The sequence below is a fragment of the Macaca nemestrina genome, chromosome 1, assembly GCF_043159975.1.
Source record: "Macaca nemestrina isolate mMacNem1 chromosome 1, mMacNem.hap1, whole genome shotgun sequence".
In the NCBI taxonomy this organism is placed as follows: Eukaryota; Metazoa; Chordata; class Mammalia; order Primates; family Cercopithecidae; genus Macaca; species Macaca nemestrina.
In genome coordinates this window covers 169,336,263-169,463,804 of record NC_092125.1, presented here as the reverse complement: position 1 = coordinate 169,463,804, position 127,542 = coordinate 169,336,263, and the positions used below count along the sequence as shown (strand labels likewise).

Below are 127,542 nucleotides of genomic sequence, written 5' to 3'. Positions count from 1 at the left end.
GATCCGGTTTTATCCAGTTTGATCCGGTTTCATCTGGTTTTATCCGGTTTTATCCGGTCTGATCCGTTTTTATCCGGTCTGATCCGGTTTCATCCGGTCTGATCCGGATTGATCCGGTTTTATCCGGTTTGGTCCGGTCTGATCCGGTCTCATCCGGTTTCATCCGGTTTCATCCGGTTTTATCCAGATTGGTCCGGTTTCATCCAGTCTGATCCGGTTTTATCCAGTTTCATCCGGTTTCATCCAGTCTGATCCGGTTTTATCCAGTTTGATCCGGTTTCATCCAGTCTGATCCGGTTTCATCCGGTTTCATCCGGTTTTATCCGGTTTGATCCGGTTTCATCCGGTCTGATCCGGTTTCATCCAATCTGATCCGGTTTTATCAGGTTTGGTCCAGTCCGATCCGGTTTCATCCGGTTTCATTTGGTTTCATCCGGTTTGATCCGGTTTCATCCGGTTTTATCTGGTTTTATCCGGTTTGATCCGGTCTGATCCGGTTTTACCCGGTTTGATCCGGTCTGATCCGGTTTCATCCAGTCTGATCCGGTTTTATCAGCTTTGGTCAAGTCCGATCCGGTTTCATCCGGTTTCATCTGGTTTCATCCGGTTTTATGCGGTTTGATCCGGATTGATCCGGTTTTATCCGGTTTGGTGCGGTGTGATCTGGTTTCATCCAGTTTCATCCAGTCTGATCTGGTTTCAACCAGTCTGATCCGGTTTTATCCGGTTTGATCTGGTCTCATCCGGTTTCATCCGGTTTCAACCGGTTTCATCCAGTCTGATCCGGTCATATCTGGTTTTATCCGGTTTGATCCGGCCTCATCCGGTTTCATCCGGTTTCATCCGGTTTTGTCCAGTTTGATCCGGTTTCATCCAGTCTGATCCGGTTTTATCCAGTTTGATCCGGTTTCATCCAGTCTGATCCGGTTTTATCAGGTTTGGTCCAGTCCGATCCGGTTTCATCCAGTTTCATCTGGTTTCATCCGGTTTCATCAGGTTTTATCTCGTTTTATCCGGTTTGATCCGGTTTTATCCGGTCTGATCCGGTTTCATCCAGTCTGATCCGGTTTCATCCAATCTGATCCGGTTTTATCAGGTTTGGTCCAGTCCGATCCGGTTTCATCCGGGTTCATTTGGTTTCATCCGGTTTGATCCGGTTTCATCCAGTTTTATCTGGTTTTATCCGGTTTGATCTGGTCTGATCCGGTTTTACCCGGTTTGATCCGGTCTGATCCGGTTTCATCCAGTCTGATCCGGTTTTATCAGCTTTGGTCCAGTCCGATCCGGTTTCATCCGGTTTCATCTGGTTTCATCCGGTTTTATGCGGTTTGATCCGGATTGATCCGGTTTTATCCGGTTTGGTGCGGTGTGATCTGGTTTCATCCAGTTTCATCCAGTCTGATCTGGTTTCAACCAGTCTGATCCGGTTTTATCCGGTTTGATCTGGTCTCATCCGGTTTCATCCGGTTTCAACCGGTTTCATCCAGTCTGATCCGGTCATATCTGGTTTTATCCGGTTTGATCCGGCCTCATCCGGTTTCATCCGGTTTCATCCGGTTTTATCCAGTTTGATCCGGTTTCATCCAGTCTGATCCGGTTTTATCCAGTTTGATCCGGTTTCATCCAGTCTGATCCGGTTTTATCAGGTTTGGTCCAGTCCGATCCGGTTTCATCCAGTTTCATCTGGTTTCATCCGGTTTCATCAGGTTTTATCTCGTTTTATCCGGTTTGATCCGGTTTTATCCGGTCTGATCCGGTTTCATCCAGTCTGATCCGGTTTCATCCAATCTGATCCGGTTTTATCAGGTTTGGTCCAGTCCGATCCGGTTTCATCCGGGTTCATTTGGTTTCATCCGGTTTGATCCGGTTTCATCCAGTTTTATCTGGTTTTATCCGGTTTGATCTGGTCTGATCCGGTTTTACCCGGTTTCATCCGGTCTGATCCGGTTTCATCCAGTCTGATCCGGTTTTATCAGCTTTGGTCCAGTCCGATCCGGTTTCATCCGGTTTCATCTGGTTTCATCCGGTTTTATGCGGTTTGATCCGGATTGATCCGGTTTTATCCGGTTTGGTGCGGTGTGATCCGGTTTCATCCAGTTTCATCCAGTCTGATCTGGTTTCAACCAGTCTGATCCGGTTTTATCAGGTCTGATCCAGTTTTATCCGGTTTGATCTGGTCTCATCCGGTTTCATCCGGTTTCAACCGGTTTCATCCAGTCTGATCCGGTCATATCTGGTTTTATCCGGTTTGATCCGTTCTCATCCGGTTTCATCCGGTTTTATCCAGTTTGATCCGGTTTCATCCAGTCTGATCCAGTTTTATCCAGTTTGATCCGGTTTCATCCAGTCTGATCCGGTTTTATCAGGTTTGGTCCAGTCCGATCCGGTTTCATCCAGTTTCATCTGGTTTCATCCGGTTTCATCAGGTTTTATCTCGTTTTATCCGGTTTGATCCGGTTTTATCCGGTCTGATCCGGTTTCATCCAGTCTGATCCGGTTTCATCCAATCTGATCCGGTTTTATCAGGTTTGGTCCAGTCCGATCCGGTTTCATCCGGGTTCATTTGGTTTCATCCGGTTTGATCCGGTTTCATCCAGTTTTATCTGGTTTTATCCGGTTTGATCTGGTCTGATCCGGTTTTACCCGGTTTGATCCGGTCTGATCCGGTTTCATCCAGTCTGATCCGGTTTTATCAGCTTTGGTCCAGTCCGATCCGGTTTCATCCGGTTTCATCTGGTTTCATCCGGTTTTATGCGGTTTGATCCGGATTGATCCGGTTTTATCCGGTTTGGTGCGGTGTGATCCGGTTTCATCCAGTTTCATCCAGTCTGATCTGGTTTCAACCAGTCTGATCCGGTTTTATCAGGTCTGATCCAGTTTTATCCGGTTTGATCTGGTCTCATCCGGTTTCATCCGGTTTCAACCGGTTTCATCCAGTCTGATCCGGTCATATCTGGTTTTATCCGGTTTGATCCGTTCTCATCCGGTTTCATCCGGTTTCATCCGGTTTTATCCAGTTTGATCCGGTTTCATCCAGTCTGATCCAGTTTTATCCAGTTTGATCCGGTTTCATCCAGTCTGATCCGGTTTTATCAGGTTTGGTCCAGTCCGATCCGGTTTCATCCAGTTTCATCTGGTTTCATCCGGTTTCATCAGGTTTTATCTCGTTTTATCCGGTTTGATCCGGTCCGATCCGGTTTTACCCGGTTTGATGCGGTCTGATCCGGTTTCATCCAGTCTGATCCGGTTTTATCAGCTTTGGTCCAGTCCGATCCGGTTTCATCCGGTTTCATCTGGTTTCATCCGGTTTTATGCGGTTTGATCCGGATTGATCCTGTTTTATCCGGTTTGGTGCGGTGTGATCCGGTTTCATCCAGTTTCATCCAGTCTGATCTGGTTTCAACCAGTCTGATCCGGTTTTATCAGGTCTGATCCGGTTTTATCCGGTTTGATCTGGTCTCATCTGGTTTCATCCGGTTTCAACCGGTTTCATCCAGTCTGATCCGGTCATATCTGGTTTTATCCGGTTTGATCCGGTCTCATCCGGTTTCATCCGGTTTCATCCGGTTTTATCCGGTTTGATCCGGTTTCATCCAGTCTGATCCGGTTTTATCCTGTTTGATCCGGTTTTATCCAGTCTGATCTGGTTTCATCCGGTTTCATCCGGTTTTATCCGGTCTGATTCGGTTTCATCTAGTCTGATCAGGTTTCATCCAGTCTGCTCCGGTTTTATCTGGTTTGGTCCAGTCCGATCTGGTTTCATCCGGTTTCATCTGGTTTCATCCGGTTTTATCCGGTTTCATCCGGATTGATCCGGTTTTATCCGGTGTAATCCGGTTTCATCCGGTTTCATCCGGTTTTGTCCGGTTTTATCTGGTTTTATCCGGTTTGATCCGGTCTGATTCGGTTTTACCTGGTTTGATCCGGTCTGATCCGGTTTCATCCAGTCTGATCTGGTTTTATCAGGTTTGGTCCAGTCTGATCCGGTTTCATCCGGTTTCATCTGGTTTCATCCGGTTTCATCCAGTCTGATCCGGTTTTATCTGGTTTTATCCCGTCCGATCCGGTTTTATCCGGTTTGATCCGGTCTGATCCGGTTTCATCCAGTCTGATCCAGTTTTATCAGGTTTGGTCCAGTCTGATCCGATTTCATCCGGTTTCATCTGGTTTCATCCGGTTTTATCTGGTTTGATCCGGATTGATCCGGTTTTATCCGGTTTGGTGCGGTGTGATCCGGTTTCATCCAGTTTCATCCGGTCTGATCTGGTTTTATCCGGTCTGATCCGGCTTCATCCGGTTTTATCTGGTTTTATCCAGTTTGATCCGCTCTCATCCGGTTTCATCCAGTTTCAACTGGTCTGATCTGGTTTTATCCGGTCTGATGCGGTTTCATGCAGTTTCATCCGGTCTGATCCGGTCTGATCCGGTTTAATCCGATTTTATCTTGTTTTATCCGGTTTGATCCGGTCTGATGCGGTTTCATCCGGTTTCATCCGGTCTGATCTGGTTTCATCCGGTTTTATCTGGTTTTATCCGGTTTGATCCGGTTTCATCCGTTTTTATCTGGTTCTATCCGGTTTGATCCGGTCTGATCCGGTTTTATCCGGTTTGATCCGGTCTGATCCGGTTTTATTCGGTCTGATGCGGTTTGATCCGGTTTGATCCGCTCCGATCTGGTCTGGTCCGGTTTGGTCTACTGTCATCTGGTCTCTTCTGTTCTGGTTCGGTTCGGTCTGGTCCGGTTTGATCCGGTCGGATCTGGTTTGATCTGGTTTGATCCAGTTTTATCCGTTCTGATCCGGTCTCATCCAGTCTGATCCGGTTTTATCCGGGTTGGTCCAGTCTGATCCGGTTTCATCCGGTTTCATCCGGTTTCATCCAGTTTATCCGGTTTGATCCCGTTTGATCCGGTCTGATCTGGTTTCATCCGGTCTGATCCAGTTTCATCCAGTCTGATCCGGTTTTATCAGGTTTGGTCCAGTCTGATCCGGTTTCATCTGGTTTCATCCGGTTTTATCTGGTTTAATCCGGATTGATCCGGTTTTATCCGGTTTGGTCCGGTCTGATCCGGTTTCATCCAGTTTCAACCGATCTGATCTGGTTTTATCCGGTTTGATCCGGTTTATCTGGTCTGATGCGGTTTCGTCCGGTTTCATCTGGTCTGTTCCGGTCTGATCCGGGTTTGGTCTTATCTGGTCCGGTTTAGTCTAGTCTGATCCGGTTTGATCCGGTTTGATCCACTCTGATCAGGTCTGATCCGGGTTTGGTCTAATCTGGTCTGGTTCCGTCTAGTCTGGTCTGGTCTCGTCTGATCTGGTCCGGTTTGGTGTAGTCTGGTCTGGTCCGGTTTGGTCTAGTCTGATCTGGTCTCGTCTGATATGGTCCGGTTTGGTCTAGACCGGTTTGACCTGGTCGGATCTGGTGTGTTCCGTTTTGATCCGGTTTTATCCGGTCCTATCTGGTTTTATCCGGTCCGATTCGGTTTTATCCGGTTTGATCCGGTTTGATCCGGTCTGATCAGGTTTTATCCGGTCTGATCCGGTTGCATCCGGTTTGACCTGGTTTGAACCGGTCTGGTCCGATTTGATCCGGTCTGCTCTGGTCTGCTCCTGTCTGGTCCGATCCGGTCTGTTCCAGTTTTATCCGGTTTGATCCGGTCCCATCCGGTCTGATCTGGTTTTATCCGGTTGGGTCCAGTCTGATCCGGTTTCATCCGGTTCTATCCGGTTTGATCCAGTTTCATCCGGTCCGATCCGGTCTCATCCGGTCTGATCCAGTTTTATCAGGTTTGGTCCAGTCTGATCCGGTTTCATCTGGTTTCATCCGGTCTGATCTGGTTTCATCCAGTTTTTTCCGGTTTAATCCGGTCTGATCCGGTTTCATCCGGTTTCATCCAGTCTGATCCGGTTTGATTCGGTCTGATCCAGTTTCATCCGGTTTTATCCGGTCTCGTTTGATCCGGTTTCATCCAGTCTGATCCGGTTTCATCCGGTTTCATCCGGTCTGATCTGGTCTCATCCAGTTTGATTCATTCAGGTCCGGTTTTATCCGGTTTGATCCGGTCTGATCCGGTCTGATCCGTTCTGATCCGGGTTTGGTCTTATCTGGTCCGGTTTATTCTAGTCTGATATGGTCTAGTCTGATCTGGTCCGGTTTGGTCTAGTCTGATCCGGTTTGATCCGGTGTGATCCGCTCTGATCCAGTCTGATCCGGGTGTGGTCTGATCTGGTCCGGTTTGGTCTAGTCTGTTCTGGTCTCATCTGATCTGGTCTGGTTTGGTCTAGTCTGATCTGGTCTTGTCTGCTCTGGTCCGGTTTTATCCGGTTTGATCTGGTCTGATCCGGTTTGGATCCAGTCTGATCTGGTTTTATCCGGTTTGATCCAGTCTGATCTTGTTTTACCCGGTTTGATCCGGTCTGATCCGGTTTCTTCCTGTTTGATCCCGTCTGATCCGGTCTGGTCTGGTTTTATCTGGTCTGGTCCGGTCTGGTCCGGTTTGGTCTAGTCTGATCTGGTCTCTTCTGGTCTGATCCGGTCTCGTCTGATATGGTGTAGTCTAGTCTGGTCCGGTTTGGTCTGGTCAGGTCTGGTCGGGTTTGGTCTGGTCTGATCTGGTCTGGTTTGGTCTGATCTGGTCTCGTCTGGTCCGGTCCGATTTGATCCGGTCTGATCCGGTTTTATCTGGTCTGGTCCGGTTTGGTCCGGTTTGGTCTGGTCTGGTCTGGTTTGGTCTAGTCTGATCTGGTCTCATCTGGTCTGGTCCGGTCTCGTCTGATATGGTGTAGTCTAGTCTGATCTGGTTTGGTCTGGTCTGGTCCAGTTTGGTCTTGTCTGGTCTGGTCTGGTTTAGTCTGGTCTGGGTCTAGTCTGGTCTGGTCCGGTTTGGTCTGGTCTGGTCTGGTCCAGTTTAGTCTGGTCTGGGTCTAGTCTGGTCTGGTCCGGTTTGGTCTAGTCTGGTCTGGTCCGGTTTGCTCTAGTCTGGTCTGGTCCGGTTTAGTCTGGTCTGGTCTGGTCCGGTTTAGTCTGGTCTGGTCTGGTCCGATTTGGTCTGATCTGGTCTCGCCTGGTCTGGTCCGGTTTGGTCTAGTCTGGTCTGGTCCGGTTTAGTCTGGTCTGGGTCTGGTCTGGTCTGGTGCGGTTTAGTCTCGTCTGGTCTGGTCCGGTTTGGTCTGATCTGGTCTCGTCTGGTCTGGTCCGGTTTAGTCTGGTCTGGGTCTCGTCTGGTCTGGTGCGGTTTAGTCTGGTCTGGTCTGGTCCGGTTTGGTCTGATCTGGTCTCGTCTGGTCTGGTCCGGTTTGGTCTAGTCTGGTCTGGTCCGGTTTAGTCTGGTCTGGGTCTGGTCTGGTCTGGTCCGGTTTGGTCTGATCTGGTCTCGTCTGGTCTGGTCCGGTTTGGTCCGGTCCGGTTTGATCCGGTCTGATCCGGTTTGATCCGGTCTGATCCGGTTTCATCCGGTTTGATCTGGTCTGGTCCAGTTTGCTCCAGTCTGGTCTGGTCTGGTCCGGTCTGTTCTGATCCGGTCTGGTACGGTTTCATCCAGTTTCATCCGGTTTCATCCAGTTTTATCCGGTTTGATCCGGTTTGATCCGGTCTGATCCGGTTTCATCCGGTCTGATCCGGTTTCATGCGGTTTTACCGGTTTTATCCAGTGTGATCCTGTCTGATCCGGTCTGATCCAGTTTGATTCGGTCTGATCCGGTTTGATCCGCTCTGATCCGCTCTGATCCGGTCTGGTCCGGTTTGGTCTAGTGTGATCTGGTCTCGTCTGGTCTGGTCCGGTTTGATCTGGTCCGGTTTGGTTTGGTCTAGTCTGGTCTGGTCCGATTTGGTCTAGTCTGGTCTGGTCCAGTTTGATCCGGTCCGGTTTGATCCGGTCTGGTCCGGTTTTATCCGGTCTGATCCGGTCTGATCCGGTTTTATCCGGTTTGATCCGCTCTGATCCGGTTTTATCTGGTTTGATCCGGTCTGATCCGGTTTTATCCGGTTTAGTCCGGTCCGGTTTGATCCGGTCTGATCCGGTTTGGTCCGGTCTGGTACGGTTGTATCCGGTTTGATCCGGTCTGATCCGGTTTTATCCAGTTTGATCCGGTCCGGTCCAGTCTCGTCCGGTTTGATCCAGTCTGGTCCGATCCGGTCTGGTACGGTTTTATCCAGTTTGATCTGGTCTGGTCCGGTCTGGTCCGGTCTGGTCCAGTTTGATCCGGTTTGATCCGGTCTGGTCTGGTCTGGTCCAGTTTTGTCTGGTCTGGTCCGGTTTGGTCTAGTCTGATCTGGTCTCATCTGGTCTGGTCCGGTCTTGTCTGATCTGATTTGGTCTGGTCTGGTCCGGTTTGGTCTGGTCTGGTCTGGTTTGGTCTGGTCTTGTCTGGTCCGGTTTAGTCTGGTCTGGTCTGGTCCAGTTTGGTCTGATCTGGTCTCGTCTGGTCTGGTCCGGTTTGGTCTGATCCGGTTTGATCCGGTCTGATCCGGTTTGATCCGGTCTGTTCCGGTTTGGTCCGGTCCGGTCCGGTTTGATATGGTCTGGTATGGTTTTATCCAGTTTGATCCAGTCTGTTCCGGTCTGATCCGGTCTGTTCTGATCCGGTCTGGTTCGGTTTGATCCGGTTTGATCCGGTCTGGTCCGGTCTGGTCCGGTTTCGTCTGGTCTGGTCCAGTTTGGTCTAGTCTGATCTGGTCTCGTCTGGTCTGGTCCGGTCTAGTCTGATATGGTCTAGTTTAGTCTGATCTGGCTTGGTCCGGTCTTGTCCGGTTTCGTCTGGTCTGGTCCGGTTTGGTCTAGTCTGATCTGGTCTCCTCTGGTCTGGTCCGGTCTAGTCTGATATGGTCTAGTCTAGTCTGATCTGGTTTGGTCTGGTCTGGTCCGGTTTGGTCTGTTCTGGTCTGGTCCGGTTTGGTCTGGTCTGGTCCGGTTTGGTCTAGTCTGATCTAGTCTGATCTGGTCTCATCTGGTCTGGTCCGGTCTAGTCTGATATGGTCTAGTCTAGTCTGATATGGTCTAGTCTCATCCGGTTTGGTCCGGTCTGGTCTGGTCTGGTCCAGTTTGGTGTGGTCTTATCTGGTCTCGTCTGGTCTGGTCCAGTTTGGTCCGGTCCAGTTTGATCCAGTTTGATCTGCTCTGATCCGGTTTGATCCGGTTTGATCCGGTCTTGGTCCGGTCCGGTTTGATCCGGTTTGATCCTGTTTTATCCGGTCTGATCCGGTTTGATCTGGTTTGATCCGGTTTGATCCGGTTTGATCCAATGGTAGCTTGTTGTTTTAATTTGCATGTACATGAATACTAATGAGGCTGAACATTTTTTTCAAATGCCTTTTGGTATTTGTATTTCTTCTATTGATAATTCTTCATAGTCTTTTCTCGTTTTTCAATTTGTATGTTAACATTTCCTTGGTTATTTATATGTCAAGGATATTAACCCTTTACCTGGGTACATAGATTGCAATTATTTTTCCAAATTCATTATCTGTTTTTCACTTTGTTTTTATTTTTCATTTCATTTATTCCATCTGTTTAAACCAGTAGAAATTTAAGATGTTTATGTAGTCAAATTTGTTATTCCTTGGTGGTTTTTTCTTTTTTCTCTTGGAAGGCATTCCCCACATCAAGATTTATGTATACTCATTTATAAGTGAGGGAGGGAGGTGGTGCAGCCACTCCAGATAAGGGTGCCCAGAGCAGGGCAGGGCAGGCTTATTTTTAAGTTGATTTTTCTTTTTTCTGTTCATTTTGATTCAGTGGCATTGGAACAAAACCATCTTTACTTGCCACGCGGATCAGTGCCCTGGTCACCAAGGAGTGTTGCGTGCAGGCCTGGCTCCACGTTCCCTGGGTGTTCTGGTTTGGCGCCACCAGAACTCTTTCATATATGATAGCTTCCTAACATGTTTTCATATCTGCTGGGGCAAACATCTCCTCAGTTGACTTCTTTTCACTATTTCCCTATCCATTCATGAATGAAGTCTTCCTGGTAAATTTTGTGATTTTTTTTCGAAGTTGAAAAGATAAAATGCTCATTTGTATTTGGAATTAAATTGTATTGTCTTGAGAGGTCAGTTTGGGCTGAATTTATATAAGTACTATATTGAGATTAAATCTTGTTACACAAGGATAAGACACAGGTTTCTATTCATCTAAGTCTTCTTTGTACCTTTCTGAAAGATCTATATTGGAAACCTTTATAGTTAAAAACAAAAGTGTTCCCTGCTCATTTTTAGTTGAATTGCACTGGGATCAAAGAATGCGGTCATCATAGTTCTCTCTGCCTTTGGTTTTTGTTGGTAGATTTTATGTAGATATTTTGATGGTTGATTATTTGACCAGTGTATTTCAGGCATGTTGCAAAGGAAGGCATGTTTTTGTTCATACAGTTCAAGGTTTTATTGCATGTATTCATACTTGCCCTTCTCACTTCTCTCTCTCTCCATACATACATACACACTCAAACACAATGTTATTAACAACATATTTAGAATAGTTATTGCCTGCTTTTTTGCCTATTTGGTCTATCAAGATTGTGAGAAATAAATTATAGTCCTCAATTAGAAGAGTATGTTCACAAAACTCACTCATAGTTCTGAAGGTTTTTACTTTCTATATTTAAATGCTATGTAACTTGGTACATAAAATGTCATGACAGTTTGGTTCTCCTTATCCCATGCCATGCTTTTTGTCTTATATGCTACTGAATCTGAAATTAATATTTGGCCCATGCTCTCCTTCTGATTTTATGTTCTGGTATGCTTTTTTTTTTTTTTTTTTTTTTGAGATGGAGTCTTGCTCTGTCACCCAGGCTGGAGTGCAGTGGTGTGATCCCGGTTCACTGCAACCTCTGCCTCCCCAGTTTAAGGGATTCTCCTTCTGCCTCAGCCTCCTGAGTAGCTGGGAAAACAGGTGCCCACTATCCTGTCTGGCTAATTTTTGTATTTTTAGTAGAGGCAGGGTTTCACCATGTTGGCCAGGCTGGTCTCGAACTCTTGACCTCAAGTGATCCACCCGTCTTGGCCTCCCAAAGTGCTAGGATTACAGGCGTGAGCCATTGCACCCAGCCATTTTCTGGTATACTTTGATTTTTTAGAACTTTGCTTCAGAACATCTCTTACGAATAGTATTCGGCTTGATTTTGTTTTACTCAATATGAAAAGATGGACTTTAATAGGGCTTGCTTTAGACTTACTGTTAAACAAAAAGTTAAAAAACTATTGTAGTTAATAATTTCAAGCTTCCTTCTCTCATCTTTTCTGATTTTCTGCTTTTTGCCCCCTTCAGATTCTGTTGCCATTTCACCAGATTTTTATGTACTTCAAGGTTTTAGAAAGGTCGTGTATTCTATTCTTAGCTTTAACTAATTTCAGTTTTTTGGACACATTCTAACCCTTATGTTTCTGGCTGCCAGATTCAAGAGTAAAACATGGCATATATTGAAGTCCTCCTGTTTAAGACTACTATTAGGATATTTTGGTTGCAAGAGACAGAAGTTCCCGATGAAATGGCCTTAATTCCAAGTGGAGTGCATCAGCTCCCTTAAGTGCCGAACCCAGGAGTATGTCAGCTTCTGAGAAGGCCACTCTGGGGCTCACCTTTAGTGACGTGCATTTGTGATCATATAATTATCTGCTTGGCTGTCTGTCCCCCACCGGTGGTGGGCTTGCTTGGTGAGCCTGTCAGGAATGCTTCCGGCTGACCAGCAGTGCACTCAGGTGTAGGCATATTTGATGGTCGTATAATAGCTGTAAATCAGGAGCCAGGCAGTTGTGTGGGCCTGAGTGAAGGAACTGTTTACAGAGGCCTGGACAAGATGCCAAGGACTCACCAGGGACAAGGAGGCACCCAGAAGTTAGCAATGCTGCGAGCTGTTGCCACTCCAGGCCTGAAGGTCTAGGAAGGAAACAGTGTTGCCAGAGCTCAGGGGAGGGGCCTCAGACAGAAGGTGCCGCTAGGAGGGAGGGGTGCAGCCTCTCCAGATAAGGGTGCCCAGAGCAGGGAGGGATGCGAGCCAACACCCAAGCCTCTTTTACTTCCCTCCAATCTCTCTCCAGCACCCGCACTGGCCAGTGTCGCTGCGAGGCAGCCAAACTGGTTGGAGTCTGCAGGGGTCGGCCTTCTAAGCCCTGGGTGTCTGGATGGGTTATGGAGAGTAACCAGCCGGGGTGGCTTCAGAGAGCTGACAATACCAGAGTGCATGTGCCGGGTATGGTGGCTCATGCCAGCACTATGGGAGGCTGAGGTGGCCAGATCACTTGCGGCCAGGAGTTCAAGACCAGCCTGGCCAACATGGGGAGACCCCATCGCTACTAAAAATACAAAAATTAGCCAGGTACGATGGCACATGATTGTAATCCCATCTACTTGGGAGGCTGAAGTGGGAGGATCCCTTGAACCCAGGGGGCAGAGGTTGCATTGAGCCAAGATTGTGTTATTGCACTCCAGCTTGGGTGACAGAGCGAGACTCTATCCCTCCAGCACCCCTCTAAAAAAACCAGGGTCCATGTGAGTGTCTCTGCCTTCTCCTGCCTTCTCTCCATTGTGGGGGGAATGCCTGTCGCAGCTCCAAGCCTCCCACACTCCTGTGACACACTCGCACCCAGGGAGACGTAGGGTGGGCACGAAGTCCTGCCTGTGTTATTGTGTGTTGCACTAGGGGAGAAGCTTTCCCTGAGACCCCCAGCCAACTTCTCCAGGTAGCGTTGGCCACAGCTGGGTCACAAGCCCGCCACACTTTCCCAACTACAGGTCAATATGATGGAGTGCCCTGATCACCTTAGACCATGGTGATCCACACCAGGGCTCTTAAGCCACCCTCTCTGGCCCAGGCCCACCGAAGGGTGCTGCAGGGTTAGCAATTCTCAGGCCCCATCCCTTACTTGCCTGCAGAAGTTGACGTGATCACTCTTGTCTGTTGTTTTTCTTAAATTGGTTTTATTGAGGTATAATTTACATACAGTAAAATGCTCTCATTGGAAATGTGCAATTTAATGAGTTTTTACAAAAGCACTCATACTTGTAACGACCACCATGGAGCCACAGAACACTCGCATCAGCCCAAAAAGTCCCCTAGAGCCCACCTGCAGTCAGTTCCCACCCCAAAACCACAGCCCTGGGGAACCAAAGATCTGCTTTCTGTCACTAGGATTATTTTGCATTTTCCAGAATTGCATATAAATGGAATCCTACGGTCTGTATTCTTTTGTGTAGAGCTTCTTTTGTCAGCACGATGGTGTGAGAGTCACTGGTGTTGTGGCTCGTATCAGCAGCTAATCCCTTCTTACTGCAGAGTGGCTTTCCGCTGCACGAACCTGTCACTGTTGTTTATCCACTTCTTCCATTTTGATGCAGTTTCTTGGCTTCTAGAGAAACCCTCCTTTTCTCGTTTATCTCCTCTCCCTTACCTCTTAACTTGGGGGCTCCCAGGGTTCAGGCAGGTCCTTTTCTTGTACTCACCCAGTTTCAGGGCTTCACATGCCTCCTAGAGGCAGACCGCCAAATCTCAGCCTGCCACCGGTCCTCATAACTTGTGCACACAGATATCTTCTAACAGCTCCCACTGCACACGCCTGCATGAGTTTCTTCTCCCTGCTGTGACAAACGACCACAAATTTCACTGCTGAAGCAAAACAAATGTGTCCTTTCATAGTTCTGGAGGCCAGAAGTAGTGGCGTCAGGGTGTTGGCAGCTGGTTATTCTGGAGGGAGGACGAGCTTCTAGAGGCCTCCTCCATCCTTGGCTTGTGGCCCCTGCCTCTTTCTTCAAAGCCAGCAGTGTAGGTCCCTTTCTGACTCTGACCCTCTGGCCTCCCTCTTATAAGGACCCACTTTGTAATCACATTGGGCCACCTGGATAATCTAGTTTAATTTCCCAATCTCAAGATCCATAACTTAAAAAACCTGCAAAATCCCATCCCATTTGCCACAGAGGTGATATATTCTGGGGACTGGGATAGGGGTATCACTGGGACTTATGATTCCACCTGCAACCAGATAAAACCCTAGAAATCTGACCTTCCCTCCACCGTTTCTTCCCATCTAAGATATTGCCCCGGGCTGGCCTGACCTCCCCTCACCCTCACCAGCCCATCAGTGACATCTATTGGTCCTCTCTCTGAAATATACCCAGGACCCAGACACTCACTCCTCTCACTGGCGCTGGCCCAGGCCTGCACAACTTTCTCCTGGGCTAACACGCTAGCCTTCGTTGGCCTCCCTGCATTCCACCTCCTGTCTCACTCAGGGTCAATGCCAGGGCCTCAGAGTGGCCTGTCCAGCCTCACAGGGGTGGCCTTTGCGCCTTTGGGGCCTTCTTTTCAGCTCCCTCCCGTCCCCCACTGAACGGGGCAGGTGGCCCCTTGCTCCTGTCACATGGTGCTCCTTCTGCCTGGAGCCCCTCACCTCCTCTCAAAGGGGCCTTCCTACTCCACCCCCACCCCTGCCTGCTGGCGCTGGTCCCTCCCCTGCTCTGGACTGCTTTCCCCAGCACCAAGCTTCTCATGCACATGTCCTCTGCTCACTGCCCATCTTTCCCATTAGAAGGAAAGTCTCATGAAGGTGGGCTCTCCACCCGTGTTGTTCACCCATGTATCCTGAGTGGCCTGCAGCTCTACAACATGACAGGGGCTCAGCACACGTTCACTGAACCAGTGAACCAGGGGAGCCAGATCTCAGGGGAAGGCGGGCGGCACAGGCTTGCCTTCCTGGTAGATGGGGTGAGGACAGGGCTTCCTGTGGGGAGGAGCTCAGTGAGTGGGACGGTGGTCCTCAGAGCTGGGCTTCTGCTGGGGTGGGGTCTGGATGGGAATGAGGTGAGACTGGAAGCAGGAGCTGGGAGAGGGAGGCTGCCCTAGGCAGCTGAGGAGGAGGGAGAACATGCTACAGGGCTGGGATATTGGGGGCTGGGGAGGGATCTCTTCACGACAGCTGTGCTGCCCACGGTGTGTGTGTGAATGGGTGCCTGTGGGTGCCTGTGTGGACATGCCTGTGGCGGGGGAGCGTCTGCTCACGGTGCCCTGAGGTGTGCTTCTGGCAGTGTGTGTCTGGAGGTATGATTTGTGTGCATGTGTGTGTCCTTGTATATTTATGAGTATCTGTGTGTGTGAATGTGTGTCTATGTCCATGTTCATACGTGCATTCATACATGAATGTGTCTGAGTGTGCCTTTGGGTCTGGGAGTGAGTGCGTCACCATGCATCTTTCCATCTGGATATCTGTGCACATGTATAAATGTGTGTGTGTCTGCAAGTGAGCGTGTGAGCGGGTATGGCTCTGATTATCAGGTCTGCATGTCCTGCTGTGTCCCCGGGCTGGGCATCTGTATATGATGTGGTGGCTAGCCGTGCATGGTCATGTCTGGCCCCACGCGTGGCCCCGGAGGGTGCACACTTGTATCCATGCACGCGGTGCCTCTGCAGCCAGGCCCTGCCAGCCTGCTCCCCTCCCCTGTCGGGCTGACGGCTGCCTGGGGCGGGTCTGAGGAGCCAGAGAGCTCTTCGCCCTGTTAGTGTTAGGGAAATCTGCGTCATCAGGCGCAGGATTGGAAAACAGCCAGCGCAGGGGGGCCCTTGAGCCCGAGCCCTCCCCTCCCGCGCTGTCACCAGGGCCACTGGGCTCGGGTTAACTGATCGCAGGGAAAAACCCATTAAGCGCCTGCCTCTCCCAGTCATCCGTTATCGCGCGGACGGTCGCCGTCCCGGCTGGCACGCGCTCGCTCCCATTACCCGCTGTCTCTGCGAGGCGGCTCTCCCGCCCCCGCACCCTCCCCGCGGCCCCTTTGCCGTCACGCGGGTTCTTTTCCTCCTCCTTAAGAGGCCGACCTAATTTCCACTCTTTGTCATTTTCTCCCGACCAAACTCGGAGTCGGCTTTCTCCAGGAGCTGCTGGGAGCCTGGGCTCCCACCGAGCAATCCGGAGCAGGATCAGTTCCTCCGAGGTGCATACAAGATGAGAAACAGAGCGCCGGGTGCAGCGCCAGCCACCGAGCTGGGCTCCTCAAAGGCAGGCTCCAGTCCCTCTTCCCTGCTTCTTTCCGTGGGAAGGCAGAGGTGACTGTGGTTTCCAGAGGGGCAGCAGCAAAAACGAAAACCTACTGTCCTCCTCCAGCGGCTGGGTCCTACCTGGGGAGGGCCTGTGCTCTTCATCAGCTCGGCCCCCAACCCCAGAGGGGAGCCCGGCTGGAGGTTTTCTCTTGCTGCCTGGGTGCCTGAAGTTGGCAGATTGGCCTCCCAGGTACCTTGCTGCACCCTCACCCTGCCTTGAGTCAGCCTCTGCACCTCTTAGCGTCCCTGAGAGGATCCCCCTTCCTGACACCCATCGTGCACACCACAAACTGGACAATGTCCCAGCCACCCTCAGCTCTGCTCCCTGTGAAAGGCACGGAGCAGGCGCGGTCCTGACTGGGGCTGGGTTCCCTGGGGTATGCGAGTGCCCGTGGGGCCTGTGGGAGGGGGTGTCTCACCCAGTGCTTCAGGCCCAGAAGCCAGAGTAGAGCCTCAGTGGACACAGCCTCATGGCAGAGGAGCTGCAGGAATGCCCTTGGACCTTTCTGCTTCCCGAGGCAGGCAGACTTAAGGGGAACTGAGCTGGAGAAGGCCTCCATAGCTCAGTTCACCCCCTGATGCCAGCCTTCCAGGAGGCCCTGGTGGGTGAGACCCGAGAGTGCAGGTTGCCAGCAATTTGGGAGCTTTCTTGGGATTTCATTCCGCTTCCCCCTGACCTCCTAACCTTCTGATTCCCTGACCCTCTGACCCCTACCTCCTGGACCTTGGGTAACCATTGCCACAATCCCTGCCCTGCAGACCTCCACACCAGCCTCTTTCCACCCCTGTGCCCCGCTTCCCTGCACTGCCAGAATGATGCTCCTCGCCCTGGGCCAGGAGATGGCTTTGGCCATGTCCGCTTGTGACTGGACTTGCTAGTGCCCCTGGATTCTGTCCCTCTGGGGAGGGTTAGTCACGGTTCCTCTGTCCCCCAGCTCATCCTCACCTGGTGCCACCTCATGCCCATTGGCACCCACAGTTTCATTCCTAAACTTGGAGCAGGAGGGCAAGCTGCCCCCTGTGGGTCCCAGCCTATTTGCAGATCACTTATTCTCTTTGGAGAATTGGTTTCAGCTTTGCTTTTTGACGTTTCTAAGTTCCATGTACTAAGCCTGCAATTTTTCATGCACATATCCACATGAGTGACATCATCCAGGCCCAGAGAGAGAACACTGTCTGCACCTGGGAGGTCACTTGTGGCACCACTAGGGAAATATCTGCCCCTACAGGCCAACCACTATTCTGATTGGAGATTAGTGCTGCCTACCCTTGACTTTCATAGATGCGGAAGCAGCCAATAGAAGCTCATTTGTATCTGGCCCCTCTCACCACACCTCTTGCCTGTGAGCATCCCTTCTGGGTCGGTGCGTCAGCCATTGTGTGCTATGGTATTGTTATACAATATTGCAAGGTAAGCATACGCTCTGTAGCATTGTGGAAAATTTTAATTAGTTGACAACGCTTAAAATTCAAGAGATTTTACACAAAAATACAGATATCTGACTTCTATGGAAATATTAAGAGCTCTGGCATCAGGGTCTGCATTTCTGTGCTACGGCAGATGGTGGTGCTCAGTAGGGCGGCCTCCCAGGTGAGCCACAGTCCCCACCTTGCCCTATGGTGGGCCACAGCTGGGAAGGCTCACCCACATGCATTGCCAGTCCAGGCTCTAGTAAGCATCAAACAGGAAGCTGCTGCAAGGGCTCCCTTCCCTCCCTTGCACTTCCTGTGATGCCCTGACCCAGCTGGCTGGATGCAGACACCTGTGGCTTGTTCTGCTGTTTTCCTTGGCCAGCTGCAATCCATTATCAGTCCCTGGCTGGCCATGAGTGCTCCTCTGCTCAGACTTTGCTCTCCTCTGCCTTTAAAGGGCTGAAAGCTCTGAGGAAGGACAGAAAGAGGGATCCAAGTGAGGTTCTGGGGTGCAGTTCATACTCTTCTTAATTTATACGCATTTTTTTCAGCCAATAGCTCTAATGCTAAAGAGGAAATGCCAGATTAGAGGAGAAGGAACAAGGGAGCACACACAAGAAAGGGTTTTTGCAGCCAAAATATGACTGCACTGAAGTTTGTTACCATAAATGCCAATGGAATTAGGACACTGTTAGCTCAAGAAAAGGAGAGTCTTACAAACCATCAAATCATCAAGGTCAATGTAATCCTCTGGGAAATTAGGCTGGGAAGGCTTAAAAATATAGACATATAGAGGGAGAAGGTCTGCTGACATATTTATGACTAGTTGAATCTTAAGCACATATGAATTGCTTACTCACAAATGAGTACCATAACATTTGCTGACCAGGATTGGCAAGATACCTTACCAAATGACTATGTTAGTAAATACAGTCATACATTACTTAACGAAGGGGATACATTCTGAGAAATGTCCTTAGGTGATTTTGTCACTGTACAAACATTATGGTGTACAATTACACACACTTAAATAGTACAGCCTACTACAAACCTAGGCTATATAGAGTATGGCCTACTGCTCCCAAGCTACAAACCTGTACAGCATGTTATAGTACTGAATACTGTAGGCAATTGTAATGCAATGGCAAGTATTTGTGAATCTAAGCACTTATCATGAATGGAGCTTGTAAAACTGGAAGTTGCTCTGGGTGAGTCAGTGAGTCAGTGGTGGGTGAAGTGATGGGTATTGTACGCTATAGTAGACTTTATAAACACTGTACACTTAAACTACACTAAATTTATTTTAAAATCTTCATAAATTAACCTTTCGATTTATGAACTTTTTAACGTTTTGACTCTTGTAATAACACTTAGCTTCAAACACGCACAGCTGCACAAAAATATTTTTTTTATATCTTTATAAGCTTTTTTCTATTTTTGATTTTTGTAATTTACTTTTTAAACTTTTTTGTTAAAAACTGAGATACAAACAGACACTAGCCTAGGCCTACACAGGATTACGATCATCAGTATTGCTGTCTTCCACCCCTACATCTTGTCCCACTGGAAGGTCTTCAAGGACAATAGCACACATGGAGCTGTCATCTCCTACAACAGTGCCTTCTTCTGGAATGCCTCCTGAGGGATCTGCGTGAGGCTGTTTACAGTTAACTTTTTTTTTAATAAGTAGAAGAAGTACAATCTAAAATGACAAAAGGATAGTACAGCAAGTACATAGTTGTTTATTATTATCAAGTATTATGTACTGTACATAATTGTATGTGCTATACTTTTATGCGACTGGCAGCACAGTACATTTGTTTACACCAGCATCACCACAAACGTGAGTAATGCGTTGCACTCACAATGTTATGATGGCTATGACATTACTAGGTGATAGGAATTCTTCAGCTCCATTAATATCTTTTGGGACCACTGTTTTAATTGTGGCCTGTTGTTGACTGGAATGTCATTATGCTGTGTGTTACTGAACTGAATTCTTACCTAACAATGCTTAAGAAAAAGGCCTCTCTTTAAAATTAGATGGGATGTTACTTACACTTTGAAAAAGGACACTATCTTGACATCCTGAAATAAAGATAATGCAGAGAATATTCAATTTGAAGGAAAGCAGTTTTAAATGTTTCATGGACTTGTGCTCCCAATCGTAAATCCAAACACACACAAAACAACAGAACTACCTACACAAAGCCATAGATTAATGCTTACGTTCTGCCCAACCTTATAGGCATAAGGACCTTGCATCAGAAATAGGTCCAGGACAGACCCCATCCTATGGCAGGTGCTCCTTACCTACTGCAATCCTTGGGTATTAGAAAAAAAATCAGTCCGGTTACCATTTGGGCCCATTTTAACACAATTCCCTGAAGGGCTTCTTTTGGGTCTACATGCATTAAAATCACTTAAAAGGGACTGGAACTCCCTAATGGCATAACCTAGGTAGTTTACCAACAGTCAGTCTAATAAGACTAAAACTAATATTCAGACAAAATGACAGTTTAGGACTTATTTTTTCTTTCCAGAGTTCACTGGAATTGATTTTAACTGATCGATTTCAGACAGATCAATTCCAAATTGGCCAACATTGATTGTATTGGTCAGCTTGGCTGCAGTAATAAACAACTCCAAAATCACAGTGGCTTGCCTTTCAAGAGCAAATGTTTCTTTCTCACTCACGTCTATCAGCAGAGGTAGGTCTGCTGCAGTGGCCCTGTCTCCAGGTGTCTGAAGGACAAAGTGTTCTCATGACAGAGGGACACAGCAAGAGGCAGAACTGAAACACAATCATTCAAAAACTTCTGTGCATACAAGTCAGCTGTCACATCCTTTCAGTCAACACAAATTCTGAGGCCAAACCTGACTGCAGGACATGGACATATCTCCACCTGCGGAGAGGTGCAGCAAGTTGCATAGTCATAAGCAGGAATATAGAATCTTCTTGCAGGGAAGGAAGTGAATAGTTGGGAACAAGAATAAGATCCCCCAGGCAGCTGAATCCCTAAGTGAATAGAGGCTGTGTAGCAAACCCAGATGGAAGGGAAATGGCTGTGCTTTGGTCAGGAGTAGGCTAAGGCGGCCATCTGGTGCAGCGTGAATCAGCAGGTTTGGAGCCCAGGTGCACAATCCCGCATGTCATGTAACCATGCCATGTGAGGCACATAAGATGATCACCCATGTGAGCTCGCACTTGGCTCAGAGCTGCTATTGTCTGTAAAACGTATAATTACCCTGCTAACGCTGTACATACAGCTCACTCGTGCCCAGAGAGAGAGTAAAGTCATGTCGAAACTGTCTAAAATTCCTCGAGTGTTTTTCCAGCTACCTGCCACTCACCCACCAACTCCCCTCGGACTTCAGTTAGAATGTGACAATTGGCATCACAAACAGGATCCTGAGGTGAGTGAGCCTTTGGTCCCCTCTGATTCTGGGTTGGCCATGTGGCCGCAACATGGGTTGTGGTAGCCGGTGGCAGCTGTGCTGCTCAGACAGGTTCCAGTGGAAACCTGGGAGGCAGTAGATGGGTCTGCCATGAGCATGGAAAAGGCACTGAAGCAGTGAAAGAGCAGAGCACCAAGAGGGAGCAAGCTTTTGCCTGCAGAGTTGGATGGGCATTTTTGACTGTGCTACGAGAAGTACACACCCAGTCCTTGAGGGATACAGCACTGGTAAGGGCCCTCCAGGCACAGGCAGGGCACCTAACACCTGGCTACACAGCTCAGAAAAAGAGTTAGAAGCTGCCATGAATAGGGACTTCCAGGTGCAGATGGAGCACTTGGAGGCCGGCTACAGAGCTTGGAAAAGTAATTAGAGGCTGCTGTGAATCCCCGCCTGGGTCTGTTGTCTTGGCTGAAGACCCCCCACTGAGTCTGATACTGAGGAGGAAGAATCCCCGTTGTGGGCTTGCCCAGTGGTTCATTAGAAGGTAGATCATGAAGAGCCGTTGCGGCCCCAAGGGCAGGCTCAGGGACCCCCCGCCATAACACAACATACTTCATATGCTGCCTGTACCCCAACTGAGTTGCAGGAATTAGGCAAGCAGTGTCACAGCATCCAGGGGAAACTGCCCACATGGATGCTTTGTTTGTGGAATGAGGGAGCAGATAGTATCTCCTATTCCACGTCTGAGATGGAAAAGCTGGTCTTTATCATTATTCACTCCTCTCTTTGTCAGCAGCTGCAAGCAAATAGGTGGTTGGCACAAGGGCAAGGTGGCCGCACCCTGACTGAGCGGCTAAGGGCAGCCATATGGACTGTGTGGAATGATGCCCGTGAAATACCCCAAACCAGGAGTAAATGGCAGTTGTATACCGATTTGGTGCAAGTCAACTGGGAGATGGGTGTGCGGCAGGCTGTGTTTGGCCTGAATGCTCAGGGGCCAGATGATGAATGTTTCACCTCCCACATGAGGGATCTCATATTGGGTTCTGCCCCCCTGAGTGCCTTTGGCTTCCTAGCTGCTGTCCTCACCCGGTACATAGGGCACAGCATACATGAAGTGACCACTGCTATGGCAGCTCTCAGGGAAGCTGAAGGCCATCCACAGGACTAAGGGGTCTGTGCCATAAAGAAGGGGAAGATGCTCCACCTGAAAGGCACCCCCCATAGGAGAAAAGGGGACCCCAATGAGCAACACACTCAGGGATGTGGATAGATTTGATTTTGGCCAGGGTTGACTGAGGGAAAATCCATAAGCAGCCCAATGAAGGACTCTTAACTTTGTGGAGACAGTTGTCTCCAGAGCAGCAATTCCAGAAAATGTCCAAGGGAGAGAAGGACATTGCTGTGTGACCCAGTCCCACCAGGTGCTTCAGCTTAAAGACTACTTGCTGCAGCCAGGCAGACATGTAGAGCCTTTTCTCTTCGACTAGGGAACCGGCCAAGGTGCCCAGCCTGGGGGGACACCAAACAACCGGAGGCCACATGTGGAATTAGTGATCCAATGTACAGCGGGTGCCAGCACTGGTGGATACTGGCGCAGATGGCAGCCTTGTTTATGGGAACCCGAATAAGTCTCTGGGCAAACCTGCTTACATTGATGGTTATGGAGGCTGGTCAGTGGAAGTGAAACCTGTATCTCTGTACCTTGGTGTTGGCCGTTTGGCTTTCCGTTTACATACTGTGTATGTCTCTCCCATACTTGAATACATTGTGGGGGTGGACATTTTACATGGCCTGGTGTTACAAAGTATGGCCGTGGAATTCAGACTCCGAGTGCATGTGGTGAAGCCAGTGCTGCATGGACATACGCATCACCAGCCTCAGGTCCTGCCACAACCCTGATGGGTTACTTCCACCTGTCAATACCATTTGCTGTGTGGGCATACAGAGATAACTGAGACAATTAAAATGCTGGAGGAGGTGCAGATAGTGCGTGGCACCCACAGCCCCTAGAATTGTCCAGTGTGGCCAGTTAGAAAGCCTGATGGAACTTGGCAGATGGCGGTGGACTATCAGGAACTGAATAAATTAACACCCCCTTTGCATGCAGCTGTACCATCAATCATGGATTTGATGGACCATTTGACAATGGAACTGGGACAGTACCACTAAGTAGTGGACTTGGCCAATGCATTTTTCTCCATAGAAATCTCTCCAGAGAACCAGGAACAGTTTGCCTTCACGTGGGAAGGGCAACAGTGGACTTTTACAGTGTTGCCACAGGGCCATGTGCACAGCCCCACCATATGTCACGGTCTAATTGCCACGGATTTAGCCACCTGACAATGTCCAGAGGAGGTCTGCCTATTACTGATATTAGGTTAACCTCTGATTCTCTTGCAGATTTACAAGTGGTGACGCCCCTCTTGCGGCAACATTTGGCAGCGTGCGGTTGGGCTGTCAATGAATCCAATGTCCAAGGGCCTGGATTATCTGCCAGATTCTTGGGAGTTATCTGGTTGGGTAAGACAAAGGCCATCCCAGAGGCTACTAGTGATAAGATTCAGGCATATCCCCGGCCCACCACGGTGAAGCAGCTGTAAACTTTTGTGGGTCTCCTAGGATATTGTTGGACATCTGTGCCCCATTCAGCTCAAATGACAAAACTGTTGCATGGTTAAAAAAAAAGAAACCTACTTGGGATTGGGATGATGCAGCTGAGACAGCCTTCCTGGCAGCCAAATGGGCTATTCAGCAGGCACAAGCCCTATGGGTAGTTGACCAGGGGTGCCTGTTTGAGCTGGATGTGCATGTGACCACAGATGGCTTCGACTGGGGCCTCTGGCAGCGCACGGAGTGCTTCAGAATGCCAGCAGGCTTTTAGTCCCAACTATGGAAGGGAGTTAAGCTCTGGTATTCCTTGATAAAGAAACAGCTAGCAGCTGTGCATGCCGTCCTTCAGGTTTGTGAGAATATGACAGGGCAGACTGCAGTCATCATGCAGATGACTTACCCAATAGCAGAATGGGTACGTTCATGGGTAATGACCTCCTGGACTGGGATGGCACAGATATCCACTTTGCCAAAGTGGGGTGCATACTTAGAGCAGTGGAGTACATTGAGTACAAGTCCCTTAGTAGCAGAGTTGCAAGAGGTCTTGGAAACTGTAGTCCTAATGTAAGATAAGGCCATGGGCCCTAAGGCGCCCCTAGACCCTGAGCCTTCACTATTTAGGGAAGGGTGTCCCCCTATTCCCAATGGGGCATGGTACACAGGTGGGCCTAGTCGAGGTGCTACTGCTGCTTGGACTGCTGTTGCAATTCAACCTAGTACTGACACCATATGGTTTGAAACCAGGTATGGACAAAGTAACCAATGGGCTGAACTTAGAGTAGTATGGATGGTGATCACCAGGGAGGTCACACCTGTAGTAATCTGTGTCAGTAGCTGGGCAGTCTATCAAGGCTTAACCTTATGGTTAACTACCTGGAAAATACAGAAAGGGTTAGTCAGCCACTGGCCCATTTGGGGCCAAGTCATGTGGCAAGACCTTTGGGAAATGGGTCATCAGAAAGAGGTAACTATTGATCATACATCAGGCCATACGCCTTTGGCTACCCCTGGCAATGATGAGGCAGATGCCTTGGTTAACGTCCGATGGTTAGTTGGCACCTACATGAGATGTAGCCTTGTGGCTACACTGGAAACTAGGACATGCGGGAGGTAAACTGATGCAATGGGTCAATAAGCATTGGGGTCTATTCCTGCCCAAGCAAGACATTTGGGAGGTTTGTCAGAAATGCCCAGCATGTGCTCATAATACCCTAAATGGAGGTAGCTACCCAATGTTACACAACAAGCGACGATAGGGTGACTGCCCACAAGTAGATTACATTAGGTGGCTGCTGAAGTTGCAAGGGTATACACATGTGTTAACAGCTGTGGACACAGTCATGAGCCTGTTGTTCACCTACCCTTGCAAGTGGCCAACCAACAGAACACCATCCATGCCCTGCAACACTTATGGGCCCTGTATGGTCACCCTCTGGCTGCTGAGAGTGATAAGGGAACACGTTTCACTGGACAACAGGCACAGAAATGGGCATAACAAATGGACATAAAGTGGGGATTCCATGTACTATACAACCCGCAAGCTGCACATATAATTGAGTGGTATAAGAGGCTCTTAAAGAATGGGTTACGCTTGCATGTCACACCCCCGTCTTTGTGGGGCTGGAGTTCCAGGCTGGACCTGGTACTTCAAATCTTGAATGAACAGTCACAGAAAGTTGACCCGGCCCTAGTGGAGGCTTTGTTACACTGGGCCGCCATCCCCATCCAGTTGCAGGTACATACCAAGGATGACCTCCTCCAACCAGGTATGGGGATGAACGGTAAACTGTTGTTACCAGCCCCAACGCCCTTGAAGGCAAGGGAACAGAAAACCTGGCTGTGGCCATGGACCCTCCAAGCCCCCTACTGCCAGTGGTTGGCCAGCGTGACTCCCTGGGGGTAGGGCATACACCATGACTTGCATGTCACTCCTTGGGTATTCAATACATGGCCCCCACGGTTGACTGTTTTGTAGGGGAATGGCCAGGGAAGGAACCCTCCTCCAGGGAATATATGTATTGCTTGTGTGACCTATTATGAGTTCCCCCATGACTTTGGCACAGATACAGGACTCAAAAGAACCATGGGGAGCTGAGAAGATGTGGTATTATTGCCCAGGGCAAAATCCCTTGATGGTTGCATTGTTATCCAGGGATGAAAAGTTAGCCTGTATTTTGCTTGAGAGATGTGATTTACCTCTGTTAGTACCTGTGCGTGCTCTGTCATTTCAACCATAGGTTAACATGCTCCAACTGCATCGTGAACTGGGCCCACACCTATGCTGTGGTGACCAATATTTCCAACTGTTGGATCTGCACCACCCTTCCAGCAGCAGTTGCAGACAACTTGCTTGGCACATGCATTCAGCATCTGCAGAGAACTGTACATGGCTGGAGACTTGGGGTCCCATGGATGACACCTGGAACGCCGTGTGGCAAGCTTCAGACAAAAGACACTACAAGACCCACGGCGCACCTACCTCTGGCTGGCCCATAGCATTTACGATGAGTGGGGCTAGCTAGTCGGGGAACATGTAGTACCCCTAGCCCAGGCGCCACGGTGCATCGAGCAACATTGGGATAACACCACTGTGGGATGGGTACCTGTCATGGCCTGTGTAAACATAACACATGTCACCCCACTGAAGTTATGGTGGGCATTCCTGGGCTCTGGCCTATGCTGGGCCCTAACAGTCATAAGTAGCATAACTGGGATTCTAGTAGTGAGCTGTTGCTCTCTGTATTGTTGCTGTGGGCTATGGATTCAGGGCTCTGCCCTATGGGCATGTGTCCCTTCCCAGAGGATGCCCTCAGCCTAGGGGGTGGAGTGTAAGGGAAATGGCTGCGCTTTACTCAGAAGTAGGCCGGGGTGGCCTTCCAGTGCCGCATGACTCATGGGTTTGGAGCACAGGCGTACAACCCTGCACATTATGTAATCACACCACATGAGGCATATTAGGTGATCACCCATGTGAGCTTGTGCTTGGCTTGGAGTGACTATTGTCTGTAAAACATATAATTACCCTGTTAATGCTGTATATATGGCTCGCTTCTGCCTAGAGAGAGAGTAAAGCCATATCAAAACTGTCTAAAATTCCTCAAGTGTTTTTCCAACTACCCACCACTCACCCACTGACTGCCCTTGGACCTCAGTTAGAACCTGACACCAGGGCACCCATGTCCTTCTCTTTCCTCAAATTCATGTCAGACATCACTAATTGGTACTCTTCCAAGCTGAACTCAGATTTAGCCTTAAAATTTTCAACATATTTGCCTATATAACCTACCACTCAGAAATGGCACTAGAAATAAAACTTGTTAGCCATCCCTGGGCTGGAGCAATAGTTGTCAAACCAGGTTATTATCACAATTGTCTGGGGGAGAACCTAAAAATCATAACTTCTCAGGACCATTCCAGAAAGTACCAGAAAACCTTAAAAATCTCCTATAAATCCCTGACAGATAGCATGTAGCACTGTAAAATCTAGTTCTTCCTGGAACTTGGACAAAGAGAATGTGCGCGTACAGCATGTGTTTTTCAACTGCACTGGCAGACAAACTAGCTGACCTTGAGCAAGTAAGGCAATCTCTATTATCTTATGCATCAAATGGGGTAAATATAGCATTTACACTATTCTGAACACCAAGGGTTCTGACGTCAGCCTGGCTTAAATCTCCCCTTCACCCTTTGGTAAACATGTGAACTCAGACAAGTTACTGAACTACTGTTTCTTCACCTGAAGTATCTATTTTACAGAGTTGTTATGAGATTTAAACAAGATAATTCATGTAATCTGAATAGAAGAGCACCTGACATAAAGTCCTCAAAAAACACAGTCTATCTAATTTTATCATTTTTTCTATAATACTTATCTCTCAGAATTGGTATGAGCATTTAATGAGAATATATGTGAGTATATGAGAGGTATCTGGGCACATAGTAGATGCTCAAAGAGTGGTAAGATTGTTATTATTCAATGTGTTTTAAACAACTTTTACCAAGGGATATATTATTTTCTAGTATGGTAAACAGAGCACAAAATATTCCATTTAATTATTCATGTATATGGCATCACATAGAACACCCAGAGGACTGGTGCTAAGGAGGTGCAGGGTGGGCTTAGCGAGCTCCTCATTCAGCTCTATTATCTCCCTTCAAACCACCCCTAATAAACATACGCTAACTAAAAACAGCTTCCAGACACATCCCTAAGACATCCCTAAACCATATGTCATCCCTTAACCCCCTCTTCCAAGCTGATTGCCACCTCAAAGTCTCTCCATCGTCCAATTCCATAATTACCCTTGGGGGCAACTGAGAGCACTATAAAAAGTATATTAAATTGATATATATGAAAAGAGCCTAGAATAATTACATCTTTTAAACACCTGTATACACACACTGAATAGTCACAATTAGATGTTATTGAATGCAGTATCCCTCAACCATTGAAATTCTCATGTGGGGAAATGAATGGAGAACTGATTTTTCTAAAACACTTCAGTGCATGTAAAGTACGCAAGCTGGTACTGCTTTCCTTCATCACAGACACCTTGAAAGGTGAATCATCTCGTAACACAATTCTGAGCAAGACTTTTTATAACTTTGATCACGGGCTTTGGGCACCAGCCTGCCATGGAAACCAAACTGGGTGCCTTTAAACACCAAGAACCCAAAACAAGTAAACAGCTCTTGCCAAGTTGTTTACACAATTCCCACCCTAGAAAGGTCCTTGATGCCCAAGTTAGTCCCAGCCAGTTTGCCAGGGACTGTCCCAGTTTCAGCACTGAAAAGTTCTTTGTCTCAGGCAAACCAAGACTGTTGGTCCCCCTAGCTAAAGCAGAGACAGCAAAGTAAAAGCCAGTAAGTATGATTCTGAATTCCTCCCCGTAAACACAAACACAGACACAAATAATGATTAAGTGGCCTCTGCATGTCAGGTGCCTTACAGAGAAAGGCCTAATTATTTTGTAATTAACACACTTCCAAAATGTGGGGGAGTGTACAACTCCAACTTTAAAAAGAGGAACCAAGTATTTCTTGAGCCAAGGCTTTTATAAGCTAAAATAAAATTTTTAAATGAGAAATTTCAGGAATTCAAGTTACTGAACTATGCTGCCCACCTCTTTCTTCCTGTTTGATCTTTGAAGATTAGCGTTCAGTATTTTTCATGACATTTATATTGAGGAAGGAATATAAGATTATTAAAAGCAGAGAAACTCAATATTGGGAACTCACATCAAAAGGTCTTCAAGACAAAGAAGAGATCATAGGATTTGAAACCAGAGTTACTAGAAGCATGTGTGCTGCACTTCATTTTCTAGTTAACAACATAACCTACGTCAAAATATGATTTAAAACACTTCTCACAGCTGAGTTGACATTTGGCAATCCCCAGCCTTCTTTTGCTCTCGAGGATGGGGGTTCAAATCCACACGACGTTAGCACTTTGTACTGCTACATATTCCTGGTGAAGGAGGAAAACAGTCTTTTAGTTTAAGTAAAATGAAAACATCTGTTTGAGTCCTGAGGGAAAGAATTATTTTTACATAGTGGAGAGAGGATGCCTGGTTGTTAAAGCTGGAGTCAGCCTCAGTAACATTACAAAAGGGAAATAGTTACACTGTTAGTTGCCTTCCCTTGCTCACTTGCCTTGCTCACTCTGTCCGTCTGAACCGGGCATGGCTTGACTAGATTCTCTGTACAGGGTCTTACAAGGTATTGGCTGGGTTCTGCTGTGATCTGGAATTCAGGTACCTTTTCCCGCTCATGTTGTTGTGGCAAAATTCAGTTCCTTGGAATTCTAGGACTAAGGCCCCAATTCTCTTGCTGGCTGTCAGCCAGTGGTCACTCTCAGCGCTTGGAGGCTACCGACATTCCTTGCCATGTGGCCCCTTCCATTTCCAAAGGTAGCAACAGAGAGTCTCCCTTACATAGAATCCCTCTCATGCTTTGAGTCACTGATTTCAGGAAGGGTGTAGTCCCATTTAAGGGCTCACCCGATTAGGTCAGACTTGCCCAGAATAACCTCCCTTTCTTCAAGTCGAATGTGCTACATATAACTTAACCACAGCAGTAAAATCCATCATCTTCACAGTCCTAAGGATTGTACAGGCAGTAGGGATCCTGGAGGTCATCTTAGAATCCTGCCTACCATAAAAATACAATGCAAGATTTTTCTTTTCAAACTTGTAGTTCTATTTTTAGGGGGAAGAACTGGGAGAGAAAGTCCAAGAAAGCATATAGTAAGACTTAATTAAATCTACTTTCCCTTAAGGGTACAAATTTACTAAAAGTTAACATTTTAAAATTATTTTTATAAATAATAATAGTGGTATTTTCTGAGCTACATAGAGAGTACTATAAGTGTATTCATAAGTTGCAGAGGTCAAACTCAGTTCTCAAGATATTTACAATCTAAAAGAGAAGATAGGATACACATTTAGTTAACAGATATGTATTTGGGCACTGTTTTTATTTTTTAAGTTTTCAGACTTTATTTCACAGGGTTCAACACAGAAATGTACTGGAGTTAGTAATGCGGTGCCCAGCCTTCCCGCCGCCTGCTTTATCTGATCCTGCTCCTAAGGTGACTGGGCTGGGCCTGGAGATGGGATGGGGCTTTGCAGTTTAAGGCATTTCTGGCTTAGGAGCCATCCCTGTCACCCCTGCACCTGCCCCTTGACCTTGGTCAGACACGGGCTGGCCCTTGGTTATTCTGAGACAAGGACGACCATCACTGACACTGGAGGAGGGTTTGCAGTGAGGCAGCTCTCTGCCGCTCTTGGCCAAGACGGGAGAGATGAGACCCACCACTCCAGGGGTCAAATAAAATCAACACATGAAGAACACGGCTAGTGGCCAGGCCCAGATACCCAGGCAGGCAGCAGAGGTTAACGCCATGGTATAGTGGGCTCTTCTTGGGGACTCCTCACAGGGCCTGGGGTGTGACAGAGGGACAGAGCCATGTCCAGGGTGGCTGGGTGGTTGGGCAGGGCCAGCTGAGGGTCAGGGTACCCAGACTGGCCCTGATGTGGCCTCTGTTCCCCAGCAGCCTGGGGCTGGCGCAGGCAGCACGGGGAGGAACATAGAGCTGCCCAGCAGTAACATTGTTTCTAAGTCACAGTATTGGCATAGGAGGCTCAGCCAGGCCCCAGGGTCCAGCCAGCCTAGGAGAAGGCCGGCCAAGGATGGGCGCTATTTTATACAGCAGTGGTCTGGCTTTCTTGGGTTTACATTTTAACGGCAGGTAGAAATGCAGTCACAATAGTCAACAAAAACAAAAATAACAGCTGGACAAAAATATTCTCACAACTATTGAGAGCAGCAATAATTTACTGAAGAAGACCAGAGAGCTCACTTAGTAGAACATGAGTTCTACTCGTGAGGCAGGGTAGCTTAGTGGCTAAAAGTATGGACTCAGGTTTGCATCCTGGCTCTGTTGCATTCCAGCTGTGTAACCTTGGGCAAATCATCTAGTGTCTCTGTGCCTTGGTTTTCCTCATCTGTAAATTAGAATCCCAAGAGTGCCTACTGTACAGAGCTATTAGTGAGGATGAAATTAATTCCCATACAGCACTTAGAACAGCATGCTCAGCACGTGGAAAGTGCAGGTGTTGGCTATTACTTACTCTATGCCAGGTGTGACTGAGTCATTGGCAGGGATTATATCTTTTAATCCTCATATGATCCTGCAAAGTAAGTATTACTATTGGCTCCAAATTACAGATGAGAACATTTGTAGGTACAGGGAAGCTAAGTAACTTCTTCAAGATTATCTTTATAGGTTAATAAGACACAGAACAGAACTCAGGTCTGCCTGCAAGGCACATTCTATTTATCAACAGACTTACTAATAAATTAAAGCAGTAGAAGGACTGAAGATGGGAATTTATTTTCCCATTTGAGTTGGTTTGTCTAACCTACAACCAAACACAACAAAGCTGATGAACAAGGCAGAGAAAGACAGGGCTCAGGAGTGAGAAGTGACAAGAAGATCATGACAGCAATGATATCATGTATGTGAAAAGTTTACTAAAACTAACATTTGTTGTAATAAATGGAAGGTGATACCATGCAGAGAAAATATTTTCAGATGGGCCTCTCCTTATAAATTTCCAATTTTGAGTGACTCAGATGGCTGAACAGCTGATGCTATTAGTCTTCAGCTCCTGCTGCTATAATATTAATTGTAGGAGGCAAAGCTGGCTGGTTGCTACACAGATGCTAGGCACACACACACATGCACACATAGGATAAGATATGCTATGATTGCGCCAAGGCACTCCAGCCTGAGCAACAGAGGAAAACTTTCTAAAAAACAAAAAGAGAGAGAGAGAGAAATACAAGATGCTGGCCAGCCAGTGAGTACATCTGTGATCTTGTTTAGTTAGCATCTCCAAACACAACAGTGCCAAACCCCCACATTGGCAGGAAGCTATTTATTTCTCAAAAAATCCATTCCCAAAATATTTCTGGAAACCTTAACCTGTTTGTCCCCTCAGCCCCTCCGGGTGCGGGACCTTTGTAAGTGTCTTTCCCTTCCTTTTTGGCGACCTGGGGATTTTGCTTATAATCTGTGTCCTGGCTGCAGCTCTGCAGCCCCTTCTGCTCTGGTGGCTCTTGCTCTCAAGGGTGCTTCTGCTTCACTGTCTACTCTGTCACTGTCCTCCAGATTTTAGCCTCCTATGTGTCATGGAGCTGGCTGAGCTTCTCTATATCACCCAGCTCTTCACATCTCTGCAACCCTCTTTCTTGGCTTATGCCTAGTTCTTTCATGGAAGGTCACTCTCCTGGCCTCAAAACTTTCTATTCTGCTAAGTTCAGTTCAATCAGAATATACTGCTACCGCCTCTGAGCCAGGTGCTTGGTGCTGGGAATGCAGCGATGAATAAACAGGTCTCCATGGCCTTAAGAAATGATATTCTAGTGAGGGAGAAAATCCCATAAACAAATAGTTTCAAAATAATGTGGTGATAATATACAAAGATGAACCCAGGTCAAATGAGAACACAACCCATTCTGGCAGTTCAGGATGGCTCCAAGGAGGCATTTATGTCTTTCAGGATGTGTTAACAGTTTTTAATTAGATTTAAGAAGAAAGGTCAGGGAGAAAAGATGATGAGCCTAGGCAAGATGGGTACATACAGGAAAAAAGATACACAGTTTAACGGAGTGAGTACCTCAAGTATGAAGCAGAATGAGTGTCAATAAAAGTAGGGATAAATAGGAAAATATTATGGAATGCTCTGCTTTGCCATGTTAAGAAACTTATATTTAATTCTGTAGTGTGTGGTTTATCAAGCAAAAAAAAAAAAAAAAGTCCATTTGCATACACATACAAATGTACAGACAGACACATATAAAGTTGCCCGTGATTTCAGCCATCCCACCTACACCCCTGGAAGTAAATCCACATGTTGAAGATGGGATAAGCTGGGATGAAGGGAATCCCTTGAAGTATTTTAAGTAGAGAATTTCATGATCACATGTTAGTTTAAATACATTACCATCAAGTTTCATGACAGGCAAGTCTGGAGTCAGGGAGTACAATACAAAGATGTTCTGTATCTAGGCAAGAGATGACAAGGTTATGAAATTGTGCATTAGTGGTAAGGCTTGAGAAGAAGCTATGACAACAGCATGTCTTGTGAGTCATGGGGAAGAGGAGGAGTCAGAGATGACTTCAAATTTCCAACTGGGACAGAAGCTTGGTTGGGAGAAACAGTAATTAGTTGATTTCAAACGTTTGAGTTTGAAATGTCTTTGGGACAAGACAGCTGGGTGATAACCAGGCAATTGGATATAAATTAGGAGGCATACTAGTCAGAAGTCCCAAGAAGAGGTCAAAGCTATTAATATAGGTTTGTTGTGGGGAGAGACATATGAATATCTTCCAACTTGATTTTCATTGTGCTAAAGTATCATATAAATGCCATCTTCTAAAAATTCACAACAAAGAATGTTTTTCTTTACCTTAATTTTCTTTTCCTTTACTTACTTTTATCTTTCTCTTACTTTAACATAATTTTCCCTAGAATGAAATTTTAAACAAAAATGGAGGATTCTTATTGTATGACATGATGGCTACAGTTAATAAAAATGTGTTGTATCCTTGAAAATAGATGAAAATAGATTTTAGGTTTCCTCAGCATATGAGGTAATGCTTATGTTAGTTAGCTCAATTTAGCCATTCCATAATGTGTACATATTTCAAAATATCATATTTTCCATGATAAATATATATATATATATTTTTTTTAAAAATACAAAAGATTCTGAATTCATTATCACAATAATCCATTAGGGTGGAAGAAAGGACTGTGGGACCACAGTGATATGGACAAACCTAGTTAGGATCTCCAAACTGGGTCTATTCCCTTCTCACTGAAGATCTATTCCCTTTACTCACGTTCACCTGACATTTCCAGTCCTACACAAGACCATGTTAAAATCTGATGGGATGGAAAGAAGAGCCAAAAAATTCAATCCCAGATACTAGTTGATGTTTTCACAGGAAAAAATCCTTTACATTTAGTTATATGAAACATAGAATAATAGCATTTTATTGTGCCAACATTTTAGTACAGTTAACATGTTTTTGGTGATTTCTAAGCTACCATACCTGGAGATGAAATTTACTGTGGGATCCTTCCAGGTGGTCTCCCCAAAATTCATTCTTCGTAGAGCAGCCAGAGTAATCATGTAAATATAAATCAGAGCATGACACTCTCCTGTTTAAACCCATCCAATGGAATCCCATAGCTATTCAAATAAAGCCCAAACTTCCCACTGTGTAGTCCCCCAACTTTATCACACCCCTCCCAGGCTCCTCCACAACCTCCCCGACCTTCCTTTGTTCCCTTTTCAAGACAAGATCTTTCCTGACTCAAAAATATCCTGTTTTCCTCTTCCTAGAGCTCTCTGCCCTCAATATTTCATGTAACAGGCTCCTTCTCATCTTTCATGTATGAGTTCAAAACTCCATTCCTTACAGAGGCCTTCCCTGACCACCATTTCTAACCCTTAATGACCTACCCCACTCTCTATCATGTTACTGTTTTATTATTGTCCACATAACGTTTATCACGATCTGAAATCATGACTTTTGTTTTGTATACTTGTTTATTGTATATCGGAGCCATAAAGACAGTTACTTCATTTGAATCTTTCACGTAAAAGAAAGTATTTAATAAATATTTGTAAAATGAATGGACTAAAGGAACATCCGGATTCCATAAAATTAGTAAGTAAATAGTAAGTAAAAAAAGAAAGCACTCTGAACCAAGATGCCAGGCTCTATAGTTGGCGCTGGCAATGGAACCGTGTCTTACAGTAGTTCTCACTTTGGTGAAAACAATAGACAATTGTGATGCCGTATGACAAATGCTAACTAGGAGGCAAATAGAAGGTCCTGTGGGATCACAAAAGAAAGGATCCCTTAAAGAGTCGTTAAAATCTGAAAGATGAGTGAGTGAAGGGGAAATGAGTGCTGAAGGAGTAGAAGGAATGTGGTAAAGGCCTAGGTAGCAGGAACAGCAAGTGCGAAACTCTGTGGGAAGAGATGGGAATCTGAGAAATTTTAAGGAGTTCCCTGTTTCTGGAGCACTTTCCTAGGATGATCGTAAGATTTGATGACATAATAGCATGCACCACTACTGTGGATGGTAACTCGCCATGTAAGTTAAGATATTGTTATGAATAAGGGCAGACCTGTACCTGCCAGACTGAATTCTGTAGACCTTCAATTTCAACTTCCCATTTCTTTTGATATTCAAAGAAAAAGGAAGGATAATTTCGAAGGGGGACATTGTGTGATAGCTTCTGTGACTTACACGCTGGGTCCTGGGAACTCAGCCCATCCTCTACATTAGTTGTGTAGAGTGCATGTTGGTGGGCTGAGAAGGCGTGGTGTCGCCTTGACCACGAATCTCATTGGCCTTTCAAAGGGGAAACTGTTGTAGGATTGGCTGTGGAGAAATCAAGAGGCCTGCCCCCTGCCGCTGATTGGGTGACAGCGGCCAACCCCCTGCCTCTGTCTCGCGGCTGCCCCACGGGGGCTCGTTGCTTGGCAACCGATTTGCTTCCTCCTGTGAGTGGCTGCGGGATTGCACCTGTGAAGCGGAGACAACCTGCTAGGATCTTGGTAGGCGTACACCGCTCACTCCCACTCAGGCGCCGACGACTCGGGCTTGTCTCCGTTGCTCATCCAAGTTTGTCTTGAGACTGGGCTTTGAGCTGGCACTGCAGTGAAACGCCGCAGATGAGGAAGTGCCCAAGTTTTCCTTCGGGAACTGCTCGTTTAGAGGAGTCAGGAGTAGAAGTCATCGTTATATCCGAAATTTAGAAGCCACTTATCTTGGGAGCGTTCCGAGTCTAAAAAGCAAGTAACTTATGTCAATTTACTAAGTGTGGGAAAGTGACCCATAACTTCAAATATCCGCCTCAGAGTAAACCTGAGGCATTTGGGGACAAGTGCCAGACACTCCGCTGCCTGTCATGCACGGCAGAGCTTACCTCTTGCTGCAAAGAGACTTCTATGATCTCAAGGAGAACAATTATAAGGTAAGTACTGGGCACGTAGAGGAATGTGTTTCATTGTGCAACAATTTTTAAGAGGCAGTTTAACCAATGTTTATTCTATAAGTGATAATTTAGTTAAACCTGATTTGCAACTACAGTATTGTTATTTAATGAATCCATTTCACTAAAGTAATGTATTTCATATTAATAACAATTATTATTACTTCAAAATAATAATGCTTAACTTTATTGAACATATTTTGCGGAGTAATTTAGGTGGATCTAGGCACTGAATATCAGGGTCTGTCATGTAGCTAGTGACTAGTAGGTGCAGGCTTATGCTCATTGATTCTAATACTATACAATAAGTAGTATTTCATTTTACCTACCAAAAACCTAAGCCTCAGAAACATTCTGTAAAGATTTGACCCCATGATTCCATTATAGGGTTTTCGGACTTCAAAGCCCTAGTTCTTAATTCTTGTGTTCCACTACTTACTGTCTAGTGCACTTTTACCAGCATGACACATAAATGCCTTCCCTTTATAGATTTAACACAAAAGAAGCAATGTCCTTGGCCTTAATGCCACCAATGAGGTTATCAATGTCCATGGGTGCCACAGGCTGATTTACGGAAAATGAAAAATGGAAGAGGGGGCGAAGAGGGAGTGCTTAAGGGAAATAATAGAAAGAAAGCTGTCCATGGAAGGTATAGAGTGCTTCCCACAGTTGCTTCAGATGTAGTTCAGTGGCATTGTTCAGTTTTTACCTGTGCTATAAAAGTACTGCCTTCACTGGAGATGTTAGGAACAATTATGGAGTCCAACAGCAAACATTCCAGGGGCATGGACCTAACATTTGATATTGTTTCTGCTCATCCTGAGCTTTGTAGTTCTTTGTTGAAAGAGAATCCAATGAAGGAATATGTAAATGTAGATAATAGAGAGACAGTGCTCACCCAGACAAGCACTAACATACTTAATAACTATGTGGGTGCTCAGAAGTGTTTTTGTGTGTATGTAAATGTGTTACTTAACATAGTTCATAAGGTTTTCTATGAAATACATTCTTGTCCCTCCATTGGAACAATTCCTCAAGTATAGTAAAACTTTGCTTTTATATACAAGTGTAATTTTGGATTTTTTCTTAATGAAAATGTTCCCACTTCATGCCTTTCATATAGCATTCATATAGCTATAAAATGTTTTGAAGAAACATGCACTTTCCAACTATTTCTTTCTTTTAAAATTTGAATCTTAAGTTGGTTATTGATTTATACAAACAGTATATAAGCCACACATCCTAATCTTGACTTTCTAGTCCCACTTGTGATTTCCACACTTATGATTTATTTTTATTTACTATTGTATATGTTTTCTTGGATCTATATTAACTTCTGTGTAATAAGACATATAACACTTCCCCAGAGCAGCAAATAAATAAAGTTATCAAGAAAATTAGAGTTTTTAGAATTCATTGTGACCTGGTATATGATTTTCAAAACTTCAATAAATACTTAATAAGTTTTACCTGATTTAATTTTGTTTTTAACTTCAAGGGCATCACTGCTAGGCCTGTAAGTGAAGACATGATGGAATGGGAAGTCGAAATTGAAGGTCTACAGAATTCAGTCTGGCAGGGTTTGTATTTTCAAAACCAATCTATTTTTTTAAAAGTCTTTATACCATTATTAGCCCATCCTCTTTTTATGTAGGATAAGATTGCATTATATAAATTTCCTGAAATTCTTCTTTGTATGCATAATAAGTTTGTATTATACCAGTTATCTAAAATTCTAAAAATATTCCCATTATTTTTTCATTATGTGACTTTTTTTTGTCATGTGTCAACATAGATGGAAATTTGGGGTATTTTTCTTTATGCCAAATCTTAATTTTATTACATTTTTAAGAAGCAGACACAATAAAACATATCAATTGAGAATATCTTCTGTCTTCCATTAGCTCAGGTACTAACTATCAAAATTCCTATTGGCTTCGAAACCCCGCAGTTACTTCTCATTTTTTCCTTTATGACTTTCCCCCAAATTTTCATAAATCAAAAAATCTCAAGAACACTAAGCCACTATAAACTTTAATGATCATGTTTTCTTTCAATCATGGATTAATAAGATAGATTCCTTGAGTGAGGTAGGGGAGAGAAACACATCAGCTGATAATTACAATAAAATATACATTTTATGGATTTTGAACAGAATGCCAAAGAGGAAGAGGATTAGTTAATTATGCCTGAGGGAGTCAGGAATGTCTTCCCAAGGAGATCACATTTGAGTTGAGTCCTGAAGAATGTGTAAGAGTCTGCCAGGTTCAGAAGAAGGAAAAGGAAATTCGGGCAGAGTAAACAGCACAGCAAAGACTTGTAGACAAGAAAGGGTGTAGCAGATTCTGGGAATGTGAGTTCAGTCAATACGAGATACAATAGAAGGGGTGGATGTTAGAGGGACAAAGGTAGTAAATGGAAAGGACTAGTGGGAAAGAGACTGAAAACATATGATTATAATAGATTGTGAATTGTCTGTTATACTATCCAGAGGAGTCTGTGCACTCTATGAATCAATTTACTTAAAAATAAAACTGTGCAAAGACTAAACCATATGGAGAAACTCCAGTGTTAATCAGGTTACAGTTAATCAGTACAACATGACACTTTATTAAAAATGTTTATTTCTATATTATAGGTTTAGTCTTCCAACTGACAATACATTTTACATCGGAGTACAACTATGCTCCTCCAGTTGTGAAATTTTTAACAATTCCTTTTCACCCAAATGGTAAGAACTAAATGACATTTTTATCATTAGAGGCTTTGTCCCTATTATCCTTGTTTCTTATAATAATCATGTTTCTTTTTAAGAACTTTATTATGATTCTTAAAGTAACAACTCTCTTTGGGGAAAATATGAAAAGGCTGGAAAAAATTAACAATCACCTTAAATCCTAATGCAAAGAGAAAATACTGTCAACATTCTGCCAAATTTATTTTCTTTTTTTCTATGTATGAGTTTTTTCTATACAGTTGAGGTATTACACATGAATTTTTGCCTCTAGGTTTTTAATTTTATTTATTTTATGATTTTTTTTGAGACAGAGACTTGCTCTGTCGCCCAGGCTGGAATGCAGTAGTGTGATCTTGGCTCACTGCAACCTCCACCTTCCAGGTTCAATTGATTCTCCTGCCTCAGCCTCCCCAGTAGCTGGGACTACAGGCATGCACCACCACACCCGGATAGTTTTTGTATTTTTAGTAGAGACAGGGTTTCACCATGTTGGCCAAGCTGGTCTTGAACTCCTGACCATCCTCCCGCTTTGGCCTCCTAAAGTGCTGGGATTACAGCCATGAGCCACTTCACCTGGCCTAGGTTTTTAATTTTAAAACTACATGTCTTTTTGCTGCACTATTAAACATTCTTCAAAAGATCATCTTAAATGGTTCAACAATACACTTCACCATTCCTGTACTGTTCAATATTTTAGCTGGATCTAGTTTTTCATCATTATAAAAAAATGATGCACTGGACAGATTAACTTTTTTTTTTTTTTTTTTAAAAAGGTAAGTTAGATTGCTACTTAAAGTTATACACAAAATGAATTCCTGAAGGATCAAAAATCTAAAAATTTTAAATGCTGGAAAAGAAGGAAATCTAATAGAATTTTTATGGGCTTGGTGAGGAAGACCTTTCTCTGCATGATAAAACCCAGTAACTGTTTGGAAAATATGACACATTAAACTGCAAAACCTGTTAAAACTTCTCTACAGCCCAGGACATTATACTCAGAGGTCAAAGACACTGACTTTTGCAAACTGAGGGAAAATATTTGCAATGCATATAACAGAATATGTATATCATATGAAGAACACTTGTCAATCAATAAAAAACATAAAGCAATAAAAAAATGGATAAAGGCTATAAACAAACACTGGATAGAATAAACAACAAAAATAAACATTAAAAGATTATCAGTCTCACTAGTAAGAAAATAAAAGCAAATTAAAACTAAAAATATTGTTATTTACCACATATTCCTAAAATGTCAAAAGATAACATACATATTTAGTAGGCATGGGTAGACATTGTTCCTCTGATATAATCATGACCTTTTGAGGAAGTAGTGTGACAGTTTCGAATCAGATACAAAATGCATATATCCCTAAATTCCCATAATACCATGTTTATAAACTGTTCTGTAGAAATATTGGCACAAGTGTGCAAGAGTATGTTATATTTAAAGATGTTTATTCCCACCAGGCTCAGTGGCTTATGCCTGTTATCCCAGCACTTTGGGTGGCCGGTGGGGAGTATTGCTTGGTGCCAGGAGTTTGACACCAGCCTGGGCAACATAGTGAGACCTGTCTCTGCAGAACATAAAAAAGTTAGCTTGGCATGGTAGCATGTGCCTGTAGTCCCAGCTACCTGGGGGGCTAAGGTAGGAGAATTGCTTGAGCCCACGTGGTCAAGGCTGCAGTGAACCATGATTGTCCCATTGCACTCCAGCCTGGGCAAGAGAGCAAGACCCTGTCTCAAAAAAAAAAAATTTTGATTCTCAATAGCAATATGAGAAAAATGGAAATAACTTCAATCTCCATTAACATAGGAATTTTAAGTGAAATATCCTACAGTTACATGTATTGCTTCTAAACAGAATGAGGAAGGTCTACGAACCTTTTAGGTCTAGGTCATTGCTATATCTTTAGAATCTTCACTGCCTGGCATATAGTAGGTATTCAGATATTTTTTGAATAAATATTTATGTCCAGAAATATGTTGAAAATACATTGTTAAGTGAAGAAAGACTTTGAACAATAAAATTTAAAATATGCTTCCATTTAATAAACACACACATATGGTTGTGTATACATATATATGTTTGTGTGTATATTTGTATAGACCAACTGGTAATATTGGTCTTAAATAGTAGAATTAGTAGGCAGGGGAACATTCACATTTTACATTAGATTTTTTTATGTTATTTTTTCCCAAGTACATTATTTTATTGTAATTAAAACCTATTTTTGGCATCTACAACACAAAATTAATTACATACATGTGCTTTTATTTGTTTAAAATAGTTAGAATTATTGGATTAAATTTAATGCGGGGGATATTCTTATCTCCTAGTCCTCATCCCTCCCACTTCCATAAAGTAGAGGGAACTTTAGTCTCTAGGAGGGAAGGTATAGGAAACTTGTGACTGCTCTTTTTTTCCTCCATCACTCCTCCCAGAAGTCACTTATCTGATTAGGGAGATGAAGGAAAGAATTGAGCATGCGCGGCCCAGAATTTTCTCAACACTCTCTCTTTCTAACCATCCTGGGTACGGTCTCTTTTTCTCCAGGCAGGAAACTTAGGCAGGCCTTCGGTTTGGGAGTTAGGTTCAAATCAGGGAGACTTTTGTGGCACCTGATTAAAGCCATTCATCAAGTGCATTCTCCATTTCAGTCTTATGTACGATGTAGCTGATGTTTTTACTTCCACCTTTCAATACTTTGATCTATTTTATAATTACATATGAACTTGTGGGGAGAGAGGGGTTAGTTACTAGCTTTCAAACACCCCCACCACCCCGCAAAAAAAGATGGCTATGTACAGTTTTAAGTCTTTATATAAAAAGCTAAATTGCCTTCCAGTGGTATTTATACTCCCACCAAAAACTATATTAAAGTTCTCATTTTAGCACCTTCCAATTCTGGCCATTGAAACTCTGAAGAACATTTGTTTGCCAATTTGATAAGAGTCTTGCTATTATTTTAATAAGCACTTCTTTGAATACTTGAGATGTAAACATTCCCCACATTTGTTGATTCTTATTTGGTGACTTATATGATACAATTGACAATGTTATCACATTGTCCTAGATGTTGCAAATTTTCCTGTAATTTGTCATTAGAGATTTCCTCAAAATTGTCATTAATTTTCAATTTTGTTCATGCTGTTTTTTCACATCTGGGATTTAGAGACTTTTGTGATTTAAAATAAATTTATATTTAAGATATATTAGTCTTGTCCTTTGAGGTTTTTGCAATTGTCTTTCATCTTAGATGATCCTTTCCCAAAAGAAAATAAAAGTCATTTTAAGTTTCTTCATTCTAGAGTTTTTATTTTTCTTATTTAACTCTATTCTTTTATTTTTTCAAACACTAAATTGATTAACTGTGTTAGGGCATAAGTCAAGCTGCTGTATATCTTTCCAACTTAATATAACAGGCCAAGGCTGGAGGGAAGTTGTGCCCATCCTCAACGTGAGGATTTCATTTCTGGGACTAAGGCATTTACTGTTTGTCACCATTTTCAGTCAGGGGGAAGGGGGGAAAAAAGAAGGAAAACCAGCTTTCTTTAAAAAATGACTCAGAAATTGCACACTTATCCTTATATCCCACAACAAAAACTTAGTGCCACAAGGCCACATCTTGCTAGAGCAGAGGATAGGAAAAACAGTAGGGGCACATATGTATTCAGCTAAAACAACATGGTAATGGGTGGGAACCAAGGATGGGTATAGTGCTTCTCATTACAGAGAGAAGAACTAGGAAAAAGGAAGAGTAAATGCAGATAAATTTTCTGGCTTATCATTTTGATGTTTGTAAAGTTTAAATAATAATTTATTTTATATGCCAATATTAATGTATTATTTTAATACAGTAGACCCACATACTGGTCAGCCCTGTATAGACTTTTTGGACAACCCTAAGAAGTGGAATACAAACTATACATTGAGCAGCATCTTACTTGCCCTACAGGTAAGGATGGATTTCATATAATCCTCGCTTTAATACTTTTAATTACCCTAATTATTCAAACTATAAGGATTAAAATATACAATGAATATTTAAGTATTTAAAGAATTTGAGACGCTTATTTAAATCCATACTTCTATATGAAGGCTACAAAGTGGAACTTACTTAAATTATAAAGACTATTATTTTAAAATGAAATAGATAATTAAGGTCCCTCAAGACCAAAGAATACATATCTTATAAAAGAAGAAAATAATTATTTAGATGGTTTCAATTCTGAAAAATATAACCTTAGGTTTTCTTTTGGCTCCTAACTTCACTTACTGGTGTTGAACAAGCCTCTTAGATTGTTCTTCATTTACAGGCCTTGCCTTCCTGAGAGAGGTGGATCCAGTGACTACAACTTAAAACGTTCACTTTTGTTTTTAGTTTCTGACAGCGCTAGTTAGCTACTTTCTGTCTCATTAGTGCTCATATCAAACCCAGTGAACAATTATACTAAGGATTTTCTCCTCTTCTCAGATGCCTGTTTCTCAAATGCCACATTTACCCACTGGACCCATGGTCCTTAAAAGCATACCTCAGTGTTGTACTATTTCTTTTCTTTTTCTTTCTTTTCTTTCTTTCTTTTTTTTTTTTTTTTGAGACAGGATCTTGCTCTGTCACCCAGGCTAGAGTACAGTGGCACAATCATGGCTCACTGCAGCCTCAACCTCCTGGGCTCAAGCGATTCTCCCACCTCAGCCTCTCAAGTAGCTGGGACCACAGGCATGTCCTACCATGGATGGCTAATTTTTTAAATTTTCTCTAGAGACAGGATCTCACTATGTTGCTCAGGCTGGCCCTGAACTCCTGGGCTCAAGTGATCTTCCCACCTCAGCCTCCCACAATGCTGGAATTACAGGCAGGAGCTACCACATCCACCCAGTGTTGTGTTGTTTCTGATCCTTAAAAAACTCTTCTTTCTCATCTGATGCTAAAATGAATTATTTCAGTGACACTTGCTTTGACCACTTAGATCTAGTGTAGCAATAATCTATCCATAGAACTACTTATCACTAATAGTATCTGGAGATAGATAATTGCATTTTGATTATCTAGAATACTTGGAATATAAAATATTCTGGCATCATTGAAATTTTTAATATGGAATTATAATATAAATTGCATTTCTTCTATTTCTTATATTTGAAAATAAATAAAATAAAACTTTTCTGGCTAGTCATCTTAGCATACTAAGTAAAATATAATCTTTAGGAAAGATTCAATGTTCAGTTCATTCATTCATTCTACAAATATGTATTGAGGATCTACTTGTGTGAGGCTGTGTTCTAGGAAAGAGACATTTGAGCAAAAGCTTTAAGGGAGTGAGTGAGTGTGATATGCAGAAATCTGGGGTTAATCCTTTGAATGCCTTTAAACTGAGACATACTCTGATTTCATCCACCTAAACTAGAGTCTGCCCTAAGAATAGCAAAATGATCCCAAAATGTAATGAGTAAGGGCAAACTAGAATGAGCTGGTGAAAATTTTGAATTGAAGAATATTTGATAAAAAGAAAGTGTGGGGCTCTGAGTTAAGATTGCCTGGCTTCACATCCTGGTTCTGTCACTTGATACCTTTGTACCATTGGACAAATTTTCCCACTTCTCAATGCCTCAATTTATTCATCAGTAAAACGGGGCTGTTGTTACCTCATGTAACCTGTGATGAGGAAATCAATTAATGCATGTAAAGAATTCGGAACTGTGACTGGTCCAAGAAAATAACTCAATACAGGTTGAGTATTTCTTATCTGAAATGCTTAGGAATTGGGAATTTTTCCAATTTTTGAATATTTGCATTATATATACTTACCATTTGAGCATCCCAAATTTGAAATTTTGACATCTGAAATGCTGCAGTGAGCATTTCCTTTGCACATCATGTCAGTGCTCAAAAAGTTTTGAATTTGGGAGTATTTAGGATTTCAGATTTTCAGATTTAGGATGCTGAACCTCTAGTTAGTTAATATTATGATTGTTCTTACTATTAAACAGTAATGCAAAGTGACACCAAAGGGTTACCAAATATATCATGGAAAGCCAGTAGATAATACAGTTTTGTCTTTTTATTTTTCAGAAACATTAATAAAACAAATATGCCCACATTACAAAAGATTTTTAAGATAATGGGAAGGAAAGGAAAATCACTGATAATTATAAAGAAAACCCTTAACTCTACTGTTACTAGGAAAGAGCTTTCTGCTCTTTTCTCCTGTGTTTCTGTCTGAAATCTTTTGGTGGATCCCACCTTCTCCACAGGTGTAAGCTCTAGTTCTGTTGCACATCTAATCCTCACACCTAGACTCTCTCTAACACACCAGGCAATCCTGCTCATACTTATATCTTCATGCATTTCTGCACTCACATTGCTTGGTTCAATTCAGATCAAAAAACATCCATAGAATTCTAAAGTTACCTTAGAAATGGCCAGTCTCCAGCTCCTCTCTGCCTGGCAACTCATTTTCTCCTCCCCTCTTCCTCAGTCTGTCCAGCAAGCAGCTGTTCATGTTGTTGTGAGAGTTAGATCAAATGAGTCTTCCTCTAGGATACCTTTTCTGATTTATTTTCCTAGGCAGAATTAATAGCTTTGGTTTTGAGGGAGCTTCCTTTGCCACACACCCAACAGTACCCTAAGCAGATTTCTGTTAGAATGCTAATACTATAATGCACACACTGCTTACATATATGTCTTCCCCATTGGACTACAAGCTTCCCCAAATCAGGAAACAGGTCTAATTCATCCTTGATTTCCCAGAGCGTACCAAGGACAATGCTGACATTTGGTAGATATTAAATAAAATGAATGAATGAATGAATGAATGAATGAATGGATGAACCTGAATTTTTACATCGTTGTGATTATGGTGTGGATATTGCCACATACTTAACAATAAGAATACATTCTGAGAAATGAGTTGTTAAACATTTAATCATTGTTTGAAAATCATGGAGTGTACTTACACGAACCAAGATGGTATCCCCTGATACATACCTAGGTTATATTATAGCCTGTTGCTCCTAGGCTACAAACCTATACAACATGTTACTGTACTAAACACTATAGGCCATGGTAACACAATGGTAAATATTTGCGTATCTAAATGTAGAAAAGGTACAGTAAAAATTTGGTATTATTATCTTACAGGACCACCATGATATATGCCGTCTGTTGTTGAGTGAAACATTATTATGTGGCACATGGCTATATAAACCATTTTTTTCACTTAACATTGTCTCTCAAGTAACTTCCATATGGTTATAATCAATACTTTAATATTGACCTTCAATATTCCTTTGAAGGTCATTGCTGCACAGTAGAACTTTCTGCATTGATGGAAATGTCCAATATATCTGCACTGTTCAATACAGTAGCCACTAGTCATATGTGGCTACTGAGCACTTGAAATATTGCTACAATGACTAAGGAACTGAATTTTTAATTTTATTTAATTTTAATTATTCTAAATTTAAATAGCCACCTGTGACTGTACCTACGGTGATGGGCAATACAAGTTGAGACCATAATTACTAACTACTTCTTTCTCAATAACAAATGACATACATTTTCAATTATCACAGTTATTCAAGGGGAATGTACTTGAAATGTTGTTTAAAATATTTTGAAGTTTAAGTACACTAACCACCATCAACTAAAATTTTTATAATCTTAATTTAAATTCAATTTAAATGTATATGATAGGAAGGAATAAGTTACAGAAAGGAGCTTGTAACTTTTTTTTGATCTATCATAGTTTTATACAGTACATTCATGAGCCTAATGTTAGGTTTCTTGAGAGTACAGACTATGTCTCATGTTATTTTTTAATCTATCTCCAGATCCATACTAGTAAGCATTTAATAAATGCTTATTGAAAGTTGTATATATTGGTTTGTCTTTTTGCTCTAAAAAAGTTTACTTTTGAAATTATATGTTGTCTGTGTTTTCCTATAGGTTATGCTTTCCAATCCGGTGCTAGAGAATCCAGTGAATTTGGAAGCAGCCAGAATACTGACTAAAGATGAATCTCTGTACAGAACAATTCTAAAACTTTTCAACCGGCCATTACAAAGTAAGAAGTACCTACTTTGTCAGGTGCAGTGGCTCACGCCTGTAATCCCAACACTTTGGGAGGTCGAGGTGGGTGGATCACCTGAGGTCAGGAGTTTGAGACCAGCCTGACCAACATGGAGAAACCCTGTCTCTACTAAAATACAGAATTAGCCGGGCGTAGTGGTGCATGCCAGTAATCCCAGCTACTCAGGAGGCTGAGGCAGGAGAATCGCTTCAACCTGGGAGGCAGAGGTTGCAGTGAGCCCAGATCATGCCATTGCACTCCAGCCTGGGCAACAAGAGTGAAACTCCATCTCAAAAAAAAAAAAAAAAAGTAACTAGTTTTTGTTATTTGGCAATTATCAATTATACATCAAACATTTATAGCATAGTGATCTAGGAAATAGTTGTTATATAAGGGAATATTTGAAATATTTTCTGTATCCATTTTCAGTAATGAAATGGTATTAAGATCTCTCGTACTGTAACTCTTTGTCAAACCAACCAATGCGATCCTTTTTTAAAGATCATCAAAGATCTTAAGCTGAGTGTCTTTGACTGCTATGGTCATATGTATGGATGGTGCCAAATGAAACTAGTCTACCCATCATAAAGATATGACATCTAATTTTAACTCTTCAATCTGTAATGAGCCTTTCCCAGACTTCACCTACAGTACTCCAGATCCTACTGATTTGCACCACTTTTCTTCTTGGTTAGCAAGATGTCAACTTTTTTTCTCCAGAGAGTTCCCTCCCCAGGAATTCCTTCTAAGAGTCCACGTGGAAATAGAGCCTGAAGCTCTTCAGTCTTTCCGCTCTACTGGGCAGTGTTTTCCTGCTACCCTTGGTGTCCTGCCAGCAGCTTCGCTGTGACTCTTAACTCCATTGCCTCCATGGCCCCTGTGCTCTCTCTGTCTCTTTCTCCAGGTAGTAGAGCACTGCTTCTGGCTTCTTGTGCACAGAAGGGTTTCCCACAAATGAGAGCTGGGGCCCTACTGACATAGTTATTTCCTCTATATCCTGCCCCATCTTCTTCTGGTAGCATACAGCAACCTTGCAGAGTAGCTGGTATCATTACCTTCCCAATCAACAGGCCTTGATTTCTTACAGTACTTTTTCTCTCAGATTTCCATTGTTTCTTTCTCTATTTCCCTTTCAGGACTCCCAATCCATTAGCTAGGTCTGTATAATTGTGACTGAGCTCAATTGCTCCTCCTCCTCAAGGTTTTTGGGTCTGATACAAATCAAATGGTGTTGACCAAGTTCTAAAGTACCATAGAACTTTATTCTATGACAAAGTTCTTGAGGGAGCTATTTGATCACAAGCTTAATGCAAAGCAGTAATAGAAAATTCCTTTCTTCTAAGTATGTGTTATATAATAATTTAACCCTTCTCTGACTTGGTAGGCTTTCATCTGGAATACAGTAGGCTCCACTTGGAGCCTCGCATTTCTAAAGGCTGAAGAAACTGTATATGTTTAGCCAATGGAAGAAAAGATAAAGGGCAGTTGTAAAAGCTGGTTTCAAATATTTGAAGGGATTTCCTATGGAAAAAGGAGACTTCTTTTGGGTTGCTTGAGAAAACTAACACAGGACAAACACTAGAGCTACAAGTCAGTCATACTTTCCCAGGCCTGCTGGGATGTAGCAGAACTGAAGTTCAGAATACGCAGGCTTGGCCCTGCCTTGTGTCAGAACATACCTTAAATATATCAGGGACTTTACTACATAATCAGTTGTCTGGAATTAATTTTATTGTCCTATGTCTAAGCCTGGTATGTGATATGCAGACATGTAAATGTCGCTCATTACCCAAACTTTTCCCCAACATTTGTTATGTTTGCCTACCCTGAACAGCTAGGTCTTTGCCTCGGTGTGTTGGCAAGAAGACCAAGTTCTAAGCTCAAACCCAGTGTGGAGGTCCAATGACCTTCCCGTTTCCTGACAGCCTCCTTTCCTTGTGGCCTGGCCCCTTTTCCTTTCTTAGTGTGCTCACATACCCCAGACTGCCTGAGAACAGTCCTGGTATAATTATTTCCAGTACCTCCTTTCACTTACAATGTACCAGTTTGAACAAACAATTATATAGCCAGTTGGGTGCCCAGCTGATCTTTCCTAAAGGCAAATGACTCTATAGTTGTGCCATTCTCAATGGTAAAGTCCATCCAGGTCCCCAGTTGGCCAAATATGAGGAAGAATTGTTTTAAACAATTTAAGTTGCTTAAAAGAATGGACAAGGCCAGACTGGCAGTTAGTAAACTCTCTATTACTAAAGGTGTTCTTTTGTAACTAGTGTTTATTTGATAGAGCTAAATGACCATTTTTCAGAGATGTTATCAAAGGGCTTCTTTGATAAAGCTCTGGTGCCAAGAATTGGATAAGGGGACCTTTTAAATACCTTCCAAAGTATTGTTCAACTAGTTTATGAAAACTCAGAGGAAGAAGGTCTGGAGACAATGTATAACAACTGTTTGCCTCATAGATTCTGAGTATTGCTACTTACTTTCTAATTTGTTATGAGCTTTCATATGAGGTTTCATGTGAGCAATTATCTGCCCCTTTTTTCAGTTCATCCTTGTGAATTTTGATTTCTGTATAGTTGTATTATCAAGTAATATTTACCTTCTGTTTGTCATAGTTGTTTCCATAGTTTAAAACAGAAGTTTCATATAATTTTTAAAACCTTTGGTTGAAGAAAAATACAATAGTATAAAAAGAGTAAAGCTGAGTGATGGTAGCTAAGCCTGAGGTAATTTTTTCCTAGGCAAGTATATTCCTATAGTTTTTCATAAAAAGGAGGATCATCTAATACATTTCAGATGCTTATCTAAATAAACTATAATTGACATGAGTCATAATACTACAATAAAGGAGAATATAGAAATATTAGGGAGATTATAATACTAATTTGTGTGATATACTTTTTAAAAACCTGATAATTCTACAAATACATCACCTTCTGCTTGTGATTAGGAGAATGTTATGACAGACATTTGATTCTTCTCCAATTCAAGCTCCCAATTCCTTCACTGGGTTTTAAAAAATCCTTTTAATAATAGAGCAATTTTAAAGCAAATTGTCTCTACAATTGAAGCAGGTGGTGTCTCATAGGATTCCAGGCTGCCATTTCTTTTTAAAGTGAGTATATTTCTTTGGTTAGGTGTAGGAATACCCTTCCCCCGAGAAATACACTTTCTGGGTGTCAGGGGAAGACAAAATTTAGTCTAGTAGCATTGCTCACTTGTTACAGAACATGAGCTTTAGCACCACCATTCAGAACCAGTTTTGTTGTTGATGATTACAGTTTTGTTACAGATACTCTGTTACTTACAAATGTCATAAGATATTGAAAAACTGAGTTTAACAGCGTGGCAGAGTGTGGATCTATTTGCTTGGGTTACATACCTCTTTTTTCCTGTTGCATTTCGCTATACCAGATAGTCCAGTCACTTTTCAGCAACGTTTCTAAGTTGCTAGTTTTAACGAGAAATGTTAAGTATTTATTTTCTATCAAAAAAATATGTTTATAGTTTTAGAGGACACATAATAGGAATCGGTTTTTAATGAAATATGTCCTCTATCCCTGACTGTTGCCTGCCAGAGGCAACAATAGCTTTCAACACATTTAGCTGTTTGGTCTGGCATTTACCACCACATTTCTAAGTTGATTCTATACTAATATTTGTAGGCTTTTCGGTTTTAGATATTATTTATAGACTTCATCTTATAAAATACAAAGATTTTGCTTTTATACTACCATTCCTACGCACATTTCCTCTACCCCATTCTCCTAATATGAGTTGGCTACATTAATATGACTTTATAAATACTTGTCACAGATGAACCATAAATGGTTATCTTTCTTTTCTTGTACAAAAGGTCTGATTTTACATTCCTTTGTTTTTTTTGTGTATACACTATCTTTTCTTCTTCTAAACTTCCTGAGAAAGCTGGAACACAGCTCCTAGGCATTCAATCAGCATCGAGTCTGTTCTGTTTTTGGAGCCCTCTTTCCTGTGGCACTCCATCCTTCCTCTTCTTTTCTGAATTGGCAGTTCTCTTGCAGGTGTGCTGGGATGGCCTTTTTGGTGCCTGCTGGGTAGGAGCTCCTGCTGGCTGCTCAATCCCCCATTTTCCTTGTGGTTGGTTTTGCTCCTTCGTTTTGTTGGAGCACATCTTCTAGGAGCTTCCTAGTACGTGGAAGCTTAACCTTTTATAACTTCAGATGCCTAAAAATGTAATTACGTTACTCTCATATACTCATAGTTTGGTTAAATTTTAGTTTGGAAATAGTTTTCTTTCCAAATTGTAAATACTTTACTACATTTTAGTTTCTAGTGTTGCTCTTGAGAAGTCTAATTTCATTCCAATGTCCAATTTTTCACCTGTGATTTATTCTTTTTTTCTGGAAGCTTTTTAAGCCTTCTTTTTATTCCCAGTGATTTGAAATTTTGGATAATATTTCTTTTTGTATTCTCCCCTTCCCTGCCTCCACATTACATAGGGCATTTGATAAACTATTGAAATCTCAATCTCTAATCGTTCAGTTCTGGAAAACTTTCTTATGTGATTTCTTTTATAATTTCTTCTCTCTTCATTTTCCCTATTGTCTCTTCTAGATCTGCTCTGATTTGAATGTTGGGTCTATTGATCTGATCCTCAAATTTTTTGAAACCAAATTTCTCCTATTATCCATCTCTTTGTTCATTGTATATTCTGGAAGATTTTAAGAAAAATGTTTCTGTTTCCTATTTTTCTCTTTTTTGTGGTTAGGATTGTTCCCTTTTATGGTATTGACCTTGCTCAAAATATCTAGTGATCTTTAACTATTCATTCTTATGATGGGCATGTGATGAATGGACTATTAAAAAGACTGAAAGTTCTGAATACAGGCTGGGCTTGTTGACAGTTTTATTTCATTGTAGAATTATTCAGTGAGAACCTGGCCATTTCATTAGACTTAACTATTTCTCCTGAGAGGAATCTGTCAGTCCTGTGGGGGGAGGGGGGGGGGAGAGAGAGAGAGAGAGAGAGAGAGAGAGAGAGCACAAGTACAAGCGAGAGAGAGAGAGAGAGAGAGAGAGAGAGAGCACTGCTAATACACTGACAGCTGGACGAGGGGAGAGAATTAGAAGTCTTGTCTGTTCAATATGATTTATTCCATTTTCGGTTTCTTCTCATACTCCTGTCCTGTTTTGGTGCTACTGTCCTCCAGTCCTGAGTCTCTCTGGCCCAGTTTTTCCAGAGGTTAAATATCTTCCTTCCTGCCTGAGCAGTGGTCATCATCTGGTCGCACAGGATGAGGGTATAAGTCTTTGGTGTCTGTGCTCTGCCTCTCCTCACCCCTCCTTCCAGAGGTGTCTGGCACCTTCAATTCGTGTACTGTTTCTCAGGTTCTGAAGTGTGAATCCATTTACTTTTTATTGGTCTCTTCTCATCATGCAGTTTTTTGTTTTCAAATTTCTATGGCCTGCTAAGACAGTTACCACTTGACATCTGCTTTCTATCTTGAAAAATTTTCTTGTCATCTTTCTTTTGCTCTCCTTGAGATTTTATACCTTATTTTTATTCCTTTATTACCATTTTACTGAGGCTTTGGAAATAGTGCACATAAAGCCATATATTCCATCTCCAAGTAAACCAGAATCTTTTCATATTTTTTCTTTATAGTGAAAGATGACAGCCAGGAGTTACCTAAAGACCCACATAAATGTATCGGGTAAGTTTTTCTTTATACAATTTTATGTTGATTTATTTACCAAAAGGACTATTTAAACTATGTTTTTCATCATAATTAAATCTTTGTTTTTAACTTAGAAATATCTTACAATATCTTTTTAAAATATTGTTTTCAGAAAGAATGTGGAAAATTTTGAATTCTTTCTAGTTGAATTAAAATTAAATGTAACTATATGATATATGATCTCACCTTTTTTTTTTGAGATGGAGTTTTGCTCTTGTCGCCCAGGCTGGAGTGCAATGGCTCAATCTCAGCTCACTGCAACCTCGGCCTCCAGGGTTCAAGTGATTCTCCTGCCTCAGCCTTCCAAGTGGCTGGGATTATAGGCACACACCACCATACCTGGCTAAGTTTTTGTATTTTTAGTAGAGACGGGGTTTCACCACGTTGATCAGGCTAGTCTTGAACTCCTGACCTCAGGTGAACCACCCGCCTCAGCCTCCCAAAGTGCTAGGATTATAGACATGAGCCACCATGTATGGTCAATCTTGCCTTTTTTTTATTTTTGAAAAGAGAAGAATGTATTGTTAACAAAATCAGCACAGATCATTATAGATCACAAAAATTCAAGCAGTTTAGGGGAAGATAAGGTCTAGATAAAAATGGTAAGAGTTAGGGCTGGAGCCATTGTATCTTTTGGGAGACAGCCTATAAATATGGCATCGGTTCACCTTGAACACCTGAACAAGGTATAGGCCTAGAAACACACATATGGTTCTGCGGCATTTAATTTCTTGAGCATTTCCATCAGCTTTATCTTGATAGTTAATCAGATTTAGACAACAGCCAATTAACTAGTGTTGTAACAGTGTTTACTTTAGCTCCTATTTCCTTGACTAGCTCTGTATAAAATTGAGTAAAATTAGATAACATGGCCGGGAGTGGTTGCTCACGCCTGTAATCCCAGCACTTTGGGAAGCCAAGGTGGGTGGATCACGAGGTGAGGAGATCAAGACCATCCTGGCTAACACGGTGAAACCCTGTCTCCACTAAAAATACAAAAAATTAGCCGGGCATGGTGGCAGGCACCTGTAGTCCCAGCTACTTGGGAGGTTGAGACAGGAGACTGGCATGAACCCGGGAGGCAGAGCTTACAGTGAGCTGAGATCACGCCACTGCACTCCAGCTTGGGTCACAGAGCGAGACTCCCTCTCAAACAAACAAACAAACAAACAAACAAAAACTTAAGTGGCTTATCTTCATGAAAATATGTTGAAAAATTGCAGAAAGGTAAGCATAATCTAGTTACTGGTACACTAAGTTGGTATTCAATAGAGGGCATTGCTGCCCCTTAAATGCTTCAATGTGTTTGACCATCCTGGCACAAAATAGGCCTATGATAAATAGTCATTCAGTGCATAAAGGTGGGTTTATCACCTAAAACATGAATGTCCCTAGATATCAAAAGTTATTACTCTTTATGGTATAGTTATTTGCAGTTCATAAAGATACAGTGCCTGTGTTTACTAATAAGGCAGCAAGAACACAGCAGAAGACCTTCTGTGGTCTCAGCTTCAGCAGGTCCTCTGAGCCAAACCAAGGATAAATGGTGCTAGAGTCAGGTCTGATTTGTGGTATTCACCTTGCGCCAGCCTGAACTTCCTAGAGAAGACTTACTAGTAGTACTTACTTGAGGCAATGCAGCCTAGATTTCAATGATACTCTAGACTCATGCTGTGTATCAGGCTGCACTTTATTGTGTGTCTGTGAATTCTAATGTTTACCCCTGGTACATTTGCTCTGAAATACAGCTCAGCTATGTCTAGTTCTCAGTTTTTAAATAATGCATTCACAATGAGGTCTTGCAGAAATTATTCAAAGAAAGATGCTGCTGTTAATATTGTGTATCTAGTGCCATATGCTTAGAACTTTGCGTTACTTCATTGGCTGGAAGAACTGGCATGGCTGTAGAAATATATTCCAAAGATATATCCAGGCAGTTGGACGCCCTGTTTCTAAAAGACATAGTAAAACTCAGGCAAGGTCTATTCAACTGGGTGCAATATAGTTGGGGGAATCTAGTTGATGTTCAGGAATTCAGGGTGACTTGAATTTGTGCTAGTCATCTGGGATATTTGCAGGGTCTATAGGATACCACTTATAAGCAGGTTTTCAGTCCTTGGGAGAACAGCTACTTATCCATGTACTTAGAATGAATTCACTGAGCCGATGCTGTATGCCAGGGACTGTGCCCCAGTGTGAGGATACACACCTGATTAATATGTTATCCCTAACCTCACAAGATTTATATTCTAGCATTGGAAGGCCTCTTCTTTTTTCCCCATTCCATAAATGCAAATTATTTGTTTTATTTTTTATTAATTGTTGTATGGTATAAGAAGATGTTCCTCTTCTGAAAGGGAGTCAGTGCAAGAAGTAGGCCTGTCGATCCATTAGGTCAATGTAGACAGTATTTGCCACCAGAGAATGTAGTTGGAAGACCACAGGGAAGGTATCAAGATCGTGGCTAAGGGAAGAATGCTGAGGGCAGATTGAATCATATCTAAAATGAGTCATATTTAGCAGAAACCTTTTCCCATGTGGCTTTTATTTTTTCTAGGCTTCCTTCAGAGGCCTTCAGTTTTTCACTAAATCATCCATCTCTGGAACCACCTCTAATAAATAACAGCCTCTTTTCAATGCAATCAACATTTTATTGGGTCATGACTGTTTATTGTTGTGGTACATAAATATAATATAGTAAGTGCTGTGATAGAGGTAAGATCAAGATGCTGGGGGAGCACAGAGGAAGAAACATCTTACTCAGGCTTCCCAGGGATTGGGAGAGGAATACATAAAGACAAGCTTTCAGAGGAGGTCATGCCAAAGTGACTTCCAAAGGCAGAATAGGGATTCACCTATGCACTGTGAGGCCAGGGGATCCTAGACGGAGGGAACAGTACATTCAACAGGAATGGAACTACAACAGGACACCTTCCCAACAGCCTGACCCAGGGGAATGCACTTTGACAACTTCAATAAAAAGTTAAAATGAATCATGAATGCCAGGGGCAACCAAAATAAGATTATCAGGACCTGAGATAAAAACTAGAAGAGGAGAGGGAGGGGAGGATTGGTTGCTCGATAATGAAGAGAGGAGACGAAAATGAAACATAGCTGGTGAACATGCTAAATATACAGCTGTGTGAGAGTGGCGAAATCATTTAAAGGGGCAGGCACAAGACAAAACTTGAGGGACACAGACAGAAGAGTGTAACATTTGCATTTCCTATTAAAAATCCTAAGACAAATGTGTGCCTTCAACACAGCATTTCCACTTCTAGAAACTTTTCTTTAAAGATATATTTAAACAAATATAGAGATTCCAAAAATGTTCATCATACAATTACACATCATGAGAAATTGAAAACGAAATGTCCAACAAAACTGACTGATTAAATAAATATTGGTTTAGGCAATAATGTCCAAAAAGCAGCCTTTGGATATGATTCTGGAGACATATTTGCTAACATTAAAAGTAAGCGGGCCGGGTGCAGTGGCTCATGCCTATAATCCCAGCACTTTGGGAGGCCAAGGCAGGCGGATCACCTGAGGTCAGCAGTTTAAAACCAGCATGGCCAACGTGATGAAACCCTGTCTCTACTAAAAATACAAAAATTATCTGGGCATGGTGGCGCATGCCAGTAATTCCAGCTATTAGGGAGGCTGAGTCAGGAGAATCGCTTGAACCCAGGAGACAGAGGTTGCAGTGAGATTTCGCCACTGCACTCCAGCCTGGGCAACAGAGCGAGACTCTGTCTCAAAAAAAAAAAAAAAAAAAAAAAGTAAGTGAAAAGTTGGACACAGAAATTCAGTGTTGCAAGATGAAAAAGTTCTAGAGATCTCTTGCACAATAACGTAACTACACTTAACACTACTATACACTTAGAAATGGTTAAGAGGATAAAGTTATGTGTTTTGCCACAATAAAAAAGTAAATGAAAAGAGTGCATTATAAAATACCGTATATGATATTATCTCTCTCTCTCTCTCTCACACACACACACACACACAACTGAAAGGCATTTCTAGAATAACAAGCAAGAGAATCCCAATTCTTCCATTCACTATGTAACTAAGAAAAGTTAATTTCTCTGTGTCTCAGTTTCTTTATATATTAAATGCTGGTAATAATAGTAGTGATTTCATAGAATTGCTATGAAGATTAAATTAGTTAAGTACATAGAAAGTAATTATAATAACTTCAGTCAAAGATAAGTCAAGAACCATTATGAAGTAAACTTGTAAATGGTATTATCTTGAAAAATCAAGTTTTGTGAAATTGAAAGGAAAAAGGAGTAAAAAATTGGGAGAGTAATGTGAAGACCCTAACTTGAGTATTTGCATGGTGTGGTAGAGAATCAGTAAGAAGGCTGCTGTTGCTAGAACACAGCAAGGGGGAAAAGAGAAGAGAGGTAGATGGAGGTAAGAGAAGTAGGCTGGGCCAAATCACTTAGGATTTTATAAACTGTGTAAGGAATTTAGATTAATTTTATTATACCAGGTAAGGAAATTGGGACACTCTTGAACAACTTTTAGGAAAGGGAGAGACAGAATCAAATTTAACTTTTAAAGGGAGTACTTTTAACTGCTATGAGAGCAATGGTTTGTGAAGGATCTAAGGTGGAAGCAAAGAGAAGAGTTATTAGGTTATTTTGGTTGATCAGGGGCAAGACAGTGGTGGTTTGGTCAAGAGTTTGGGCGTAGGTATGGAGGAGAAGAAATGAGTGGATTCAAGGCTTGCGCTGAAGGAGAATTACTGATTCAATGTGGGGTGTGAGAAAAAGTGGGACCAAGGATAATTACTAGATTTGGGGTTGAACTGGGTGGATTCTGCTGTTATTTACTGAGATGGAGAAGATTGAAAGAAGACACCATTGACTCAAATTAAGATGAATAATTCCATTTGTTGGTAAAGATATGGAGTCATTGGAGCTTTCATACATTGTTGCATATCTTGTTTTATCTCTTTACATGCCCACAACCAGTTTGAAACACAGTTTAAGTTTCTTATAATGTCAAACATTACCTTTCCTATAATCCAGTAATTCTACTCCTATTTACCTAAAAGAAATGAAAAATATATGTTCATAAGAAGACTTGAACACAAATGTTCATAGCAGCTTTATTTATAATATCTCAAACTAGAAACAACCAAAATGTCCATCAACAGTAGAATGCATAAATAAATTGTGCTGTATTAATATATAGAATACTATCAACAAATAAAAATGAATTAATTATTGATGCATGCAACAATCGGGAATAAGTATGCAGGCATTAAGCTGAGTGGAAAAAAAACCCACAGTAACAAAAGAGTATATACTGTATGATTCAATTTATATGAAGTTCTAGGACAGGAAAAACTAATCTGTCAGACTAATCAGATCAGTGATTGCCCAGAATGTCAAGGGAGATTGACTGGGAAGGGGCAGTAGGAAACTTTCTGGAATAATGAAAATATTCTACATCTTATATGAGGTAATGGTTATGCAGATGTACACTTTCATATCAAAACTCATCAATCTGTACACTTAAAACATGTGTATTTTATTGAGTGTAAATTATGCTGCAATAACATTTATTTTAAAAAGCTATTCAAGCCAGGTGAGATGGCTTGGGCCTGTAATCCCAGCTATTTGGCCAAGGTAGAAGGATTGCTTGAGCCCAGGATTTCAAGACCAGCCTGGGCAATGTGGTGAAACCCATCTCTTAGAAAAAGAAGAAGATATTCAATTATCTTTAAAACTGTCTTATATTTCTAAATTTGTTTCAAAATAAAACTTTTTTTTTTTAAAAAGGTATTCAAACCTTTTCAGTGAGTAGAGAAAATGACTATATTTCCAAACCTCCAAACTCAGATTCTAAAATCTGAGATTACTACAAGAAAGGAAATTATAGGTCAATACCTTTTATTAGCATAGGTGCATAAATTCTAATCAAAATATTAGTGAATTGAATTCACTGATAAAATGGGATAACAATGACCAAATGGGTCTGATTATAAGAAAGCAAGGTTGGTTTAATATTCAAAAATCAATTTGTGTAACACATTTACTAGCCAAATAAAGGGAAAAGCCATAAAATTATTTCAGTGAATCCGGTAAAAGTATTTGTTAAAATTTAACACCCATTCATGATAAAAATTCTTAGCAAACTGAAATAGAAATTCCCTTATTGCAGTAATAGGAATCTACAAAAGTCCAACAGCCAACCCCCTAAAATGTGAAATGTTGAATGCTTTTCTCCTCAGTTTAGGAATAAGGTAAGTATGTCTACTACCACCACTTCTATTCAACATTGTACTGGAGGTCCTAGCCAGTGCAATGAGGCAAGGAAAAGAAATAAAAATTTTAAAGTTTGAAAAGGATGAAGCAAATTATCTTTATTCATAGATAACATGCTTATGTGCATAGTGAAATCCAAATGAATATTTAAAAACTTGAAAATTCATTAGTGAATTTAGCAAAGACTCATGGTATAAGATTAAAGTTAAGATTAAAAATTAACTATGTTTCTATATACTCATAATCAATAGATAGAAACTGAAATTTTAAAAATACCACTTACAGCCGGGCGCCGTGGCTCATACCTGTAATCCCACCACTTTGGGAGGCCAAGGTGGGCAGATCTTCTGAGGTCGGGAGTTCGAGACCAGCCTGACCAACATGGAGAAACCCTGTCTCTACTAAAAATATAAAATTAGCCAGGCATGGGTGGTGCATGCCTGTGGTCCCAGCTACTCAGGAGACTGAGGCAGGAGAATCGCTTGAACCTGGGAGGCAGAGGTTGCTGCAGTGAGCCGAGATCGTGCCATTGCACTCTAGCCTGGGCAACAAGGGCGAAACTTCATCTCAAAAAAAAAAAAAAAAAAACAAAAAAAAAACCATTTACAACAGCATCAAAATGTAACGAAACATGTACAAGACATCTATACTGAAAACCACAAATATTTCTGAGAGAAAATTTAAAAGACCTAAAGAAGTAGAAATATCCAATGTTTGTGGCTTGGGAAAAACTCAATATTATTATATTGTCAGTTCTTCCCAAATTAAACTGTAGATTAAATTCAATCTCAATCAAAATCTCAGCAGTTTTTTTTTTCCTGGAAATTTGTAAGCGGGCTCTAAATATATATCTAAAAGTGCAAAGGACATAGAAAAAGAAGGCAATTTTGAAGAACAAAGTTAGGGCATTGATGCCCCTAGATATTAAGATGTACTAGAAAACGACTATAGCTTTGCTCTAATTGGATCTTTTTAGGCCAAGTTCCTGTTCCTGAATTAGGCACCATGGTCAGACAGCCCTGAACCCATCAGGCTCTAATTTGGAGCCAGAGGTGGGGTCAGTCCCATCAGAGTGTATGGTATCTACATAATGGGGGAAGAATGCAAGAGCTGTTGAGGAGGCAACCACAGTGTCCACTATGACAACCTTCAGATGCAAAATATTTTTACTGGACCCAAACTTTGATGAATAAGAGTTTGACAGGCGCAGAGGAGACGAGTCTCTAGAACAGCTTTCACGGAAAGAGGAGTGTAATACCATGGTATGCTTGGATTAGTAGGAAATTCTGTGTGATGGAGCCTCTGGATGTGGGGATGGATAACAGAAGAAAAGGATGGAAATGGCCAGATGGTGAAGAGCCTCAAGTTCTAGTTGAAAGTATTTAGATGTTTTCATATAGAATTACATAACCAAATATGGTTTTCTTTTTCTCTCTCTCTTTTTTTAAGACAGAGTCTTGCTCTGTCGCCCAGGCTGGAGTGCAATGGCATAATCTCAGCTCACGGCAACCTCCACCTCCTAGGTTCAAGCAATTCTCCTGCCTCAGCCTCCTGAGTAGCTGGGATTACAGGCATGTGCCACCATGCCCAGTTATTCTCTCTCTCTCTCTCTCTCTCTCTCTCTCTTTCTCTCTCTCTCTCTATCTCTCTTTCTGTTTGAGTCGGAATATCACTCTATCTCCAGGCTGGATTGCAGTGGCGCCATCTCGGCTCACTCCAAACTCTGACTCCCTGGTTCAAGCAATTCTCCTTCCTCAGCCTCCCAAGTACCTGGGATTACAGGCACATGCCACCATGCTCAGCTTATTTTTGTATTTTTAGAAGAGATGGGGTTTCCCCATGTTGGCCAGGATGGTCGCGATCTCCTGACCTCGTGATCCGCCCACCTCAGCTTCCCAAAGTGCTCAGACTACAGGCGTGAGCCACCACACCCAGCCTAATTTTTGTGTTTTTAATAGAGACGGGATTTCACCATGTTGGCCAGGCTGGTCTCGAACTCCTGACCTCAGGTAATCCTCTCACCTCAGTACCAAATGTGGTTTTCAAGCAGAGGTATGATAACCTAGAATAGGGAGAGTCAGGGGTAGAAAAACTACAAGAAAGCCGTTTAGAGTTAACAGAGAAATGATGAGGTACTTATCAAGGCAATGGAGACCAGCTGACACTTAAGTGCTGAAGAGGCGCTAAACTTGGCTCTTTTCATGCATGATTTCATCGAATGCTCACAACAAGCACTTGAGAATGTTTTATCTCCTGATTTTATAGATGGGGAAACAGACCTTGAGAGTTTAGGTAACTTGCTCCAGAGCCACACACCTAACAAGTCGAAGCGCCAGAGGGTTTTAACCCAGGCCAGCTGATTCCAGACCCTGCACTCTTATCCATGATACTAAACAACTAGGTCATGATAGACAGGAAGGTTCCAACCACAGATATTTAGGCGTTTAATTGTTAGGCTTTGGTTGTGGCTGGGATGTTGCTTCCATGAAATAGTACTGCCATGATTTTCTTCTTCCCCTAATGAACCTTTCTCTTTCCTTCACTGGCTCCTCTTAATTATAAGTTGGTTTCTGCTCTTTCTTTTCAAAATACTCACTAACTTTTTTGCAGGTGGATTTCTCTAGTAGCTTCCTCTATCAGTGATTTTGTTGATTTGACCCAAATCTCTTATTTCTAATCTCAGGTTCTTAATCACACTCCTGAAGATCATTTTGACTTGTCTGTACTATCATCACCTGAAATCTAGAGCTAAAATTAAACTCATCTTTTACTTCAGTTTCTCTTGATGCTTTCTATTAACAGCAAAACTAATCAGACTTCTGGGCTTTAGAAGAATATTTGACTGTAATATTCCTTCACTTTTTACACACTGTCAGGCAACCAACCAGTCCAGTCAATTTTTTAGCATTGCCTTCAACTCATCTCCTCCCTTTCATAACCTTTGCTGCCACTCTGCTATTAGCTCTCAGTAGCTCATCCCTGAATTACTGCGTTTGCTTCCTATCTGGTCCCCTGGCATTTAATCTTCCTTCTATACTCCACCCTGCGTATTACTTTCAAGGAAAAGTCTTGCTCCAACATAGATTTCATAATTTACTTGCCTTATTTGAGAATTACTGATGGCTGTCTATTACCCAACAAATCAAGATCAAGATTACTAAATCAACTCTAACCCGTTCTCTGCCTAAATTTGTGGACCCTGCACTGCTCAGTTTCACTTATTTTATCAATTCCAACTCCTGTGAATTTGAAGTCTCCATTCTAGTCAATTGTCCTTTTACTATAATTTCTTCCCCCAACATCCTCTGTATGTACATACGCACACGCCATGCTCTCTCCCATCTGAACAATTACTAATACTCTTCCCATGGCCTACAGTGCCCCCTTATTTTTTTTTTCCAGACCTGTATCCCAAATGACTGTTTCCCTGACGACTTAAAAAAAATTACATCTCCCTCCTCTGACTTCTTTGCTTATTACCACTGCCAGAGGAGAGAAGTATCTGTTCTTGTATTCTCCAAATGTCTCCATTAAACCATATGACACTTTATCGTGTTAATAAAGTTGTTTAATTCACTAGTCCAGGTATATATCTTATTTTTTCCAACAAGATAACAAATTCTAATGTTCATTTTAAACTTATGTCTTCTACCTTTTTGTATTCATAATGTCAATGATAATACTCAGTAAATTCCCATCACTGGTTGAAACTATAAACACATGTATTTTTATGCTGCATGTATCCCTGTAAGCTTACTTTATCTGAATAATAGTAAAATGTAGTTACTGTTCTCTTTTTTTAAGGGGCTGTTTCCTTTATAGAATTGAAAATTCAAATACTCCCAAATGTGTAAGACATTTTGCTTTGTATATTCAAACCGCACTAAAGTTATACCTTTTAGGGTAATATTTTTAATTATTATGGAGGAAAAAACAGAAAGCCCCTGAAGGCTAACAGTTTGAAATTGAACAGGACACCCTGGGAAGGGAAAAGGTCATGGGCCGTGGTCAAACAGACAAAAAACAATGGAGATGATTGTGCCTGAAGATGGTGTATTTTTTTTCACAAGACAGTGTGTTGACAGTTTCCTTCCTCTTGAGTCATTGTTGTCTGCTAAATGATCTGTGACAGCAAATTGATCACAAGCTTTTTCATGCAGGAGATATAATGCAGCCTTTCATTTTGTTACCTCTGTTGCCAAATGCTGAGACATTTCATTGGCAAATTCATGTTAGTTTAGTATATCATTTACTCGTCTACAGCACAGCATGCAGCTCCGGAAACAATAATAGTAATGATTAATTTATCTTCCTCAAGTTTCAAATTTCTACTTAAGTGTGATTGTAAAAGTAATAATACATTCGAAAAATGTTAGTCTTAAAATTAGGTGTGCATAATTGTTATTTAAATAAATTAGTGAATTAACACATTTAGATAATGCCTCATTAATTTAAAAGTTGAGTCAAATAGTTAATTTAAGGTACCTATGATTTACCTATAAAAACTAATGCTAATATACTTGTTCTGACTGAAAACTTGCTCCTTCTTCCAAAGAGCTAAGAACTTAAATTGGAAAACAGGCATAAGGCATATTGCACTGGATGTTTAAGCATCTGTTACAGCCAGTTAATTAGTGATTTCACATGTCTGAAAAAATACGCTAAGTAATGTTTTGTTTATAGAGTGTTGAGAATCTCTGCATTTTAAAAGTTTGTGGGAAAAATGCTTGGAAATGCAGTTATTTAAGGGACTGCTTTATAGTTTTCATTTAACACCTTGTAACAACCTTTGCTCTCCATTAGGACATAGTAATATTAGCACAGGGAGGGGAAAGTAGCAGCCAGGAGTATTAGAAAAGAGCTGTTTTTCTCCTCTTTGAAAAGAGCCAGATTCTCTGTAAAAACTAAACTAATCTCAATTCTAATACTTGTATTCTGTCCTCATTATAAGAAATAAGGGTTTTTTTTACTAGAATTTGGCATTGAATTTCAAGAAAAATGTTTATTGTTTCTTATAGAATGAGAAATTGAAAGGTATAATGCTTTGCTTAAAGTTCTTTTTTAATGTTAGTCATGAAAGGCAGATGTCTTAAACCCATATTTTTCTTTTTATAATATGCACATGGGTCCATATTTACATTTATTATTGAAAAGTGGTTGGGACATTTTCTTTTTCGTTATTTGTATTCATTATTGGTGGAATTAATATACTGGATACAATTGTTAAAAATACATGTTACGATTTGCAAGTCAGTTTAATATCTTGTGACAAGATGTTATGTGAACAGTCGGTATAGCAATACAATAATTTTAAAATTTACAAACTGCCCATTGTCTGATTTTTATTTGTATTTTCAGACCAACTAAAACAACCTCATTTAGTGATTACTACCAGGCGTGGTCCAGAATAGCTACATCAAAAGCCACAGAATACTACAGAACTGCATGTAAGGTGAACTATCCTTATCCTATGTCCCTTTGGTATATGTTAATCTGTTAACATTTATCTTGCTTTCAAAGACTAATTGACACACATCTGCTATGTAAGAGTGATAAATTTCTCTGTAGGCTCTATATACTATTCATTCAACAACTATTACTTTAGTTCTTTTTTAAAAAATAATTTAATTTTAATTTTTTGTCTTAGAGACAGGGTCTAACTCCATCATCTGGGCTGGAGTGCAGTGGCACGATAATAGCTAACTACAGCCTCAAACTCCTGAACTCAAGTGATCTTCCTGCTTCAACCTCCTAAGTAGCTAGGATTATAGGCAAAAGCCACCATGCATGGCTAATTTTTTAATTTTTACTTTTTAGAGATAGTGGTCTCACTATGTTGTCCAGGCTGGTTTGGAACTCTTGGCCTCAAGCAATCCTCCCGCCTCAGCCTCTCAAAGAAGAATACAAAGTTCTTTTGTATAGAGCCCTGGACTGAAGTCTGATTAAAAGCCAGAAAGAAAGATATTCAATTGGAAGAATAACAGAAAAGTTCTCAATCTTATGAGGTTCACTTTACTTCCTTTACCCTACAGAAAAGCTTTCACACCAGAAAGAACCTTTTTATTTCTCCTCTAAGCCACAGGAAATATTAGGTAGAAATTCAGCAAGAAAACCTAAGAACATAGGGCTGTTCAATTATATCCATTGAAAAGGAAAAATCATCTGTTACCATCATACATCAGGAACTAGAAAGACAGAATGAGAGAGCTGGACAACTTTCTGGCTCCATTTAATTGGATCTTTAGAGTACTATTTCATTATCTGGATGAAAGTAGGTTGTCCAGTCTGCATACACTTACTGAAATATGACTTTGCTTCAGCCATCCTTCTAAAATGGTGCATCCTGTAGTAGCAGAGACTTCTGAATTCCCAGATGCAGTGATTACGTTTTAGTCCTCTTCTTACTTGCACTCTCATTAGCTGTGCTCTCCTTGATTTACATGATACCATACATCCATGGCTTTTCATTTCTCTTCCTAAGCACTCTGCTGCCTCTTCCCTTGGCAATATCTTCTTCCTTCAGTCCTCTCTACCTACTCTCTCTGAAAGACCTCTTCCACTACCATGGTTTTCATTTGCCTACAGGCCAGTGATTCCTAAAGCTGCATCTCTAGCCAGACCCCTCTTTTGAATTTTACATGCATATTTATAACTGTGCAGGGGACATCTCACCTATTTGTATTATAGGCTTCTCGTATTCAAGATGTCTCAAAGTGAATTCATCATCTTGCCCCCGAATCTATCCTTCTTCTTTTATTCCCTCTCTTGGTTAGTGGTAGATCACCATTTTTACATTTTCTTACTGAAACCAGAATCTTAGATGTTTCCTACATCTCTTTATCTCTCTCATTAAACTTTATTGATTTTATCTCCTGCAACATTATGAATGCTTCCACTCTACTACACCCCCATGACCACTGCCTTAATTTGAGGTCTCATTATATTTCATCTCATCATTATGATAGTTTCCTATCATGAAAAATAGTGTCAACTTTTAAGGTACAAATGAGGGCAAAAAATAGTACTAAGCTTAATAAATATCCTTAAAAGGTAAATTCAATCAATAACTTTTAAGAAATCACATGTTCTTTCAGGAGGTTGGCTATTAATTATTTTGTGATTATATATTACCATCCTAACTCACAGGTCAAAACAATTTAAGGTACATCGAGATCTACAATCTTTAGCAGCTCTCTCAGTATAAAATATTAATTATTTTTGATACCAGAGTATTTGAATGGTTAATTCAGATCAAAGATTTGTTGTTGAATGCTGCCTAGTCAATTCAGCAAACACATCTGCTATGTGTACCTACTATGTATGAGGCACCGAGCAGCTCATACAGGCTGCAGGGGCAATAACCCTTAATTACACAAACACTGTGTTGAGAGACATTAATTGGCACACTCTAGGGAACCACTCAGAATCAAACTCCTTCCACCAAAAAACAGATTGTTACAGGATGGTGCTTTCTAGAATAACATGTAAATATATAGGGCCACTTGGAAACTCCAAACTGCTAGAAGAAAAAAAAAACAGAAGCATGTGCCAAAACTTAGAGAGATTTGGAAATAACTGTCTTGCAATAAAGAATAATTTTAAAATGGAAGGAAATAATAAGGCACCACTGACCACAGTTTCTTCCTCAAAAAGAGTTTGGCCCCCAAATGTTTAATTTTGTTGTTTCTACATCTTTCACTAACCTCGTATGTAATTCATCCCTGTTTGTAAAGGCAATAACTAGTCATCGTTATCTCTAGCCCAAATGAGTTTCTGAGACTTTGAATCTAGCACTTGGTGAATGATTTCACAATTACCCCGCCTCTTCTTCCCCTAGGCAATTGTTATAAGAATGTTTCCAGAGCTTTCCTTGAATAATAACCAGCACTTAATTTTAAAAAATTAAATGTAAACTTTACATGTGCTGCTGGCCATTTTATCTTTTGATAGTTCAGCTGGATGAGATCCAACACTATCTTTTTTAATGGCCTAATTTCCTGGCAATAATAAAGATGAAGCTTTTAGATTATAGAATGCTTCTTCAACAACTCAGAAATAAAAGAGAAACTTCTAATAACTTCATTTTCTACAGTTACATTCTTAGCATTGGAAAGATTATTAAACTCTTGTACATATTTTTAAGAGCTTTATCTTTTATGAGTAGTGGTAAGTAGTTAAATTTTGATTTGGGGCATTAACTCTTTTCCCTATCTTGTGCCACAAATCTATACATAGTCATTGGCATCATCATAATAGTAAGTTTATTCTTGTATAATGCAGTTTATGAAGTATGCTCATATATACTTTTAGGCATTCCAATCTATCATTGTTTTATTCATTTATTCAACCAATATTATTAAACACCTAATATATGTTGTGCACGGTGGTATGTCAACCCTACGTGCCAGGCACTATTGTTATTATCACTTTGTTTTAAGATGAGAAAACTAAGACCAAAAAAGCTAAGTAATTTGCCTAAGGTTACACATGTGAGGGGAATATCATATGTTGGTAAAGAATATACATCCTGGAGTCAGATTGACCAGAGTTTCATCCTGGCTCTGCCATTTACTAGCTGTGTGACTTTGGTTAAGTTTCTTAACCTCTCTGTGTCCCAGTTTTCTCATCCATAAAATGAGAATAATCATAGCACATGCTTTATAGGGTTGAAGCACTGTAGTGAGTTCTCAATAAGTGAACAATAAGTTCTCAATAAGTGTGTTATCAATTAATTCGGTAGGCTGTGGTCCAGAGACTTGAATCACATCCTCTCACTGCACGTTTGTTGCTCTTTCGCTGATACTCTACTGCCTCCATAATATGACATCAAATTGTTATCTCCGTATGTATGGGATTTAAATTCAAACTTGGAAGTACAGGCAGCATATTTGTAAATAATTATAATTTTTAGTTCATAAGCATAGGCAATCGTATGGAAAATGTACCAAGAATCCACTGTTCTCTCTCCATTGCTATAGAATGGCAAGTAAAATGTTTGGCAGAGAACAAGCCAATACATATGGTTGTGGGCAACAGAGCCTTAATGACAGAATATGATCCCCATAAGGAAATGTTTATGTTAGAGGAAAAGAATTCCTCCAGACCAGTGTACTTTGTAATACTGAGCCTAGGCTTCCTGATGTTTGTTTGCTGTCATCAAGACAGACCAAACAGCCTGCAGCATGATGGGGATGTTTTCTTCACCCTAGGAGACTTTTATTCTTTGAGTCTTTAAGCCAGCAGTAAAGGCAAGTGTCTCCAAAACACATTTAGATGCAAGAAGCAGTATCATCTGACTCTACTGCAGTGGTTCTCAGTCTTGACTGCTCATTAGAACCACCTGAGGAGCCTGTAAAAATTTCAATATAGAGGGCTGACCCAAGACCAATTACATCAGGATCTCTGGGAGTAGGACCAGGCAGTAGTAGTTTTTAAAGCTCCCCAGGTGACTACAATGTGCAACCAAGGCTGGGAAGGTCCTAGTGGGAAGAGCATGATGTCAGAAGTTAGAAACTCCTTAGCCCTGTATCAGTTTTGCCACATGAAGATAAGTGAATTTAAGGTAGTCACCTAACCCTTTGTACTTTGGTTTTCATTTCTATTGATTGACAAAAATATTCCATCCTACTGTACGTTGCTCTGTGGTTAGCATGAGATAGCATGTGTGAAAATAGAACATGCTGAGGCAAGTTGGTGCTATTAATTTTTTTGGATGTGACCATCCTAGCAGTGGAAAAAAAAAAATTCAGCGCAACCTCTACAGATGTTGGATGAGAGGTGTATCACAGGAAAAAAGAAGCAGAGTAGAAGCAATGCCCTGGAATCTGCAGAAGGCACAACAGAAAAGGAAGAACTATATTGTGGATGCAATAGAGGATGCTTTCCTACCACAGATTACAAAACTGCCACGAATGCAAGATATCATCGTGATGAAGGAATTTCAGCATGCAAAACTTCTCCTAAAATTACATGATTCCTTTCTTCTCTCTGTCTCTCTCATGTCCTCATTCTTTCATTGTTTCTCTCCAATCAGTGTCATTCGTTGAGCACCTTCTATATCTAGAGAATTGGCTGTGTGTGGGAGACAAGAAGACACATTGTGGTAAGCTCTTCAAGGAGTTTACGGACAAGTGATAAGAGAAGATGAGTGAAAAAAAATCATAGGGATAAAATATGAGAAGTGTTAAAGGTTTGTACAAAGTACTGTGGCATTTTCATCTCTCGGATGATGGAGAAAGCAATGAAGAAAATGAGTCCATGATATAAAACTAATGGGACTATTCAGGAAAGATGACCGTGTCATTGGGGGTTTCATAATGTATAAGGAAGAGACAGCCATACATATTCAAATGTAAAATGAGGAAAGGCAATCTCAAAAAGTTTAAGAAAAGATGTGAATTATCCTTAAATAGAAACCTCAAAAGGAAATAGCATTCGTGAGAGATTAAATTTTAAATTTTGGCTAAGAGTAATGAAGAGTCCCAATGAGAAGACATTACTCAACCTCTCTATGTCTGCTTGACCATCTGTACAGTGGGTATTCTAACAGTAACCATATCTATTTTACGTGTGCCCAGCATATAAAAAAAATTCTGGCTGGACACAGCAGGCTCATGCCTGTAATCCCAGCACTTTGGGAGGCCAAGGCAGGTGGATCAATTGAGGCCAGGAGTTCGAGACCAGCCTGGCCCACATGGCAAAACCCCATCTCTACTGAAAATACAAAAATTAGCCTGGCATGATGGCGCATGCCTGTAATTCCAGCTACTCACTGGTTGAGGCATGAGAATCACTTGAACCTGGAAGGTGGAGGTTGCAGTGAGCCAAGATTGCACCACTGCACTCCAGCCTGGGTGACAGAGTGAGACTATCTAAAAAAAAAAAAAAAAAAAAAAAAGAAAGAAAAGAAAAATCTGCTAATGTTAATTATTATAATAATCTAAAGGGCATAATAAGGCCTCACAAGAACTCTGGGGAGCTAAGATTTACTTTTTTAGTGGAAGGGAGGAGCATATATCCAAATACCAATAAAAAGTATTAATAAAGTCTATAAGAATATGTATGTATATATATGTGCTTACATGTGTTTGAAGCAAGAAAATTAAGGAACAGACAAAAACATTGCTGGTGAAAATCATGTAAAAAAGGAAACTATTCAGTTAAAAAAATTTTTTTCTATCAATGGCAAATGTCATCAAGCTAAAAGGGGTAAATTCATCATTATTAAGAAGAAACCCCAGGCCGGGCACAGTGGTTCACGTCTGTAATCCCAACACTCTGGGAGGCCAAAGCAGGAGGATTTCTTGAGCCCAGGAGTTTGAGACCAGCCTGGGCAAAATGGCGAGACCCTATCTCTACAAAAAAATTTAAAATTAGCCAGGCATGGTGTTGTTTGCCCATAGTCCCAGCTACTTGGGAGGCTTGAGTGGGAAGATCCCTTGAACTCAGGAACTGGAGGTGGCAGTGAGCTATGATCATGCCACTGCACTCCAGCCTAGGTGACAAAGTGAGACCCCCATCTCAAAAAAAAAAAAAAAAAAAGAAGAAGAAGAAGAAGAAGAAAAAGAAGAAAGCCCCAGACAAGGGCAAGACTGGTGGACAGCATCTAGCTGGTTAAATAGTTCAAGACTATAAGCTAAGCCCAGAACAATAATAAGAAATAGGAAAATAGATAAAGTATGTATGGGCATATGATCTGGCTTAATAATATTTCATGTAAAAATTACCAGTGCCTTAAACATAGTAGGTTTTTATAAATTATTATACTTTAAGTTCTAGGGTACATGTGCACAACGTGCAGGTTAGTTACATATGTATACATGTGCCATGTTGGTGTGCTACACCTATTAACTCGTCATTTACATTAGGTATATCTCCTAATGCTATCCCTCCCCCCTCCCCCCTCCCCCCACCCCTCGACAGGCCCCCATGTGTGATGTTCCCCACCCTGTGTCCAAGTGTTCTCATTGTTCAATTCCCACCTATGAGTGAGAACATGCGGTGTTTGGTTTTCTGTCCTTGCGATAGTTTGCTCAGAATGATTGTTTCCAGCTTCATCCATGTCCCTACAAAGGACATGAACTCATCCTTTTTTATGGCTGCATAGTATTCCATGTTGTATATGTGCCACATTTTCTTAATCCAATCTATCATTGATGGACATTTGGGTTGGTTCCAAGTCTTTGCTATTGTGAATAGTGCCGCAATAAACACATGTGTGCATGTGTCTTTGTAGCAGCAGGATTTATAATCCTTTGGGTGTATACCCAGCAATGGGATGGCTGGGTCAAATGGTATTTCTAGTTCTGGATCCTTGAGGAATCGCCACACTGTTTTCCACAGTGGTTGAACTAGTTTACAGTCCCACCAACAGTGTAAAAGTGTTCCTATTTCTCCACATCCTCTCCAGCACCTGTTGTTAAACATAGTAGATTTTTAATAAATCTTACGTGAATTTGATTGAAGGTGTAGGCTTGTAATTAACCACAAAGTTAAGAGCCAGTGGTGATGTAATGTGAGTTCCAGAAAATACTAATGCAGGTCTGAGCTGAATTGATAGTGCACAGAGCAAGGGAGGTAGTAAGCCCATTTGCATCTTTGCTTCAAACCAATTCAAGGTCCTGATGCAGTTCTGGACACAAACTTTTATAGGAACATCAAAACAGTTTATCACCAGGACATTAAGGATGGTTAAGTATCTAGAAAATCATATCCTAAGAAAAAGTTGAAAGAACTGAGGCTTCCCCATGAGCTGTTAGAGGGCTCTCTCTCATGGGAAAGGGATGAACTTAATATTGCTCCAAAGGTTAGAACTAAGGCCAGTGGAAACTCACAGCAATCAGATTAAGGAAGGACAATGTAACCCTTATCTGCCAATGGAATGGGCAGTCTCCCAACTACAAAGTGGTGCATTTTCTGTAGTTGGCAAGTAATTGGATGATCATCTATTGGAGATTCTTGCTTTGTGGAGGATCAAGCAAGGTCTTTAATGTCATTTCCAACTTCAAAATTTCAATTTTCTACTTGAAAAGTGCTGAATTAGAATTTTGTTAAACTATGATGTCTGGGTTTTATATGAGTTATTTCAATACTTTCTTCATTATTGTTGCTAAAAACAAAATTTCTCTTTTTAAATTTTTATTTATTTATTTTTGAGACAGGGTCTTACTCTGTCACCCAGGCTGGAGTGCAGTGGCGCAATCTCAGCTCACTGCAACCTCTGACTCCTGGGTTCAGATAACCCTTGTGCCTCAGCCACCTGAGTAGCTGGGATTACAGGCATGTGCCACCATGCCTAGCTAATTTTTGTAATTTTAGTGGAGATGGCGTTTCACCATGTTGACCAGGCTATGTTTCAACAAATTTAAAGATCTAATTGGCTTGCATTAGTGACTCATGAATCAGGCAGCATGTCATCTTAAAAATAGATAAGTGGTCTACTGAGCATGGCAGAACAGTTAGTTTTTATAAGGTAGCTAGAGCAGGAATAAGAAAACAGAATAATACAAAAAATGGATTGGTTAACATAAGGTACTTCAGTTACTTTCCTTGTAAGGGTTAAAGCACAGGGGACTTCCTTATCATGCCACTTCAGGTTGACTGGGCCCCTTCTGACTAGTGGCTGTGAATCTCTTCTTTTGAAAAAACTGATCTGTTTAAGATTGTCCTGCTTCCTTAAAGTTTCAATTTTATTGCATGCCACTTAGCATGACTGACTCCATTTTGGTTTGGTCTGTTAATGCCTAGGGTAGGCGCTCAGTCCAAAACAATGGTCTCCTATAAATTTTATTTAACATGATAAAGGATATATAATGTTTTTCATTATAATGAAAATAACTTCCAAGTCACAATCTACTGTTTCAAACAATATCTAATATTATGATGTTCCAATAAAAGCAAGTAATTTGGAAAGTTTCTAAGCATTGTAATAGGACTTGAATTATATAGTGTATGTTATTGCCACATATCAACTTAGTGAGAAGTGAATGATTTTTAACTTTTAACTATTATTAAAGAATGTATGCATAGCTTCTTTTTTAATATTCTAATTTCAGTGCTCAAAGATCCAAATTTCATTGGACAGTATTACAAATGGAAGAAAATGGATCTACAGCATCATAAAGAATGGAATTTAAAGTAAGAAACATTAAGTGCCTTGAATGTGTACATTAACTTGAATTGTCTATTATTGCACTTTCTACTATCCAACTTGGAAATAACAGAAGAAACCCTTGGAAATAACAACTTACACCCTTTTATCAGTATAAGAACAAGAACAAAAGAAACGATCATTCCTTGCTTTCACATGAACCCAGGTAGGCAATATCTCTGCTACATATTTGCTGCCAAAGATGGAGATAGAACATGATCCACAGTGGAGAAATCTCATAATGTCCTCCCCATTATTTCTCTTACTCTCATTTCCATCATCCTTATCAACATGTGACTTAGAAATGGCTTTCTTTAAAAAAGAAAAAAAGCAGTAAACTATATATCATCAATTAGCTTTTCATCCTTTTTTTTTCATCCTTTTTGTAGCTCCAAACATTGCTTCTTCTCCCACAGATTTCTCATTCAAGAACCAAATATATTAAATGTAATGAGGAAGGATATAGTAAAATACAAACAAAAATTAGTATATCTTTAGAAGTCATTGACTCTTAGACTACATTAAGGAAGGAACCTTAATCTCATCTTTGGTCTCTTGACCCCTGAAGGCAGTTTTTCTGCTTCATCATGTTAGAGCAAAGATGCCATTTCAGTTCTGTGGTATTGGCTGTGTTGTGCTAGTCATTTGTTCTGGTGTGCTTATTCCAAGGTACTCAATGAGTGTGCTACCATAAAGATAGGGGAATTAAAGATCCTATTCTTTGCATTTGTCTCATTTATCTCAATTTTTAACTCTTCAATTTACTGTTAACCATGTGCCCTCTTTTCTAGATGGAAATACATGATGAATAAAGATAATGTGCTGTATTTTGAATTTGTGAAGCAATTGAGGAATTGATATATTACTTTCACTGAGTATATTAAAATATACTTCCCTATCCTTTAACATCATATAGTTCAGGCTGAGTTTTTCAGTTGTATTTTCTTTCTTCTGTTGATTCTGTAACAACTTTCAAGCTAAAGTAGAGAAGAGCTTTTGCATTGGATATACTTTTCTGCTTTCAGGGTAAATTACAGGGAGTAGGAAGTTTTTATCAAGCAAAATTTGAAGGAGTATAAGCATGTTTTTTTTTTCTTGAAGGCATGTTTTAAGTTTCTTTTAGAGTTGAAGAAACCTACTTAGAATATAAGGTTAATTTTGCTTTGACGTGACTTTCTTTTTTATTTCCTTTAACAGAACTGTTTTATTTGTTTGATCATCGATTCATTATGTAATGCCAACATCCCGCAAAATTTAGAAAAAGTAGAATCATGTCATTTTCAATTTATCCATCCACTTCTACATATGGCTAAAATAATTGTGAGCTGTTTGAGTGCTGGAACATTTTTCCAAATACATTATTTCAAAGTTACAGGTCAAATTATCATGTGCATAGTGACCCTGTCAAAATAAAACCCTCACACCTTATGCCATCTGGTGGTTGATGAGAATATATTTAGATCAAATGGTATTTGCTGCTTCAAAACGCTGGTGTTGATTAGTCAAAAACCCCACTATTTAAATAGTTTTAAATTTATATTACATGTATCTGCATTTTATTGTGGCACAAATATTGACTATGCAAATGTTAGAGGTATAGTAAAATCTAAAAAAATCTAAAGAATGGCAAAATTAAACTTCTTTTCAAATTATCAAAAGTCGTGTTTGTCAAAATACATGGGATATGATAAAGAGGACAATTCATAGAGAATCAAGTAGAAAATGTCTAGGGATCTATGCACATGAGTAATATTCTGCATGCCATATTATGCATCTCTCAGTTTTTAATCTTTGAAAATGCTTTTCTGACGCTGCAATTTCCTATTTCACAAAAACAGGAAATGTAAATTGAGAACCCTTTCTTTGCATAGCATTGAAGAAAAAGAGAAACCTGTCTCTCCTGCTACTTCCTTCCCTACCCTCATCAATCAATACCCTATTCTTGAGCCGCACTGAATTCTCTTTTCTCACAACTACTTGGGGACCTAACACGTCTTTACCACTTTGTACCTTCTGCCTCGGATCAGCGAGGTCTTTGCTGCTGGTCTAGAGCTAGGATTTGGTTAGTTAAAAGGTGGAATGTGGAGCTCTTAAGCGCAGGGGCACTGGAGCCAGACTGTCTGGATTTGAATTTTGGCTCTGCCAATTACCAGCTCTGTGACCTTGAGCAAGGTCACTGATTTTTTTGTGCCCCAGATTTATCTGTTAAGTGGCAGTAATAAGTGTACCTACCTCCCAGGGAAGGTGTGAGGATTAAATAAATTAATATATGTAAAATGCATCAAACAGTATCTGGTGCACGGTAAGCACTCATAAAGTTCGTTATTATTCATGCTTTTAAAACTTTACTGTGGCCCTCATTCAATTTTCAGATGAAAAATCTTTCTTTGGAAGCAGGATAGGGGAAGAGCATGAGCTTCAGAGTCAGACAGATCTTGGAGAAATTCTTTCCCAATCTGTTTTCTTATCTGTTAAATGGAGATAACCTTACCTACCTTGCAAAGTTGTTTTGCATTTGACACTTATTATTTTATATATAGATTTCATTCAAGACATATAAATATGTGATTTCATTCAAGAGATATAAATAAAAAAATATATATAAATATATATAATATATAAGTTATATATATAAAATAAAAATTAATATAGCATCACACATAGGCATTCGATACATTTTAGTTCCTAGGAAGAGGAGATGAAAGTTCATGCCACCCAACTTTTCAGAGAATAAAAACAATCTGTTGGAAACATGTAAAATTTGTCTTTTGTCAGGTTAGAAAACGACACCTATCATAACCACGTTTATTGTAGTTCCTATGTGCCTCTGGTTCTTTTTCCTTCTCTACTCCACCTCCATCATTTCTTCTGCCTGGTGAAATACTTCACAAAGGTGGTGTGAAGAGCTGAACCAAATGTCTTTCTGTGGAGACAGTCACTGACAAGCTCAGGCATTCACAGTTACCCCATCCTCTCTCTCCATATTCTCTGTTCCCACGTCTTTCAGCATGTGTGATGTGGAAATTCATCTGTTCATGAAGAGGGACCAGGGCAAGGATGTTAGTGTCCCTTTGCATTCTCTGTACCTAGCATGGTGCCTGGCAAATAGTAGGCACTCAATTAATGTTAGTCGAAAGATGCGTCCTCACCCTGTTTTTTCAATTAGTATTAGGATTAAATGTGAAGGCAGTTAATTTTAGAAAAACAAAATTTAGTTGCAGACTTTTAAGGTTTATCATAATGTAAAGATTTAGGGTTCTATTTTGGGAGTTCTAAGGTGTAATTGGAAACAGCGATTGAAAACTGCAAATGTAAATGGCTGTCATGAATGTTTTATGCAAAATCTCTAATTTGGCAAGTCTTTGTTACTATTAATAGAAACATTGTCATTATAAGCAGCTCATAAATATTCATTAATCAATTATTTGGTTTGGTGTTCCTTTCTAAGGCCTTTTTTCTTTCCTATTGCCTTGAGGGTCTTTTGTATTTATGAAAATGCTTTATTTCCGCTAAAGGATATGAATCTGTAATCTAATCAGTAGTTTGTATTTAAGTTCTCCAGAGAAATAGTAAAAGATATAAAATCAGAAAGCAATGAAGCTGTTCTTTTGAGTGTTCTTGGTTATGCACATATAAAACTATGTTTGTGCCATACTCTAGCTAATGATTGCTTCTGTGACAACAGAAAAATCTTTATCAGTATTCTAAGCTTTGGCAGCTAGCAAGTTGTTTAAATAAAACTTATCAGTTCTGGTGGTGGTTTACATTCGGTGTCGCTTTAGAAAAGAATATTGATTCTTGTTTATACCGAGGAGGTATGGAAGGAACCGGAACTAACATGGCTGAGCACTTCCTGTTTGCCAGGTATTCTCCCTTCATTTCGTAATTCATGCTGGCCATCCTGTGGAGTTGACAGTCACGTGTGTAAGTGTAACCCACAATAATACCCATCAGCCTCCTTCAAAGCCACAACAAATCAACCTGTACTCCAAGTCAGACCACTTTGCTTGCCTTGCTGACAGCCCAAGACCTGATTCCTAACCTCCTTTTCAATGGATGACCGCCCCTAAGACCATCCCCCAACCCCTGATGCCCCAGACATTCTGTAAAGGTAGAGACAGATATTATCCCCTGTTTACCAGGAGAGAAATGGAGGCACAGAGATTAGCGAGTTTTCCTCAGGTTATTGATAAACATAAATTTTATTGGCAAATTTAAACTGTTTCTTACTTGCCTCCTAATATATACTTATTAAAAGTTTAAATTGTTCAGGTAAGTGTAAAAATATTGTGTACCCAATTGCAAGTACAATCAAGTCTACCTTTTGTGAAAAAGTCGTGTTTTTTCTCAATATTAAATTCTATTATGAAATAATGTTAGTTCTTTTTTTCTTATATGTAAAAAAAGAACATCTGTGCAATATCAAATACCAATAAAAAACTTTCTTATATTTGTAAATAATACTCTGGACTTAGTTGTCCTGTCTTTTAAATTAAGGGGCTAGTCCATATTTTTTCTACATTTCTTTGGTGTCTGATTTTGTGAGCATGTTTTAATTCACAAAAGATAAGTAATCTTTCTTTTGGCATACCTATGTTTGATCCCCTTTATATGGAAAACATTCATGCTGAGTAGATTCTTTTAATATATGCTTGTGCTGTCCTTTCTGGGTTATTGAATTTAAACATGGTTTTTGTAAGTTTACATAATTATATATTTAATGCATTTTTAAGTAGTGCTCCTTGTTTTATTCCCCAAAATTAAACCTTGACTGCCATCTTGTGGTTAACAAGTGAATTAGCATTAGAATGGACATTGCCTGTATTTTTAAATACAGACGTGGGAAAAATTATAAACAAAGCGGGGAAAATCCTTTAGGAAAAAATGACTTTTGCCAAGCAACTATTTAGTCTCTGCTTGGATGTTTTTAAAGATAGGAAGCTTGGTAATTCAAGAAGCATTAAATAGCTCTAATCCTCTTCAGTTCTAGCTTCTATCTAACACCTTTTGATAGTCAACCATTCCAGAAATGAGAAATTATCTCCATTTCATAAAGAAGGTGTGCAGAAAAGGTTAAAGAAAATTCCCTAAGGTTATATATTTAGTAACAAAGCTGAAATTCAAAGGCAGGCCTGCCAGATACCACAAGCCACGCTTTTTTCCTTAAATCAAGCTGGCATTAGTATACCAGTCACCATATCAGACACTGAGGACCTGGAGATGGCTTTGGGGATTGGTGGAAGGCAGGATTCAAAGGAGGCTATTAAGGCAGAAAAGAAAATATTGCCACTTTTCCTTGGAAACAACACAAATAAGGCCATTTCTGCTTTGTGAAATTGCCCTGGAAGCCTCAGAAGATAGTTATCGTGTCTTTCTCCTACCTCCTCTTCCATCTCTTTTTTAGAATAAACACACTCCGTTCTTTCAGCTGATTTTTATGAATTCAATATTCTTTATTGGTTCCCTCTTATGGATATAATTCATTCCATCAATTTCTCTCTCCAGTGTAGCCTCAAAATGTTACCACCGATTTCTGGTTGTAGCACAAAATCCAGTGGAACCACCCCTACTATAAACACCGTGGCTTAGGTCTTCTCCCTTCCTCGCTCCTTAAAAAGAGGAATTTTAGTATGAGTCACAAACATATATGGTGCTAGTTTAGATGTTCCCCAAATCTCATGTTGATATTTGATCACCAGTGTTGGAAAATAGGAGGTGTTTGGGTCACGGGGGCAGATCCCTTATGAAGAGACTAATGCCTTCCCTTGGGCAGGGAAGGAGGGCGGAGGAGCAAGTTCTCCGTTAGTTCCCGGGAGTACCAGTTGTTCAAAAGAGCTTGGCAGCTGGGAATGGAGGCTCAAGCCTGTAATTCCAGCACTTTGGGAGGCCAAGGCAGGAACAATGCTTGAAGCCAGTATTTGAGACCGGCCTGAGCAATATAGTGAGACCCCTATCTCTTCAAAAAATAAAAAAATTAGCCAAGCATAGTGGCACATGCCTGTGGTCCTAGCTAAGTGGGAGGCTGAGGTGAGAGGAACATTTGAGCCCAGTAGGTCCAGGCTGCAGTGAGCCATGGTTGTGTCACTGCACTCCAGCCTGGGTGCAGAGCAAGACCTGTCTCACAAAAAAAAAAAAAAAAAAAAAAAAAAAAAACAACTTGGCATTTCCCCTCCCTCTCTTGCCTCCTCTCTCGCCATGTGACCTCTGCACACACGGGCTCCCCTTCATCTCTGCCTTGAGTGGAAACAGCTTTTACCAGATGCCTAGTCTTCCAGTCAGCAGAATTGTGAGCTAAATAAACCTGTTTTCCTTGTAAATTACCCACTCTCAGGTATTTGTAGTAACACTAAATGAACTAAGACAGTTTTAATATGAGTCACAAATACATATGATTTTTTCTTAAGAGAACTCTTTCTTTGGTGTTGTGCTCCCACATTTTAAGGGGTTCTTTCTCCCTCTATGGCCTTCGTCCCTCTCCTGTCCCTCTTTCTCTCCCCTCAGTCCCCCTCCCTGTGACCAGAGAAATCTGATACATGGGTTGGCTTAGGTCCTGCTCAGGTTCTCTGTCTGAGCAGGGTTGAGGCGGGAAGGGCTATATTCCCCAGAGTCATAAGAGATTGCATTTTATCAGAAAAAGGCAGGAATGAGAAGGAAGCAAAAAAGTTCCCTTATAAAATGTTGCCAAAAGTCAAATTACTAATGGAAGGATACAGTTAAGTTTCATTCTTCTTCTTATACATGTAAAGCTCCTTTTCAAGAATATGTTGCAATTTATGGTGCACCAATCCATGTGACAAATTTAAAAATGAACAAGCATTAGGGTTTTTCATTTTACTTTTCTTTTTTACTTAATATTATGACATTTTACTTCACAGTCATTTGATTTGCATGTTTTAGTAATATTAAAAATTTTTGTTTTTATAGTTTGTGGTTTTAATTATATAAAGGCAAATGGTTGAATAAAGAAGGAAATACTGTTTATATATTTTTTGAAGACAAAGATTTGTCAATAGGGAAGAAAAGGTATAAATCAAGTTCTGTTGTTTTCTAAAGTCACATTTGCCCTGAGGAAAATAAAATCCTAACGGTTTTTTTAAACTTGCACAAGCCTCACAAAGAGCTGGAAATCCTGCCAGCTAGAGTGGAGAGACATTATAATTTAACAGACATTGACTAGAATTTAGAAGAGCTATGCTTTATAGTAGGGCCATATTAAGCGTCAAACTGATTTTCACAGAAAAACTGAACTGTGTGCTAGAATGAAGAACAATCAGATTTAAAGAAACATAACAAAATTTAGCACCTAACAACCTAAAATTTACAATGTCAGCATCCCATTAAAAAATCACCAGTCGGTGGGTGCAGTGGCTCACGCCTATAATCCTAGCACTTTGGGAGGCCGAGGCAGGCGGATGGTCATGAGTTCAAGACCAGCTTGGCCAACATGGTGAAACCCCATCTCTACTAAAAATACAAAAAATTAGCCAGGCAAGGTGGTGGGCACCTGTAATCCCAGTTACTCGGGAGGCTGAGGCCGGAGAATCGCTTGAACCCGGGAGGCAGAGGTTTCAGTGAGCCAAGATCATGCCACTGCACTCCAGCCTAGGTGACAGAGTGAGACTCTGTCTCAAAAACAAACAAACAAAATCACCAGTCATACAAATAAACAGAAAAATATGACCCATAACCAAAAGAAATTAAATCAATACAAATGGATCCATAAGTGATAAAGAGGATAGAATTAACAGATATAGACTTTAAAGCAGCTACTATACATCTTATAAAATATACTCAAGTATCTAAAGACAAACATGTATATGATGAAAGAAATGGAAGATATACAAAAGACCAGTGGAATATCTAGAGATAAAAATAAATCAAATATTTAAAAATATATATACTTAAGGGGAAGAACAGCAAGTTAGACACTGCAGAAGAAATGACCCATGAACTTGAACGAGTAGCAATATAATCTCTTTTTAAAAGGATAGAAAAAAAGACTGAAAAGAAACAAAAGAGCCTCAGTGAGCTGTTGGACAATATCAAGTGGTATAAGATACATATAAATGGGGTTCCAGAGGAGGGGAGAGATATTTGAAGATAATTATTTGAAGAAAAAATTATAACTGAAAATTTTCCAAATATGATGAAGCCTGCAAATTTACAGACCAAGAAGTTCAATGAATCCCAAGAAACAGAAATATAAAGAAGCCATACCAAAGGACATCATAATCGAATTGTTGAAACTGAGAAATGAAGAGAAAAATCTTAAAAGTAGCAAAGGATAAAAAGAAACCCCACATGTTACACATAAAGGAGCAAAGATAAGAATAAGCAAAAACTTCATGTCAGAAGCCTTGCAAGTCAAAATATAATAAATGACAACTTCAAAGTGCTTGAAAGAAATTATTAAACATAGAATTTTATAACCAGTGAAAAGATCTCTCTAAAATGAAGGTAAAATAAAAACTTTTTTTGACTAATAAATCCAACCACATAGTTGAAATGAACACATTTCTTGAAAGGTAACAGCTACCAAGGCTCACTTAAAAAGAACCTGAGTAATCCTATATCTAATAAAGGAATTTATCGTTAAAAGCCTTCACACAAAGACAATTTTAAACCCAGATGGCTTCACTGGAGAATTTTCCCAGACATTTAAGGAAAACATTAATATACGCAAACTCAGAAAATAGAAGGAAACACTTCCCAGCACATGTTACAGAGTCAGCATTACCTCAATAACAAAACCAAAGACATTACATGAAAACTACAGATCAATACGCCTCACAGACATATATGCAAAAATTTTAGTATATTTAATCTAAATATATATGTAACATATATAATATTGTCTTAAAATTTGTTAGTTTTTTGAATGTTAAATCAAGATTACATTCCTGATATAAACTATACTTGATCATGATTAATTATGATAAATAATTATGAATAACTATGCTAATTCATCATGACTATATGGAGTTTATACTAGAAATGTAACCTTGGTTTAACACTTGAAAAATGCAAACAATGTAAATTAGTATAAGAAAGAAGAACCATATGATCCTCTCAATAGATGAAAAGAAATTCAGTATCCATTCCCAATCTAAAAAAGAAAAAAACTCAGAGCAGGGAGTGAATTTGGTACCTTCAAGTGAAGTATCGAGGTTCTCACATTGGGATTGACTAGGCAATCAGTGCAACCTATGGAGAGCAAAGAAAAGCACGGTGAGGCAAGAGCCCACCCGGGAGCAGCGTGAAGCCAACAAAATCCCCACCCCAAGACAAGGCAGGCAGTGAGTGAATGTGTGACCCCACCCAGAAAACCATGCTTCTCCCATGGATCTTTGCAACTCGCAGATCAGGAGATCCCCTCCTGAGCTCCTGCTACCAGGGCCTGGGGTCCAATATACAGAGCTGTATGTAATCTCAGCAGAACAGCCGTGCACACACACACAGAGACCCAGGTGTTTTACATAATCTGGTCCTAGAATCCCCCAGTGAGGCACCAGATCCATCCATACATTCCCCTAGGAAGGGGGTTGAATCCAGGGAGCCAAGCAGCACTGTCCTGGGGGTCCCACTTTCACAGCACCTCGCAAGTTGGGACCCACTAGCTTGGAGCTCCAGCCAACCAGCAGCAATAGGCTGAGTCTGCTTAAGACAGGAGGGAGTTCCTGGGGAAAATACAGTCACTATTTCTGCAGTTCTGTTGACTCAGCGTTCCAGTCTGCCAGCTCTGGAGAGTCCAGGCATTCCAGACGAGAAGGGGTCTCCCCACCAACACAACACACCTGCTTTGCCAGACTGTGTCCAGACCTCTTCTTTAAGCAGGATTCCAGTCCATTCCTTTCCACTACCTCCTGTAGGGGACTTTCAGTCACTCTAGCCAGGCTTATATGGACAGAACTCTAATCTCACCCTGGGATGGAGCTCCTGGGGGGAGGAGTGGCCACCATCTCTGTGGCTCAGTTGACTCAGCTGTTCCAGCCTGCTGGCTCTGGAGAGGCCAGGTGGTCTGGATGAGGAAGGGCCCCCCCAGCACAGCACACCTTCTCTACCAAAAAGCAACCAGATGGCTTCTATAAGTGGGTCCCTGATCCTGTTCCTCCTGACTGGGTAAGACCTTCCAACAGGGGTCTCCAGACACCTCCTACAGGAGTGCTTGGGCCTGCAATTGGTCAGTACCCCTCCAGGATGGAGCTTCTGGAGAAAGGAGCAGGCTGCCATTTTTGCTGTTTTGCAGCCTGCACTGGTGATACTTCCAAGTACAGGAAAAGTGGAGGCAACTAGGCTCTGGAGTGGACCTCCAGCAAACCATAGCAGCCCTACATTTGCTAACAGTCAGTGGCCTACCTGTTAAAAGAAAAACAAACAAATAGAAAACAACAAGACCCAACAAAAACCTCATTCAAAGGTAAGTAACCTCAAAGATTGAAAGTAGATAAGCCCATAAAGATGAGAAAAAGTCAACGCAAAAATGCTGAAAACTCAAAAAACCAGAGTGCCTTTTCTCCTCCACATGACTGCAACACCTCCAGCAAGGGTACAGAACTGGGCTGAGGCTGAGATAGTTGAATTGACAGAAGTAAGCTTCAGAAGGTGGGTAATAACAAACTTCACTGAGCTAAAGGAACAGGTTGTAAATCAATGCAAAGAAGCTGAGAATCATGATAAAACAATACAGGAGCTTATAATCAGAATACCCAGTTTAGAGAGGAACATAACCAACCTGATATAGCTGAAAAACACAACATGAGAACTTCACAATGCAATCACAAGTATCAATAGCAGAATAGATCAAGTAGAGGATAGAATTTCAGAGCTTGAAGACTATCTTTCTGAAATAAGATAGGCAGACAATAGAGAAAAAAGAATGAAAAGGAATGAACAAAACCTCCTAGATATATGGAATTATGTAAGAAGACCAAACTTACCACTGATTGGGGTTACTGAAAGAGATGGGGAGAATGGAACCAAGTTGGAAAACATACTTCAGGATATCATCCAGGAGAACTTCCCCAACCTAGCAAGACAGGCAAATATTCAAATTCAGGAAATTCAGAGAACCCAGTAAGATACTCCACAAGAAGATCAACCCCAATACACATAATCATCAGATTCTCCAAGGTTGAAATGAAGGAAAAAATGTTAAGAGAAGACAGAGAGAAAGTCCAAGGCACCTGTAGGGAAGCCCAGCAGACTAACAGTGGACCTCTCAGCAGAAACCCTACAAGCTGGAAAAGATTGGGGACCAATATTCAACATTCTTAAAGAAAATAATTTCCAACCCAGAATTTCATATCTGCCTAAACTTATCTTCATAACAGAAGGAGAAACAAGATCCTTTTCAGACAAGCAAATGCTGAGGGAATTCATCACCACCAGACCTGCCTTGCAAGAGCTCCTGAAGGAAGCACTAAATATGGAAAGGAAAAATCATTACTAGCCACTACAAAAACATACTGAAGTGTACAGACCAGTGACACTATGAAGCAATATCACAAACAAGTCTGCAAAATAACCAGCTAGCATCATGATGGCAGGATCAAAATCACATATAATAATGGTAATCTTAAATGCAAATGTGCTAAATGCCCCAAATAGAAGACATAGAGTGGCAAGCTGAATAAAGAACCAAGACCCATCAGTTCTGTCTACAAGAGACCCATCTTAACGCAAAGATCCACATAGGCTCAAAATAAAGGGATGGAAGAAAATTTACCAAGCAAATGGAAAACAGAAAAAAGCAGGGGTTGCAATCCTAGTTTCTGAAAACAGACTTTAAACCAACAAAGATCAAAAAACACAAAGAGGGGCATTACACAATGGTAAAGGGTTCAATTCAACAACAAGAGCTAACTATCCTAAATATATATGCACCCAATACAGGAGCACCCAGATTCATAAAGCAAGTTCTTAGAGGCCTAGAAAAAGATTTAGACTCCCACACAGTAATAGTGGGGGACTTTAACACCCCACTGACAATATTAGACAGATCATCAAGAAAGAGAAATAACAAAGATACTCAGAACCTGAATTCAGCTCTGGGTCAGGTGGGCCTGATAGATGTCTACACAACTCTCCACCCCAAAACAACAAAATATACATTCTTCTCATGGCCACACAGCACTTGCTCAAAAATCCATCACATAATCAGAAGTAAAACACTGCTCAGCAAATGCAAAAGAACCGAAGTCATAGACTCTCAAACCACAGCACAATCAAATTAGAACTCAAAATTAAGAAATTTACTCAAAACCACACAACTAAATGGAAATTGAACAACTTACTCCTGAATGACTCCTGAGTAGATAATGAAATTAAGGCAGAAATCAAGAAGTTCTTTGAAGCAAATGAGAACCAAGAGATGATGTACCAGAGTCTCTGGGATACAGCTAAAGTGGTGTTGAGAGGGAAATTTATAGCACTAAATGCCTGCAGGAAAAAGCTAGAAAGATCTCAAGTTAACATTCTAACATCCTAACTAAAAGAACTAGAGAACCAAGAGCAAACAAACCCCAAAGCTAGTAGAAGACAAGAAATAACCAAGGTCAGAGTGGAACTGAATGAGATAGAGACACAAAAAACCCTTAAAAAAAATCGACCAATTCAGAAGCTGTGTTTTTGAAAAAAAATTAATAAAATAGACCACTAGCTAGACAAAGAAGAAAAGATAAGAATCAAATAAACACAGTCAGAAATGATAAGGGAGATATCACCACTGATCCCACAGAAATACAAACAGCCACCAGATAATACTATAAACACCTCTATGCACATAAACTGGAAAATCTAGAAGAAATTGATAAATTTCTGGACACACACACCCTCCCAAGACTGAACTGGGAAGAAATCGAATCCCTGAATTGGCCAATGAGTTCTATCATTAGTAGAACAAAAAAAAAAAAAAAAAAAAAAAAAAAAAAAGCTCAGAACCAGACAGATTCACAGCTGAATTCTGTGAAGGTACAGAGAGGTACAGGTTCTGAAGAGGTACAGAGAAGAGCTGGTACCATTTCTACTGAAACTATTCCAAAAAAATTTGAAAAGAAGAGACTCCTCCTTAACTCATTTTATGAGGCCAGCATCATCCTGATACCAAAACCTGGCAGAGATACAACAAGAAACAATAAAACTTCAGGCCAATATCCCTAATGAACATTGATGTAAAAATCCTCAATAAAATACTGGCCAACTGAATCTAGCAGCACATCAAAAAACTTATCCACCACGATCAAGTTGGCTTCATCCTTAGGATGCAAGGTTGGCTCAGCATACACAAATCAGTAAATGTGGTTCATCACCTAAACAGAACTACTGAATAGGCAAAAGCTGGAAGCATTCCCCTTGAAAACTGGCACGAGACAAGGATGCCTTTTCTCACCTCTCCTATTCAACATAGTATTGGAAGTTCTGGCCAGGGCAATTAGGCAAGAGAAAGAAATAAAGGGTATTCAAATAGGAAGAGAGGAAGTTATCTCCAAATTATCTTTGTTTGCTGATGACATGATCCTATGTCTAGAAAACCCCATCCTCTCAGCCCAAAAGCTTCTTTTTTTTTTTTTTTTTTTTTTTTTGAGACAGAGTCTCGCTGTGTCGCCCGGGCTGGAGTGCAGTGGCTGGATCTCAGCTCACTGCAAGCTCCGCCTCCGGGGTTTATGCCATTCTCCTGCCTCAGCCTCCCGAGTAGCTGGGACTACAGGCGCCCGCCACCTCGCCCGGCTAGTTTTTTGTATTTTTTAGTAGAGACGGGGTTTCACCGTGTTAGCCAGGATGGTCTCGATCTCCTGACCTCGTGATCCACCCGTCTCGGCCTCCCAAAGTGCTGGGATTACAAGCTTCTTAAACTGATAAGCAACTTCAGTAAAGTCTCAGGATTCAAAATCAATGAATCAATGTGCAAAAATTGCTATCATTCCTATACACCAATCAACAGGCAAGCAGAGAGCCAAATCATGAATGAACTCCTATTCACAATTGCTACAAAAAAAAATAAAATACCGAGGAATACAGCTAACAAGGGAAGTGAAGGACCTCTTCACAGAGAACCACAAACCGCTGCTCAAAAAAATCAGAGGACACAAAGAAATGGAAAAACATTCATGCTCACGGATAGACAGAATCAGTATTGTGAAGATGGCCATACTGCCCAAAGTGATTTATAGATTCAATGCTATTCCCTTTAAATTACCATTGACATTCTTCACAGAATTAGAATAAATTATTTTAAAATTTGTATGGACCAAAAAAGAGCCCAAATAGCCAAGACAATCCCAAGCAAATAGAATAAAGCTGGAGGCATCATGCTACCCAACTTCAAACTACACTGTAAAGCTACTGTAACCAAAACAGCATGATACTAGTACAAGAACGGAGACATAGACCAATGGAACAGAATAGAGAACTCAGAAATAAGACTGCACACCTACAACTGTCTGATCTTCAACAAACCTGACAAAAACAAGCAATGGGGAAAGGATTCCCTATTTAATAAACGGTGCTGGGAAAACTGGCTAGCCATATGCAGATAATTGAAAGTGGATCCCTTCCTTCCACCTTACACAAAAATTAACTTAAGATGGATTAGAGACTTAAATGTAAAACTCAAAACTATAAAAACGCTAGATGAAAATCTAGGCAATAGCCTTCAGGACATAGGCACGGGCAAAGATTTCATGATGAAAATGCCAAAAGCGATTGCAACAAAAGCAAAAATTGACAAATGGGATCTAATTAAAGAGCTTCTGCACAGTGAAAGAAACTATCATCAGAGTGAACAGACAACCTAAAGAAAGGGAGAAAATTTTTGCCATCTATCCATCTGACATCTATCCAGCATCTACAAGGAACTTAAACAAATTTACAAGAAAAAAAAAAAACATTAAAAAATGTGCAAAGGACATGAACAGAAGCTTCTCAAAAGAAGATATACATGCGGCCAACAAACATATGAAAAAAAGCTAAACTTGTCTGATCATTAGAGAAATGTAAATCAAAACCACAATGAGATACCATCTCATGCCAGTCAGAATGGCTATTATTAAAAAGTCAAAAAACAACAGATGCTGGTGAGGTTGCAGAGAAAAAGGAACGCTTTTACACTGTTGGTAGGTTTGTAAATTAGTTCAACCATTGTGGAAGACAGTGTGGGTGATTCCTCAAAGACCTAGAGGCAGAAATACTATTTGACTCAGCAATTCAAATCCTGAGTATATACCCAAAGGAATATAAATCATTGTGTTATAAGGACACATGCATGCCTATGTTCATTGCAGCACTATTCACAATAGCAAAGACATGGAATCAACCCAAATGCCCTTCAATGATAGACTGGATAAAGAAAATGTGGTACATATACACATGGAATACTATGCGGCCATAAAAAGGAACGAGATCATATCCTTTGCAGGGTCATGGATGGAGTTGGAAGCCATTATCCTCAGCAAACTAACACAGGAACAGAAAACCAAACACCTTGTGTTCTCACTTAGAAGTGGGAGCTGAATGATGAGAACTCATGGACACATGACAGGGAACAACACACACTGAGGCCTGTTGGTGATGGGGGTGTGTTAGGGGAGGGAGAGCATCATGAAGAATAGGTAATGGATGCCCTAGATGATGGGATGACCTGTGCAGCAAATCACTATGGCACACGTTTACCTGTGTAACAAACCTGCACATCCTGTACATGTACCCCTGAACTTAAAATAAAAGTTGAAGATAAAAAAGGTTAATTGTTTGTTATGTGAATTTCACCCAAACAAACTTTTCATGTAAAATTAAAATTAAAATCTCTCAAAGATGGGAGAGAGTTAAATAAAAGATCAAGGAGATTTTCATACACTGAAAAAAAAAAAACCTCTCAGTAAATTAAGAATAGGAAAGAACTTCCTCAACCTGATAAAGCATATTTATGAAAAAACTATAGCCAGAATCATATATAATGCTAAAAAAACTGAATGTTTGCCCCAAATGTCAGGAACAAGGCAAGGATGTCTGCTGTCACTACTTTCCCACAATATTTTATTGGAGGCTTTGTTTTCATTATAGCATGTATCACTACTGATTTATCTTGATTTTTATATTTGTTCATTTTTGTCTCTTCCATGAAGTCAGAGACCTTGTCTGTCTTGTTCTTCCTATATTATTAGCTCCTAAAATAGTGTCTAGCACAAGGTTGGTGTTCAATGAATATTTATTAAATGAATGAACTTTTGGGTAGTACTGTATAAGTGAGGTACACTTGTGTGACAAAAACATTTCTGTTTTTTATATACTTTTAAGTTCTAGTGTACTTGTGCACAGCATGCAGGTTTGTTACATAGGTATACATGTACCATGTTGGTTTGCTGCACCCATTAACTAGTCATTTACATTAGGTATTTCTCTTAATGCTATCCCTCCCCCTGCCCCCTACCCCATGACAGGCCACTGTGTGTGATGTTCCCTACCCTGTGTCCAAGTGTTCTCATTGTTCAATTCCCACCTATGAGTGAGAACACGCGGTGTTTGGTTTTCTGTTCTTGTGATAGTTTGCTCAGAATGATGGTTTCCAGCTTCATCCATGTCACTGGAAAGGACATGAACTCATCCTTTTTTATGGTTGCATAGTGTTCCATGGTATATATTTGCCACATTTTCTTAATCCAGTCTATAATAGATGGACATTTAGGTTGGTTCCAAGTCTTTGCTATTGCAAATAGTGCCACAATAAACATACGTGTGCCTGTGTCTTTATAGTAGCATGATTTATAATCCTTTGGGTATATACCCAGTAATGGGATGGCTGGGTCAAATGGTATTTCTAGTTCTAGATCCTTGAGGAATTGCCACACTGTCTTCCACAATGGTTGAACTAGTTTACAGTCCCACCAACAGTGTAAAAGTGTTTCTATTTCCCCACATCCTCTCCAGCACCTGTTGTTTCCTCACTTTTTAATGATCGCCATTCTAACTGGTGTGAGATGGTATCTCATTGTGGTTTTGATTTGCATTTCTCTGATGATGACCAGTGATGGTGAGCATTTTTTCATGTGTCTGTTGGCTGCATAAATGTCTTCTTTTGAGAAGTGTCTGTTCATATCCTTTGCTCACTTTTTGATGGGGTTGGTTTTTTCTTGTAAATTTGTTTAAGTTCTTTGTAGATTCTGGATATTAGTCCTTTGTCTAACAGATTAGGGTAGATTGCAAAATTTTTCGCCTATTCTGTAGGTTCCCTGTTCACTCTGATGGCAGTTTCTTTTGCTGTGCAGAAGCTCTTTAGTTTAACTAGATCCCATTTGTCAGTTTTGGCTTTTGTTGCCATTGCTTTTGGTGTTTTAGTCATGAAGTCCTTGCACATGCCTATGTCCTGAATGGTATTGTGTAGGTTTTCTTCTAGGGCTTTTATGGTTTTAGGTCTAACATTTAAGTCTTTAATCCATCTCAAATTAATTTTTGTATAAGGTGTAAGGAAGGGATCCAGTTTCAGCTTTCTACATATGGCTAGCCAGTTTTCCCAGCACCATTTACTAAATAGGGAATCCTTTCCCCATTTCTTGTTTTTGACAAAAACATTTCTATGCCACCTACTTTTCATCAAAAAAACTTTGTTACCAAAAGTAGTTGTCCCCCAAAAAAATTTTGTAAAATTTTTCATTTCCATATGTAAACTCCTTCTCCAAGGAAATGCTCTAAGAGCTTGACTTCCGCTCATTGATGTCTCCCATAAGCCTGTTGTTTTATCCAGGATAAGTCATTAATTTTTCTGATAGAATTTCTCCCTTGTGTAGTGGGTTGAATCATGTCCCCACAAAACAAACACCTGTCCCCCCAGAACCTCAGCATATGACCTTATTTCAAAATAGGGTCTTTGCAGATATAAATAGTCATTAGTTAAGACGAGGCTATACTAGATTCAGGTGGACCCTGAGTCCAGTGACTGTTGTCCTTATAAGAGGAGCAGAATGACAGAGACACACCTGGAAAAGGTCATGTGACATTGGAGGCAGAGACTGGAGTGATGCAGCGATAAGCCATATGATGTAAAGGATTGCTGACAGCCAGCAGAGGCTCGGAAGAGGCAATAGAAGATTCTTCCCTAGGGCTTTCCAAGGGAGGGAGGCCCTGCTGCCACCTTGATCCCCAACATCTAGCCTCCAGAACTATGAGAGAATACATTTCTGTTATTTTAAGTCACCAACTTTATGGTCATTTGTTAAGGTGGCCCAAGGAAACTAATATACCTTGCTATACCACATGATGTTTTTACTACTTTTACAATAGTAAACTTATGTCATATTCATTTGCTTTTCCAACTTCTATTCTGTTGGAAAGCACATACTGAAATAATTTTACTTTACCATTAAATTAGTCAACACTCAGAATGGTTCCATATTCAAAGCCTATTGTTCTACTTTTATGTTTCATTTCATTTGTTTCACGTATTTTTCTCGGAAGTAAATATACTCTTACCGAAATTCATTTGGGAATTTAATTTTTCTTTTTCTCTTTCTAGGTATTCTGTTATCAAGTGTTGGCTTGCTAGAAAAAATAGAATGCCTGATGAAGTCAGACACTCAATGGAAGGTATTAAGCTCTGCCCAACTCAAAGTAAATCGATTCACTCTATTTGTTTTGCTTTTGTAACTAACATGTTATGCATAATATGCATAACTTTAAACTTTTTTCCCTTTAAATAAGTTGGAATATATGAGGGCTAATCCTTGTGTTCTCCTTTTAAGGTTGCTTTAACTTTTTCTGACTTTCCAAATTAATTTGGTAAATTACTCACATAGGAATTGGAACTTTGACAAAATTGAGTTACTTATATTTCCAAGCTTACTACCCTTTAATAGGTTAATATACAATTTGAAATTTTAAGGTTAAGTTTCAAAATATGAAAAAGCAGCCAAAACACACAGAGCACTAATAAACTGATCCCTAAAACTCATTGTATATTCAAAGATATATGCAATATGGCTGAAAAGAAAGAAACAGTGCTGAGTTGTTTTTTGTGCTCTTTTAAAAATTACCATTTACTTGTTGGGATAGGTTGAGAGTGAATCTTCAGCGGGGTGAGCTGGTAACTTACCATGAAAGTCAGCTGGTATAGAGGGGAAAGCATGACATTTGGGGTTAGAGAACTTAGGTTCAGATCTCAGTTCTTTGCTATTATGGAAAGGTCACTCAACCTCTGAATTTAGTTTTTTTCATCTTCAGCTACTTCTATGTACGTGGAAGATGTTCAACAACTGCTAGTTGCTAAAATTCTGCCCTAACTCACAGGATTCTTATGACTAAATGACTCCATGTATATACAATTTCTTTGTGAACCGAAAAGTACAAAAAGCAATAGTTACTATTTTTTCCTGTCACCTGGCCACTAAACGTAACAGCATATACATGCCAGGCACAGGCAATCACCTTCATTCAGTGATTCTCCAAGGGCCCTGTCCCCATATCTCCAAGTTTCTTTTCCCTGCTCAATATCGACCTCTCTCCCTCCTACTTGTTTGGTGTGCCACGCAGATTTCCTCCTCTATATTAGCAGCCTCAGCCTTCTGCATTCAACTCTGCCTTCTTCCAGATTTCAGGGTACCTGCGAGGTAGGAAATGTTGCCTTCTCCAGCCTTACTCTTTGCTTTCTCCATGATTTCCCTACTCCTCTCTGCAATCTGTGTCTTTCAACATCCCCACCATCTTCACCAGTGGAAGAGATCACTTGGTTAAGTTGTTGTGATTACAGTAATTTCTGTCTGTGCTTTGTCAGACTGGTGACAAAGCTATGTCTCTATAGCTCAGCTCTGCTTATGTTTTTACCAGGTCTAAAATACTTTAATTGTGTCCCATTTTCCTTCAGGATAAAATTTAGACTCTTTGACACAGAAAATCCTTAATGCTCTAATACTTGTCTGTGTCTTTGCAGTGACATTCCCTACCACTCCCCTTCACACCCTAAATGTTATACTAAGCTAGTGGGTCATGATCGTTTGTTCCCTATCTCATTTCATTAAAAAGCTTGAGCAGCACACTGTGTTTTCTCATACCCCTACTCTAAATGCTCTTCTCTCCCCTTCTTTACTTTCTAATGCCTAGCATCCTTTGAGATTCAGTTCAAGTATTACCTTCTCTAGGAAACTTTCTCTGTGGGTTATCATAGCATTTCTACCATAGCTGTATCATGCTCTATTTGTTTTCTATTGCTGTGTCACAAATTAGCACACATTGAATGGTTTAAAACAACACACATTTATTATTTTACTGTTTCTGTGGGCCTGGAGTACAGGCACAGCTTAGCTGGATCCTCTGCTTAGGGTCTCAGAAAGCTGCAATCAAGGCATCGGCTGGGCTGCATTCTCATCCCAGTGGTTTGAAATGGGAGAGTAATCTGCTTCCCAGTCCAGTGAGGTTGTCGACAGAATTCGTTTTCTTCTGTCTTTAGGAATGAGGGCCCTGGCTTCTGGCTGGGTATATGCTGGAAGCCTCCCTCACCTGCCGAGGGCTGCACACGGTTCCTCCCAGCATGGCCTCCTACTTTATCCAGCAAGAGTCTTTAGAGAAAGTCTGATAGCAAGATGGAGTTGTATGTGATGTAACATCATCATGCAAATGAGACCTTATCACTTGCATCATATTTTATTGGTTAGAAGTCATGGGTCCTATCCTCACTCAGAAAAGAGGAGTTTACACTAAGGTGTAAATACCAGGATGCAGGGATTCTGGGGGCCACCTTGGAGTCTGTCCAGCACGCATGCTGTGTTATTATTCTTTTTACTGCCTGTCTCCTTTGAAAAGGAGTGAGCTTCTTAAGGGAAGGGACTGCTCACCTCAATCTTCCGCAGCACAGTGGTTGGCATGCAGTAGCTATCAATGCTCATTAAAAAAATGAGTAAGTAAATAGTAGGATGAAGTAAAATTGTCATGTTTTTGTCTGCCTTGTGATTATGGGAAAAAAGGGTGAAAACCCATGATGAGTGGGAAAAAGAAAGGCAAGCTGGAAGAGGCAACGTCTTAAGTTTAATGTCCAGAAACTGGTTAGCTCTTCAGTGCTGAGCCTTGTTCTCTTTGAACATGGAATAGACTCTTCTTTCTGTCTACTCCGGAAGAGGCTATACCTGAGAGGTTGTGGTAAATTTGATTATTGTTCAGAAATATTCATTCCTGCTCCACCTACATGAACAAGATATATTTCCTTGCACCTTGACTTTGAGCTTTTCCCTGTGACATGTTTTCATCAATGGAATATTAGTGGGTGCAGTGTGCCCTCAGGGTTTGGAAAGGGTTTGCATGATTTGGCTTGCTCTTTTTCTCTTCTGCCATCATCACAAGAGCGTGCCTGGACTGGCCCTCTGATCACAGAGAAAGATTCAAGGCATAGATCTAAGCTTGCCCAGCCACATTTCCCAGCCATTCCCCAGCCAAAGAAGCCAACCACCTATTGACCTGCTGATATGTGACCGAAACTAATACTTATTGCTGTATGTCACTAAGATTTTGTGGTTGTTTATTATGTAGCAAGAGAGTTATTATGTAGCAAGAGTGAACTTATATACCATATTGAAGGGAAGTGTGACTCAGAAAAGGAAAGAACCGTGTGCCCCTCTTTTGCAAAAAAGGATGGCATGTCATAGTTTGCCAATGGGAGAAACTCACCAGAGATTTGGCAGGTGGGAGGGAAGTCAAGGCCATTATGCTTGGGAAGTTGTTCATATCAGGCATGGTGGGTTCCTCAGATACGGCATTTTCACACGTCTCTCCACAGCCTCACTTCACAGACACGGTGGCTGCACAGACATCCCCATGAACTCCTCGTTTTTGTCGCAATTTGGGTGGCTAAATGTGTGCAGCTTCTTGTACTCCATGAGCTTCTGGTTTCCCACTCATGTCAGTGCGTCAGGATCATGACTGTTTTTTCAATTCTCCAGCTGTAGCTTCCAGATCTTCACTCCCCTGGGTCCTCCCACACCTGGATAATCCCAAATTCCTGTGTTAGATTCTCACTCTTGTGTTACTTGTAGTGGCTCTGTTTTCCTAACTGAATCCAGACTGAAAACAGGACTGAATAGAGATAAACCATTTGTTAATCATCAGAGCCCATCAGTCAGCACAGGTTTTACTATCTTTACTAGCTAACCTATTTTCAGATTAAAAAATAAATTATCAGAGGCAGAGTTTCCGTGATCCAACCCAAGAAAGGCATGGAAAATATAAGTCAGTTAGAATTTGTGCTTCCATAACTTATTTTGTTAACATAGTAACAAAATCCCCTCCTTTATTACTGATTCCAACCACCAAATCCAAGGTGTCTCAGAGGGATTTATAAAGCTTAAGATTTCCTGGAGGAGAAATTCAAAATAATCTTTTTTTTTATGTTCTAAAGAAACATTTCTATATTTATTTCGCATTATACTCTGCTGATCTAGCCAGGTTTCTTTTTATGCTTCCTGGGAGATTTTAACAGGGCAGGAACTAAGAGGGCAAATAGTCAAGGTGGTTGATTCCCAACTTTCATTCCACGCCAGCAACTCATGTCAGCCAATCATGGTGATCTCATTTCCCTTACCAGTAACTAGTTTAGGGATGGGGTGGGGTGCAGTGGCTCACACCTGTAATCCCAACACTTTGGGAGGCCAAGGTGGGCAGATCACCTGAGATCAGGAGTTAGAGACCAGCCTAGCCAACATGATAAAACCCCATCCCTACTAAAAATAATAATAATAATTAATTAATTAATGTTTAAAAAACAGCTGGGCGTAGTGGTGAACTCCTGTAGTCCCAGTTACTTGGGAGGCTGAGGTGGGAGAATCACTTGATCCCAGGAGGCGGAGGTTGCAGTGAGCTAAGAGCACGCCACTGCACTCCAGCCTGGGCAACAGGAGTGAAACCCTGCCTCAAAAAGAATAAAATTAAATTAAAATAAAAGAAAGGGCATGTGACAGGATCCTGCTTGAGGGGAAATATGCTGGGTGCTTCAGGGGATGGTTTTCCCATCCACTCTTAAAAATGAGCTCTTGGTGAGAAGTCCGCTTTTTCCTCTGGATGTTGCTGTGCCCGGTGTGGTTACTAGAATGGCTGTAGCTCTCTTGCTGTGCACTGTGAAGATGAAGACAACACCTCAGTGAGCAAAGCAAGCAGTGAAAAGAATTGTGTCCTTCGTGACATTGTGGAGTCACCGCAATATTCAATCCTGCCCTCCACTCTGGCTTTTATCTTATGTGAGATAAAACATTCTCCTATTGTTTAAACTGGGTTGACTTGGCTCTATATTTCTTGTAATCAAAAGCATGTGGAATCAGAAAGGCCCAAACATGGTTAGAAAGAACTGGAGTTAGTCCATCAATAATATGTTCATGGAAAATAAAGGAGATGCTTTTCTCAAGGCACAGACAGAATTTAGTTTTAAATTAGTTACAACTAAATATTAGCATCGAAAGTATGAAAATTAAAAATCACTGGGGGCCTCAGGATACCCATAGGATAATGGTGACTGTGTAAACTCAAATCTCTCTATGTATCTTTCTCTCTTTGTTTTGTTTTGAGATGGAGTCTCACTCTGTCACCCAGGCTGGAGTGCAGTGGGTCAATCTCAGCTCACTGCAACCTCTGCCTTCTGAGTTCAAACGATTCTCCTGCCTCAGCCTCCAGAACAGCTGAGATTACAGGCTCCTGCCACCACACCCGGCTAATTTTCGTATTTTAGTAGAGACAGGGTTTCACCATGTTGGCCAGGCTGGTCTCGAACCCCTGACCTCAAGTGATCCACCTGCCTTGGCTTCCCAAAATGCTGGGATTACAGGTGGAAGCCACCATGCCTGGCCTCTCTGTGTATCTTTCTATAAACCAAAGAGAGAAGGAAAACAAGTCACTTGTAGCCTGTGTCTATAACATTAGAAGACAACAAGTATTATAGGGTTTATTTCATATGTAAGTGAGGGAAATAAACATATAAGGCAAACAAAATTTGTCCTGGAACCCATAATCGGCAGTGAATCTGGTGACAACTAGGAAAAAGGGGAGAGAATGCAGTGAGGTTTTAGAGTTAACAGAACATAAATAGCACCAGCTAGAGTTCATCCCCAGAAAGTGAAGTCCCCATGCTGTGTGGAAATATAGATCTAGAAATATAGACATTATATCTATATTCTTCTTTTGAAAAGTATAATCAGTTTATTTCCCTGTTTACAAGGCCTGTAAGATAAAGATGAAAGTCCTTTGCATGACATGTGAGGCTTTCCTGATCTGGCTTCAGCCTCCCTTCCAGCTCCACGAAACTTTCTGTATACTATAACATTGTGGTTTTGGATAGACAGATCTGGGACGAGTCTTGTTATTAGCTGGATATCTTTGGTTAAGTTACTATAGGTCATTCAGCCTTAGTTTCCTCATCTGTAAAATAAGAATAATAATACCTGCCCATCACAAGGGTTGTGTCTGAGTTAAATAATATTATAGCTGTCGACTGCTGAGCACCGCACCTGGCACAGTGGAAGTGCGGGAGAATCCACTCTGATCACGCCTAACCCTGTCAAGTCCTCTCATACCTTTGTGCTTATATGATACATGCTGTTTCTTCTAACATGTTCTGACCTCCCTTCTCTGTCTAACAAACTGCTCCTCCTGTTTCAAAGCCCGAGTCTGTTTTCACTTAGACATAGTGATTCCCTCCCTGTGCTCCCAAAGCAGCTTTTCCCTTGCACATCAACCGGCCGTTAGCAGGGACCCAGTAAATATATATGTTAAATGAATGAACTAACAAAGCATCAAAAGATTGAGCAAGATGGAAAGAATGATTTATGACAAATAAAGTTACTTATAAAACATGAAGTTTAGAAAGTGTAAAAAAGGTTGCTCGCATTCATTCAGATGGTCTTTGGCATTATCCTACAAATGCAGGAACACTCTTTTCATTGTTTTTCCTGTATGTCTATTAAATTTCTGTTTTTTATAGTTCCCACCACAGATGAAATTTTTCTTGAGTCACCAACTGCAATAAATAGCGTCACAAACATTTACGAAACAGAAGAGGAGGGGTGGAAGAGTGACACTTCATTATATGAAAATGACACAGATGAGCCCTGGGAAGAGGAAGTGGAAGATCTAATCTCCTGGATCAACACTCTCAATACAAATACTTTAGAAGATTAAGCAGAACATTATCAGATTAAAAAACTGAACAGCCTCCACCATAGCCCAGTGTTGTGGAGCAATTTTGGAAGACTCTCAGAACTTGGATTTCATTTTTTTCAGGCTGTTCTCACCCCCTCACTGCAAGTACAAGCAAGTACAAATTAGAAATATAAGTACAAATCAATAAAGATGTTGCTTTGACTTTCTTTAGAACTAAGTTACCGAAGTTAGGGATGTTCATTGCCATATGCCAATCAATGGTGTGACACTCCCACAGTTTTTAGGCTACTGGACACAAGTTTTTGCAGGCAGAGAATGGGTCAGAAAGAGGCTGGGATAGGAGGGGAGCAATTAAGAGCTTCAGAGGCTGGACATGACCTCAAATAGCAGGATCTATACATGGACCTACATCTGCCTGCTTTCTTGTCTTGTTTCCTCCATATTCAAGGAATGAGATGTCACTATTTACTAATGTTTCTCTTCTGTTTTATTACAGAGTACATGGGAACATATCTGTCACCCCAAAAGTTTCCCCTGCTTCATGGTAATACGTCTCTCCTGCTCCTATTTCCTGCCCTTACTTTTCATAAGATCAGTCAGTATCACTGATCTGCTTTCTGTCACTGCAGATTAGTGTGCAATTTCTAGTTTTATATAAACTAGACCTTCTATCTCCTTATATTCTTATAACTTTATTTTCTCTGTCTCTTTTTGCCATGTTGTCTCAACCTATACGTATGCTTGGGTCTCTCCTATTCTAAAATATGTCTCTGCCTTTGACCCCTATCTCTGCTTACCTCACCATTATTCACTCATTTTTCTCAATCAGATTTATTGATGGTGGTCTATCATTCTCTCTTTATTTCTTTCATTCATTTCACATTTGCATCCACTGCACAATGAAATCTATCTTCCATTCATTCTACTTCACTAAAATTTGCTGGGATCACCGTGATTTTCTTACTGCCAAAATTCATGTTTGATATTATTGATCATCTTCTTATTTTGAAGTGTTTATTGCCGTGGCTTCAGAGAGACCTATTTTGAGGCCTACATACCTACACACATATGTCTTCTCAAAAATGCCATACCGATCTATATGTCTGACCTTGGATGTAGTTATCAAATAGGTCTCTCCCTCATTTTTAGGGAAACTGATTTTAGTTCCCATGAAAAAAAGAAAGCTCTACTACATGTATCTGGTCTCTTTGCACTCTCCTGGCTGGCTAAATATTTCCAAGTCTCCCTCTGGTAGTTCAGACAGTAGGGCCCCAACTGATTGTAGTACCTACACTTTTGCTATCCCCCTGTGACCAGAACCACAACATTCTGAGTCTCTCTTAGACCTCTTTTATAAGAGCACAGATTCCATTTATGAGGGCTTCACTCTCGTGACAAAATAATTTCCCAAAGGCCATACCTGCAAATACCATTCCCTTGGGGGTTAGGGTGTCAATATGTGAATTTTGGGAGGGGACACAAACATTCAGACTACAACATTGTGTCTAATATTACTGAACTCCTTGTACTTCCCCACACATAACAGCATTTTCCTGCTTCCCTGCCTTTGCTTATGCCATTTCCTCTACCGAGAATTCCTTTTCCCCTCTTCAGTTGGCTAACGCCTATTCAGCCCCTAAAACTCTGCTCAGGCATCACCTCCAGAGTTTTCTCTGCACTCCACATACCCTACTCCAGGCTGGGTCTCTCTCTGGCTCTCTGGCTCTCACTCTGTGGGCACCATATAGTATGTGTATGTGTCTGCTGTTCAATTTTATTGAAATTGTCTGTTTGCACATTTGCCTCTCCCATTAAACCTTCAAAGAAGAAGCCAACCAACCAGACTCCATCCTAACGATACTCAATAATATAGACTACATTCCAACAGCTGCCACGATGTCTCAAACAAAAGCTCCTGTTTCGCTGTGTTAGAGTTTACTGTTAAAAAATAAACTTGGAAATTTTAGCAAATGAGTGAATTCAAAAGTAACAAAAAAGGAACTTTTAATAACAAGCAGGAATACCTTGAGAGAGTTGATTCTGGAAGAAGGCACTAGGTTTTTAAAAACAGCTTTATTGAGGTATGATTGACATAGAAGAAGTTGAGCAATTTAAAGTGTACAGTGTAAGTTTTTATATATGATGCCTTCATGTAATCCTACTACTATCAACATTGGGAACATATCTGTCACCCCAAAAGTTTCCCCCTGCTTCATGGGAATATGTCTCTCCTGCTCCTATTTCCTGCCGTTACTTTTCATAAGATCAGTCAGTATCACTGATCTGCTTTCTGTCACTGCAGATTATTGTGCAATTTCTAGTTTTATATAAATGAAATTATGCAGGCTGGGCGCAGTGGCTTGCGCCTGTAATCCCAGCACTTTGGGAGGCCAAGACGGGCAGATTACGAGGTCAGGAGTTCGAGACCAGCCTGGCTAACATGGTGAAACCCCGTCTCTACTAAAAATACAAAAATTAGCCGGGTGTGGTGGCGATTGTCTGTAATCCCAGCTATTCAGGAGGCTGAGGCAGGAGAATCGCTTGAATCCGGGAGGCAAAGGTTGCAGTGAGCCAAGACTGTGCCATTGCAGTCCAGCCTGGGTGACAGAGTGAGATTCCATCTCAAAAAAGAAAGAAAAGAAAGAAAGAAAGAAAGAAAGAAAGAAAGAAAGAAAGAAAGAAAGAAAGAAAGAAAGAAAGAAGGAAGGAAGGAAGGAAGGAGAAAGAAAGAGAGAGAGAGAAAGAAGGAAGGAAGGAAGGAAGGAAGGAGAAAGAAAAGAGAAAGAAAGAAAAGCAGGAAAGCAAGAAAGCAAGCTGTGTGGCTGATTTCACTCAGCACAATTATGTTGAGATTTCTTTGTCTTTTGTATATCCATATTCATTTTTATTGCTGAGTAGTGTTCTACTGTATGGATATACCACAATTTGTTTATACATTCACCTGTTGGTGGACATTTGTGTTGTTTTCAGTGTGAGACTATTACAAATATAAAAGTTGCTGTGGCAAATCCATCCTAAGATGACCGACAACGAGTCAAACCCTTACACAATCCTTGAGTGTAAATAGAACCTGTGTCTTCTAGTCAATAGAATATAGCAAAGTGATGTGATGACGCTGCTGTCATTACATTATGTCGTATTAAGACTCCATCTTAAGCAAACTAGAGAGGGATTCTCCTGCTAGCTTTGAAGAAGTAAGCTGTCATGTGGGAAGGCCACCTAACAGGAATTGCTGGCAACTGCAGGAGGTGAGAGGAGCCATTGGCTGACAGTCAACCAGAAAATAGGGACCTTGGTCCTACAAACTCAAGAAATTGAATTCTGTCAACAACCATGTAAGCTGTTTTAACCTGCTAACTTTGGGGTAATTTGTTGTGTAGTGATAGAAAATTAATACAGCTTATACGAACAATGTGTTTAAGTCTTTATATGGATTTATGTTTTATTTTCTCTTGGGTAAATAGAACTGAAATGGCTGGATCATATGGTAGGTATATGTTTAAGTTTTTAAGAAATTGTCAGGGCTGGATATGGTAGCTCACACCTGTAATCCCCACACTTTGGGAGTCCGAGGCATGAGGATTGCTTGAGTTCAGGAGTTCAAGACTAGCCCTGATCAACATAGTGAAACCCCTGTCCCTATTTAAAAGAGGAAAGGAAGGAAGAAGGGAGGAAAGAAAAAGGGAAGAAGTTTTTTGTTTTTTTGTTTTTTGTTTTTGTTTTTTAGACAGGGTCTCGCTCTGTCACCAGGCTGGAGTGCAGTGGTGCAATCATAGCTCACTATAGCCTCAACCTTCCAGGTTCAAATGATCATCCCACCTCCGCTTCCCAAGTAGCTAGGACAACAGGCACCCACTGCTGTTCCTGGCTAATTAAAAAAAAAATTATTTATTTATTTTTATTTTTTTGTAGATACGGGCTCTCACTATGTTGCCCAGACTGGTCTCGAACTTTTAGGCTCAAGCAATCCTCCTGCCTCAGCCTCCCGAAGTGCTAGGATTACACGTGTGAGCCACTGTGCCTGGCTTAGTCAATCTTTTAAATGTTAGCCATTCTAAGATACGTAGAAGAATCTCATTTTAATTTGTATTTCCCCAAAGACTATGATGATGAGCATTTTCTCATGTGCTTATTTGCAGTCCTTGTATCTTCTTTAACGAAATGTTTTGTCCAAATCTTTTGCCTATTTTTTTTACTGGGATGTTTGTTTTCCTATTATTAAGTTTTGAGAGTTCTTCTATATCCTGGATATAAGTTCTTTATCAGATAAATGACTTACAGATACATAATTTGGAAATTAGTGATAAGTCTGTTTTTGCCTTTTCATTACTTTATTTTTGAGACAGAGTCTCACTCTGTTGTCCAGGGTGGAATGCAGTGGTGCAATCTCAGCTCACTGCAACCTCCACCTCCCAGGTTCAAGCAATTCTCCTGCCTCAGCCTCCTGAGTAGCTGGGATTACAGGTGTGCACCATTCACACTTAGCTAATTTTTATCTTTTTTTAGTAGAGACAGGGTTTCACCATGTTGGCCAGGCTGGTTTCGAACTCCTGACCTCAAGTGATCTGCCCACTTAAGCCTCCCAAAGTGCTAGGACTACAGGCATGAGCCACCATGCCTAGCCTGATTACCTTAATAGTGTTTTTCAAAGAGCAGAAGTTTTGAATTTTGATAAAGTCCAACTTATCAAATTGTTTCTTTTATAGATTGTTCTTTTGATGTTATATCTCATAAATCATTGCCTAATCCAAAGTTACAAAGATTTTTATTGTAGACATTTTTTAATTTTAGGTTTTACATTTAGGTCTGTGATCCATTAAGAATTAATTTTTATATGGGTACAAAGAACCACCCATATACATTTTTATATGGGTGCCAGGATTGGTGTTTATGTAGATTTTTTGCCCTCCCTCTCCAGCTTTTTTTTTTTACTTCCTTCCCTCTCCTCTTTTTTTGCATATTTAATTGTCCCAACACCACTTGCTTAAAAGACTATCCTTTCTCCACTGAATTGTCTTAATACCTTTATTGAAAATCAATTACTCATATATGTGTGTGTCTATTTCTGGACTATCTACACTGTTCTACTGATATGTTTGTCTGTCTTTATGGCAGTACTGCGTTGTCTTGATTACTGTAGCTTTATTATGTATCTTAAAATAAGGTAATGCTAACCCTCTAGCTTTGTTCTTCTTTTTAAAAATAGTTTTAGCTATTCTACATCTTTTACATTATGATATAAATTTTAGAATCAGTCCTTCAGTGCCTACAAAAAATCACGTGGAGATTTTGATTGGGATTGATTGAATCTATGGCTCAATCTGGGGAGGAGTGACATTTTATAGACTCACTATGTTGAGTCTTCCCACTCATGAAGTCTTCATTTATTTGGGTCTTCTATAATATCTTTTAGCAATGCTTTCTAATGTTCAGTTGTCCACATGTTGCATACCATTTGTCAGATTTTTCTGTAAGTATTTTTTGGTACTGTTCTAGATAGTGTTACTCTTAAATGTCAAATTATTATTTGCTAATATATAGAAATACAATTGATTTCTGCTTATTGATCTTGTATCTTGCAATATTGCCAGTCTCGTTAGTTCTAGTATCTATGTTGTAGATTTAAAGACAGTTTTGCTTCTTCCTTCTCAATCTAGATGCACTTATTTCTTTTTGTTGACTTACTGAACTGGTTAGAATCCCTAATATGATATTGAAAAGAATCAGTGTAAATTAATGCCCTTGTCTTGTTCTTGAACTGAGGAGGAAAGCTTGTGGTCTTTTATCGTTAAGTACAATGTTAGCTGTAGATTTTTCAAAGAAGTCCTTTATCCAATTGAGGAGGTTTCCTGCAACTTCTAATCTGCTATGAGTTTTTATCAGAAATAGAAGTTAGATTCTGTTTAATACTTTTTCTACATCTATTAAGATAAACATAAGTTTTCTTTTTTAATTTATTAATATGGTAACTTACATTGATTTATTTCTTTTAGAATGTTTACATCTCTGTTCTTGAGAGAAATTGGCTGTAGTTTTTTCTTGAAGTGTCTTTGTCTAGGTTTGGTATCAGAGTAATGTGAGCCTCATAGAAAGAATTGGGAAAAATTCTGTCCTCTTTAGTTTTGTGAAAGAGTTTTTGTAGAACTGGTATAATTTCACCCTTATATTTTTGGTAAAATTCAACAAAATGTCATAGAAATTTTTCATTACCAGGCTGTAGTTATATTTTCCATTTTTAGGTTCAAACAGAAAAAAAAATAATAAATGAAGACCAAAATAGAAGTTTCTTTTTAATTCCAATTAAGAATATTTCCAACTCTTTAACATAGGAGAGGCGGCATGGGAGGGTGTTTAGGAGCCCAGATTCTACAGCCAGACTGCCTGGATCTGCCCCCTGCTGACTAGCTGTGTGACTTTGGGCAAGTTACTTCACCTTCCTTCACCTTGGCTTTCCTCATCAAGTCAAGAATAGATAATAGCCAGGCATGGTGGCTCATGCCTGTAATCCCAACGCTTTGGCAGAATGAGTTGGAAAGATCTCTTGAACCCAGGAGCTCAAGACCAACCTGGGCAACATAGTGAGATCCCTGTCTCTACAAAAATTTTTTTTGATTAGCCAAATGTGGTGGCACATGCTCATAGTCCTAGCTACTCAGGAGGCTGTGGTGGGCGGATTGCTTGAGCCTGGGAGATTGAGGCTGCAGTGATCTGTGATCATGTCACTGCACTCCACCCTGGGCAACAGAGCAAGACTTTGTTTCAAAAAACAAAACAAAATAAACACACCTAGGTTGTTGAGAAAACCAAATAAATGCATCAATATATTAATATTTGTAAAGTGCTAAGAATAGCGCCTGGCCTATAGTAAGCACTATTTATGTGTTTGATAAAATAAAAAACAAATTTTACTTCTATTTAGTTAATTGATCCCATGCACTATGAAAGAAATTCAGATTCAGAGGGCCTGAACTGAAGTCTATAAACCTGCAGTTTTAAAAATTACCCCAGCTGGCCAGGCGCGGTGGCTCACGCCTGTAATCCCAGCACTTTGGGAGACGGAGGCGGGAGGATCACGAGGTCAGGAGTTGGAGACCATCCTGGCTAACATGGTGAAACCCTGTTTCTACTAAAAATACAAAAAATTAGCCAGGAGTGGTGGCGGGCACCTGTAGTCCCTGCTACTCGGGAGGCTGAGGCAGGAGAATGGCGTGAACCCGGGCGGAGCTTGCAGTGAGCCGAGATCTGGCCACTGCACTCCAGCCTGGGCGACAGAGCGAGACTCCGTCTCAACAACAACAACAACAACAACAACAACAACAACAACAAAAATTACCCCAGCTGATTCTGATGAAGATGATCAATGGATGACACTTGGAGACACAATGTAATTCTGAGATTAATTTCAAATGTGATTAACATGGCATGCCAAATCGTGCCATTTGATAACGGAGTGTGTCATGTATAGTAAAGCTCCACAACTGACTCATACCCTCCGTTGGATATGATGTCAGATCTGAAGTTAAGGTTCTATAGGAACGTGAGGCCCCAGCCCCTTTGTGATCAGTCTGAATGGATTCTGAAAAGAGAGGAGAAGAGAGAAGCAGGAAATTTCATTTTTAAAAACGTTCTAGATTAGCCGGGCGTGGTGGCGCATTCCTGTAGTCCCAGGTGCTACGCAGGACTGGGGCATGAGAATCGCTTGAACCCGGGAGGCGGAGGTTGCAGTGAGCAGAGACCCCGTCACTGCACTCCAGACTGGGCGACAGAGCAGGACTCCATCTTAAAATTATAAAATAAAAATAAAAATAAGTAAAATAAATATTCTAAAATTTTGCATATACGTCATTGTCAAACAACATTTTTTAAACTTGCGTTGTTGTTTAGACTCCACTTCCCCTCCAGATGGCGCCAGTTAGCTATTTCTTGCACTTAAGAGACCTTCACTGGAAGCCAGGCATCAAGCCTCCTTATGCTTTTAAAGGCTCGTATGGCATACGACCACTTTATAAGAGCGGAATACTTTGTTTTTCCTCTCAAGAAAGATGTTTACTCAGTACTAGGAAAGGTTTACTAAAAGAAAAATAGCCCAGAGCTTACAAATTATTCACGTTGATAAAATCATAGAGCCAACTTGGAGAAATCAGTCAGTCTTCACCACTGGCTTCAGGCAGGACCACACAGAAACCACCCTCTTGTACATGAGAATGAGCCTGGTTTTTGTTTAATGACTTCCAGACATCAGTGCATCCACTGAGAGCTGCTCCTCCTCCTACCTGAGGGAGGGAGGAACTTCCCTAGGGCCTGACAGACAGACAGAAGTCTCCAGGGCCTGCCCACCACCTAGGTCTCCTTTGCTTCCCTGCTGCTCCTTTACACCCCATGGATGCCCCTAACGAGGAAATGGAGCGATGGTGTCGGCTGGGAGATGACGGGGGGATCCTGTGCATCTCTGTTATGTGGAAGCTTAACCAAGAATATACGGAGACCCAGAGTTAAATTTAAGCCAATCTCTCCAGAGAGTGAGATCTCAAACCTTATCTAAATATTCAACTCCAGTATTTAACCACCTCCCAGGAGAGAGTTCTCTTTGGCTAATCTGATTCCCAGATGCAAAAGTATAAGCCCACTTGATTTGGGGTTTTCATCATAAAAGATGGAGCGCAGCTGGCTCTCATTTTCTGAGCAATATCCCTTAATAGATCTGAAGGCTAATTTTAAATGTTCTATACCCTTCTGCGATCTGTACTAACCAACCCCAGACCTTTTCATTCTTTGTTATGGCCTCTCAATGTTCAAACCCTCTCCCCGACTCTTCATCTCACTTTCAAGTTCTAGGGACCAGACTGGAATCCAAATGAAAAGCGATCACTTGAAGAGCCAAGGGTAATTATATTTACAAGTTGAATTCTGTTTCAACAAATACAATTACAGCATCCATCCTGATCTCCTGAGGCTTTTTGCATGTCTTAACAACTAACTCATGTTAACAATGCTTCACTGATAGAAAAAAAAATGTTTTCTGTAGAGGAGAAAATTATATATACTAGATGTGTTCACAAGTTACCATCCATTTTTAAATAAAACTTCGTAACTAAGATATTGTTCTCATTAAGTAAGTGTATGTATAATAATTAACTTAGAGTAGGTCCAACATAAACCTCAAAGTCACCAGTGAAGGCTACAAATAAGATATTACTTTAGTGTTCAATATTGTTTAAATAACTCTGAGTTCTCATATTGTGTCATATGAGTCAACTTTTTCCTATGTTCCGTGGCAAATAACATTTGGATTAAAGAGGTGGGGACTCATTTTTTTTCACAAAATAAGGAGCCCTTAGGTGGGCAGTTGCTGGCATTGGTTCAGCTAGTTGTGCAATGAAGCCATCAAAGACCAAGCTTTTTCTCTTTCCACGCTACCATTTTTAGGATGTTGGCTTGTCTCCATGCCTCTTGCTTCTTGATTACAAGATGGCTGCTAGAAGGCTGGGCATGGTGGCTCATGCCTGTAATCCCAGCACTTTGGAAAACCAAGGCAGAAGGATTGCTTGAGCCAGAGTTTGAGAACAACCTAGGCAATACAGTGAGATCCTGTTTCTACTAAAAACATTTTTTACAGTTAGCCTCACCTCAGGAAGGTGAGGCAGGAGGATAGCTTGAGCCGAAGAGCTCTAGGTTGCAGTAAGTTATGGTCATACACCACTGCACTCCAGGCAACAGAGTAAGACTGTCTTAAAAAAAAAAAAAAAAAAAAAAGGCGATAGGGTTCCAGAATTCATCTGTTTATTCAAGATAGGAAGAAGGGGAGAAGAGGGAAGGGAAGCGATGCTGGCTGCTACTTCTGTTCTAGAGCAAAGGGTGACTCAGTGTCCTCAATGCTAGAAACCAAACTGGTAGCAAAATTTTAAAAAGTCAGTTCGGTTAATAATATAGTTTATCCATACTCATGTAGTCATTCATTGATGATTCAATGGGTAGTTTACAATAGCCTTTACTACATTTTAATATGCATTAATAATTGATAAATGAGAGAAAGGATAATTTTATATATTTTAAAAATATTTTACATTATTGTGTTTTTGCACTTGCAGAAATGTCTGACTCACTTTGAAGAGGACTGGAGACAGAGAATTCTAGGCATTTACATATTGGTTAGGTGACCAAATATCCTGGGTGGGCTAGGACAGGGGTTTCTACGATTTTCTGTGAAATCAATCGACATAAAAGGGGACCTAATCCTGAGTTTTCCTCTAAGTATTTTCTTCCAGTCTTAAAATAGATTAGCATAAATGAACTGTGGGATGATTAGGCCCACACTGCATTTCAGAATTTGTAGGCTTCAGTGGTATAAACAGTCCATTAACACCTCATAAATTAGGATGTTCCTAGGTCATAGCACAGTGGAACACAGGTAGCAGCAGTCCGGCTGGTCAGTCCAGGTGGTCGCAGAAAGAGATGGCCTAATGTCAGCCTTCAATGTAACATGCAGGTCTAGAATCCAAGAGACCTAGATAGGGCCTGGGAGAACAGGTGCTCTGTGATCAAGAGCAATTTGGTTAATATCTAAGGGCAGTAAACTATAGTGTTCTGGACCTGGAGGTTTGGTGGGGAATAAGATTCAACATTCAAGACTTTGCCGTGTTAGAAAAGCTCTGAGTTGCACAGTTGATTACACTCTATCAATCAGAACATTCCGAGACTTAAGTATCCAGTTCCTCTAGACCTGGGGACCCCCAGTTGATAGCCTTATTGATAAAATTTTAAGTCCTGTGCCACTATCCCACATAAAACATTTACTTCTCACAAAGAAAGAATCAGAAAAGTTCAATAATTCTTTTTTTCTTTAACTTGGGGTTGAATATGTTAATTTTATTAATTTGACCAAAAGTGAGAAGAGAGCCATATCAAGGGAAATCTAAAGAACGTTCTCAGACTTTCAAGAAAGCTTAAATGGACGTGAACCCCAGGAGCATGCTGTATTGTTTGGTTTGAGCGTCTAAATGATATCCTGTCTCATTCTGGCAAATAAATAAATAAATACACAATTAATTATGAATAAAATATTTGGACTTTTTTTATAGTCTGAATTTTATTACAAAGCTTGGGAAACTTAGATCCAAGTAGATGGAATCTTCCAAACTCAATTTGTCTTTCAGTTTAAAAAGAGATCATTTGAATTTAAAGAAAAACATTAATTTCTATGCTTTAAAAAACCAGCTCACGATTTTCCCCAAATCTGAATTTTCCCCACATTCAGTTTGTTCTAAAGTTAAGTCGTAAGTACAATCTTTCTGTGAACAAGGGTTCTCTGGTTTTAGATACACACAAATCCTCATTAATCCATCCTAACATCTACAAGGGCATGGCAGTGGATTTGTTGATCACAAAAGCTAACTTTTGCTGTGTAACAAACCACCCTCAAATTTTGTGACTCAAACAACAGTCATTTATTTAACTTACAATCCTTCATATCAGCAATTTGGGTCAGAGTCAGCTTCTCAGATTGTAGCAGTGGGGCTTGTCCATGTATCTGCAGTCAGCATCCAGCTTAGCTGAAGTCTGTCTGGTTTAGGGGGACTCAACTGGGACAGCTTGTCTTTGTTCGTCTTGGTCTTTCATCCTTCAAAAGACTAGCACAGGCTTGGTCATGGGGCAACTGGACTGGTATCCAGAGGGAGAGAGGAAATGTTCAAGGTCTCTTGAGGCCTGGGTTCAGAACTGGCACATCATTACTTCTGCTAAATTATTGGCCAAAACAGGTCCAGACTAGACTTGAGGGGAGGGTGAATTGAGTCTTTATAGGAAGACTCTTTATAGGAAGGACCACAAAGCCGTATTACCAAGGACATAAATGCAAGGAGGAGTGAAGAATTTTGTTCACTTTTGCAACCTAGTACAGAAAGCATAGATAAATCAATATAAACCTCTCTCTACTACTAGAGTGAAAAAAAGTCTCCAGTTGTTCATTTATGTGCCAGGCTTTGTACTACGCAATAGGGATGGTCCAGGAGATACTTCAATAATAGATCATTACTATGCAATGTGAATTGTGAAAGGGTAGGCCTGTCCTGAATAACTAGAAGTAATTTGCTCCCAAATTTTATGCCAGGACAGGTTCTTTGTCTATTTGGTAAAAAGTAAGACACTTCTAATTTTTAATGTGTATAGATCATTTTTAAAAAATTGATCATTATAACCATATTTGGAGATCTGCCTTCTTTTCTCCTGGCTCTAGAATTTATGTTCCACACAGACTGGAATTCTGTTTTCCTCACTGCTGCAGCCCTTATGCCTTCAACAGTGTCTGACATGTATTAGGTACTCAATAATTATTTAAATGCTGCTTTAAAGTCCCTTTGTAATGCAGCTACATGGACAGCAGACAAGAGAGGCAATGACAATGGTGCTTTGGTGGTGGAGGCAGAATCATTCTATGTGTTCTCATTGGTGTACACAAGTACCTTTGTTCTTTTTTGTTGCTTACTTAATCTTTTTTTCTGGTGTTATGATTTAATAAGAGGAAGTATAGCAGAGTAAATATTACTCATCTGATGCAGTGATCACCATTCCCAGCTGTGGTTGGCAGTGGGGTGAGATTGATGTAGGATAAGGGATTGGCCTCATACATTTTTGGTGTTTGAATCAATGTGTTTGTAAATTGGAGAATAGGCAGTCATAGCAGAGAACGAACAGAAGAGCGGACACTCCATTTCTATTCTTCAGGAACTTCAAGTCTAGGTTTTACTTTCTCACTCCTGACCAATGGCAGTGACTTTGGAGGGGACATGGGACCATTGGCTCATTCTTTTTTTTATTCACTCGTTTATGTACATATTCAACATATATTTATTCAGTTGAAATAAAGAGAAGTGATATGATGGGCGAAGTTCAAGCTGGGTTGAGAGTCGTGGGGGCAGGACGACACTTAATCTAGATTTAAGAGCTCAGGAAAAGCTTCCTGCATGAAGCACCACCTAATCTGAGTTCTGAAGAATAAGTGGAGCTAACCAGGCAATAAAGAGAATTGGGGAAGAGTGCATGGGCCAAGGGAACAGCTTGCCTTGCAACCTACCAGACATAGGTGAGGGGATACAACACCTGAGAAGACCTGAAAATAGTTGGCTATAACTGTGTTGCAGAATTGATAGGCAAGAGATGAGAGAAATGAGGTAAGAGAAAGAGGCAGCAGCCAGACCAAGCTTGAGACAGGAACCCAGGTGAGAAGTGATGGAGAACTGCCAAGGGCAAAGCAGAGAGAAGACAAAAAGCAGATGGATTCCAGGTTGTGTAGAAGGTGAAATTAACAAGATTTGGTGATGAATTGGACTCCAGGAGAGAGGGGTCAGGGATTCTGGTTGACATGAGGAATGATGGAGCCATTTACTAAAATAAAGGATTAAGGGCCAGGCGCGGTGGCTCAAGCCTGTAATCCCAGCACTTTGGGAGGCCGAGACGGGCGGATCACAAGGTCAGGAGATCGAGACCATCCTGGCTAACACGGTGAAACCCCGTCTCTATTAAGAAATACAAAAAACTAGCTGGGCGAGGTGGCGGGCGCCTGTAGTCCCAGCTACTTGGGAGGCTGAGGCAAGAGAATGGCGTGAACCCGGGAGGTGGAGCTTGCAGTGAGCTGAGATCCGGCCACTGCACTCCAGCCTGGGTGACAGAGCGAGACTCCAGCTCAAAAAAAAAAAAAAAAAAAAAAAAAAAGGATTAAGAAATTTTGAATGGGGTAAGATATTGCTGATAAGCTGAGATCCCCACAGACAGGCTATTTTTTCCTTCCAGGGTCAGACTTAATATCTATCTTAATCTGATCGTAAATGGAAAAAGCTGGGTTCTGGATTCAGCCAGACTCAGTTCAGACCTGTGCACCAGGCTATGTGATGTGGCTCTGGACAAAGGGTTCTCTCTGAGCCTTACCTCCCTCATTGTGAAATGGAGAAAATAATAGTACTTATTTCACAGAGTCATTATTGGAGTTAAATAATAAAATGCATATAAAGTGCTTCACACAGTGTCAGGTTCAGTGAATGCCAGCTAAAATTATTGTGTCTGAAGATGGTGGAAAGAAGAGGCAAGAGGATTAGGCGCAGAGGCTGCTCAGAAAACTTAAGAGGGGTGGAGCTAGGCGGGAAGCTTGGGAAGTGGGGAAGAGGCCAGGCCTGGGGAAATGTAGTGGGCTCTGACCCCAAGGTTTTTGCCAAGGCACTTCATCCCAATGAAAGTCTGATCGCAAGATGTGCTTGCTCCCCACCCCAGAACAATCTGAGCTGCTTCTCCTCCCCAGTCCCTTATTACTCCTGCAGTATCTGTCTTTTATCTGTTTCCCAAATTCCCAGCACTGCATTAGATGCTGATGCTCTGAAAAGTACACATTAAAAACTTCCTTCTTGGCCAGGCAAGGTGGCTCAAGCCTGTAATCCCAGCACTTTGGGAGGCCGAGACGGGTGGATCACGAGGTCAGTAGATCGAGACCATCCTGGCTAATATGGTGAAACCCCGTCTCTACTAAAAAATACAAAAAACTAGCCGGGCGAGGTGGCGGGCGCCTGTAGTCCCAGCTACTCGGGAGGCTGAGGCAGGAGAATGGCGTAAACCTGGGAGTCAGAGCTTGCAGTGAGCTGAGATCCGGCCACTGCACTCCAGCCTGGGCGACAGAGCAAGACTCCGTCTCAAAAAAAAAAAAAAGAAAAGAAAAAAACTTCCTTCTTTCAACAAGAAAGAGTTTGGGTTCTACAGCACTGCATTCACGTGCACAGCTCTGGAGCCACACTGCCTGGACTCCCCTCTGAGTACCACCAAACATTGGCCGTGGGTGAGCAGCACCTCTCTGTGGCCTGGTTCCTAATCTGATAAGAGTAGTAACCACTAAGAAGTTTTATGTGAGGATTAAATGACTTAATAGTTCTAAAGCACCTAGAGCAATTGCTGGTCCAAATTCAAGTAAGCCCTGAGTACGTGTTAGCTATTATCACAGAGTCAGAAGAAACCCAGGAGAGCCAGGGCAGTGCATCTTTAGGCCTTGTGCTCTGAACCAAAGCAGCATCCAAACCAGTGGTTAATGAGAGGCAGCAGTTGCCTGGCTTAGCCCATCCTGTGGTGGAAGGAGATAACAATGGCAATTCTTATCAGTTCTCAGTTGTTATTTCATTTAAGTTCATAATTCATGGGGTGGGTATTATTCCCCTTGTAGAGATGAGGTAACTGAGGCTCAAAGAGGTTAAGGCTCTTTGCTGACATTAGAACCCAAGACTCTGTAAGGGTATTAACATTTTATTCTGCTGGGAAAAATCAGAGATTTTGAAATATAGTTTGGGAGCCCATGAATGGCCAGAATCCAAATGGCACACCCCAGAAAACCTAAAAATGTCAGGGAGTGGGAAACCACAATTCTGATGTTCTTGATGGAGATTCTTTTGTTTGTATGATAGTTACTTCTCTAGGATCCTGCAGTGCTCCCCGCCCCCCGCCTGGCTTGAGTAGGGGCTGCAGGATCACATCTGCTCATCTCCTTCTCTTCCAGCCCAGCTGACCTGGCAGGCTGCCAGCCTAACAGCCAGGGCATTTGAGGAGGCCTAATTTTAATAAATTCTATTTCCTGTGGAAAACCGGTTTTTTCAGTGGCTTTGTAACCCAACCATTTTTGATCACATCAGGACTAAACCTGGCAGCCAGCTTGGCAGCTTGTGCACAAATTGCATACAAAGGCAGATTGTTTAGCCTTTATTGTAATTCAAAGCAACTTAAGGAAAAGGGAGGGACAAAAAGAAAAGAAAAAAGTGAAAGAAAAGAAATAAATCCAATCATATTATATAATTACGTAACACAGTGAACTCCTCATTCTCTTTAAGGAAAATACAGAATCAATTAACCTTTCTGTCTCTCTGTTTCCTTTTTCTCTCTGTCTCTCTCAATGTTTCTCACACATGCACACACACACGCGTGCATGCACACACACACCACACACACACAACAGTAGAGCAGACAAATAATGAATTCCAACTTGAAGTCTTTTTCCCCTGTCTTTTTTTTTTTTTTCTTTACCCACACATCTCACATTCAAGCAGAGTTGGAGAAGTAGAAATCAGGAATATCCTGAGGGGAAAGAGCATGTTTAAAAGATTCTAGAGACAAGGAAAAGAAATAAGAGTGGGTCTGAGAGAGTGAATGAGAGGATGAAAAAAACTAAATGAGTAGCAGTAAGAGTCGGCATCTTAAAATCATTAGATTAAGAGAGTTTGTGAAGTTAGAAATTATATAAATCAAATGATTAGAAAGTGTTAGACTTCTAATTCTCAGAAAGTGTTACATGGCAAGCTATGTTTTGGGTCTTCCTTTCTCAACTTGACCAAATATCTCTGCCCTTTTCTATGTCCTTCTTGGGTCATGAATGCTTGTATCTCAGAGTGCCTATTAGAGTCTCTGCCTATGTGCCAGACAGGCCACCTGACTAGAGCCATGTTTTACACTTATGGCCTTCTTCTCAGCTACCTGGATAAACCAGTGTGTTCATGAGGATGTTAATATGCTCCCATGTCATGTTCGCATTGTTCTGGAGAGAAGATGTACAGCCATCGTATCAGAAATTCTAGGCACCTGGGCAGGTCTGTTGGGGAGATGTTTGCTGCATGAGCACTCCGTGTGTTTGGTCATATCATAGGGTGATCCATGATTCATTGATAGCCGAATAGACCTTGTTGGGTATGTATCATTAAGAAGGGCAGTGACCAGGTGCAGTAGCTCATGCCTGTAATCCCAGCACTTTAGAAGGCCAAGGTGGGAAGATTACTTAAGCCTAGGAATTCAAGGCCAGCCTGGGCAACACAGCAAGACTCCATCTCTACTTTTATTAAAACAAATAAATTAAATTTTTTAAAAAGAAAGACAAGCGTAGAGGCTTATTGGCATTGAGAGTCAATGAATGGTCTGAATTATTAGGGTGTGCAAATTGAAATAATGTAGGATTCCAATGAGGGTGGGTTTTGAAGGCACTGACTATAGATTCCAGGGTAGGGAGATAGCTAAGCAGGCAAAAGACACAAGTGAATTAAACCAAAAGATTGGACGCATGGCCAGGTCGAAGGGTAGTTAGGCAGAAAATGAGTAACTAAGTTATAAAATGAGTAAATAAGATATCTAAATGAGCTAATCATAGTTTAAACTTGAACCCAGGGATGGATAAGGGAATAAAACAGAAATTTTAATTCAACTGAACGACCATTATGCCATTATGTCCTTGGCATGTGTTGGATTCAGAATTATAAGACACGGTACTTACCATCCATATTTTGTTTTCTTTCTTTTCTTTTCTTTTCTTTTCTTTTTTTTTTTTTTTTTTTTTGAGATAGAGTCTCGCTCTGTGGCCCAGGCTGGAGTGCAGTGGAGCCATCTCGGCTAGCTGCAAGCTCCGCCTCCCAGGTTCACACCATTCTCCTGCCTCAGCCTCCCGAGTGTCTGGGACTACAGGCGTCCACCACCTCGCCCGGCTAATTTTTTGTATTTTTTAGTAGAGACAGGGTTTTGCCATGTTAGTCAGGATGGTCTCAATCTCCTGACCTTGTGATCTGCCTGCTCTGGCCTCCCAAAGCATCCATATTTCAGTCTCGTTTGGGGTGGAAGTGTGAAGTTGTGGACCACAGTGTATACATTATACATGAAACAAGTAGAAGTGAGTTTTTAACTGAGGCAGGGATGGGAAAGGGAAGCATAAGAATCACCCAAGAAGCTTTTTCAATATATATCCTAGACTTAATCAGGATCTCTGAAGGGAGGTGGAGATAAAAATGGGTTTGCCTGGTTTGAAAAGCTTCCCGGGAGATTCAGATGTGTTGAATTAGACTGGTACTTGCTAGCCTTACCTGATTAAAAGAATCACCTGAGGACCTTATAAAACTCTAGATCTATGTAGTTCCACCCACCTCCAGAGTTACCGATTCAGCTGGTCTCAGAGCACAGAAATGCATATTTTTATTTTTCTAAAAATGACAAATAAAATTATATATATTTATTGCATACAGAATGGCATTTTGGTATACGTATACACTGTGGAATGGCTAAATTAAGCTAATTAACATATGTATTTCCTCACATATTTATCATTTTTTTGTGTGGTGAGAACACGTAAAATCTAACCACTTGACAATTTTCAAGTAGACAAAATATGTCAGTAACTATAGTCACCATGATGTACGATCTTTCTTGAACTTAGTCCTCCTCTCTACCTGAAGTTCTGTACCTTTTGATCCACATCCCCTCAGGTGCCCCCACCCCCTAGCATGTGGTGACGGCCATTCTGCTCTCAGCTTCTGAGTTCAGCATTTTTAGATTCCCATGAAAATGAGATCATGCAGCATTTGACTTTCTGTGCCTGACTTATTTCACTTTTTTTTTTTTTTTTTGAGACCGAGTTTCACTCTTGTTGCCCAGACTGGTGTGCAGTGGCACGATTTCTGCTCGCTGCAACCTCTGCCTCCCAGGTTCAAGTGATTCCCCTGCCTCAGCCTCCCAAGTATCTGGAATTACAGGCATGTGCCACCACCCCTGGCTAATCTTTGTATTTTAGTAGAGAGGGGTTTCACCATGTTGGCCAGGCTGGTCTCGAACCCCTGACCTCAGGTGATCCACCCGCCTTGGTGTCCCAAAGTGCTGGGATTACAGGCATGAGCCACCGTGCCCAGCCTTCATTTATGTTCTTTATGTTCACTTATGTTGTTTTAAATGACAAGATTTCTTTTTAAGGCTGAATTGTATTCCATTGTGTATGTATCCCACATTTTCTTCATTCATTCATCCCTGATAAACACTTAGGTTGATTTTAAATCGTGGCTATTGTGACTAGTGCTGTAATGAACACCGGAGTGCAGATCTCTTCAACAAACTGATTTCATATCCTTTAAATATATACCCAGAAGTGGAATTCCTGGATTACATGGTGGTTCTGTTTTTAGTGTTTTGAAGAAACTCCATACTGTTTTCCCTAATTGCTGTACTAACTTCTGTTCCCTCCAACAGTGTACAAGGGTTTTCTTTTCTCCACATCCTTGCCAACATTTGTTATCTTCAGTCTTCTTAATCATAGCCATTCTAAGAGGTGAGAGGAGTGATACCTCATTGTGGTTTTAATGTGCAAGAAATGTGTATTTTTAACAAGTGTCCAGGGTGATTCTTATAAATGGGTAAGTTTGAAGAATACGAAATTAGATAATACTCACTTATTCAAGAAATGATCATTGAGCACTGTCTATCCTGTTGAATGCTGGAAAACAGAGGAATTAGTAATAGATCCATCTAATGAGTGTGTATGCTGCAAAAGATTGAGAACAGAGAACTGGCATGGGAGACTGAATGAATGCCTCTTTTTTAGGAAGGTGCAGTCATCACATCCAGTGACAGTGCCACAGAGTGGTGAGAGCATGGGCTCTGGGCTACACTGCCTGGGTCATCACGTCCAGTGACAGTGCCACAGAGTGGTGAGAGCATGGGCTCTGGGCTACACTGCCTGGGTCATCACGTCCAGTGACAGTGCCACAGAGTGGTGAGAGCATGGGCTCTGGACCACCCTGCCTGGGTCATCATGTCCAGTGGCAGTGCCACAGAGTGGTGAGAGCATGGGCTCTGGGCTACACTGCCTGGGTTTGACATCTAGCTGTGCCACTGCATGACTGTGTAACCAGGATACCTTATTAAACCCAAGTGTACCTCAGTTTTTTATAAAATGGAAATGGTAATAAGTCTTCTAGGTTGCTGTGAGGTTTGGATTCATACAAGTACTCAATAAATGTTAGTACTTTTATTGTATTTTACAGTGCCTACTATCTAGAGAGCTTTCACAAGCATGGATTCATTCACAATAACATTGAAAGATAGGCATTGCTATTAATCTCATTATACAAATGAGACAATTGAAGCTAAAAGACTTCAAGAAATCCAAACAAGCTAATCACAGTTTAAACTTGAACCCAGGTCTGTTAACACCACGAACTCTACTCTTTCTCTTATGACAAAATGAGGGAAACAGATTACAGAAGAAGCCTTGAGTACCAATTTTAAAAAGTTAAACTTTATTCTGCATCTATTAGGAAACACTTAAGCAGAAGACGGACATGTTGAAATTAGTGATGTGGAAAGTCGAATCTTCTGGGGATACATGGAAAATGGATACCAGCGAGGACCTTGAAAGGGAGAGCTCAGCAGTTGATTCTGAGGGTAAACAGGGTGAGGTTGGTGAGTGCAAATGGAAACAGAGAGACAGAGACTGAAAAGCAAAGGAAACATGCCCTAATAAACAATGACAATTGGTATACAAAATGCTTGCCAGGTGATTGTCCAACACTCAAAATTACAGCTGCTGTTTTTACTTCTAATTTTTAGGATCGAAAACTGAGAGAGTTATATTGTATATATTATCTTGTTTATTCTGCATGCTTGAGTATTCTTTCTACAACTTTGCCTAGAGCTTTATATTTGCCAAGTGCTGTAGTCTTTATTATTTATTGTTTCTCACATCAAGGGCCCAAGGTCTCAGCACTTAACTCTAAAAAGTGATGTTAGAATGCCTTAGGGACCTGACTGTGGAGAAAGCTTTTCAGCATCCTAAGCATAAATATTTTCCAAGTAAAAGCATTGATTGGGAAGCTTGAATGGATAAAATTAACTGCTGCAATCTTAAAGATGTCTGGTTCACATCCTGGGTAAAAAGGGAAGAAGCTTTATGGAGCCTATTAATGTCAATATTAAATGACATGAAACAGCATTATGCTAACCTCCTCTCCAAAATCTCATCTATTCAGTTATCTACTATCCCTTAGTGTGGTTCAGTGTCCAAAAAGGTTCCCCATTGTACAGCCAGGTGGGAGTCATATGCTGCCTGCCTCCTTGTCAAGTAATGGATGTGATTTCTAGAGAGATTAAATTGATAGCTAAAGGTCACATAGCTAGTAAGTTAGAGCCAATATTCAAACCAAGTCCTCATATTGATCTTTATTGCTCTTTTAGGCTTTCTGAGAAACTTGACATTGAAAAATAATTTTAAAATAAAGTAAAAATGTTTAATTTCCATCATTTAAAATAATGATGAAAAAACTCAAATAGCTAAGAAGTGCTCAAATCAGAAAGCAAAATCCTCTCCCACGTCCCCCAGAGATAATCACCATTCCAAACTGATGACATCCTACCAGGTACCATCTAATGTGTGTAAGCATGTGTACACATAAATCTATGTAATGTTCTCTTTGAAAAAAATAAGAAGGACCATTCTATTCATACGCTTCTACAACCTGCTATTTTTTTCCTCAACACCAGATCCGAGGCAGCATTAACATAGAGATCTGCCTTGTTTACTTTCAAAGTTGTTTTCCAATACAACAAAATCTATTTAACTAATTCCCTATTGATAGGCATTAAAGTTATTGTTATTTATTTTATTCTTGAAAAAAAATACCTCTGTTACTGTTGTTGGCCATATTTCTTTGTGAACTAGTATTGTTATGATGGAAACTCCTAGAAATTGAGTTGCTGGAGCAAAGGGAATGTTTGTGTTTTATTTTGATGGATATTTCCAAGTGTCAATTAGCTATCTAAAATAATTCATCCTCCAACTGAGTATAATGCTAGTTCTCCATATCCTCACCATTATGAAGTATTATTAATCTTTTCAAGTTTTTCAGTATGATAAGTAATTTGTTCATTTATTCATTCATACATATGTACTGAGTGCCTATCATGTGCCAGGTACATTTTAGTTCCTCCAGATACTTCAGGGTAAAATACTAAGTTTCTGTCCACACCGATATTAATTTTGCTTTAGTGGTAAAAGAGGTAATAAATGTAATAACAAATCTATTATGTACTGTGTATATAATAGATCAGGTGGTAATAAGAGTTGTAAAGAAAAATACAACTAGATAAGCTCTGAAATTGTTCCAAACACTTACATAGTTCGCTACATGAGTGACAACTTTTGCTGTGATAAGAACTTGAAGTGTACTCTCCTTCCCCTTGAGAATGTTATGTCACAACTTATCAGACCACATGCATGAGTTACTGACTCCAAAATACATATAAACTCAAGAGCTTGGCAGACATTGAATGCTCAGCTTGTGGCAGTACACACTCTCGTCAGTTGCTTCTTCAAGATTGCCGGCTCAGGCTATAACAAGGCCATGCTTAGTTAGCCTTTGAGCTTTAAAGCCTCCTCAGTTAACACTAGCACTGCCCTCTAGCATTGCAAGATCTTAGGTGCCTTCATGGATCTCTCCTGTGTTGTTCAAGTCATGTCTCCTGAGAACCTCTCTTATGACAGTATGCCTCAAATTTCACTCAGACTTTACTTTCCACAGAGGCCTGCTTCTATCCTAATTGAGCAACTAGACTAATAACTGGATTCTAACAAAATTGGAACTCACTATGTGGTTAATGTACGTCATCTATCAAGTGTATTCCCTCTAGATTTGTTCTTATTATTCTTCCCTTCTTTAGGCGATACAAAAAGAAACAAAACATCTTTGTATGGCAATACTCTATGTGATTTGTGAAATCATACTTTGATTATCCTTTATTTTAACTATACAAGATAAAGTTATAGGAAATGTAGGGAAAGAAGGCTGGAACTTAGTAGGCTATGCACAGGACACTCATCTTAGGTGCTTGAACAGAAACCCGAAGAAAAAGAATGGTCCAAGCATATGTCTATGGGAAGATCCTTCCTGGCCTAGAGAAGAGCAGGAAGGAAAACCATGGGGCAGAAGTCTATCCATGTGTTTTATAATAGAACAAGGAAAAGGCCCATATGGCTGAGGCAGAATGAACACAGTGAGGTCAGTGGCAGGAGGTCATGTAAAAACCCTGTACATTTTTAAAATTTTAACCAAGTGAAATGAAAACCTTTGGAATGTTTTGAGCTGAGGTAGGACATGATCTGACATAGTTTAAAGGATCCCTCCAGCTGCTGGGTAGTGAACAGGCTGTAGAGGCAAAGCTGTGAGATGAGTTAGGAGACTAGTGTAAAAATCTAAGGGAAGGATGGTAATGGCTTCAACCAGGGTAGTAGCAGTGAAGATGAGGACAGTGGTCAGATATGCAGAGTTTACAAGATTTCTAATGGTTTGGATGTGGGATATGAGAAAAATAAGCAAGTCAAGAATGACCGCAAGGTTTTTGTCCTGAACAATTAAAAAGAATTGTTGTTTACTGAGATAGGGATTGCTGGAGGAACAGGTTGAGAATTGGGGAGAAATCAAGTTTAGCTTGGGTCATGGTAAGTTTGGGAGAAGATGAAAAATATGGTGAGCCAGATGGCCTCAGAGGTTCTCTTTGGGTTGCCTAGTGACTCAGGTGGCACAACCGACCCCCATTCCTGAACAGGGATTCTAGGTGCTACTATCAGTACAACACCCCTTTTCTCAATGAAGTAGGAAAAAATAAAAGGAAAAGGTACTAATTGACCATCTAGGAGAAAGGAAGGGTAACTGCTGGAATAGAGAAATATAGTAATAGGATTCCTGTGTTACTCTTTTTCGCATTGTTTGCATTAGTAGTGAAATTCAGCATCATGTATGAGTGTGTATGTAATAATTACACCTTAGGACTGACCTAGACAATTGTTTGTGTTTCATCTACCTCTAATTATCTGATTCTAGGAATAAAGCATCTTTGATTTAAACTTTTTATAATATTACTATTCTCTTTTAATAAACGTATAATTTGCTTATTTCAACATTTCAGGCTACCTCTATTTAGTTGCCTCTTCTTTACCAGGAAGATTTTACTGTATTCTGTCTTTACTACATCCTCCAGTCTAGACTAAGGGGGATGGCAGACAGACTGATGTAACCAGTGAGCAACTTCTTACCAATTGCAACCCTTAAAATATAAAAGACCTGTAATTGTCTGTTATATATTGTCCTGAGCCTCACTTCAGGGGTGATTATGTTTTTAATGAACCTGGTCATTTGTACAGCCCTCAGCACTTTCTATGTAAGAGGTACCAGAGAAAAATAAAACCTAGTTCCTGCCCTCATTTGACTTATAGTTTAATAAAGGAAAGAGGCTCATAAACATGAGTATACTAAAATGAGGAAAATACAATTAGCATATTATGGAAACATGCAGGATGAAAACCTAACTGATTCTGGTAGAGTCTGAAAAACTCCAATAGGAAGTAGAATAGCCGAGTCTTAAAGATGACAGGAGGTTGTCCAGTTAGATGGGACAAAAGTACATTCCAGGCAGAGAAGACAACTTGGGCAAAGGCAAGAAACTATGTGAAGTGCATGAGGAACTGCAAGTGCCAATGTACTGCGGGAGCTCAAGGATGAGAATGGCAGACATAAAGCCAAAGTTTCCAGCAAAAACCACCAGTGATGGAGGGCCTCATCTACTAGGTCCAGGAATTTGGACTTCATCGAGGGCTTGAGAAGCCAATAAAATGATTTGGATGTGACATAAGCAGGTCAGCCTTCCCTGACAGGACAAATGCATATGTTCTTGGACTTAACATTTGCTTTAGTGAGTTTGGGCTGCTGTAACAAAATACCATAGACTGCATGGCTCCAATAACTGGCATTTATTCTCATAGTCCTCAATGCTGGGAAATCTAAGATCAAATTGCTGACAGATTAGGCACCTGCTGAGGACCCTCTTCCTAGTTCGTAGATGGCCACCTTCTTGCTGTATCCTCACATGGTGGAGAGAAAGGGCTCTGGTCTCTTCTTTTATTAGGGCACAAATCTTATCATGGGGCTCTACCGTCATGGAGATAAACTTAATTATCTCCCAAAGGTTCCCAATGGGTCCCAAAGGTCCCACTTTGAAATACCATCACATTGGAAATTAGGGCTTCAACACAAGAATTTTGGAGAAACAAAAATTCAGTCCATAGCATTACTTAAAGAGAACTCACTAATGCCCTGTCCTTTCATGTTATATACAAAAAGCAGAATAATACAGAGAATTGAGTGAAAGACTTGGAACCTGACTCTCCTTATTTGTTATATAATCTTAGGGTAGTCAACAACTCTGAACCACAATGTTCTCTTCTGTAAAACTGAGATAACAATCTTCATATACTTCGTGGATTTTTGTGGGATCTAAATGAATAAGAATGGAACATAAAAGTCCTCTGTAGACTGTATTAGTTCGCTCTCACACTGCTATAAAGATAGTACCTGAGACTTGGGAATTTATGAAGAAAAGAGGTTTAATCGACTCACAGCTCTGCATGGCTATGGAGGCCTCAGGAAACTTACAATCATGGCAAAAGGCGAAGGGGAAGCAAGGCACATCTTACACGGCGGCAGTGAGTTGGTGGCAGAGGGGGTGAGGGTGAGCAGGGGAACTGCCAAACACTTTTAAAGCATCAGATTTCATGAGAACAACAGTATGGGGGAAATCGCCCCATGATCTAATTACCTCCCACCAGGTTTCTCCTTAACACATGAGGATTACAATTCAAGATGAGATTTGGGTAGGGACACAGAGCCAAACCATATCATGAACCATAAAAGCATAATTGAAATGAAAGTTATTATATTTTCACAGGTGCCCATATATCAATACCATTTTTGTATGCATTTGTCTCTATCATATTATGAGATCACAGAACCATTTATCTATCTTTGTACCCTCATGTGCTGCATCTTGTTCTGTCTTCACTGAATAGGTGCTTAAATAATGTTTATCGAATTAAATAAATGTTGGTGGTCACTTATCCTCCTTGTTGCTAAATTTTATAATGTGTATATAAGAAAAATACTTAGCTCATTGAAGGGTAAGTCTAGTTAGTCATATACAGAACAATACTCAGATGTTTTCAGGGAAAATGAGTCATATGAATTTGTTTGTTTGGCTTTCTGCTTAGAATTAATTCTCTCCCTTTTTCAAAAAACCTAGAGACATTTTGCACAATTAAACAAAATATTTAAGGACAATTAACATCAAAACAAAATTAGTCCCATTAAGATGAACAAAGGACCCCAAAGAGCAGAGGAATATTGTTAAGCACCTGAAATAAGTTAGTTACTACATTGAAAGCAATTAGTGCTGAAAGCATTAATATTTTTCTTTATTTCTTCCTTAATGAACAGTACTTTTCAGGCAGGGGGAACCGTTGTTTCATCTCACATGCCAGAATCTCAGATTTGTCTTTGTTCTAAGCATTGATCAATTAAATCTCTATATTCCACAGCAACTATGTATAACGTGTTTGAGACTTCCCATTCCTGTCCCTGAACATACCATCTCTGTTGGTATCAAGCTATACTCATTCTTGAGGCAATAGTGCCTTAAAGTCATGGTATGATAATTGTTAAAGCACCCAGAATTCCCTTGGAAAAGCATATTAGAGCTTTATTAAAACCACATTAGTTTATCATGATTTTCAGTAAGAGGACTAGGAAATGAATTACTGAGTAACTTCTTGTTAACACAAAAGAAGCCAGTCACACTACATTATATACTGTAATGTAAGACATTAATTGTAGGCTTTTCAAGTAGAGTATACAACAATGCTCTTCAATACAAATGCCCCATTACCCAAGAATGGTCATAGGCTTCCTGAGTGTTAGTGTCTGCAGAAAGATGTACTTCCCAGTTAGGCTCTTCACAAATTATTTATACATAAATGAGATTTACACAAAGTTGTTATAATAAATATATAAATATGTGCAGGGCCTGGTATGTTTCTATGGATGGGAACCAGTGAGGTTTCAGTCTGCTTAACATTTCCAAGGATCAAGTTCGTATTGGCACAAGTAAAAATCTCATGAAAAGAAAAGAAGCCAACAGCTATAGAGAACCTACCAGCACAGCATATACATCTGATTTACTCTTCAAAACTACTTACTCAGTGTAGTAGTCTGTTCTTGCATTGCTCTAAAGAAATATCTGAGACTGGGTATTTTATAAAGAAAAGAGGTTTAATTGGCTCATGGTTCTGCAGGCTGTACAGGAAGCATGTTGTTGGCATCTGCTCAGCTTCTGGGGAGGCCTCAGGAAACTTACAATCATGGCAGAGGCGGAAAGCAGAGGGGGAGCAGGCACATCACATGGTGAAAGCAGGTACGAGAGAGAGAAGGCAAGGTGCCGCACTTTCCAACAGCCAGATCTTGTGAGAAGTCACAGCACCAAGTGGGTGGTGCTAAACCATTCATAAGAAGTCTGCCTCCATTACCTAATCACCTCCAAACAGGCCCCACCTCCAATACGGTAGATGGGATTTCAACATGAAATGTAGATGCGGCAAATATCCAAACTATCTCACTCAGCAACCTATTTTTAGAGACAAAGAAACTGAAGCACAGAGGGGTTAAAAATTGGCCTTCGGCCAGGTATGGTGGCTCATGCCTGTAATCCCAGCACTTTGGGAGGCCGAGGTGGGTGGATCAGCTGAGGTCAGGAGTTCGAGACCAGACTGACCAACATGGTGAAACCTCATCTCTACTAACAATACAAAATTAGCTGGGCATGGTAGTACACGCTTGCAATCCAACTCGGGAGGCTGAAGCTGGAGAATCACTTGACGGAGGTTGCAGTGAGCCAACATCACGCCATTGCACTCCAGCCTGGGCAACAAAAGTGAAACTCCATCTCAAAAAAAAAGAAAAAAAAAAATTGACTTCATTAGGGACAAAGTTGAGAAATTCAGCTTGATCTCTGTCTGATTCCAAAGAACGTCCTTTCTCCACTTTCCCATATAGCTTTTATACTGCAACACTTCCTTCACCCATGATGCTTGGAAGGAGAGGTGTATAAGATCAAGTTTCCCCTTTAGGCACAGAGAATTAAAAATGGAAATATTTTTAAAATATGTTGCTTTTCTACCATAATAAACAGGATATATTGAACTTAGTTTAACTTTTTTTTTTTTTTTTTAACTAGAAGACAATTTTGCTTATTATACTGTAGATGTAGATTGACTGGAACTTCATGCAGACCTCATGGTGAGCCTGGACTATGAAGACAAAAGCAACATCTTACAGAAGGTTAAATGACAAGATAGAAAGATCCTAGGGCCCTGAGGACTTCACAAAGCAGAGTCCCTACAACTGCTCATGTTTACACAAAAGAGAAATGGCTATACCAGGGGTTGGCAACTTTTTTCTGTAAAAGATCAGATGGTAAATATTTTAGGCTTTGCAGCCCATACAATCTCTATCACAGCTACTAACTCTACAACAGCTACAGACAATTCATAAAAGAATGGGTGTGGCTATATTCCAATAAAAATTTATTTATTTATTTATTTATTTATTTTTGAGACGGAGTCTTGCTCTGTCGCCCAGGCTGGGGTGCAGTGGCCGGATCTCAGCTCACTGCAAGCTCCACCTCCCGGGTTTACGCCATTCTCCTGCCTCAGCCTCCTGAGTAGCTGGGACTACAGGCGCCCGCCACCTCGCCCGGCTAGTTTTTTTTTTGTATTTTTTAGTAGAGATGGGGTTTCACCGTGTTAGCCAGGATGGTCTCGATCTCCTGACCTCATGATCCACCCGTCTCGGCCTCCCAAAGTGCTGGGATTACAGGCTTGAGCCACCGCGCCCGGCCTTCCAATAAAAATTTATTTACAAAAACAGGTAGTGGTCCAGATTTGTTCCCAAAACCATGGTTTGCAGACTCCTGATCTATATAATTGAAAGCATGTTATTTTAGGTCTGTCAAAGTAGTTGAATCTATATTCTGAGTTATTTAAGTGCTAATCTGAAGTTTGTTAAACCTGTTTTTCTTACCATCTGGTTGCTATCTTGCCATTTTTTTCCTTATAAAAGTAGAGAGAAATTTCAGTTGCAGGACCTTTTGTGTGGAGTAACATGACCATCTTTCTGTAAAATTATTCATTGAATGAAACATAAAAGTAGCTTGTTCTTTCACTCAAAGGAATCATCATCTTCACAGTCCTTATCAGTTTCTTTTTTTATTTTGACAGAACTCAAGCATTATGTTTTTTCAGTATCAGAATCCCCTTTACAAGCTTGTCAGCTCCAACCCATTTTCTTTTATTTATTTTATAAACATTTTTAGGCACACATATGTCAGGCACTGGGCTAATCCTCTTTCTTTCACTTACTGCTCTGTAAAGTGAGATTAATTTTCATGGTAAAATTTTACCCCTTATGGATTTTTTAAAAAGATTTTGCCCTAAAACCATCAGAGCCATTTTTGGAAGTGTATTATTAAGACTTCCCATCTTAGGGAACATTTATAGTGTCTAGTTATTTGAACCTCTTTGGTTATATCCAAGTTCATTCTGGTAACCTGAGAATCTAAGATTTCTATATATATATTTGAGGTTTTATTGTAAGACAGAACTAATAGATTGCTTTATGAGGGAATATATGAGTCACGTATGTAGAATCTTTCTACATTTAAAATTAAATTAACTGTGGTTATAATGGAGTAACTTGCAGCAACACAATCAGATAAGGAAAAAAGCTATATTTAAAAATAT

General features: G+C 40.8%; 1 protein-coding gene and 1 long non-coding RNA gene across 8 annotated transcripts; one reads left to right on the top strand and one right to left on the bottom strand.

Annotated features, from left to right (window-relative positions):
- Window positions 1-17,375: 17,375 nt before the first annotated feature.
- LOC105498466 (uncharacterized) lies at window positions 17,376-35,300 on the bottom strand. Of its 4 annotated transcripts, XR_011620113.1 has the most exons (7): window positions 35,163-35,300; window positions 34,069-34,122; window positions 32,954-33,014; window positions 31,076-31,135; window positions 29,463-29,594; window positions 28,815-28,911; window positions 17,376-17,900 (listed from the first exon to the last, which is right to left on the bottom strand). It is a non-coding gene; the product is annotated as an uncharacterized lncRNA (long non-coding RNA). The 4 variants fall into 4 exon arrangements; XR_011620112.1 differs by lacking the exon at window positions 31,076-31,135; XR_011620116.1 differs by lacking the exons at window positions 29,463-29,594; window positions 31,076-31,135.
- LOC105498467 (ubiquitin conjugating enzyme E2 U) lies at window positions 34,841-98,293 on the top strand. Of its 4 annotated transcripts, none has more exons than XM_071091972.1 (10): window positions 34,841-36,008; window positions 37,525-37,606; window positions 38,665-38,757; window positions 42,628-42,722; window positions 46,716-46,833; window positions 52,487-52,535; window positions 64,202-64,290; window positions 72,898-72,979; window positions 91,495-91,589; window positions 97,927-98,293. In XM_071091972.1, exons 1-10 carry the CDS (start codon window positions 35,943-35,945, stop codon window positions 98,121-98,123), a joined length of 966 nt encoding a protein of 321 aa, XP_070948073.1. In that variant the 5' UTR covers window positions 34,841-35,942; the 3' UTR covers window positions 98,124-98,293. The 4 variants fall into 4 exon arrangements, with proteins under 4 accessions (XP_070948073.1, XP_070948078.1, XP_070948083.1 ...); XM_071091977.1 differs by having other exon boundaries at window positions 42,625-42,722; window positions 91,495-91,565; XM_071091982.1 differs by having other exon boundaries at window positions 34,843-35,122; window positions 42,625-42,722.
- The last annotated feature ends 29,249 nt before the right edge of the window (window positions 98,294-127,542 follow it).

Bases quoted from the DNA above. Each gene is read 5' to 3' on its own strand.
- LOC105498467 (XM_071091965.1), top strand. From the start codon at position 35,943: ATGCACGGCAGAGCTTACCTCTTGCTGCAAAGAGACTTCTATGATCTC. The intron at 37,607-38,664 runs GTTTGTATTTTC...TCTATATTATAG, and splicing joins ACAGAATTCAGTCTGGCAGG to GTTTAGTCTTCCAACTGACA. The intron at 72,980-91,494 runs GTAAGAAACATT...TTCTCTTTCTAG, and splicing joins CATAAAGAATGGAATTTAAA to GTATTCTGTTATCAAGTGTT.